The sequence below is a fragment of the Lissotriton helveticus genome, chromosome 5_1 (genome assembly GCF_964261635.1).
Source record: "Lissotriton helveticus chromosome 5_1, aLisHel1.1, whole genome shotgun sequence".
Taxonomy (NCBI): Eukaryota; Metazoa; Chordata; class Amphibia; order Caudata; family Salamandridae; genus Lissotriton; species Lissotriton helveticus.
In genome coordinates this window covers 1509513924-1509648080 of record NC_136065.1, presented here as the reverse complement: position 1 = coordinate 1509648080, position 134157 = coordinate 1509513924, and the positions used below count along the sequence as shown (strand labels likewise).

Below are 134157 nucleotides of genomic sequence, written 5' to 3'. Positions count from 1 at the left end.
GTTAAATCCAAATTAGTTCTTTTGGCCCAGGAGGGTCATTTGGGCCAAACATTGACTAAAGGCAGTTGAGAGAGACATTTTGGTGGACCAGAATAGATGGTGAAGATTTACAGTGGGTAGTGAAGAGTACTGATTGCAGAGAGTGTGTGAGTAGAGGTTCATGGTTGAGAGTCTAGAGCAGAGGTCTTCAAACTTTTGGATGTCGAGACCCCCCTGTCAACATTTTCAAGCGTAAGGACCCCCTCCTGACAAAAATTTCGAAACCTCTAGGTTATGAGGAAGGTGAGGTCCAAATTATGCGACAGGCTTGACTAAATTGTGTGAGTAGAACATGTAAATAATGTTCTGTGATTCTGCGTATTTTGGGGTAGTATTGCTTTATTATTTAGAATTTCTTTTAAACACAGTTATACTGAGGAAAGATTTCACCCCATCAGTACCAGTTTATAACCAAAATACAGCAATTAACATCAAAAAAGATGTCTAGTCAACCTCTGTGAAGGGCCTCCCAATCCGCAGGAATACGTGCTGCCACATTAGAAGCTCACCTGGCCATGGCCGGGAGTAGCAAGGGTGCATTCAAACCGTGGCGGTCTTGTGCAGAGTTAAGCAGTTTACCCATGCCCCTTTCCTCTCACCCCCTTCCTTCCATCCCTCTCTTCTCTCCTCTCCCAACCCCGGATCCCTCTCTCACATTGCAGGCAGATGGTTATTAGCCCCAGGACATCTTTTGGTAACAGTAGCGCACTACAAATGTAAATAATAAGCAGAAGCAGGGGATCCACTACACCCGAACTTCAGGGGGGGGGGGTTAACACTCCCAGCCAGGGCTTGTCCAAGCACTGGTCGCACACGGTGAAACAGTCTTTCCACCTTTTCCATGAATTCCCTCACTACCACTCACCAACAATACACATCATCTCTCTATAGCACCTGTCTGACAAACATTTCATTTTTTTATAGCGCTACTCATAGTTTACTCACACTCAGTTCTGTGATGTGCATGTTACATCTTCTTTGTACCAGGCACTTTAACCTTCTGCACTGTGTGGGTGACAAGAGTGCCCATGTGACTGCACGGTGAGCAATGCAACAGTGTGAGAGTAGGGTAAAAGAAGTGACTGCAGGGTGAGTGAGGTGACCATATGAATTTGGGTTCGGCTGTAAGTGCAGAGTGGGATGAATTAGTGCATGGTTAGTGATGGCCTTGTATGAGTGAGCTACAGATTGAGCAGTAAGGGGGGGACAGGTGAGTGAAGTGTCACATGAGTGCAGGGTGAGAAGTGTGCTCATGTGACTACAGGGTGAGGTACAGAGTGAACAATGCAAGCAAATTTTTAGTGCAGAGTGATCACTGTGAGAGCAGGTTGAGCGTGTGAATGTTGTGAGTGCATGGTGATCAGTGTGAGTGCATTGTGATCACTGTGAGTACATTATGATCACTGTGAGTGCAGGGTGAGTGGTGGGTGAATGTTGTGAGTGCATGGTGATCAGTGTGAGTGCAGGGTGAGTGGGTGAATGTTGTGAGTGCATGGCGATCAGTGTGAGTGCACTGTGATTATTGTGCGTGCATTGTGATCACTGTGAGTGCAGGGTGAGCGGGTGAACGGTGTGAGTGCATGGTGATTTGTGTGAGTGCATGGTGCTTTGTGTGAGTGCATGGTGCTTTGTGTGAGTGCATGGTGATTGGTGTGAGTGCATGGTGATTGGTGTGAGTGCATGGTGATTGGTGTGAGTGCATGGTGATTGGTGTGAGTGCATGGTGATTGGTGTGAGTGCATGGTGATTGGTGTGAGTGCATGGTGATCAGTGTGAGTGCATGGTGATCAGTGTGAGTGCATGGTGATCAGTGTGAGTGCATGGTGATCAGTGTGAGTGCATGCTGATTGCTGTGAGTGCATGCTGATTGCTGTGAGTGCATGCTGATTGCTGTGAGTGCATGCTGATTGCTGTGAGTGCATGGTGATTGATGTGAGTGCATTGTGATTGCTGTGAGTGCATTGTGATCAGTGTGAGTGCGCTGTGATCAGTGTGAGTGCACTGTGATCGCTATGAGTGCATGTTGATCAGTGTGAGTGCATTGTGATCACTGGGAGTGCAGGGTGAACGTGAAAGTGAAGGCGAGAATGAGAAGTGAGTAGTCTGAAAGCAGGGTGCATTCCCAGAAACTTGAAGCGTAGGGTTTCAGATATAAGTTAAACTATTGCTATAATGGCATTAATCAGGGTTCGAGGGTGGAGGAAATAAATAATGTGCTGATCCTGCAACACACTTCCAGTCTAATGATTAGGGTTACCAGCTCATTATTTTGATGGCCCGGAAATAAGCAGTCACCTACAGCTGTATTTTTTGCACTTATCTGTGAATACTTAGAACAGCAAATATAAATAGAAAGCACTTTTAATTGTGTTCTAGGGATGCCTCAATGATCCTTGACTAATAATTAAAGAGAATAAAGACAGAAGTCACATAACTAATTAATACATACTTTTTTATTTATAACTCAATTTAGTGTCAAGAGCAGGTCTCTGCAGGATCTTTAAACAACACATAGCAGGCATGTTGCTTTTGGCAACCCAACTTTATATTTCTTTTCACTAAATGCATTCTCACACTACTGCAGTAAGTGTAAAAATACAAATGTAAGGAATAGGCAGAGTGGGGGCCCAGGGGGTACTGGAACCATAAAAAATCTAAGCTTTGGTAATCAGTTAACAAAGGCATGTAAATAAGCTAATGGTCTTTAAAGACCTGTGAAAAACTAGATAAGACTCCAGACACTGCCCAGCCGAGGCCCCAGGAGCGCGAGCTGCACTGCAGCCGCCCAGGCTGAGACACGGGATGGGGGAGGTGGGGGGCTGAAGCCCTGGAGGCCAGGGCAGAAGTGACACTGTGAATGCGCGACCCCCTTTGCATCGCTCCATGGCCCCCCTGGGGGTCGCGCCCCACAGTTTGAAGACCCCTGGTCTAGAGTGAGAGTAAAAGAGGATCCGGTAGCAGTGAGGTTATTCAAGAAAATGTACCTCATATTCGGTAACTGACAAGAGTGTCCAATTAGGCTGTGAGATGAAGCACATTTGCTACTCTCTGCACAACACAGAGTTTAATGGTGTTGCAGAGAGTTCTAATAATATATTGATCCATTGCTGTGGTGAGGAGACATGGGGCCTTATTCACAAAGGTAAGTTTACAAGGTAAGATCTACTCACATGTAGATCTACTCCTACACCAGGTGTACAGCTCCACCTTTTTGCTATACACCATTTTCAATTGAGGAACTACCCCAGATGTAGACTCCAGAGTCTCCACCCCTTCAAACAAAAGGCAGTGAAGTTAAGGATCTGTATATTGAAGTTAAAATGTATGAATGCAAGAGTGAAGCTGAGTTCAAAGAAACTTTTCGAGAAAGCCCAGCTGAAAAATAATTTTGAAAATTGATGCAAGATCCAACTAGCACTTCCATAACTGACTGAATGTTTTTTGGAGATGGGAGAGAAACTGCCTTATTTTCATCTCTAAGGAAATGTGCGGGTGTAGATTGCATGATTTGTTTTTTTACCCCAGAACCTACTGTGTTGAGCATCAACGATAACTCTGAAGATTTGACATTGAAGCTGTAACTACTGTGCCGTCCTTTAAGCAAACTATTAAACTGATCTGATTCCTCCCACTTGAAGAAACCACCCATTGCCACCTCAATGCATCAATTATATGATTGGAGTACTTTGCCCCACCAACTACCTGCTGGACCTCAATGGACCATGGTAGATTTTACCAATGTAATGGCCATGCTTTGCCAAATTTATATGAGGTTTCTAGATTACTCCATGTCACCAAGGATACAATGCACATGTCCTGGACTTATATTTTACAGATCATTGTTTTCAGGTCTGTTAGTTGAGTGAGTCAGCTGGAGTGAACCAGTAGTACAGTTCCCAGGACGTATTAGGAGGAAAACGAAGCACTGCACTGCATGGTGACATTGAGTCACCTATTACCCTCAATTACAGACCCTGAATTCCAGTCTCTTCTTCAGCTACCACTATATTTTATATTCTCCTAGATTCCTTGTCACAAGCTTACAGTTATGACTCTGTGCAATATTTCTGTTCAAGATGCTCCAAAACATTAACAACATAATGAATCTTCTCCAGTAATATACTATATGAGGAGTTATAATTGACGATACCTAGCCTTTGTAACACTTTAATCTGGATGGCAATATTCACATTTATGATTTTTATTAGTGATACTCTGCTACCAGTATGTCATTTGGTCTGGTAGCAAGCTCATAAGAGTTACTGCAACATTATTTACACTGGCCTCTTCAAGAACCTCATTGCCAGGCTACAAAGATTAGAGAACTTGGCAGGTGCAATAAGACTCCCCTTCTGCATGTGCAACCATATCAAACCTGCCCTGCAGGTCACAAAGCATATGGAAATAAAGGCACAGAATGCTTACACCTCATTATGCATTGACAACGAATCTCTGTCAGCATCCTTTCACCTGATCACAAGAGCTTTCAAGATGACGTTTTCAATTGGGCCCGTCTACTCAAAGGAAGAGTGCCTACGCTTACGTTTAGATCCCAATCCAAACACTAGCTGTTCCGGAAAGTTCTAAAAACCTAATTATTCACACTTGCTCTCAACTGAACCTCCATATACATTCAACAGATACAACTTAAGAACATCAGATGACGTTTTTAACTTTTTCAATCAATTCTAACTTACTCTTCATCTGTATCTGTGTGTCTTTATTTCCAAGTCAGATTTGATGTGACATGTACCCAGGTGGCTACCTTAGAGGATGCCCTTCTGGTTGCCCCAGCCTTTCCTGTGCCCTGGCTGGCAGCCGGCAGCTGCTGCCCACTGCCAGGAGGTGTGAACACTCCCAGGAGTCAGAAACAAAGGCCTACCTGGGGGGGAAGGTGTTACCTTCCTCCCTGACAGGATGGCTTGTGAAGTGGCACCTCAAGGCGGTGAGCTTTAAAGACCACAGCACCTCTGATATGCAATCAGGTTGACTCCTAAAGGAGGACAAAGCAATCCCCTTCCCCCAGGCACATTTGCAACCTGGCAGACAGGAAAATTAGGTAGTTAGGAAGTGTAACCCCCAGAAGGCTTGCCACACCCCTAGGGTGGGCTGCCTGGTCGGTGTAGCCGAGGATGGGTTATGCCATTTTAAAAAGTGGTAGGACAGAAGGTTCTGGGTAGAAAATGTGGCTCTCCCCAGATGTGGTCACCTCAGGCACAGATTAGCCACTGTGGCTAGTAGCTCATTGTCTACTTGCTCCCACTTTCCTAATGTCCCTAAATTTAGGATTTAAGGGGCACCCCTGGCACCAGATCTGAATTGACTTGCAACGCAGGACAAAGAAAAGACCTGAGTGCAAAAACCTGCACCTGTGGCAACCACCCTGCAACTGCATGACTGCAACTCATCCTGGATCAGAGACTGATTCCAAAAAGAGAGAACCAAAATCAACTCCAGAAGTCCCTTGGACTAGAGGTACTAGTCCCCTGCAGTCTGCAGGCACAGAATGCTCTCAGAACCAAAGAATCATTGGCCATCGGGCCTGCCATGGGATCACCCAAAAGTAAATGGTTTAGTGCATAGTGGGAAACTATTTTCTACTGGACTTCAGGACGTCGAAGTTACCCAAAGCTGAGCTTACTGCTGCCACGGCTTGTTGGTGGCAAGTCTGGCTACTACTGCCCTTGTTCTACACTGCACCTCGAGGGAACACCGCAACACCTTCAGCTCGCCACCTCAGTGGCCCAGTTGTTGAGCTTTTGCATCTGTTTCCTCACCTGCACCGTCTAAATGGTAGAATCAGCTCTCCTGCGGCTCCCACTTCAGCACCAAGGATAGCCAGGACAACTCTGCACCCAGGGTCCACCAGCCAGGTAAAATTGAAATGACTGCTCAGGCATGGTCCTGGGACTTGCATCATTTTAATCTCCAGTGGTTTCTACTGGACTCTACATGCCAGTGATAACTCTGGTTATACTTATCTGATTATGTTAGTTTTAATGTCTAAATGTATATAAACATCTGCTCAGTTTTTATAAATTGGGGTGAAATTCCTTTTGACTCGTCATTTACTTACCATCCATGTTAGTGCTCTGAAATGCTTAACACATGTTCCTCTAGTTAAGCCTGGCTGCTCTGTGCCAGGACTGAGCTAGGGCTTTATTAGTGTGAATTGAAAGGACACAGATTGGGGTACTGTGAGTGTATTGCATAGAGAAGCCTAACTAGACTCACTACATAATATTCCACTTTCCTACATTAGCGTTAAAGCGGTGGGATCCTGAACTTTTGTTTCGCAGTACCACTTGGACATGCAAGAGAAATCCACTATTGGCATTAGACCCAAACTGATATTTCGGATTTTTTTCAAAAGAGTTTTTTAATTGGAATTGTTAGGGCACTGAGTAGACCCCCATTTTAACGTAATCCAAACGTTTTTAGAAAGTTAGCCAAAATATTAAAACGTTTTTAAAAGTTTTTAAAAGGTACCAATTTTCAAGTAAAGTTATTGCACAATGGAGGTAGATAAGAATCTTCACATGTCTGTCATGCCAGCTCTGACGATCAGTGATTCAAGTGTGTTTTGCTAAGCTAGGCGCATTGACTATAGAGCAACAGCCAAAAAGAATGACTGAAAAAGCCCTCAGCTTCTATGAGAAAGTACAAATATAGAGACAGGGCCATTGCTCAAAAGATTACCCTGAAGAAGATACCCAAGCCTAAACTGATGATGGGTAAGAAGGTGAAGACCACAACTGTTAATAGGGAAAAAGAGGAAACCTTTGACCCTAAGATCCCATAAGGGATTGTCTCAAAGTTTAGTGATAGTGATGACATCGACAAATGGTATGCAGTCTTTGAGGGTGCCTGCAGAACGAGGATAGGTTGCCAGCATTGAGGATCTCTATTGTGGGAGTTATTCTCAGTGAAGCGCAGAGACAGACTTCTGACCTTTAATGAGGATGTGGCTGAGTCCTATCAGCATATGAAGGCAACTTTGATAGAAGGATTTTGACTCTGCGCAGAAGAGTACAGAGTGAAGTTTAGGGGCACACAGAAAGGTCAAAACCAGACCAGGGTAGACTTTGTAGACTCCTCATTCAAGATAGTGGAAGGCTGGATAAAGGCAATGAGGTGGACACTTATGATGGAATATATCATTTAATTATAAAAGAGAGCCTGTTAACTAAATGTACCACAGAGAAATTGCACCAGCATCTGGTGGATTTTAAGTTGTCTTCTAGAGAGTTGAGAAATATAGCTGACAAGTGGGTCAAAGCCAGGGAGACCATGAAGGCCCTTGGTGGGAGGGACCACAAGAAGGGTGCTCAGAATCCCCAGCAGGTGAAGGAGGGACACAACAACAAGGATAACAAGGAGAAGTTTTCAAAAGTCCCTAAAAGTTCTTCCAAGGAGGGTGGGCACAAGACTTTTCCCTGTCCAAGGGCAAGGGTTATCAAGGTAAAAAGTGGGATCCTACAAAGGCATGTGGAGTATGCTATGGCTGTCAGCAGCCTGGGCATAAGAGAGAGGACTCAGCATGCCCTAAATGTCCCACAATGGTGGAGAGTCCAAGGGATTGCTAGCGATAGAGGGGGTGGAAGTGTAATCTGGAGAGCCAGAGGTCACACTGAGGCTTCTTTAGTTTCCCTGGGGGGGTGTGGATATTGAAGCCCTGGCAGTCTTACCTCCAAACATGGAGAACTAGAGACAAAGGAGAGACAAAGGCCTAACATCAAAGCGACTGAAGTAGAGGCTCTGAGGAATACAGGTGCCAGTGTCCCCATCGTGGCAGGTAGACTGGTTTCCCCAGACCAAATTACACCTGATGTCAATCACTAGGTGAGCAATGCTGATAATGAGACTAAGCTCCATCTAATGGCCTTCTTAAGTTTAGAGTGAGAAGGGGGTTCTTGCTCAAAGAAGGTGGTTGTGTCCCCTGCCATCCCAGTAGAGTGTCTTTTGGGGACCTGGAAACTTATGATTGGGCAGAAGTTAATAGGAAGGCTCATGCAGAAATGCTGGGTCTCTCTGAGTGGGTATGTGTGATAACCAGAGCACACGCAGCCCAACTGGGAGGTCAAGGGCATTATAGAGCCTGAAATAATAGTGCATGAATCCAAGCACAAGAGAAAGTGCAAGAGGACTGTTAAGACAGCTTCAAAGAAGACACAGGACCAGGAAGAGAGTTCTCCTGAGGGAGATGCACTGGTGCCCGAGGAGGGAACTGCAGCTGAAGGAACATACCCTGACCTAGCTGAACTCCTAAGTGCAGAGGGACCTTCCAGAGAGGACCTGTCCCAAGGACAAAAGTCATGTCCTACTTTTGAAGGCCTTAGCAGCAGGCTGTATGGCAAGAAGAGGGAGATGTCAGTGGTACTCAATGGATCTACTAGGAAGATGGACTCCTGTATACTGAGACGAGGAACCCTAAACCAGGGGCCACCAGAAGAGCGGTGGTCACCCAAGTGCACAGTGTTTATTCTGACCATAGCCCATAGCCCATGACATTCCCCTAGCTGGACATTTGGGACAAACCAAAACCTGGGACAGGTTGGTTGCCCATTTTTATTGGCCCCAGATGTCTGAGATAGTGAAGGAGTTGTATCACTCCTGTGTCACCTGTCAGGCCTGCGGCAAGATAAGTGGATAACCAAAGGCTCCCTTAATTTCACTTCTAGTGGTTGGGACTCGCTTTGAGAGGGTATGGATTGACCATCAAACTGCACCTGGTAACAGGTTCATATCAGTGGTAGTGGTGTGCCACTAGGTACCTAGAGGCAATGCCTCTCAGGACTGCCACTGATCCGGCAGTTTTTGCTAGAATAAAAAGGGCAACCCAGTAACCCATGGACCTCAGCTTGTAGAAGTATTACATTATACTGTTCAAATTGATTCACTTATTCTTAAATGAGATACGTATAAATAAATACACTAAACGAACAACTGTAACTTACTCATTTGAGAGGTTTTATTCTATCCCTTGTATAACACTATCATTGTGGAAGTCAAAGGCTACACTTCTCTTATAGGGACTACTTTTATTGTTGAATAACTGCTCCAGCAGTGGCAAAGGCCCCCTTTGGCATCTTCACTAGGGTGGGGTTTCCTAAAGAGGTGGTATCTGATGGAGGGACACAGTTCATGTCGCGTACCTTAAAGCTATGAGGGATGAATGTAGTGTGAACTACAAGTTCACTACTCCGTCTCACCCCCAGACAAATTATTTCATTGAGAGGTTCAACAAAACCAAGAAGGGCATGATAATGATTCTCCCTGAAAAACACAGAAGGAGATGAGATGTCCTGTTACCTTGCCACTTGTTTGCATACAGAGAGGTGCCTCAGAAGGGGGTTGGCTTTAGTGACTTTAAACTTCAGTTTGGCTATCCTGTAAGAGGTCCCCTAAGCTTGATGAGGCAAGGTTAGGTAAATCTTCTCAAAGATCCCAAGCTGGACATAGTGGACTCTGTACTGGGCCTGTGCTCATACATGACTGAGTACATGAAAAAGGCAAACAAAAATTTGGAGGCCAGCCAAGAGCTTGTCAAGCCATGGTATGACCAAATGTCAGCACTAGTTAAATACCAAGCAGGTCCGTTGGTGTGGGTGTTGGAGACTGTTGCTACCGGGGCCCTCCTGGACAAGTGCACTGGGCGCTATCCTATCTTTGAGAAGGGGAAATCACTTACTGGGTGGACTTAGGCACCCCTAGGAGTCCTCACAGAGTTCTCCATGTAAATCGCCTAAAGCATCACCAAGGCAGGGCTGACATGACCATGCTTATGGTCACTGGTGGAGGATAGGAGGAGGAAAGTGAACCTCTCCCTAACATACTGTCAATAAACCCTCAGTGGAGGGTATTGTCTTGTCAGACACTCTCACTGCACAACAGAAGACTGATTGCAGGAAAGTCCTCAACCAGTTTGCTGAGCTCTTTACCGCTGGTCAAACAACCTGGTATGTTCATGATGTGGTTATCTATCAGAAAGGAGGGAATGAACGACATAAGTCTCATTACCGGAGTCTCAGACTTTTTTGTTTCAGAGACCCTCAACCACATGTTCACAGACTGCGGTGTATGTAATCTCCGCATAGTATGGTTCGGTGGATAGCGTCATCATCGAGTCTTGTCACTTGAGTGTCCCGTTCTACAAGTGACCTCAAAACCTCCACCAGGAGGGAGACTGTCTGGATGTTGACAGTGGTAAGTAGATTAAAATTATCTCCTCTCCTTTAGGTGAAACTTTATTGAAGGAAAAGAGTAGGATAGTTAATGATGTGGATACAGATGTCAGCCTCCCTGTCAAAAGTTAAAGTATGCCTCGAATCTGAAGTAAGCAAGATGCTAGAACTTGGGGTGATTGAACCATTTGACAGTCCCTTGGCATGCCCAGTGGGACTGGTTCCCAAGCCTCACACAAGGGGTGGAAAACCAGAGATGATGTTTTGTGTGGATTACAGTCATTAAAACTGATGGACACCCCATACCAACAGCAGGTAGGCTCATAGATAAGTTGTGTGCAGCCAAATTCATAAGTACATTTGATTTAACATCAGGTACTGGCAGATTGGACTAGCCAAAGTAGCAAATGAGAAATCTGCTTTTTCAACACCAGGACACTTTCAGTTTAAAGTGATGCCTTTTGACTTGAGAAAATGCACCTGCCACTTTTCAAAGGTTGGTGAATCGAGTTCTTTCAGGAATGGACAACTTTAGTACAGCATATCTGTATGATATTGTTGTATTTAATTCCACCTAAGAGGATCACCTGGTCCACCTGCGAGAAGTATTACAGGCCCTGCAGCAGGCAGGCCCAACTATCAAGGCTAGTAAGTGCCAGATACGGCAGAGCTCAGTTGTTTACTTGGTCCACCTTGGGGTAACCCAGTGACTCTCAGAACCTGGGTCTTGAAGCTAAACAAAAACAGTGGTTCTGTCGGGAATAGAACAATTAATTTAATTCACTGTACTTAATACATATTATGCAGCAACATTGGGTGTATGGTAAACAAATACACACAACACTGGATTTAGTACCAAAGGTAACTCTTTAGTATATACCTTGCATGTATTAATCAATGGATAAATGGCTGTCTGAAACAAAGTAACATAAAGAACAAATAAACCGTGAAATGCTTAGTGACTGGTAGTGAGTGGTGAATACCGTGCTGTACAAGGATAAGAAAGGTGACATATATTCATACATATAAACAAAACATAAGTTCTTGCGTGTCCACTTTTGAAACCAATAGTCACAACAGAATGAGGTTTTTCCTTATTTGTGTCGCGACTTTGCATGGACGGATTGACATAAACAACGTCGACGTTTCGACCCTATGTAGTAGTGCAGACTTAAATGCATCTGTGTCAGGTCTTCATCAGGACAGGTGGTGTGTTGGACAGCCTGAAAACACGTGGGAAGTTAGAGTAATGCAGTGGTTAATTTGTAAAATATTAAGTCCAGGTGCTCAAATTTTTGTAAGAGGCCACTCCCACTTTCCCCTGGTCCAACAACTTCCTCCACTGGCCCCACCCTCTTACTCTATCGGCTCCACCCACATCCTCAACTGGCACTGCTGAAAGGCAGATGTAATAACCGATCTGAATTTCAGCAAGGGAGCCTTCCTCAAATAAGGTTTTGATAGGAGGTTCCTCTAACCCAGTACCACTTTTGAAAATGATGAAAACAAAAGTGCATTTGAAGTATAATTTTGGAACAAATTGGCTAAAGTGACAATGACATCACTGAAGTGGTATGATTGTGAAAAATCCAAGCATCACACAAAGAACAAGCATAGCAATGAGCCTTTTAAATTCCGGCGGAGGTGGTGAGGGTGTGGTATGTAAGCAGTGGGGCATTTTGGGAACCACTGTTGGAAAAATATTACTAAAACATACTGTGCTAGTGCTCTGTCAATTACTGACAGCACATTTTCCATTCAAATTGCCAAAAAATCCCACTGACAAGCAGTTTGACTGATAAAATGATGTCCCATTCAAACAATAATCAATGGAAATTGGGCTTTAGAAAATATTTACAATTTACAGATCACCAAGTAAGGTGTCTTGATTAATTTTGCTCCTATTACAATCAGTGTTTTCATCACACTTCAGAATTACAAAATAATGTGCTTCACTTCTCGAAATGATGATATACTTATGAAATATTTATACAGTTACTTTACAGATATGTTGTTTTACAAAAGCCACTGAGTTTACAGTCACAAAAATAAAAGTAAACACCACTATCCACTATCCACATATGAATAAACAGCTCTTTGTCAGATGAGATAGCCTGCCATTTGACCTGTGTTTGAAAGTCACAGCAAATGTGACAAGATGAAAAGAAAACAATGTAAAGACACTATATTGTCCATTCCCCTATTTGAACCCTACCCCTATTATCTGGGAGTTGCTGCAGCAGCATTCACACCCCTATTTCCAGTACCTATGGCCCAGGCCAGAAAGCATGGAAATGGCACACACAGAAAGCATGGAAATGGCACACACTAAGTTCAGACAATGCAAACTTAGGAGGTTATACTCACTACCACGAGTATGCCCTGCCTGTGCCACCCTCTACCCTCCTGGCCCGACGATACTGGTGAAAGTGCCACTCTGTCTTGGTCCAAAACTTGCCTCAGAACAGAAGCACCCAGGGAGCCCTGTGCACGTGTGCATGGCAAGGGGTAGCCAGCAAGCGAATACATATCGGAAGGGAGGGGCTCCTGCATATTGCAGAGAGGAATTACTGGGGGCTCCTGACACACATTAGCATTTTTATTTAAAGCTTATGCTCTGTGCAAGCATAAGCATTATATAATATGCAAATGCATGCCATGGTGATGGTGATGGTGAGGGCAGAAGCCACAGGGAGAAGGCAGACCAACCACACTAGACCAGTCAAATTTGTAGCGCTTACGCGCTACCCAATTGAATTACGCCCCATAGGGATGGGGTGATGTTTATTTTAAAAAGGAAAAAAAGCAATGCAGGGTCACAGTGGCCTTCTGATTTTGTTGCTGTAACAAAGCCAGCCCCCTGTTTCAGAAACGGCCCCCGACCTTCCAGCCTCCTGGGGGTCTGCTCGGTACCCTGCATTCAAGTGTGATTGCTTGTCAGTCACAAGTTACAATACCGGCAGCCTCAGTAGACGTGCTCATTGCTGCAAGGCCTCTCAGGTGCATTCCCTCTGCTCTACTGGTTCCTTCCCACTGAGCTCGGCACCCAGACGTGGCACACTCCAAATAAATCACCTTCTTTATCAACAGTTTAAACCAACCCCGCAGGGACTTGCTGCTGGCGGAATGCTCACAAGGGCTGCACCACGACCCCTCACTTCTGCACTCAAACCGTTTTTTAAGGCAGCAAAACAGCCATTCAGGTAATTCAGAACATGTGTAAACTGCTGATCTTAAAGCTTGGGACACAACATCATAAAATGAGAATATCTATAGTCTACTGGTTAGGCGTCATAAAATGTATGGATTAGTAGGGAGGGATACCAACATATTAATTCCTACAGATTTAACTCTCAGTAGCAATTTACCTGCCTCCCACCCGATCACGGATTGGTCTCATTCTGATTCAATTTAAAGTGAAGCACATACAAAATTAAACAAACTGTTTTGGAGGGGCGCACAGTAGGAAAAAGTTGTCACTGTCGTAAGATGAAAACGTCATACAAATGTGTTGTTATGAAAAGCATGCACATTAATCCACTGAGCTATCCACACTATATTAACATAGCGTAATGTTTCTCGACAATACTTGGTTTAGAACATCAGAAGCCAAAACTAGCATGCAGTAAAAAAATATAGCCCGGAAGTGAGGATTAGTTAAAGTGTCATCTCTAGGGCACAACAAAACTAGTTGTCTCCAAGGAAATCTCCAATATTTCAGCTTAGCTGCTATGAATGACGGGGCATTATTCCCAGGAGGAGCGACGTGGGTACACATTAATTTCACTTAACCTGGCTGGCATAAAACTGTTATGGCCGGCAAGCTCAAGAAAAAGCAGAATTACTTACTGCTTTCATTAATCTGATTCTGAGGCCTGCAGCCTAGTGCTGCACTGCACAACACACTGCTGCACTGCACAACACGCTGCTGCCTGCTTCAACTGAACGGACTGACTCAGTGCTGGTGTGACTTGCATGTGTGCATCATGATAAGGAGGGAAGCGTTAAAACGTTACGCTGCCGCACACAGGACCAAATCCTGCCCTGTCAGTGGCCCACCCAGCGCAACACTGACTGAAGGCATGGATTTAATTTTTTTTGTGTAATATATCAACTGGCTCTTCACTAGAGACTGCAATGAAGTGCCGATATTGTGTGTCACATGTTGCACTAGGTGAATTGGCGCTCAGGTATGTCTAGACCCGGCCCTGATAACGAAGTGCCGGTGCTAAGCACCGGAAAGCACAGGCACAAATTAAGCACTGGAGTAATGGCTTCAGTAGTTCCTCTTCACGGGGGTGTCAGCCGACACCCTCGTATGGTTTCCTTTGGGTAAGCAAATCTTGAATCAAAGAAATTGTTCTATTCCTGACAGAACCACTGTTTTTGTTAAGAGCAGCGTCGGCACCTGATGCTACAGACAATTCTAGATTGGGAGGCTCCCGAGACCTAGACCCAAGCCAGGGCTTTGCTTGGCTTGACTGGGAATTACTGGAGAGTAGTGAAGGGGTATGGTACCATTGTGGCCCCTCTCAATGAGCTTACCTCCAAGAAGCAGCCTAAGAAGGTCATCTGGACAACAGGATGCCAAAAGGCCTTTGACACACTGAAAGAGGGTATGTGCTCCGCACTAATCTTGAAAGTACCAGACAATGGGAAAGAGTTCATTGTTCAAACAGCTACTTATGAATATGGGATTGGGGAAGAGTTGTCACAAACAAATGAGGGCCAGGACCGACCTGTTGCCTATATCATCAGGTAACTCCTCCCTAGCGAGCAGCGTTGACTTGCCATTGAGAGGGAAGCCTTGTGGAAGCGGATTATTTAAAACCTACTGGTGCAGGGTCACCCTTCATCCAGGGGTTCTTTAACAAGTAAGGAGGAATCGACACTGGGGTGAAGTACAAACCAATGATCATTTATTAGCATTCATGAATGGGGCCTCATCCGGTAAACACCACAGAGGTACTCAAGGAGGAAATACACTGAATGATGGTTACATGGGTTTTTATAGCAAAAGATCACAAACAAGTGATGCCCAGAGGTAAATAGGGCTTTGGGAAAAACACACAAATGAGGTAACGGTAAGAATCGACAGCCTTGGTGTCTTTGTGCAGTCGTGGCATCCTAAGGCTGCACAACAAGATATGCTATCTGGGTAAACTTTACTTGAGGCTTTATCATTGTCTGAAAAACCCAGAGCAGACGCCAGCTGTTCTTTTGCGCTGACTCCGCATGTACACATAGCCTACAATACCCTAATGTAGATTCTTTACCAATGTTTATGGAGGTGCGGTGTCAAGGATAGAGCCAGGGCTGAAAGTAGGACAGGGGTGAAAATGGGTGATGCATACCTCAATCAAAAAACAAGAGAATCAGATTTTAAATTTCAACACCCTTTGCTGTGGTTTGGTCCTTGAAGAATCTGAGACCCTACCTGTTTGGGACTCACTTCAAGGGTCAAACTGACTACAGGCCTTTCAGGTGGCTGATGCAGAAGAGAGGAGAGAATCCCAAATTGTTGAGGTGGTACAGTTCCCTACAGAGTGTAGTCTTTTCAGTGGTACACAGACCTGGCACTGAAAATGTCAATGCAGATTGCCTTTTCAAGTTCTTCCACTTAGATGATAAGAACTATCAGGGTGTTGTCTTGCTTATGCCTCTCAGATAATACAGCTCCCAGACGATGGCTCAAAACTCGGCGAACCAAAAGACTTTAACACAAAACAAACAACAACTTTAGTAAAGGGTTTTATTTTACAAAATGCAAGGACTCTCTCTCTTTTAGAACAAGGCTTGGGGTTTTATGCTCTCCAACAAAAAGGCTTTCTCAGATGGCAAATGCACAAGATTCAAATAAACAAAGAGATATATATGTTTATATGTAAGCAATAATAACACATGCCCATGAATAAACAAGCAGCAAATAATATGAGATAACACTGAAGAAAATATAGTATGCTGGACGTCCTGCAAGAGATCAGAAAGATATATACACTGAATACACCAAATGCGCACTTTGGAGGTGCACCTTGACTCAGTCATACATCACAAAGAAAACAGATCAAATGATCAAAGCCACTGGCCAAACATCACAATGTCAATGTCAATAACCAAAACTCAACACTTCAAATGACCACAGCCACTGGAACCACGCATCACAATGGCACTAGTCAAAACTCAATACTTCACCTGGTGCAAACACTGCATCTCAGCCCACTCCTGACTGGAGAAGTTAAACAGCTGTGGTTGAGAGCCTGAGCCACCAGGGTTCCACACTCCGATGTAGACACGTCAGTCCCGTTCGGATTCCAAACTCCCGGTTTCTAAGTCAACAACCCTCAGCTTTATAGTCTCAAAACACACTAAAAGGTTTGGGAGAGACCTCCCCCCGCGCCAGAGGAATCTTACCAGAACTGGCCAGGTTCCTAGTAAGCATTCCCATGGCAGGAAGGAGTTCCCATGTCCCCCTCTCTATCTTGACAAAGCTCACAAAGCCTTCCAGGTACATTAAACAATGTCTCACAAAAACAATCTTTGAATGTGAATAACCCAAACAACTTGCAAGAGCTGCTGTGCATGCAGAAAAAGCTCAAGCAAGGCAGAGTCAGAAAAAAGGATGACATGAGGCCATGTCAAAGCCAATAGTAAGACATGTATAATTCTCATCAATGTTCAACACAATGCAAAATTGTGCACAACTGCTTATAGATTATCATACTTCATTTCTCAATGTCCTATAGCATCACAACACCGAGTACAAGTGTGCATCACTGCCCACAACAATGCACTTTGAAACCAAAAAGTACATTCCACACCTCTCTCTCCCTCTCACGCTTTCAAATGCACATACCACAGATTATGGTCTTGGCAAGGCTGTCCTACTCCGTGACAGCTCCCACTGAAAGACTGCAAGAAACCTGTAAGAGAAACAAGCATATGCAGGACATCGTACATTCCGACTAGGATAAAATAACACACTAAAGTCAATTAAAATAATGTAGTCAAAGGTCATCACAGGGTGTCAGACCACAAGAGTGCATCTACCACTACAGGTGTAGGTTAGTTGCTCATCACCTTTCATCTGGGGGTGTGGTCATGTTGGAAAGTGCCATTTTGTATTGTCCCCCCACACCTTTTACCCCAATGCTGATGATTATGACTCTGTAGGTTAACTGGAGCCTTCTAACCAGGCCTCAGTGCCAGTGCTTTCTCCCTAAATATGATAAATGTAAACTGGGATCCCCAATTGGCAAATACTTTAACCCCCTTATGGTACCTGTGATACCCAGGGCATGGGAGTTAAAGTGGTCACAAGGGCCTGAAGCACTGTTTGTGCCACCCTAAGTGACTCAAATAAACAGATGACAGCAGGCCTGCCATCGCAGACTGCAGGAGCAGTGTAAACTGCTCTAATTTGATTTTGCCCTCACCATATGTGGCAAGGCCACAGCATTATTTGCCATTCACCTCTAAGGTAGGCCTTCTAAGCCTAGGTGGCAGGGTGCATTATATTAAAGGTGAAGACATAGAAGTCAAGCTTATATATCCCTAAATAGTCACTTTCCATTAAGGGCTACTATAAGTGGTCAGGGGACCATAGCCTAACACGTGCTGGCACCTGGGCATCCGTGGTCGCGAACTTCATTATGGCCCGCTAAAATATTTAATGTTTAATATCAAACGACTTGTCTCAATAAACCTCATTATTTCTAAGTCAGATGTGACATGCTCCCAGGTGGCTACCTTAGAGGTTGCCCTCCTGGTTGCCCCAGACTTTCCTGTGCCCTGGCAGGCAGCCTAGTAGTGCCGCCAAGACAGGATTCTGACCCCTGCCAGGAGGTTTTGACACTCCCAGGAGTCAGAAACAAAGGCCTGCCTGGGCGGGAAGTGTCGCCTCGCTCCCTGACAGGATGTCTAGGGAAGTTGCACATCAAGGCGGTGAGCTTCAAAGCCCACACCACCTCTGATGTGCAATCAGGCTGACTCGCAAAGGAGGACAAAGCCATCCTCCTGCCTCAGGTACATTTGCACCTGGGCAAGTGGGAAAATTAGCAGGAGTGGTACACCCACAGAAGGCTAGCCACACCCCTAGGGTGGACTGCTTGCTCTGTGCAGCCGAGGATGGGTTCTGCTTTTTAAAAGTGGTAGAATAGAGGATTCTGAAGGGAAAAGGTGGCATGCTCCCTGGATGTAGTCACTTCAGGTGTGGATTGACTGCTGGAGCTAGTAGCCCATCGGCTACTTGCACCCACACTCCCAGTGCCCATAAATCTTGGATTTAAGGGGCACCCCTGGCACCAGTAACACCGATCTCATTTAATTTGCAATGAAGGACAAAGAAGAGATCTGTGTCTGTGACTTCACGACCTGTACAAAGAAAAGGCACGATAACCTGCACCTGTGGTAACCACCCTGTAACTGCACGACTGAGACTCGTCCTGGACCAGAGACCAGTTCCAAAAGCAATAGGATCTTCTCTGAGCCCCAAATCCAACTTCAGAACTACCTTGGACAATAGGTACTAGTCCCCTGCAGCCCGCAGGCACTGAACGCTCCCAGAACCAAAGAATCACTGGCCTTCGGCCCCGCCCAAAAGTAAATGGCCTAGTACATTGTAGGAAATGTAGCCCTGTTCTCCAGCAAGTTTCTGGTGACTACCTTTTTCCCCCAGACTCCAGGACATCGAAGTAACCCAAAGATGAGCTTACTGCAGTCAAGGCTTGTTGGTGACCAGTCCAGCTGCCACGACCTTTGTTCGATGCTGCACTTCGAGGGATACCTGTGACACCTTTAGATCACCACCTCAGTGGCCCCCTTGTCAAGATTTTGGAGCCATTTCCTCACCAACACTATTTATTGGTCAATTCAGCACTGCCGCGGCTCCCGCTTCAGCACAAAGGACAGCTAAGACAACTCTGCACCCAGGCCCCCTGGAGCCAGGTACAGTTGAACTGACTGTTGAGACTTGGTCCTCTGACCTGCATTACCTTAACTCCCAGTGGTTTCCACTGGACTCAACCTGCAAGTGACCGATTGTCACTAGCTGTTTTCTCAATTGACCGCAATGTTAATGTTTTGCAGTAGTGAATTACACTGATTTTTTTCCCTTGGAAAATCTATAACTCCAGTTATACTTATCTGATTGTGTTGTTTTGGTGTCTAAAGTTATATAAAAGTCTGCTCTATTTTTAGAAATTGGTATTGGATTTCTTTTGTGTTCTGTCATTTACTATTTCTGTATCCGGCAACCTCATACAGCTCCACAACAGCCTGGCTCACAGCCACCGCTGACATTAGACGCCATTACCCGCCTGTCTTGCTTCCCCATTACTTCGTACTGGCCACAAAAGGCCCGTGTATTAACTTAACCCGACTAGGACCGGGTTGGAATTATCACCGGTCCCCCGATACCGCCATCTTACACACCATCGCAGCCCTGAAGAGTCACGGGTGATTACCCGATTTGACGAAATGTTCTTGGGATCTCCTTTGACAGGAGTACCATTTGGAATTATATAAAGCAATTGAAAGAAACTTTGGTTTACGATCTTATCTTTATTGACATATGTGATTACCCTCACAGAAAGTTACTTTTGTTTGTGTGCTCTGGATTTTGTTTAAAATTTACTTATCCATGTTGGTGCCCTGAAAAGCTTACCACATGGTCCTCTAGTAAAACCTGACTGCTCTGTGCGACACTACCAGGACTGAGTTAGGGATTTATTAGTATGAATCCAAAGGACCCAGTTTGGGGTATTGTTAGAGTATTTCATAGTGAAACCTAGCCAGCATTACTGCAAGACCCTGCAAGATGATGAAATATGCAGTTGGGCCCGACTACTCAAGGATAGAGCACCTTCATCAGTAGTCTTAGATCCCAATCCAACCACTAGCTGTTCAGGGAAGTTCTGAAAACGGAACTATTCTCACCTGCTCTCAACTGATACTTCATATACATTCAATAGACACAACCAAAAACCACATCAGATGAGTTTTTTTTGTTTTTTTGTTTAATAAGTTTTATTAAATAATAAGAAATGCCACAAAGAGCCATCAGTAACAGAGCTGATAAATATAAGCAAACAAGATACAAAAATCGGCTAGCAATAAGAAACAGAGGAGAAAGTTATTTATGTTTTAAAACAGCAACATGGGAAGATGAGTTTTTTAACCTTTGAAATTGATTCTAACTTATTCTTCCTCTATCTCTCACTCTCTGACTTTCTGTACAGTCCTCGGCGTTCTTAAGCCTTATGTAGCACTGTAAAATAAATAAATAGTGAAACTACAGAGAGTTATCTTCCTATCATTTAGCTTCCACTCATGTAACCCAGGAACTTCACTGGCCCTTTTATTAAATTGCAGTACTTAAGCAACAGGGAAGAACAGGTGTGACATGGGGTAAGGTGAAGTTTTGTGCTAACGATCTGCCCAATTACGGGTGAAAGGTGTGACATCCAGTATCATGCCTCAGAGTCAAAATAATGATTGAGTCCATCCACTCACATTTTGTAGTTTAGCCAGATGAAGAACCCGAGAGTGCCTCCTGAACAAAGCTGAATGTTTCAATGTACATGTGATTGATATATTGTTGCTTTGTTACTTGCATTTGCGTAGAACAGTTCTGCCATGTGTATGGTATATATCCTGGTGGACAATATTTCCAAAAGACTTGCTTTTACTGGGGATAGCTTGCAATTTGTCCTAATTACCTTATTTACAAGTTTAATCTCAGACATCACCTTGAAAAGTACTTGGATTTCCTGTAAAAACAATTGGCTTTGTGGCTATCAGTTCTGATTCTAGTTTTTATTTCTATTTATTGTGGTAAACAGTTCTACACCTCAGCTTCTAAACACAAATGTTTCTTTCTTGTTAGGAAGTTCATCACACCACCGCTTTTCAAGGATGGCAGTGTATTATTGGATACAAACTACTCAGGTGACAGTGTAATAGCCAGAACAATTTGAAAATTATTAAATGATGGTTTATTACTTAGTGCTAATATACCCTTCTGTATTCAAGGAACGTCTGTGAGATGAGTGAGCTCATGGCAAGATGTCCTAGGCAATCCCTATAAGAAGCCACCAGGGTGGGTCGGATGTTCTTTTTTTCTCTCTTATCCAATTCCCCTTCCTCACTAGTGTCTATATATCCTATCTATATATACAAATATGGAGGTGGGGGCAGACAGTGTTGGGGGAGTGGTTTCTGCTGCTCTAAAATCCATATTGTCTTTCCACGATCTACATAACGATCATGATCGAGCCAAAACGACGAGCTCACAAATGACCCTCCTGGGTGGACATAATGGTCCTTAAGGCCATTACCCTTTCTGGTTTAGCTCAAATGATTATGTAGCAGCAAAGGGAAAATCAAGCTGTATCTGAAGACTTGATCGTACCCCAGGATGCTAGCCACACTCTAGCACACAGTCTCAATTGCCTTTAATGGTCTGTTTCTCCTTGGAAGGCCTCTACCTATTGACCTTTGTCCTCCAAGTAGGCCGACGACATTTCAGTTTAATGAAAGGACTGTTCATAAAATATCGGTGAACCGGCACTTCCAGCCTCAGGTGAGATTCCTATGGGTCAGATTGTAACCCCTCAGTCTACTCATTTGGCTGCAACTGAACGCTTTAGCAGGGACATAGATACATTTGCAGTGTTTCTCTCCCAGTACCAGTATCACTTTATTTGTCCCCATACTAACTTTCTAAGTGAGCAGTCTGCGCTCCCTTATTTTGCTGGTACTGCAGCTTCATGGACGGTACAATTAATTGAAGGAGATGACCCAGTTCAGTATACTTACAATTCTTTTAAAACAGAATTTACAAAAGGTTTTTCCAAACATAAGTATGTCCAATCTGCAAATATGGAATTATTACGTTTGATACATTTGAATCAAAGCACTAATGATCTCGTAATTTGCCTTATAGAATTCAATCTATTATTTGCTGATGAGAGCGGCCAGAGTGCAAACAAGCATCTTTTTTATAGAGGGTTTCAGGATGATTTGAAAAATCTACTGGCACAAATAGCAGAGATTCCTCACATTTTTTCCCATCTAATCGATCTAGTGGTAGAATTAGCAGGGTTGTCTTAAGGATTTTGGAGTCCCTGGGCCACACCTGTTCCCAACAACTTGAGTTTATGATCCATTCAGTGGCGTAGCAAGGTCAGGTGGTACCCAGTGCGGAAAATGTCTTGTCAACCCTCCCCCCGTTGACTTGTTGAGATTAATTGATTGTCATATTAAATTATTAAACTCGTTTTAAATAATATACTTTTTCCCAAAAAGTGTTGTGAGACCTAAACACGTATTTTTGCCATTTTGTCACCTCCCTCAGTGATGAAACCCGGGGCGGCCCGCACACACCGCACCCTCCTTCCTACGCCAGTGGATCCATTATCATCTAAATCACGCCCACTGACCATTCGTTTAAAAAGTTAGGAAATGTTAAAAGGAAGAAGAAAAATGATAGGCAATTGCTTGTTTAAATTCAGGAACCGTACCATTTAACATCCTTATTTTTCTCGAGTTGCCCTTGGGTTGACTTGATCCACATACAGCACACAGATTGGCATGGAAGTGGACCATGGGGCAGCCCTGTGTGAGGCTGTGGTATACCGCCCAACATTCTATGACAAAAGAGGTACAGGTAGATATTACAACTTGCCTATTTGGTTAAATTAATGAGAATTATGAATTAGAGAATTAGAGCATCAGTTGACTGAACATTGGCATGAAGAATTGAATGTTATTAAAGAAAAAAAGTTTGAGCCCATCACTAAAACTGATGAAAGCAGGCCAATGCAGATAGAAGGATTTAGGTCAAAAGAGGAATGTGAACGAGGAAGGGGGAGAACCTTTGTTTTTATTGTGGATAATCTGATCATTTCTTGATAGATTGTCCTATATAACCAAAGAATACGCTTAGAGTACTTGACCAAGAAGGGCAGGGAAGAGAAATCTTTCTTAATGAATGAGGTTATACTTCTGAGTTTAATATTGTTCCAGCCTCTCATAAACTGTTGAATCTTGAATTTGATTTTAGTATGCACTTCCTAGTATCTATCTCAGTAACTGTGCAGGGGCTTTTTGGAAACAGCAGTATCAGCATTAATTGACTCGGGCAGCAGGCCTCTTTATGGATATTGCTTTCGCAAATACCATACAGATGTCTACAAAGGATAATAAGAATCCTGAGACCGTTAAAACTAATAATCGCTCTGAACTAATCTAAGGATCAATTGTATGTCAAACAGTAGATTTATTAATGACATTTCAAGCAGATCTTTCAGAGGAAATCAGTTTTGATCCAATCTTCGCATGAAAATCTCAGCTCATTTTAGGTCCACTTAGGTTGCATATGCATGATCTTCAAATTGATTTAGAAACGTATTCTATTGAATTTGAGATAGACTCTGTTAGGTACATTGCTTGAAAACCCTAACCCCCTTCTAGCAGGGATTTTCAAGTCAAACGAAAAGGATTCAGGGTAGATGGCTGCTGGGAGTGTGGCGCAACTACCAAGACTGCTCGGGCCGATCTCAGGAAATCACCAAACTTTCTTGTGCCCGGCTGTGGGGTTGGACTAGGGGATTGTCAGGCCTAGCCTGGGGAATCGAGAGAGTCTCAGCCGTCTGCAGACATGCGGCATAATTTCCAGAATTGAACTTGCGGGTCAGGTCATGGAGACCCGGTTCTAGCAGGTGGGCCAGGCCCACCCAAACATGAGCCTTGGCCCTCCCAGTGATGACATGAAGGCCAATGGAAAATGCCCACTTTAATTGAAAATGTTCCTCCGAACGTTGTGTTTCTTCCTGTTACAGGAGTTGCACGATTGGACGGGGCTCTTTTTCACAGGGACCCCCATTCACGCATCTCCTTATAGAAAGGTGGCTGTGTCCCCGCCCAATCTTGCAGGTACAATGGACGCATGGCGAGTGGACAAATCCTCTCCTTTGGCAGCGGGTATCTTTTGCCTGTTGCCCTGCTGCGTGGATCTTGCCTTTTCTATTCAGTGCTGGAGAAAAGAAGTTTCTTTATCCTGTTACTGATTCACCTTTCCTGACCCTGCAACTGTTGCTTTATCAGATTGCACTGCAAGGCAGAGTTCAACGTCCCAAGCAGGTCAGAGTATGTGTGGCTATTTCTTCTTGTTTCTAAAATCTGCAGGGGCCAGCAAGACACATACTTCGAGTATGATTCATTTAAATCGTTTTTATCATTATCATCTGCGACGGATGCAAGGCAACAATAAAAATGTCCAGATAACTGTTGATTAATGATCCTGCTGGAGAGAAATAGTTGGCATTTTTTAAATGCAGATACACTGCATTTTATGTGGATAGCTCAGTGGGTTACTGCCTTTGTCACAGAGATCCTTTAGTTACTTGCAGTTCAGAAGCTACGATCTTAACATAGGACAATGACCTATGAACTGTCATCAAATAGCTGCTCACAAACTGAATGGTAAAGTTAGAACTATGCTTTTTTTTGTCATTTTGTGTTGCAATATAGTTAGAACTTCCCCAGTCTTTCATTATTCTAATGTTGCTAAAAAGAGTTTATTTGGGCAGATATACATTTTTCATTAGGAAAGCCCATTGGGGTACGCTTTAAATTCTGAGTTTGTGCTTCTCCAGACCAAACCCTTTTAACATATACTGCCCTCCAGTATGGATGACGTGATTCCTACACCTTGTAATCCTCATTGTCTTATGTGACATTCCTTATAGACTGATTTACATACTTGTATGATTCATTGTCGCTGTGTAATGTGTGTGTGATGTAAAGTACTGTGACACTCTACACTGATAGGAGTAGCGCTATCCAACAAATTAAATGCATATGAGAAAGGGGCTACAGAGAGATGAAGGGTACTGGTGAAGGCGGGTAGTAACGGTATCTGCAAAGAAAGAGGTCATTGGTGGGTTGCCAAAAAAGACTTTCGCACCAATGCTGAAGCCCTATTAGGGTTTTTCTGTTTATGTTTCCTTAATTAGCAGTTGGATCATTAGGCAAGTGTGGAACCTATTTTAAAGTGCGTATTAATTATATTTACTGCTCTATATTCAATGTTTCAAGTTTGTACGGGATTTTACTAATGTTTTTTACGGGGAATAATGAAAGTGGAGGCGGATGGTAGCTTATATGGGGTTGGGGCCCAAAGTCAGCTGTGAGACTAGGTGCATGGGAGAGGGATGGTAGAAAAGGGGATAATCATGCCTTGAAGGGAATGTGCTGCAGAGTCCAGGGTCAGGTAGAGGTAGTAATGAAGAGAAACTTTCTCTGAAGGCTGGCACAGAGGGAACCTGAGTAGTGGCACTTGCCTGATACTCCCACCTCAGAAATGTCCTCTTCCCATCAAAGGGGCCATTATATGAAAAAAAATGTTTTGAGTGAGTTGACATTTAGAAAAAGACTCGGAAAATAGTTTTTTTATTTGGCCTATTAAGTCTAAGAAGAGATAAAGGAGTGCCCTGACGTAGGACTGGCTAGACATATGGGCCCAGACCTAGTGGTGGGTGAGAAAACAAATTAACAGGAAGAGTCGAGACAGTTGAGCCAAATGTTTGGCTTGGTTCAAAGACCCAGGGAATAAACCGATTCCTGAAAAGGTATGTATTGTAAATTGTACAACGTACCGCACGTAAAATCTCTTCAACATTAAATAAAAAGTGCTTCTCTTTCATGTTGAAGAGATTTTACAGGCAGGGGGTGGTACCAACACCTCTCTGGAGCAAATAGATACTCCGACCAGACTGTACCGGCACTGCTGAGGAGCAAATAGTTACTCCAAATGGAGAATACTGACAGTTCTCAGGAGCAAAAGGTTACTCTGAATAGAGAGTACAATCTCTACTAAGGGGCAAATAGATACGCAAAATAGAGAGTTCTGGTGCCTCTCTGGAGCAAATAGGTACTCTGAATACAGAGCTCCTGCACTTCTGGATTTCCATTTAAAGCACTGAGTAAACAAGATTCTTGAGCTCTTCCAACGCATCTCAGCCCTGATTCGCAGTCCTGCTTTTTCTGCATTAATTATCCCTAATGTTTTTTACATTACGTTTAAAATAGGACTTTAGTGCCCCTATGTTGCCTCTTGAAAACTGCCTCAGAGCTCTTTCAGTGTAGCGCAGTCATGCACTGTTTTTGATTTTTGACCTACTGCTATACTGTTTTTGAACCTATAAATACTAACATATTGTTCAAACTCACAAGCAGTTCACTCGGTGCACCTCAACTCGGATTCTTGCCTCCGGTGCTGTTTCTGTATTAAATATTTCCAGTTTCTCCAGTGTATCTCCACCCCTTAAGCAGATTTATCAGGACTCGTTGGCGACGACGACTAGAACTATAACAGTAAAAAAGATGTGTGGCTTTAAGATTAACGTTGAGTCACTGTGCCCAGGACTTTAATAACGGAATTTGAAAAGAGAAATATCCCGTTTGGTTGGGCTTTTGTGCTCAGGACTTAAATTTACAAAGCTTGGAAAAGAGAAAATATCGCGTTTGAAAGATGAAAAAATTGTTAATGGTGAAGAATACCTAATGAACAAGGAGAAGTAGGAGACAGTTTCAGCATTCAAAAATTATAATTTAATGAGCCCTGATGATGGCCAAAGGAGGACGAAACGCGCAGGCTGCTCTTAACAAAGGCTGTTCTGTTCGTGGAATTAATGATCTGGTTGGAATAATTGTCATATTGATTGGATCTATGTATTAATGAACTTTTTTGTTGGAATTTGGACTTGGCCTTCCTGAATTTTCTTGCTTTGGATTGTGGAATTCTATAATTGGCGAATAAAGAAATCGAAAATGAAAGAAATTGACATGGACTTCAATATTTGATTGATAATAATATTCTACTTTTGAATCAGACGCTACTTCCATTATCATTCATTTAAATTTTGTTGTCACATTTTTTATCTCCACCTGTAGTGTAGTTCCTATATTCCCAATAGGCTCTGCGCATTGGAATAATATATCCTATAGATATGACGTAGGACTTAGGTCAGTAGGTCTCTATCGAATATACTAAACTTAATTATGAGTGCCAGCTAGCTCAGAGGTCACTAGAAACTTTCTTGAATACACATGAAGGGATTGGTTTCTGAAAACCGCATAAACATGACAACTTTGTTTCCCTAGGACTAGAATAACTATCTTCAGAGTCATGGAAACAATAGATAAGTATTTCACTCACTCAATCGTGCATGCTTCGTTTCAACAGAGGGTGCACAGAAATAGAGAGATGGGCGTTTCAATAAAAAAAGGGTTTATTGAACAGTCTTCTTTCTCATGCAAGAGAGGTGAACTGCTACAATAGTTAGGCAGACTGTAAAGTATAATTTGTACAGCGTAAACAGTAATATGAAATAATACTGTAAAAGCATTATATGGTTTCTAAGCCATATAAAAATACAGACATAAATAACATAGGCTAAAATACTCAACTGGTGCTTCTAAAATACGCCTACCCTAATGTACCTAACCTAAGTCTAGTACGAGGGAAGAAGTAAGTATCGTCTTTTAGCATAGGTTTAGTTTTGCCAAGAATTTGCCGAAGGTTTCTCTAGGTTCTAATCAGCTCCATGCCTTTAGAATGAAGGAGGTCTGGTATCTCTGTCTCGGACTCAATTTCCCAACACCCTGCAAGGGAAGTCAGAAACAATGGAGCTGGCATCTCGGCAGAGGAGGGCAGCTTCCTGGTCAGTGCGTCAGCTGGAGAGTCGTCTTCCTTCGGCACTTGCTGTAGTGAGCTGCATCAGGCACGTAGGTCGTCGAACTGCACCGAACCACATCGTGCTTTGCCATAGCAAGTGAAGGTATATTTATACTTTGAAGGTGTTTACGAATGCCAGTATTTTTTTTTTAAACTTTATTTTTCATTGGTACTTCAGAATTATACATTAGTTTCCATGAATCATGGCATCAACCCATAACAGTTCTCTCCATTAACATTTAGGGAATATATCAGCGAGTTCTACATTGTCCGAGTGAGGCAGTGTCAGTTACAGTCCATTGCATAAATGACGAATCACTTTCCCGGGGCTCCCCAGGAATGCCAGTATTGACGTAAAGTCGGGCATATGAACGTCATGAATGAACCTCTAAGGAATAGATGTTCATTGTAGTTCTTGGAGAAATCAATATTCAAGCAAGGGAAAGTCCCTAACGGATTTAAGCTGCTTTTCCAAGAAATCGTTGTGACGTAGCCATGCCTGTATTTGTATAGCATGGGCTATGCCTAAATAAGAGCTTGATTTCTATGCCTATATAAGGGCAACATGTATTCTACCTATATAAGGGCATGAATCGGGAAAATTAATTTGAAATCTAAAACGCCATGCAACACCCACTCCACTTTCTTATGTACGACTTCTACTAAATACTAAGCTCTAAACATGTATACACGTATCTAAAAACTACCTATACAACAAGTGTTTAAAACCCACCCACAATACATAAAAATGCATTGGTACTGGTTGTACATACGTAAAAGCATTTGTGCTGTACGCATTTCAAGCAATGTTTCATTCTAAGCTTGTAGTTGACATCTAAAATGCTATCCTGAATGAATCATGATAGTATACATTTATGAAATGGTACGTAAATACAGAAGAAAAAGGGTGCAGAAACCATTTCATGTCAGATTACATAAAACTGTTGGTATATGGACAAGGTCAAAAATTGTCCCTGGAAGTTTTTTCAAAGAATTCTAGTTCTCTATGAATAGTTCTACTTTAAGCAGATTACTTTGTGCCAAAAATACAATTTTGGAGAAAAAAAATTAATCATTGGAAAAAGAGTCTCAAAGTTAGAATTTTGTTTTGAAAAAATGAAGGTCGAATTCAAAGTCTCTCAGAACACTGTGTGCCAAATTCAAAATTCAGTGTTGGTATTTGGAGAAAATATCAAATCTTCTAAGTCTGTAAAAAAGTCGCCTACCATTGTAGGTGAAAGTTGGATTACCTCGTTTAGAAGATTAATCGCACATAGATGTGAAGCATCGCCGTCAGCACTGGTCGCATTAGCAATGCTCGCAATGAATGGTACCTGCGCACCTGTTTCCTCTCGTACCTCAGCAGTTGCAATTTGCGTCTGTGAGATCTCAAAGAATGCCGTCATCAGAATTGGTAGCCGCTGAGGACAACACAGTGCATGGGCCGTTACTGGTTCAAGCAAAGTATCAACATCCGTTGGCATAACTGATGGGAGTGTGAGACATGTGTCTAACACACATTCTTCTCCGCATAGCAGGCAGCGTAAAACAGGTAAGATGCAATCTTGCCAAATTGGTCTGAATGACAGAAACCATGTGGTATTTAATTCTCCTACACAAGGTAGTTCCAAAATTTGGACAATGCGCTCACAACACCTCATGGCCAGTAGAGATGTCTTCATGGAGAAGTGGGTGTCGCTTGTGAATTGACTTGCCATATCGCAGCAGCAGTAGTAAAAATAGGATACCTGCAGCGAGTCCCAAAATGAGAGGTAGTCCGCCAAACACAGAGTGTACGAAGTTTGGAAATATTCCTAGGACTGCTTCAAAAGGTGCTAATAGTCCAGAAAATACGGTCTTAAATACATGTACAATACCGCTCGTATCAGACATGTTTAAGAAACGACTTAACATTTCTAAGAAATGTATGGGGCAATTTGTAGTTAAGAGGGTATGTATCTCTGCAGAAGTCCTTGCGACTTACAGATCATAGCTTTCTTTGGCCGAGGTCAGTTGCACCGTTTTTTGCAAAAGAATGGATTTCATTCTGCTTAAAGTATCAATTCGTATAGAAGAGATGTTCAGTGAAGGTCTTGGTTTTAGGAAACAATACTTGCATACAGCAATTGACCCTGTCTCACGCAGTTACTAGATATGGTATTCCTAGCAACATGCCACAGCAGCCGTGATCGTTCAACATAAGGTAACTCCCATTCGTAGAGTTGTCCAAAAATTGGATCAATCACCGCAGCTGGTGAACCTTGCAGGTGGCAGGATAAGTTGTTAGAGGAACCATCGCAGGCCCCGTGTAGGCTTATTCCCCGACAAAGGAGGGAACCGCTTAGTGCGTTTTCACAGTTTTTCTCGCTAAGAAACACTTCACGACCCCCAATCCAACATCTGTAAGTTTATGGTAATTCTAAGGATGTCTTCATGTATTCTTTACCCAACTTTTCATATGTGCCTGCTGGTATGTGTTTTAGACAATACTACAAATGGAAAATTGTAACAGGCAGAGTGATTGTTCCATGTATTATCCATTCGGTTGCTGGCTTTTCAGCGACAGTAAATGGCAATCTTTCCAGTTTTTCAATGCTCAGCACTGTATAGTCTGCTTCCCTTTGTGCCAATTTGATCTGTTTATCAGTGAGATTGAAGTCTGAAAACAGTGACGTAGTATTGATTAAACACCAAGGGACATAGCCTGAACGAACGTTTTACAACGTCCAGCCTAATAGCATGATAGAACGTAATTGCGACTGACCATGTCCTGCTCCATGATGTCTATGGCAGAAGACACTATGCTGTCCAATAAATATATCCTGGACGACAGAGTTGTTAACCCATTGTCAACCACAGAGAGAGTTTTCTCTAAATTAATACGATCAATTATTCGTTCTGCAGTTGCGTAATCTTCCATGCTTCATTATAAGCAGAATAGATACCGGCAAATATAAAAAAGTTATGACGCGGTGTTCTTGGTCCTAGCAAGAATTCCCTAAGATCAGCGGCATCTTTAAGGAAAGATAAGTGTTGCTTAACATCCCTAAGTGTAGATCTATGTAGCCATATAAGGCAAAGTTTCCCTACACAGTATGTTGTTACTATTCCTGGATGCTGTCTCTGAACATATCTTGGATCTGGCATATTGAATGCGAAACCCCGTATTTTGTTCAGGAATCTATCTTGACAGTTGTTTGTGTCTGTGGGCCATATTAACCATTTATTCCAATCTGGATCTGTTCTGTTGTGATGCAATTTAGTATGTACGTCGACCTCCCCCTCTGAAGTGTTATCACTAACAGGTGTAGGTGTAGGTATGAACAGATTGTTCATGTCTTTTATCTTGGCTAACCCAAGACAAGACGTCTGTTGGACAGTGTCATTTAAAAACATAATTTGCTCAGGGATTATGCAGACTCTAAATAAAGCTTCTATCCCCTGCACTTGCCAATCTTTTGTGCCCTAGACAGTTTTTGTCTAAATGTTGTCTTTCCAAAAGTCGAAACCTAATGTAGACAGTTGAGCATAAAAGGCTGCAGAATAAATTTGCTTGGTATTTATGAACATACTTTTCATTCCTGTTTTGTTCACATTTTTAAACCAAAAGGATTCAGGATTGGATTCATTGAAACCTGACAAGAACGGAAATTTTCTAAAAAAAATGTTTGAGCTACCATTTGGTGGAGTAGGACAATGTTCCCATTGGTTATACATTAATACATTTCTAGAATTCGCAGATTTGTGCAAGAAATGATGACCATAATGATTATAACAATACATGTGTTCATAGTCTGATGAACCTTCTAAATATTCACGATTTGTAAATACTGCAGACATTTCTAGGTCTGACATCATATTATTAACAGTCTTGAAGTCCCAATCATCAGAAAAGGTACTAGATGAAACAAAGTCATTCAAGGAAATCTTGAACTGGTGTGAAATCTTCAACAGCTCCGCAGGGCCAAAAATGTCTAATCAGTTCTGTCTCAAGCTATACCACCAGGTATAGGAACGGCTCTGATGTTCACTGATGACAAGTCTCTTTGTTCACAATGAGATGATTTGTGTGGCTTGAGGAGTAAGTTGATGTTCTTACTTGCTGTGTCCATTTTAAGGTCTCGCCTAGCGATGCAGCGCATTCGCTGCTCGCCATGGCGAGACCTGTAGTCGCCGGTTTCCTTGCCGAAGGGAGACAGGAGGTGGCACGTGTGGACAGGAGATGTGCACACGCGGAAAGGAGATGTGCACTCCGTACGCGTGCACATCTCCTGTCCCCGTCGGCTGGCGTTACACAGCGCGTGCCGATGCGCTTTCAATTTCCCTCCACCCGCACTGCTGCGCTGTCACCAGCTTGTTTTAATAGCTTCTGCTGCTGTCAGAGCTCTTTGCTGAAGCTTTGACGAGCCTTTCAAACTGTAAGTATCTGCTGACAATGTGTTTTTTTCTTAAACTTGGAGAGGTTTATTTTTGTTCAACTTGGTGTGGCAGCTCCATTCTAGCTGTCATAAAATCTCATTTACCCCTTGGAAAGCCTCTCCTTACATTAGGTGTGCTGCTCTGATGTGTTGTGATGGTTGTGTTTCCAGAGCGCCAAAGACATTTATTTGGAAGCCTTTGGTTTTAAGGTATGCCAGCCAGTCTGTGCGATTTTGTAAGCGACATTGACATCTCTTGAGGTGAGATTAATTTAAGAATTCAGCTACTGATCGCCGCCGGCAGCAAGCGGTGATCACTCGGAATTTAATCCCAGACCTCGATCCTGACTTTTTAAATTACAGACTTGCGCCTCACCAGCCTAGGTCTATGTGGAAAACCTGCAGAACCTGTAAGCATATAGTGGCAAACTTAACATATGTTAGAAATACATCATTAACCGCAAATAGGCCTATTATATGGGACATTTAAGCACTGATTAATTCAGTATACAGGGCTTTATTGCCGGGTCCTGCCAGTGCTCAGTACCGGCAGTTCTGAAAAGCAGGTGCTGATACAGGTCTCTATTGGGCTCTCCAATTTTGCCCTCACGGTCTGCGTGAAAAACAAGCATTTGCAGTGAAATAAATAGGTTTTGGATTTGCGAGAATTTGAGCTATTGGCATTGTAAATGACAGTGCTTTTTATTCATGTATGGAAACCAGCAAGCGGTGCCTAAACACACACTTTGTACTTATAATCGTTGCTTGCGAGAAGTAAGGCTGGCAGTAAAAGAGGCGCAGTTACTGCCTGCCTTGCTTCTCGTAAGCAACAACTATAGTTACTTGCTGTGTCCATTTTTACATATCCTCCATTTATCAGCATTCCCAAAGTTATCACCAGAGTCAACTAAAGTAGAAGAAAAAATACACCCAACACAATCCAAAGTTCAATCCATGGTGAAACCCGATAAGTCTTTTGCAGGTGACGAAAAAGGTCAATCGCTTGTTCTTTCAAAGTTCTTTTAGCTAGCATTGTTGCAGGTTTACTGGGATCCTCAGAAAACGTATCAAAGTTAATGAAATAGCCAGAGGCAGTTCTGTCAATTGTTGGGATTGCATCAGGATTCGTTGAAATTGCTGAAACCACAGGATCACTTGTTACATTTGTATAGTCAGATGCTATTTCATTGTAGACAGGCGTTGCTTGACCAACTGTTATTTGGGTTTCAAGAGGTACAAGTTCCATAGCTTTGTTGCTTAGTCCTTTATTTCGCACTGCAGATTCTTCAAAGGTGATGAGTCTCTCAGTTTGAACCTCATGGATAGTAGCCAGATTAGGGCGTCTGCTACATCGGCGGAGTCCACTGGGCCTACTGCTTATGATCGGCCACATGATGTGGTTTGACCAGGTCAATTGACACAAACCTGTTATCCTTTTTACTAGCAAGAGGCAGCAGTAATACTGTTCTTGATCCGTGGATTGCTAGGACAGGTACTGGTTGTCTGTAAGAAGGCCCAAATTCCTTCTTGTCCGCGATCTTTTCTCTGACCTGATCACCAAGCTTTGGGATCCAGACAGGCCTTGCTGGGATGGTCGGTTTCTCTTCAGTAGTGTTTGGCTTCAGGAACACGTTACTTTGTTTTGTTCTTATTGCATTTAAATTCTGTAAAACAGCCAAACGGTCTTTGATATCAAAGGGTTTTTGGTCTACCACTGAAGTCTGACAATCGAGGTCCGCTACTAACATTCTGGTCCCCAAAAGGACTTCAAATGGAGTGATACCCCCTAGAGAACTTCTAGGCAAATTGTTAAGACTACGTTGGACACTTATTAGATGTTTGACCCACCCGTCACCCAAACCTAATACCCTGGCTGTTATAGATTGCTTTATGTCCCTGTTTTTTCTCTCCACAACCGAATTTCCTCAGGATGGAATGGACTAGAGTACGTCAATGCAACGCCCAGATTGGTCATGGCCTAAACGCAGGACCCTGGTTTGAATGTAGCATGCCGACTGCGTATGTACAGATAAAGACTCCCAAATCTTTTATAACAGTTTGAGCGTCAGTCGAGCGCTGAGGCCACATCCAAATTAATCTTGAACACGAATCCACTGCGACCATGATATTTATAGTTATCATCACTCTGTAAAGGACAGCAGTGCTCAAGGTAAACGCAAGCTAATGGTTTATCTCAAATTAACAGGGGCGTCTGCGCAGGACTTTTCACATACCAAAACATTGTTTCTGATTTGTTTCCTCGTGCGCGGCCACCGGTATCTCTGTTTTAATAATTATACTGTGGGGGAAACACTAACATGTGCAGAGGCGAGCCCTTCATGTGCTACTAAGATTAGTCCTAATCTATGTTCCATGTTTAGAATGACTCTATCCCCCACTCCATGGATTTGAGCAAACGGAACATTGTTCGCATCAGTTAAATATGAGTATTTGAGTGGAAAGCCTTTTGGTGATGTTTTACCACCGTCTTTGCTTGTGGCATTGACAGCTAGCATTATTTCGGCGTCTATTTTAAATTTTGTACGAATAATTGCAGCTACGGAAGCCGTTTGCACAGCTGCCTTCGCAGCTTCATCAACCAATGAATTCCCTTCAACGTGAACACCATCATGTTGATGTCTCAGCGTATGTATCACTTCAGTGTTTTGTAGTTCTTGTCGTAACTGAACTACTTGTTCCCAAAGGAATTTATGCTTGATTGTGCCACCTTATGCATCTTTAAAACAGTTTTCAATCCAGTTCTGGAACTATTCATTGTTAGATTGAACACAATATTACGAATCGCACACTATGAGTGTGGGGAATTCGCAGTCCGTATTCTCAAGCTCCATCTTAAATGCTTGTAGTTCAGCTCGCTGAGCTGTACAATCTCCTAGAGATTGAGTTTTAGTGACCATTGGTCAGAATTTGCCATCACGCCAATGACTTTTAATGATCACGCATGCAGCACTATATGCTTGTTTGCCACCGTAGCGGGCTGTGCTGATCCATCAGTATAAATTATACATTCATACTGCTCCAGAGGCAGAATTTCAGTAGGCAGAGGACATTCTTGTTCGTATTGCAGAAATTCTTGTGTTTTCAAATAAGGATCAAAAACATAGCAGCAAGAGAATTAACCCATTGTATCCATCTTGGATGTAAAGCTTTAGCATTTGGAATGCTCGCTTTTGTCACTGCTTCTAAGGCAGGTACAGGTGTAACGACCATAATGCGCTTACCCTGTGCGCGGGCTCTCTCTTTTGCTACCGCAGTTTGAACCGCTGTCAGAATTTTTTCTGTAGAAGTGAATTTCATTTCAGCCTGTGTATACAAATGTGATTTGTAAGCTATTGGTACTTTTTCACCTTCGTTAAAAGTTAAGTATGTGAATCCGCATTTTCCTGGAATGATCTGGATCACTAAGCTATGTATGTTTACGCGTGTTTGCACATGTTTTGTCGCTAACATGTCTGTTTGCAATGAACGCAAAATTTCAGTATGTTTTTGTGTCCAATTATTCATTTTAAAATCAGGTTTGTTTAATTCGTAGAGAGGTTTAACCCTTTCTGCTTAATTTAGGATGTAAGTTCTTCCGAAGTTTAGGAAACCTAGAATCAACTGTAAGTTTTTCTGCGTTTTTGGAGGTTGGAGAAGCGCACACTTTTCTAGAAAGTTTGCTGCCAGGCTTTTGCCTTCACTTGATAATTCATATCCTAGAAAAAGGATGATGAGATGGGCAATTCTCATTTTTTTTTATTGAATTTGTACCCTTCAGAGGCGAAGCCCAGTATAATGGTGTTCACCCTGTTCAAGTGCCTGTCCAATTCATCGTCTATTAGATAGATGTCATCGACATATGACAATGCTTCATCATCATAAGTTTGTGGTAACTTGGTTACCCTCGCTGAGAATAACCCCTGACTATTCTTGAATCCCTGAGGTAGACGACAGAAGTGACGTTGTGTCCCCATGATGGAGAAAGCAGTCAAATACCTACTTTCTGGTGCAATGTTTTGACAGAAGAAACCGTTAGAAATATCTAAAGTGGTTTTATATATTTTACGCGCAATGTTATTAATTAATGCTGCACTGTGTGCATTTTGTACTGCAAAAGTTTTGCAACAACAGTTTAGATGTCTGTAATCCAAAACTAGACGATATGTATTGTCTGGTTTGGAGACAGGAAACAAAGGATTGTTCGTTGACGAGGTGCATGTTTCACTGGATACTGCCGCTGTGCAGTTGGTTGATTTTTTAACTGGATTTTATGGTGAGGAGAATCCTCATCCCATCCTACATGATTTTTGTATAATGCAGGAGCTTGGGCAACTGCCCATTTCTTGGCATAAGTATATTTTAAATGAATTGGAATGTGGTTGGAGAAGGCTGGCATAATGATGTCTTCGACATGTGGGCACTACCTGACAAATTCTGGTGGCCAGTCTTGTTCGGCGAGAAGAATATCATATCCCTGAGAGAGTCGCTCCCAAAAGAGTGCTCTCACTTTTCTTGGTATGTCTCACTCTCCCTCCATCCGGAGTGTTACTTCATATAACTTATGTGGAGAACTAACTCTGGTATCTACAGTTTCAACTTGATTGTACTCATTCAAGTCCACTGTCTCCAGATGATCCTTCAAGTTCTTGCGAGCTATGGTGACTTCTGCTGCGCTGTCCAACATTGTCTGAGCCCATTCCCCGTTCTTGAGTTGTGTACTCAAGATCCTCTGCATGTCTGATTTTTAGACCTGCTACCTTCTTTTTGGTGAACTGAGGTTTCTTGTTTTTCTGAACGTGCTGTTTGTCTTTGGACTTCACACGTTCTTCCTTGTTTTCTGACCGTCCTCTTCTTTCGGATTTCTGTGATGAAGTCTGAAAGGTACGAGAGGAACGTGTATCAGTATCTTGATATCTATCAGGTTTTATCAAATTATCCCGATTCCTCAGGTTATACCTCCTTTCGGAGGGCTCCTTTTGACGCGACTACCCCTGAAATGAGAACGCTTCTCTTTAGAAGTTTGTTTATTGTTTTGCCACTTCTTTTTAGAAGGAGTAGGAGTGTTTTTAGTAAAGACCTTTTCAGGACTTTCAGACAGTTGTAGTTTCACTGGTTTTCCACCTAAACTGTCTTTGCCTAATTCGTCTTAGGATTTTTCAATTATTCTGGCTAGTTCTTCAGGTTGTTCAGTTACATCGAATTCCCTTATTTTCTGGCGGATTGCCACGGATGCTGCTTCACCTTTAATATTAGCTAATATTATCGTTGAGACCTGTTTGAAATCGCTCAGTAATTTCATATCCAGATTTAAAGCAGGCTCTGCCCCGTATTCATTTTGAATCTGTTTCAGGATGTCTGGTATTACCGCCATTTACGGAACACTTAGAGTTTTAGTGTCGATTGCAGCACAGACTGTACCCCAGGTGTCGCAGTCTTCCAGATTTGGTGCGATCCCCATTGGTAAAAAGATTGTTAAAATTCGGTGTTTCTCATGAGGGGTAGTATTAGGAACTACTGCTTCAATCTGAGTCATTTTTTGAGCTATCCAGAATGTAATTTGTTCCCGTTTTGTGGGTAATTTACCAACGACTGAATGTAAAGTCTGAGGTGTAATTTTATTTGTGTCCCTCTAGTAAGGGGGATGTTGGAGAATCATTATTGCAGGCTGGACTGTAAGAGCCCACATGACATATTGAACCAATTGTCTATAGATTTTAATTAGCTCTTTGAGTTGAGCTCGTAGTTCTATCATTTCATTAAGTTCAGGATGTGGTGTATAGCTGGCTAATACCGGCCATGTTGCTCCTGGTCTACCTAGTGGACCGAGCCTGGTAATGTGATTTATATGTTTTAGGGTGCCTTTAAACCAGAGTGCATGCTCTTGGTATGTTAGTGGAATTTCAATATCCTCAAAAGGAATGTATTCCGTTGGTGGTTCATCTTCTTTGTAGAAGTGAAACACTGGTGTTCTTGGATCTACTTCAGGGAAGATTATCCATGAATAGAATACCTCTGTCTGGTGATATTCATGTGCCTCTATCACAAAAACTACCCTACCACCTCTTGCTGATAGGCCATTTTTTAGGTCTCGGCTAAAGACGCGCGGAAGCGCGTCTCCGCCGAGATCTTATGTTAGGGAGTGTGCTTCCCAGGAGACAGTTTGGGGCGCGCGCATCCCTGGAGCCGATTTGAAACGGGAACGCGCGCTGTGGCCAGGCGCTGTCTCCTGGGAAGCTCAAGCACCACACACGCATGCGCATACACACACACAAGCGCCCATGCACGCACATACATACATACATACATACATACATACATACAGAGACTCCCCCCCTGACACATACGCACACACACAAGTGCACCGAGGCCCCCCCCTCCCCCGCCGTCACCGTCGCCTCCGCCTCCGCCGTCGCACACACACACGCAGACATACAGGCATTCTCTCCCCCCCCCGCCCCGCTCACCGGTCAAAGGCCCTCCGGACACGCAGACATACAGGCATTCTCTCCCCCCCCCCGCCCCGCCCCGCTCCGCTCCGCTCCGCTCCGCTCACCGGTCAAAGGCCCTCCGGACTTGTGCAGCCTCCGACCGCGGGGCTCTCCCTCGGTGCTCCTCCAGGCAGTCCGTGGGCGCGGGCTTCACAAAACGGAAGTCCCGCCCCACGATAGGTTTCGTTTTGTCAGTCCCGCCCCACAATAGGTTTCGCATGCAGCTCGTCTGTCTGCTGGGCCGGTGTCGGCTCGGTTTGTATCCTCGTACTAAACACATTTTTTATCATAAATGTTTTACTTACTGCAAAAGGGAAAGCTTGTTTGTTAATAGTGCACCCGTCAGCATTATGGAGCTAAACACATATTTTATCACATATTTTTACTTGCTGAAAAGGAGAATGTGTTTTGCAGTGTATTTATCAGACTCACGTCACGCCGCTTGCTGCGGGTCGGGGGCGCACCGGCTTTTGTTTTCCCAATCACGACCAAACTGGCAGTAATATTACTTTTTTTTTAAAATGGTAAAACAGTTGATTTTAAAAGTTTGTCGAGCGCAGCCATGGCCATTGCAGAGAGTGGAGTGCCGTGCTGGTTTAATGGACCGACAAGCAACACGCAATGCGGCTTTAAACATATATAATAACCACGGGCATATTGGTATCAGAGATTATATTTAGTTAGACTAAAGGGACAGGTGTATATGTAAGCAAATGTATGAGGCAGCGCATTTCGAGAGAGTGCTCTGCTTCTTATCATCCGGTCAGTAAATAGTCATGTGGCATAGCCGAGATCTTTTACGTTTATTTCCTTACATCCGTTTTCAGCCACAGAAAGCCGAGCTACTCAGAACACAACATTCATAGCTGCTGCACAGGTTTGAATGCCAGCGCCGTCAGCTCCGCTTTTCAACATTTTCAGATCGTTATAACTGGTGCCATTTAGTTGAGATATTTATGAGTGGCATTATGCGCCTGGAGCACTGCTGCCCACCGTAGGCGCTACATTTAAATGCGTATACAGCAGTACTGATGTTGCAGCTGGTAGCCCTGCGATCCTGCAGTGCGCAGTGGTTTCGATTCAGTGGGTGAAATACCTGGGAGCTTTCTGGAGCGCGCTGTGCGGGGAAGCCTCTGCCCTCCTCCGTGAGTGCGAGACCGCGTCTCTGACGCTCTGATCGCTTTCCTCTCCGCATGCACCAGCCCTCGTCACCTCCTCGCTGGCTGGGTGGGCACAGAGCCGCAGACGCTGGCATCAGCGGGCAGGGCGCGGGTGGCAGAGCTCCCAGGTCCGAAAGCCGTTTCATTTCCAGACCGCGGATTGTGCACTTTTGCTGCTGCTGGAGCCGGTCTCCACGAGACTCCTGGACTCGGGCAGTCTCAGAAGTGCTGCGGGCACCGAGGCAGCTGCCCAGCGCATCGAGGTCTGCCAAAACAGCGTGGCGCTGAGTCAGCCATGAGAGCAGTTTGTAAGCAAGTGAGGTGTGGAGGAGACGTGCTTCAGAAGCTCGATTGTGACCTTGCATCTCAGCTAATCCTGGCGTCTTCGCTACACAATAACGGTTGACCCTGGGCAAATAACTTCATCTCCCTATAGCCCAGTCCCCCTTGATGCCCGGGCTCAGAGACAGGTTTCCCAGCTTTAATCATTGTGAAAAAAACACATAGTGGTACAGGTATCGTGTATAACTTATTTATTTTAAAGGCATGTTGATTTAATTGATGATCAGAGGAACGCATTTGCCCGGGCGTTGCGAGCTTGTAGCTTCACACCTGCACTCACTTTAACGGCAGGTTGCACGGACGGACTCACCACTATAAAAATGCATCAGTTTCCATGTGTGGGCAATCAGTGTGATCGGCCGTTTCATGTACACAGTGTGTATAAACAGCAACTGCACTTGCGTGCGAGTGCTCTCAGAGCTTCCAGGAGCTACAGCATTCCAAGCAGAGTGCAGAGTGCGTGGGTGGCTCTGTATGTGTGGCTCTGTGTGAGTGTAAATGCAATAGGTCATGCATTGCAAGCGATTAAGCTATTGGCATTGCCATTTATTTAACGGTTACGCTATTGGCAATGTAAATGACAATGCCATTTATTTATGATTTTAAAAAAAAAACACCCCAAAAAAAGTTATGAGCAATGCCAATAGCTCTACCTTTAATAATGCCGAGACCATTGCATTGTAAATGCTTGTTATATGTTTTATAGTGATTGCTTTCCTTCAATTTGGAGGAATGATTATAGCATCCTCATGGGATTCTTGGAAACCTGTATAGTCTAAAGCTTGTACAGCATCATCGCCTGTAGCTCCACCGGCCTCGGTGTTGTTGCCGTTATTCAACATTGTTTAATGAAAGTTGCAGAGCAAGTTTCAAGGAAACAAAGATAAGGTGCACAATATTTTGGAACACTGTATCCTTCAACGTTGAACAAACTAAAAAGCTAATACATAGGATTTTTCATCCTACTCAGCTATGGCGGATATTATCCCTTTACCCACTGCAGATGTCTAGTGAAGTATTACCGAAAAACGGGGTCTCTGAGAAAAGCACGACTGAGTTACTTTAGTACCTAGCGTTAAATTAGTGCCTTACTAAACGTTGGGCGCCATGTAGTGTACTTCCTATATTCCCAATAGGCTCTGCGCATTGGAATAATATATCCTAGAGATATGACTTAGGTCAGTAGGTCTCTATCGAATATACTAAACTTAATTGTGAGTGCCAGCTAGCTTAGAGGTCACTAGAAACGTTCTCGAATACACAAGAAGGGATTTGTTTCTGACAACCGCATAAACATGACAGCTTTGTTTCCCTAGGACTGGAATAACTATCTTCAGAGTCGTGGAAACAATAGATAAGTATTTCACTCAGTCAATCGTTCATGCTTCGTTTCTACAAAGGTTGCAAGAAATAGAGAGATGGGCGTTTCAATAAAAAAGGGTTTATTGAACAGTCTTCTTTCTCATGCAAGAGAGGTGAAATGCTACAATAGTTAGGCAGAATGGAAAGTATAATGCGTACAGCGTAAACAGTAATATGAAATAATACTGTAAGAGCATTGTATGGTTTCTAAGCTATATAAAAATACAGACATAAATAACATAGGCTGAAATACTCAACTGGTGCTTCTAAAATACGCCTACCCCAATGTACCTAACCTAAGTCTAGTACAAGGGAAGAAGTAAGTATGGTCTTTTAGCATAGGTTTAGTTTTGCCAAGAATTTGCAGGTTTCTCTAGGTTCTAATCAGCTCCATACCTTTAGAATGAAGGAGGTCTGGTATCTCTGTCTCGGACTCGATTTCCCAACACCCCGCAAGGGGAGTCAGAAACACTGGAGCTGGAATCTCGGCAGAGGAGGGCAGCTTCCTGATCAGTGCGTCAGCTGGAGAGTCGGCTTCCTTTGGCACTTGCTGTAGCGAGCTGCTTTGGGCAGGTAGGTTGTCGAACTGCATCGAACCACACCGTGCTTTGCCATAGCAAGTGAAGGTATATTTGTACATTGAAGGTGTTTAGGAATGCCAGTATTGACTTAAAGTCAGGCATATGAACGTCATGAATGAACCCCTAAGGAATAGATGTTCATTGTAAAATAACTGAGTTCTTGGAGAAATCAATATTCAAGCAAGGGGAAGTCCCTAACGGCTTTAAGCTGGTTTTCCAAGAAATCGTTGTGACGTAGATGAACGGATGCAAGTATTTGGATAGCATGGGCTATGCCTAAATAAGGGCTTGATTTCTATGCCTATATAAGGGCAATGTGAATTGTACCTATATAAGGGCATGAATCGTGAAAATTCATTCGGAATCTAAAACACCATACAACACACCCCTACCTGCTGGAAAAATGCCATTGCCCATCCGTGCAATAAATACTGCCTGCAGTGCTTAGGGTGTACTTCGGCTGTGGCCTTACCCTGGGCGGAGTTCGCGGAGTTCCAAGAGCAAAAAAAAGTCTGCCGTGCTTCGCGGAGTTCCGCAAGTGCCGGATCTCCGCGAAGCACTATGCAATCATCGTTAATGGAACCATGCACAGTGCAAGTGGGCGCTGCAAGTAGATTTTTACTCGAGAGGCATCTTTCTCAACGTGAACGGACAGTTTCTCAATGTGAGCGGTCACAAGCATACACAACCACTCGTGTTGAGAAATTTGACCCCCGCGTTGAGAAAGCTTACCGGGAAGTTGATTTTCCGCACTCGCCAACTTGATGTTGACGATTGTGAATGAGGAAAAATCTCACCGGGAGGTGGATTTTCCTTGCTTGCGCTCGCCAACTTGACGTTGACGAACGCGAACGAGGAAGAGCGAAGAGAAGTTCACTGTCCAGGGTTATGACCCATGGCTATTTCTGCATCAAACTCTCTCTTCCAGTGCCCCTCAGTCATGCATTGAAAGGCATTTATTAACAGTGATAGTTTTTTAAAATCAACTGGAACATTTGTGTCCCCCTACTCAAAGCTTTTAGTGAACTAAAAGGCAAGTCTGCTGTCCTGTGCGTCCTACTTGCGACTTAGATTCTTAGTGCACATGAAGTACCATTATAGTATATTAAATCAAACTGTTTTTGTACACTGCACATCTTGAACACATGTGTTTGTAGGTGCCCTTTTCTGTGATGATGAATAAAGGAGGCTCAGGGAAATAAAGATTTGGCTAGGATCACACAATTTGGTCAAGCATGGAAGCCAAGATTGATCGCAGCTTTTCTAGTTTCACGTTGTGCAATTAAGCCACTAGATGGGTATTTCATTCTCTTGTTTTGCATTACAGATTAATGCTTTATCTTTCATACTTGGCATATGATGTTACAGCCTGGGAAACATGCAAAAGCCAAATGAAAGCTAGGCTTGTTATGGGGTGTGAGGGTCCAAGAAGATGTTGAACTGAACCAGGAATCTGGCTCAAGCCTTCAATAGCTTTCCACCTCTATCCATCTCCACTATAAGGTGGCCCTGGGCCTTCAGAAGCAGGCTTCAATTGTCCTCAGACCCTCTGAGTTCCCCACACCCCATCGTGGGGAAATACCCAAAGAGGTAAATCGTCAGTCTGCCCCTTCTACCACATACAGTAGCAACTTTTTTTCTTTCATATGCCCTTAATTTCACTCTTTCTGTCTGCTCTCTACCTCTGCCTTTCTCTCACTTGTCCAGTAGTATAGCCAGTGTATCGTGGGCCCTAGTGCAGGAAGGAAATAAACCCCCCAGGCTGCTACTTGCATTTTAAAATACAACAATAAACAGGGTTTAGTGAGCCCATGGTGCCACTGTACCTGCTGCACCAATGGAAGCTACGCTCCTGCACACTTTTCTCCCGCTCTCTAATTTCACCTTTAGGGCATCCTTTACTGTGATTGACTTCACAGCTCTGACCTCTGGTTTGGTTTTTTCTTACTTTGTGTTTTTAAGAAATGTTGTCTGTAGACCTACAAACAGAACAGCTCATAATTATGTGTCAACATCACCCCTACTTAAGCCGTGAAAGCAGTGTTGGGGGAGAGGGTCAAGATGCCACTGCCTAGATGCACTGTATTATTGAATGACATTGTGCTTTATACAAATTCCTTAAAGTTACAATGGTAACCTGTATCTGGTGAAAGGATTAAGATACCCCTCTGTCTCACTTGGGTGGATGCATCGTGCATTTGTGGCTGCCTGTAATTGGATCGCTTGTCATCACTGCTGGTTGGACTCAAGACTATTTGCCATGGCTAGCTGTCTACCGTTCAGTCCTGTTGTGTGTTTATCTGTCAATCTGGGGGTTATATAGAGCTATACCATGACTGCCATTCTCGAGCATGTGGTGGATCCTAAGGAGCCTGTTCAATCACTCACAACAATAAATGTATTTAATTTGCACGTATTCCATCTCGTTCTCCCCTCCTTGCTATTAAACATCTACTTGCAATGACCTAATAAACCATAAGAGCTTCACTCTGATCACTCATGCACAATACTGAAACACTTCTCAAGCAGGCCACACTGTGCTGCACCACTCTTATAACTAGTCCTCAAACAGGATAATTTTGGAAACCATAGGCAGATAAAATGCAGGAAATTGCCTTGTGACAGGGAAAGACGCCAGACAAATGGATCATTTGATAGAAAACAAATCCACAGGAGATGGTAATGGACAAACATACCTCAGACAGTTTACGTCTCCATGAACCATACAGAGATGTACGCAGCTCCACGAGCCTACAGAATGCAAATGTGGAATGCCTTGGATTGAGGGACACAATAGAAATGGTCCCATATAACACATATTCACTTCATTGCCTATACAGCACTGCACTCTCATTTAGCCATTCATAATTGAAGATTATTATTTTAAATGCAATATGCGACTCATCGCAGGTTTGCATAAAAGAGCAGGGTCTGTTCTGTATATGCAGATAATTTCATGATACCAAAGCTATTCATTTTTTTTTGTTTGAATATCTTTTATTGCATTTTATATTTAAGATTACATTACACAGCAGTGAGTTCTTACAAAAGGAGTCCGCATTTTCCTCCTCCTCCCCTCGTACATAATAAACAAAGAAATGAAAAATTGAGGAGAGTGTGAGTCGCAGGTGTACAAAGACATATACTCAACAACAGCTCGCTAATGCCATAGCGTTCACTGCACACTTCCTGACATTCAAACTTTTCGGTTGTAGGGCACCTCATCCAGAAAACGGAAAAATTCAGGTGTAATGGAATTCTCTGTAAGAAGCAAAGAGGGATACATACAACAATTCAAATTAGTTACACGCTATTTGATGGGCGCCATGTCCCTGGGGGGGGAACTTTATATAGGAGAAGTTCGTAATAGTATAGAATATTGTGACATTCCTGAACGGATACAAATCTCATCAAGAACCCCTTGTCTAAGATGCTTCTCCATCTCGCTCCCAAGAGGAGCACGCTCCGCCCTCAGAGTTGCAATAGCAGTGTAATCAAATCCACACCTGTAATCGCCAGGGTGGGCCCGGGGGGGTCGGCATAGCATTCCATATTCAATTCCTTATGCATAATATAACAACCATAGAACAATAACATATAATATAAAAACTGGGAACATAAGGAAAAAAGGAAAACAAAGCGAATGAGGTAGAATGTGGGTTGGGTGGGTGTATGTGGTGCTCTGTCATCGGTGTGAGTCATCAGGTATAGGGTGTAATGGAGCCGGGAGGGTGGTCAGAGGGGGGGGAAGGGCCCCGGAATCCCATCATGACGACAAGAATCAACAAGGTGTGTGTCTAAACTATACCTCCCTGCTGGCACACCCGGTGGAAAGCGACCAGGGTGTCATTCCAGGCCTGGGCTTTAGGGTACATGCGGATCCCCGCCGTTTCCTCCCTATGTAAAGCTACGCTCTCCGCTTTCCCCCAATTATCGAATGAGTTGCGCCAATGTATTGCCTGGGGGAGCTCACTATTCTTCCAACGTCTAGTAATGAGTCTTTTAGCCGTTATTAAACCCAGATCCCAGAATCTGGCCGGGGTCTTCGTCTGTTTCGTCCGTTTGTAGAGGCCCAGTAAGCATGCCTCCCACGTGTTTTGTAAGCCGCCCCCTGCCCCGCTGCCAGTGAGGTTGATACTGACTTCCAGTAGTCTTGTAGAAGAGGACAACACCAGAGCATATGCAGGACAGTGGCGTCTACCAGGTGGCACTTGGGACATGCCGTCGTGGTCAATCCAAAATATTGGTTTATCTTGTCTGGGGATAAATATGCCGGATGTATAATGTAGTATTGGATGATTTTGAAGCGGAAATTACGTGGAATATTATGCCTACCGGCTAATATTACCGCCCATTCCTTGTCCGAACATTCCCGTCCCCTGTCTGCCGTACATTTATCCCGTAAGCGTTGGGAGGAAAACTGCGTATGTATGTGCAGAGCCTGTGCAAGCCAGTGCACCACATGGGACCCGTTTCCCATTACATGTAGGTACTGTATTAGCAGGTGGGCCGGTGGCTCCTCCGCGAGGTCTCCCTAGACCTGTGTGAGCGTGTGTATAGGCATTGCGTGCGTTAAGAACTGTCCCGCTGGCAATCCAGCGTCCGTAACTAGCGCCTCAAAGGGAATCAGGGAACCCTCCGCAAACAGGTCCCCCAGCGTTTCCAACTCTGCCCGTGTCCAACTACTTAGCGCCGCCTCCATGAGCGCGCTGTCCCCCCAAGGAGTCCCCATCAGTGGTAGGTTCGGGGCATATGGCTTTGTGGAGCTCGTAAACTTCAAATTGCGAAGGTAGCATTTCCGCGCCACCGCTAGATGTATCTGTTCCGGGCCATGTGACTTAGCTAACGGGTGAAAGAGTACATGCATCTGAGCCGTTGTCATTACTGTAGTATCCGTGGCTGTGTCTCCTAGGTTTTTCCCACTGAGCCAGTAGGTCACCCACTGTAGCTGCGCGGCTACGTAGTTAAGTTCCTGATTAGGGACAGTGAGACCCCCAGCCTCCATTGGCGCATATAGAGTTCTCAGCGCAACTCTGGGTCTGCCCGTGTTCCAGATCAGTTTTGTAATCAGCGTCTCCAAGTCGCGGAGATTCGGATAGGAACATAGATCGGAATGTTAGCATAGTAATACAGCAATTTGGGCACCACTATCATTTTTGTCAGGGTGATTCTGCTCGGGACATTAAGCGGGAGTGATTTCCAGAAGGTGACCTGCGCCCTAAGCGACGAGATCGCCCTTATTAAATTGCCTTCTAATACATCGGTGGGGTTCCGGTACATGTATATCCCCAGATAACAAAAGGTGGTTGGATACCAGACGAGTCGTTCCTCTAGAACCGTGATAGCACATTCCGGCGTGGCTGCGTCAAAGGAGTACACTGCAGATTTTGCCCAATTTACCTGGAGTCCCGACATCTCTCTGAACGTCCGGAATATGTCTGTGAGTGCCGGTGGAAAGCAGGTCAGGTCTCTGATATAAAGCAGTAAGTCGTCAGCGTACAATGACACCGCATGGATCCCATCAGCCAAAGGGATGCCCCAGTCTGCACCTGAGGCTCGGAGCCGGGCCGCCAGTGGTTCCATCATTAAAGCAAAGATTAGAGGAGAGAGGGGGTACCCCTGCCTGGTACCTCTGCACACCCTGATTGGGTCCGAGAATAGCCCACCTATGCGAACTCGCACCACAGGCCGCCGGTACAAAAGTTCCACCATTTGGAGAAAGTCATCACCCAGGTCGTACTTCCGCAGCACTGATACCAGGTAAGGCCATTCCACTGAGTCAAATGCCTTTTCAAGGTCGAGTATCAAACATCCCGAATTAGGCCACTGAGGCGTGGCTAGACTCTGTACTCTGAACAGCCGTCTGATATTATACGACGTGCTGCGGGTCGGCACAAAACCGTTTTGATCAGTATGGACAAGGGCAGGCACCAATGGTGCCAGGCGCTGGGCCAACGTGGATGCCAGGATCTTATAATCGGTATTAAGGAGGGCCAGCGGTCTATACGAGCCCATGTTAGTTTCATCTCTGCCTGGCTTCAGGAGTGATATCAGATTTGCCTCGTTCAAAGTAGGCGGAGAGCAGAGTCAGCAATTGCCGCCTCAAATACTCACAATAGTTCTGGAATTAGAATGATAGAGTAGGCTTTGTAAAACTCTGCGGGCAGTCCATCAGGACCCGGGGAATTACCATTGGAGAGAGAAAAGATGGCCGTGCGAAGTTCTTCCGACGAAAGCTGCGGACCCAGATCATCGCGCTGCACATCATTTATTTCCGGCAGGGGCAGGGCCGATAAATATTCAATGATGTCGGCAATGGAGACCCTCAAACAGGAACGATAGTGGCCCTCTGCGTGTACGCCACGGTACCTTGAGCAGTGCAGATAGAGGTCACTGGGGTAGTCCGGACGTCTCTCCTTATCAACCACAACAGTAGTTTACCCGGCTTGTCCCCAAATTGATGGGTGCGTGCTGAATGGGCAGCATAGTTTAGGTTTTGCAGCCTGTCAAGCAATTGTGTGTGCCGTTCCCTAGCTGCTAGCAAAGACTCGTCATCGCCCTCCATCGCCTCCCGCTCCCTATCCAACATTTCAGATTTGACACGTGTCAATTCTCTGTCTATTTGTTTCCGCATACCCGCCTGCGTGCCCAGACAATGGCCCCGCGTTACGACATTGAATGCATCCCATTCTAACTGTGGAGTAGAGGCAGTGTGATTATTGTCCTCAAAATACTGCAAGATGCGTGCCGACAGGGTCTCCCTGAATGGGGCATCCAGCAGTATGTCTGGTTGAAGTCTCCAGGTGGGTACAGGGGGGTGTGATCGCTCCCAAGCTAAGTCTAAAATGTGGGGATTATGGTCAGAGTGAGTACGGCCCAGAAAGTGAGTGTCCGTGACATGTGGGAGTAGGTCGCTTGTCAGCATGTACTTGTCTAACCTAACATGTAAGGTGTGGGCACCAGAATAGTAGGAGTATGCCCTTGTGTGTGGATTACGATCTCTCCAGGCGTCATGCAGATCCCATAGCGTCGCCCAGTCCAGGAGTGCCCCCATTGCTCCATGCACCGGTGCACTGGCAAGGGGGGGGAATGATCGGTCAAGGGTAGTGTCCAAAACACAGTTGTAATCACCTCCTAGCAACAGTGGAACATCGTGCCAGGGTGCCAGTAATGACGACAGTCGGTTAAAGAAATGACCCTGGTTGGTGTTAGGGGCGTAAAGGGAAGCAAGAACCACAAGTTGACCGTCCAGTTTGCCCTGTAGCACTACATACCTGCCCTCCATATCTATCCTGCAGTGGGAAAGTGCAAATGGAATCCCCGGGCGCACCCAGATCAGTGCCCCCTCGCGTAGGCAGAGAACCCAGTAGCATTCAACTGTCCTCTCCATCTGCGGTGTAACGACAGTGTCTCCGGACCGGTCAGATGGGTCTCTTGTAATAGTGCTATTTGTACATGGTGTCGTTTAAGGTATGAGTATATCTGGTAACGGCGGGATGGTGTATGCATGCCGCGCATGTTCCATGTAGAGAATTTATTCACAGCCATAATACTCCCGGGCTGTTGTCACTTCAACTGCCCACACCCCACCTGCCGCCAGCACGACCCCCCGGCAATTTAAACACCCATGTTCATCATCCAAATACCTTCGCACACACATGCGACATATAAGAGGAGCATAAGGGTAAAATAATAAAAAAAAAGGGGGTTAAACAACACTAATAGCAAAAAAACAAGAATGTAATGCCAAAAGGGCGACAGCAGAACATGTTATTGTCCAAACGCTCTAGTGAGCTAAAGAAAACGTGAGTTCAGGGGGGGGTCGCTAATCGCCCGCCTCTACTTGTACAGGGGCACTGTCTGATCAGGGTGAGGGTGCCTCCCCCACGCAGGCATCTCATGTCATGCGGCCCAGCAGCTACATTCAGTCTTCCAATGTGGAGACCCAAGTCTCCCGGGCCCAGTGTTCCAGAGTCTGACAGGCCTCCCGGGGAATCACCCATTTGTCACTCACCTCCGGGGGTCAGACCTCCCCCACAACGCCGTTCCGCCGCCACCTGGCAAAGCCCACATATGCACCAGTTTGTGACTCACAAAGCTGCGGCTATGGTGCCGCTGCAGTCCGCTCCGGGCTCCTCTCTGTGTCCAAGTGGTCTCGCTAGTGCCTCAGCAATGCCCCGGGGGAAAAGAACTCCAGGCGGCGATAAAGGTCCTCGGAAACAGTTCGGGGGCGGTGAGTGTTCTGAAACGTCTTCAGTGAATGAGGTCAGCAGTCTGAGGGGTAACATCCGGTAGTTCCACCGATATTTGCGAGTCCAGCAGTCCGTAGATACGTTTGTCGTCGCTTGGAAATTCACAGGGACTGGCTTCCAGGGTGGGGTCCACTGTCAGAGAGCCACTAATTTCTGCTACCATCCTGTTGTTCACTGAGTATAAGCGAGGCCGGAGGGCCTACCTCCGCCTCCGGGCGCTGCCGTCTCGCAGGTGAGGATTTCTGTCTGCGGCGGCGTCTGGGTCCCCGAGCGCGCCGCGCGGCCGATGACGATGGCACTGCGCGGGGCTCCGTGTCGACACCCGAGTCCAACCAGGCCTCAACCGCCTCAGGGGTGTTGAAAAAGTGAGTTTTGTCCCGGGCCACGACACGGAGCCGAGCTGGAAAGAGAAGGGAGTACTTCAGGTCTAGCCGGCGGAGACGTTGCTTCACTGCCAGGAAAGAGTGTCTTTGGCGTTGCACCTGGATGGTGTCATCAGGGAACAGCATAATCTTGGCGTTTTCAACCCTGATGTCCGACAGCTTCCTGGTCTCCCGTAGTATGGCATCGCGGTTGCGATAGTTTAGGACGCGGATGAGCATGGGTCTTGGATTGGAACCCACTGGGGGGGGCCGGGCTGGCACCCAGTGAGCCCGCTCCACCACTAAGTGCTGAGAGAGAGTGCCCTCGGGAAGTAGGTCCGCGAGCCAGCGTTCCATGTGCACCTCCGGCTCCCTACCTTCCCACCGTTCCGGCAGGCCAATAATGCGAACGTTATTCCTCCGTGCCATCCCTTCCGCATCCTCCGTGCGATCTTCCAGGAATTCCACTCGATTGAGGAGGTCTTGGACATGCCCGTCCATCTGTGTGATCTTGGGCGTAAGGTCAGTCATAGTGACTTCCAGGGCAGATGTACGCTCCGACAGTGTCCTGTGATCCGCCCGCAGATGCGTGAGGTCTATAGCGACGCTATCGATCTTCGTTTCCAGGGAGGTGCGGGTAAGCTGCATTGATTGCTCCAGGCGCTCCATCGCAGCCAGCATCGCGTCTAATTTGGAGGTAGTCTGATCTGGCTCGGCAGGCTTCGCCATCTTCCCTTTCACCTGCGTGCCGCTGGTTCAGGCTCTAGTCTTGGGCCCCCCAGACATGGGCGGTGCGGTGTGATTCTGTACGCGGGTCCGACTGGAGGAGACTCCCCAGGCCCCGGGGGGAGGTCGCAGTTCGCTGCGTGATCAGAAGAAATCAGCCTCGGGGGGCGCGAAGCAACAACTCCGTGGCAGTCCCTGTCGCGCACTAAGTCGGACAGTAACGACGGTGTGGAAGCAGAACAAGGCATGAGGTGCCTGCACTGAGCTCGGCCAGCAACCAGCAACACGCCCAAGCAGTAGGTAGTCTTTCGCCCCTGAAGGTCCGCCGCAGAATCCTCGCCCCTCCGGCTTCCGTCAACCAGCCCACTAGTGCAGCCGGCCCCCGGGCGGTCCAGATCGCCCTCACCAACACCACAAGTCCAGTAACAGCTAGTCCTGCGTTACTCTTGCCTTCAGCGCATTCCCCTCAGTGCGCTCCAGGGGAGGCGGCACCCCCGCGTCGGCGGGGTGACCCAATCAAGGGCCGCAGCGAGAAGATGATATCGCCCTCCGTCCCCTCCAGGCACCGCAATAAAGTCAGTGTCACAGCTATTGGGTGCGCGTGTGTCTCTAAACAATGCTCTCGCGTCGGGAGGGGAGGAGGGGGAGGGGCACCCCTCAACCGCCTGGGGAAAACAGATGTGTCCAGGCCCAAAATGTCTAGTGGCCCCATACGTTTCCCTCGGGCGCCTTACTTGGTGTCCAGCACAGGGGGTCCCGGATCCAGCTGGTAACAATGGGGTCCCCCAGCCACAGCTTGATGCCAGCCCAGCGCAGGCACACCCGCAGGCCAAGGAACCAGTGAGCAGGGCAACTCCTCACGCCACTGCTCGGACAGCCCCAGGCGTCACCAGTCCGCACAACGCCGCGTAGCAGCCCCGCACTCCAGCGGCAGCAGTGGCCAAGCGCCAGTCGGTGCAAATCAGCCTCTGGTGTTCTCCCAGTAGGTCCCCCGCAGGCAGGCCCCGCAGCCGCAGCCCGCTTTCGGCCCAGCACTAGCACACGCGCCAGCCGGGACAGACAGCCGGAAGGGCCGTCCGCCCCGTTGCCACCAGGGCGGGCCAGGGCAGTGTTCAGGGCTCGATACGGGTGGGTGTCAAGAGGGCATACCCATGCGGCTCCAGCAAGGGCAGACTCCGGGTCCAGGAATGTCATCCTGGGGCCCCACACCGCAAGTCACCAAAGCAAGGCCCAGCAACCGTCAATGCAGCCCCAGCCTTGCGTAGATGATCCAGCCGGCCAGGAGAGTTGGTGGGGGAGGCAGCACGTCTCTGCCGCTGCCGGAGCTATCAGGAACCTCTTTTCCGCCCCAAATTCGGTGGGTGCACGGGAGGCGGTCTCCCACAGCTCCGCTGGTGTTTAGGGCCAAAGCCAGGCAAGTTTCACGGAGAATTGACCGGCGATGGGGGAGCTCGGCACGGAGCTCTACCCGGGCACGTCCACCACCATAGCGTGCTTAGCCACGTCCCCCATGATACCAAAGCTATTCATGGCTGCAATTGTATTCTGCTTATTGAGGAATTTTCTAGTTTCCAATAACACACTTCAGGATTTTTTGTTTTTACATTTTAATAATTGTACGGGCACTATTATGAATTTTCAGCAACCTTTTGTTTTTGTTTTTATGGTGCTTGCCCTGTGGTATTTTGACTTGATATTTCAGGATTTTTTTTTAACTAATCAATATATATATTTTTTTCAGTTGCTTCTAATCCTAGCTCGGGCATCATGGACAGATCCGTCATTCAGAGAGGTTCTTTAGACGCCATCCGCAATCCCTTGTGTTATAATCCAAATCCTGTACCAGCGGGAAACGGAAAATACAACATTGCCTTTACAACGTGGGCAGAATAACGAATGCGTCTGAACCATGCATTACATTTACAATGCAAGTCATTACTTGCTATGCGTTAGGTCAAGTGTCGTTGGACTTTAAAGCCCAATGCTTTCCCTGCTGTTAGGGTGACTGGAGTTGAAATAGTAAATTATACTATTCCAAAGTCCAGCACCCCCCTAAGGCAAGTCATTGTAACAACTTGCATTGTAAATGGAAAGCGACGTTCAGACACATTCGTTATTCTACCCGCATTGTTAAGGAACGCGTGGAAAATGAATATGTGGTTGAGTCATACAACCGTATCAGCACCCCCATGGAAGTTGAATAAGAAAGAAAAATGTATGCTTACCTAAATCATGAAAATCCTGTGAATAAAGACCTTGCTGACATTGAAAAGCAGCAAGGTCATCTCAGCATCAATGCTACTGATCTGAATAGGGATAAACCATCCCAATAATTTCTTAAATCTTATCCATGAAGTAGATGTGGCAACTGTGAGAGGGCATTCAGCTTGGACTGACACAAAACTCAACCATGGCTGGAGTACTCTGTTAGTCTAGATGCTTGCTTTTGTTTTCCATGTTGTGTGATTACTAATGGGAAAAATGATAAGGATACAGTTTTTACTGTAACTGGTTTCTGTAACTGGTAAAGTGTGCTAGCATCTGGTACCAGTTTTGCTAAACATGTGGCCAGTCAAACACACACACACATATACTGGCAGACGCATCTAAGAGCGGGGAAAGAGGAGATACAATAGCCTTTTTATTAGATACGAAAGTAATAGAAGATAATCAATATTACTTAAAAAGCATTGGAGAAGTCATTCAGTTTCTTGTTGTTAAGGAGATTCCCATGAGTAGCTGCACAGAAGATGCTTTTGATTCAACAAGTGGTTTATTTTTAAAGCTTTTCCCATACACTCTGAAAAAAGATAAAAAGCTAGCCGGAATTATACACTATATTCCCCTAAATGCAAAATATACATCTAAATGTATCCAAAACAAAGTAATCGATACTTTAACTGGCATGGTTCTCTCACAAGTCAAAAAGCAGTACAAAAGTTGTGATTCAAAAAGTTTTTGTATTAAAAACGATTGCACCCATGATAAATGTAAGATTGAGATTCTGTACCTCATGGTGTGTTTTGTGAGCAACGCTAAACCTGAGGACCATTTAATTGACCTTTTACAGATGGAACAATTAGATGCTGAATATATAGCTGAGCAGATTTTAAGCCACTTAGTTGTCTGTGATTTCAAACCAGAAGTCTTTTTAAGTCAGTGATATATTTGAGCATCTGTGTGTAATGGGGGTGTTCACGCTGTGATTCAGAGAAGATTAAATACATATATTTACTTGCATACACTGTTACAATCATCAGTTTCATGTTATGTTATGTTAAGGAAATTTGTAAAGTGCATTGCTGTCCCTGCAAAGGGATGTCCCATCGCTTAATGTCAGAGGTGAGGATGCGAGAGGGACTGACGATCATTGAAAGAGCCAGGTCTTCCCTGCCTTTCTAAAGGATAGAAGGTTAGGAATGTTTCTGATGGAAAGAGGCAGAGAGTTCCAAAGAGTTGGTGCAAGCACCTTAAATGAGCGTCCACCTGCCCTGGATCTACGGAACTGCGGCACGCGTGTCAAATGAAGGTCAGCCGAGCGTAGGGCATGAGTTAGAGTGTAAGGGTGGCCAGGTCACTCAGAATTGCAGGACCTAGGCTTTCAAGAATTTTATGCATAATGCAAAGCGCTTTCAACTGGATTCTTTGCTCTATAGGCAGACAGTTAAGGCGGCGCAGCAGACCAGAAACTGAACTATACCTAGGCAGGGCAAACAACATGCGGGCTGCCGCATTCATAGTACGCTGCAGCCTGTTAATCACAGATTTATTTGAAACAAGCAGCAGACTGTTGTAGTAGTCCAGCTTGGCCAAAACCGTAGCGTGAATGACCAGCTGGTGGGTATGGGGGTCAAACAAACCCATTATGGGTTTGAGACCGCGCAGCAGGTCGAAACAAGTCCCAACCATGGACTTGGCGTTATCCTCAAAGGATAGGGCATTGTCGATCCGTATGGCAAGCTTTTTTACAACGACTTTTGGCACAGGAGGGGTGCCCAGCTTCGGATGCCACCACTTGTTGCCCCAGAGATGAGAGACTCTACCTAGTAGGAGGATTTCGTATTTTGAAGAATTCAACTGGAGACAGTTTGCCTCCATCCAGACTGCTATGACGGTCAGGTCCTCCTGAAACTTAGCAGCGTCCAGGCTAGGGTCCTTGGTAAAGGATAGTACCAGCTGCGTGTCATCCGCATACGACACCAGCGAGATATTGCGGGCTTGGGCCAGCACAGCCAACGGCCAAATATAGACATGGTCGGACTCAGTGCTGATCCCTGAGGGACGCCACAGAGTAACAAATGAGTCTGAGAGTGAAAGGGAGGGGCAATAACTCGAAAGGACCTATTGGACAGGAAAATGTGAACCAAGCGAGGGCTTTGCCAGTGATACCGATCTCCTAAAGCCGGAGGAGCAGGATGTTGTGCGAGACCGTATCAAAGGCGGCACTTAGATCTAGCAGGATAAGTACGGATGTTCTGCCCTCATCCATGGATGCTCTAAGTTGCCCCGTTACTGCCAATAGAGCTCACTCTGTGCTGTGACTCGACCGGAAGTCATTTTGCAAGGGGTCTAGTATAGAGTGAGATTCCAAATATTGCGTTAGAATGGTATTCACATGGTACTCCGTTAGTTTAGCCAAGAACGGAAGCAGAGAGATCGGACAATAGTTCTCCAGCCTAGAGGCATCTAACGACAGCTTCTTTAGTAATGTCATTACTTTTGCGTGCTACTAGGATTGCAGGAACTCTGCTGATGATAGGCAGAGGTTGATGAGTTCCGAACAGCTGGGAAGAAGGCAGTCTTGGAGTTTAACAAAAAGTTCCGGTTTGAGGGGGTCTTCTGGAGACCCCGATTTATCTTGGTGAACCAGGCCTTGAGGCCAACAGCCAAGATAGATGGGAACGCAGAGAGGGAATGGATCTCGCTGCCAGTGAGATCTCCCCTCATCGGGAATATGGCATCACTCTTGGGGTGGAAGCTATCGTAGATGCCCACCACTTTATTGATGAAATAGGTTGCCAAAGTTTCACATTGAGCATTATTATTATTATTTTCAGATGTCAGCAGAGATTTCACCATGTCCTTTAACAAGGAGAAAATAGTTTTTGAGGGGTTATTGCTGGTGTTGATTTTGTTGGCAAAATATGTGGCACGAGCTTTCCGTATTCGTTTGATAGACTTTCCTGGCCGTCTTATATTCAAGTTTAGCAGTGGGACTATAAGCGCGTCTCCAAGTTCGTCTTGTTGTCATACATGCCATCCAGAGTTCACCAAGGGCAAAGCAATTATTTGATCTTTGTAATATGCTGTACAATTTCTTACATCTTCATTATGTGAGTCAACGGTGTAATGGACCGACATTCAAACGTCTCCTTGAAATTTGATGGACTAGCCATTATGAAGGTACAAAATGTGTGGTTGAATGCATTGGCAACATTTCTGATCTTATATCAGACATATATCATTATGACAATGCTACATCTGAGTTGAAGGCAGAAGCTTGTGGTTTATTATCTCATATTCAAAGAGAAAATGTTCATGTTATTGGAATTTTTTTTACAAGATCTTCTTTGAGCTTTAAAACCTGCTAATGCTGTGTTTCAAACACAGCAAACAAATGTGTCTTTTGCAGTAGAAGTTGTATAGTCCACACTTAGGGCCTCATTATGATTGCGGATAATCCGCATACTCAGGGCCGGCGGAAGCCACCGCCGGCCCGGAGTATGCGGATTATCCGCCGCAGTGAAATAGAAGACCCACCGCCAGATCAGGATGGCGGTGGGAGTGCGGTTGGACCAGCGGCGGACGGCAGGTCCATCCGCCGCTGATCCGCGATGTGAGGAGGGCTATTTGGTGACGGTGTCTGCAAGACACCGTCAGCGAAATTAGGAATTGCACGAACACATGCTTTTCCGCGGCGGCTTTTCCGCCGTGGAAAAGCATGTGGACTTTGGCTTTTGGGGGCCCGTTGCGGGCCCCCAGGGTGTCGGGGTGGGGGGTGCACATGGGGGGTACCTATGGTACCCCCCAACATTTACATGCACAAAGCGGCAGGCACCGCGCGGTCCCTGCCGCTTCGTGCATGTAAATGTAACACATGCAGTTTTAACATTGCGGCGGGTGCTGCTTTAAGCAGCACCCGCCGCAATGTTAAAACATACAGGATGTGACCGCCAGGGTGGCGGTCACATCCTAATTTGCACGAAGGGACCGCCGCTGCCCCTGCGGACGGTCCCTCCACCTCTGGGGTGGCGGACGGACGCAAGTCCGTCCGCCATCCTAATCGGCCCCTTAGTGCCCTGAGAGCAATGCGTGCAGATCCAATGTTTTCTACCAAGTACAGTTCTTCTGATGTGTTGGACTAAACTACACGTGTTAGTCATGGATCAAACAGGAGAAGGACTCTCAATTGCCAATTTGCAGATTCATTGGTACTGTCAACAGTTGGACAATCTGCAGATGAATGTTCCTTTTCTCAGCAGCAAGTGCTCAGGCAGCCCATCTTGAACATTTTGATCAGAGCAATAGCTGAAATGGAGACCAGATTCCCCCACAAGAACATTAAAATTATCTAAGCCATTTCTATCTTGGTTCGCTCATCACCTCATTTTCTTGATGCGAACAAGTGTGCACCCATTCATTGACCTAAATAATGTAATCAAAACTACTCTAGTAGCAGACTAATGGTTGTAAACCCATTGTTACAAGAAGAAGTCACAAATGGTGCAGATGTTGCCACCATTTGTGAACAGGTGCATGATTATGCTGAAGCTTTTCCAGTTCTTTATGAAATGTATGTATCTGCTCTGGTTACAAGGGTTTCAACCGCAGCCTGTGTGAAGCACCTTTTCAACCCTATCTTTTTATTTAATGCAATTTTATATAGCGCAAACTTTACCCGAAGGTGTCAGAGCGCTTTACATAAGAACCAGTTGCAAAACATAAGGACTTAGGATTACATGTGTTACATAAAAGATACACACAGAAAAAAAATGCAAATGTACAAGATGTAAAGTCACACAAAGAAGAGACTGGTGATTATAGTTATCTCTATATACATAGGGAAGAGATAAGAATGGACATACTCTAAGAGTCCCATAGGAATGGCAGAGAGTACAATGGTCGACTGCATATAATAGTGATTAGAGTTATCTCTATATACATAGGGAAGGGATACGAATGGACATACTCTAAGAGTCACATAGGAATGGTAGAGAGTACAAAGGTCTACTGCATATATTAGTGATTAGAGTTATCTCTATATACATAGGGAAGGGATAAGAATGGATATACTCTAAGAGTCACATATGAATGGTAGATAGTACAAAGGTCTACTGCATATAGTAGTGATTAGAGTTATCTCTGTATACATAGGGAAGGGATACGAATGGATATACTCTAAGAGTCACATAGGAATGGTAGAGAGTACAAAGGTCTACTGCATATACTAGTGATTAATTATCTCTATATACATAAGGAAGGGATATGAATGGATATACTCTAAGAGTTACATAGGAATAGTAGAGTAGAAATGTCTACTGCATATACTAGTGATTAGAGGTATCTCTATATACAGAAAAGCAGAGTTCTATGACAAGAAAATAAAATTCATGAAGTTCAATTTATGCAACGAAATAAGTGTTGGACAAATTGCAACGAGTAAATAGCCAGCCTTTCTAGTGCAATGATGTCAAGGTTTTCGTGTGGTAATAGGGACCTCCTTAATCTTGAGTTATTATAATATGCTTGGCATTCAAGTACTTGTGTTAATGCCTGGCCTGCTGGAATTTGATGGTTTGCACACAGAATCGATCCAATGTATCATGGTGACTGTTTGCAAGTATATATGATGTAATCTAAGGCTTGTAGGCTACCTCCAGAAGCCACAAAGTGGGCCCACAGTAGCACATCTGAATGCACCATTGGCCCACCCAAATAAATGTTCCTGGAGCCGGGCCTGGGATCATGGTACCTTTTTGTTGGGGTTGCCAGTCCAGGTGCCAGTACCCCCAAAGCAAGGAACGAGGCCGCAGGGGTGTGAACAGGCCTCAAGAATGGGGCCTGCGTCTTTGGTCATGGTTGTCCTCAGCGAAGGGGGGTATGGGGGAGGCAGATCACTATCCTGGCATCTCTGGCCTTCCCTCAGTTACAGGAGCAACGCGTCTATGGAAAAGGAGAGGTGCACCTGGAGCCACAACTTCAGGGAATGCGCTGAACTCGATCAGTGCAGGAGGGGAATCCTCCAGCTGCAATGAAGTTGAAAGGTGGGATTTTTGCCAGTGCTGCTCACGGGTGACTGGATCTTCTACAAAATGCAGTTTGCAAATTAAAACCAGGCTGGGCTGTTTATCAGATTCGTTCTGACCCATGATCCCAGTCAGCTGTTGGACTTGCAGATGTCGTAGTCTACTGCAGCGGAAGGGAGAGGACACCTTTGATGGCCCTGAGGTGTCTGGAACAGGGGGCAAGCAAACAAGCCCTTATAGAACAGTTGGGGGAAAAAGGGAGCAGCAGACAGGCAGGCCAGCACATCAAGTCAATTTGCAGAGTGACCACACCACCACCAGCCCAGCAGGAAACAGGCCTGCACAACAAAGCAAGTGGTCAATATGGCGGTTCCTCCTGCAGCACAGCAGTTCTCTGCAATGTGCAGAATGTAAAGCCAGCAGAGTCTGGTTACAAGTCCCAAGCAATGTCTAAAATCGTGGAGTCAGAGCCCCAGTACTTATACTCAAAAACAGCTTTGATGAAACAGTGGCTTCAAATGAATCCTTAGAAGTGCACAACAATCCCTTTCAGCCCAGCCCTGGCTCCAGACGATCAGTAGGCGATAAATCAGCCCTTTGTGTGACAGCAGGACACAACCTCTCCCTCTCAAAGCCCAGGATGACTATCAGTATGCAGATGAATTCAGATGTATCCCGTGTCATACCCAGCCCTTCCTTAGTTGTGGCTGTCTGGAAAGTATGAACCAAGCTATCACCTAGCTCAACCGTGTATTGGAGTCAGGTTGCAAAGCACAATGAGTCATAAGCACAGAGAAATTCCCACTTTTGGAAAGTAAGAACTAGAAAGGCTTGGGTCCTCTCACTACCTGGCCTGGACACTTTAATATTGTCAAACAAACAAAATGACCAGGTAGGCTGTTACTACCAAGTTGAATAGAATCTTAGACATACTGTTCTAAAGTCTGCGTGATTTATTTAACTTTTTAAGAAAAAAATTGTACCATTGATTTCATCTAATGAGATGGACAACACATCATCTGGATTAGATGTAAGATATTACATAGATAATACACAACACATTAAAGCAACATATTTGTGATAAGACAGTATAAAACGATCAAAACTACAATGAACATACATAAACACTCATAAACAGTGTGAATGACTCTAATCCTTATTTGTAAGCTAGCACTAGGCGGACACTGTCTTGTTCAGCAATAAGGATTGCACATAATGTCCCACCCTTGTCATGAGTAGCAGGGTTACACAATTAGAACAGGTGTTGTCTGCAGCGGTCGAACAACAATTCAGACTGTTCGTTCATTCCTTGGCTCTGTTATGTATCGTCCATTCCTTGGCTCCGATATGTTAAAATTGCATTCAATAAGATTGGTCTGGGAAATTATTATGACAATCCTGAAAGCATACCAGCTAATATGAAACCAATCATAAAAAATGCTTATAACAAAGAATTAGGAATGCTTTTAGTTTATAGGCAGACAAGAGGCCAGGAATTGTATCTATCTTTTAGCACCCAGACACAATCACGCTTCCTTCTGACTAGGTTTCGTTTCTGCACAGTGCACTTTCTTCTGGCCTTTCCTAACGCAGTGAGCTGGTGTGAGAGACTGACTCCCTGTCCATGTAATAATTTAGCCCAACAAAGCACAACACTTTATGCTCTTTTGCACATTATATAAGGATATAAGGGCCCGTTTTATTAGGCCAAATTTGAAGGAAATGTGTCCTAGTTCGCATCAAGAGGGTTTTAATTATTTATTATCCTTGACCTCGGTCGCCATCTGTAGTGCTGTGCTTACTTTTATCAGAACTGCATTATCAATTAGGAAATGTTATGAACTGTGTTAGGAAATCCGGGTATGCGATTGAAGGGTTTAAATCCATGCAGTTATTTTCCGATAGTGATAGAATACGCTGAACGCTTAAGATCTTGTTTCAAATGTTATATTGTGAAATCTAAATATTTATCCACCCCAAACGTTGTATTGGAAAATTTTAAAGATGTTTTATGTACGATGCTTACTTTTATGATTCAATGAATCGAATAAAGTTTATTTGATGATGATGACTGATTCACTCACGGCACACCCTGTGCTAGTTCACCCGTACTCTAGAGCCAACGCGTTTCAAACCACAACTGAAAAGGGGGGGCCCTCGGCCCCCCCGCACGCATGGCGGCGCGGCGACCGCCGCCCCCCCCTATTTCCTTTTGTCATTCGGCGGTGGGGGCGTGCCCCGGGGGTGCGGCCCACCGCCGATTGGCCGGCGGCCGTCCTGACCCGGATCCAATTTAGTGGTTCCGGGTCAGGGGGGGCGGGCGATAGGAGGGGCCAACCGGCCCCTCGGGAATAAGAGGTGGGGAGCGCCCAGGAGACCCCCTTGTCCCTGGACGCTCCCCCGCTGTACGTTGTGCCCCGCGTTCGGGGCCTCTTTGTTTTACTAATCTTTTCCTTTGTTTTTTCAGGCGGGTAAACGGACCCCGAGATCACCGTGGACGCGAGGCGACAGTGGTGGAATTTTTAATCTGTTTTTTAGGGAGCCCGCGTGGAGCTACGAGCAGCCGCCCAGCAGCGTCGCCGGGAAGACCAGCGTCGTTGGGCAGCCGCCGGGAAAATCTGCGCCTTAAAGGGACGCGAGTCGGCAGCAGAGGCGGCGGGAGTGGAGGCGCCTTTTTTCCCAGGCTTGAGTAGGTGCGAAAGTGGCACGCACGGCGACCACTTAAGGTACTTGGGAGAACGTGGTGAGGGGAAAGACTGTGGCCCGACTGGGGCCCGTGTGCTCCCGGTCTATTTAGTTTGCACGTAGAGGCTGCTGGGGCATTGTTGGTGTGTTTTCGTTTTTCAGCGAGCTAAGCAGGGTCGACCAGGGCAGCACCTGGATGGGAGACCCCATTTGAGGAATAATTACGAATGTGGATGCATTTATAATAGGGCCCTGTTTTATTTACAATCAGCACAAAGGTGTACGAATGTATAATAAATAAGTGCGGGGGCGCCCAGAATTGTTTTACAATTGTATATAAGGGCGAATTAAGGTTTATATATCTGTGACTGCTGCTTGAGGTGTATGATTGGAACTGCTGTTAATTACAAGCCCCCAGGGCCCCCGGTTGGGAGACCATTCCACAAGCATTGAAAGGAGTACAATGTTTATTGATTGATCTATTGTATATATTGTTTATCATTAAGCGAAGTGTACAGTACAGGGCAGTTACAGGTGCAGTATTGGTGGGGTCTTTCTTAGGAGGGACATAGTGAATTGGTGTGTTCAATTGCATCTTTGTATTCAAAACTCGGTTGCTCAACAATCTGCCCCTGTTTCAATCACGGCGAACTTTTAACAGAGATAACCTAAGTGCATCCTTCACGCAAAGTTGTGGGGACCTGAGCCGCAGTCGGTTTTTCAAGGACGATTTCCTGCTTTAATACATGGTATTAATACCTGTTTTCAATTTCAGGCAACCTTAATTACATTATTGGCACGTTTTACTCGCAGACAGGGCACACGACGTGTGGAGGCCTGTGACTACGGATCATCATCGCCGGCGAGTGCACGGGACCGGTCGGTAAGAGGGGTACGGGGGGCTAGCACTCATAGCTCCAGGTGGCCGCCGGGTGGGTCTACATTAGGTTTACTCACCCCCTTACATAAGCGGACAAGCCGCTAGTGTTGCGGTTGCCTGTTGCATGGTGCTGAAAGCCCCCTGGTGACCCTCCAACTGAAAGGTACAAATAGTTGACCTGTTGTAATTTAAGAGAGTAGGCTGCGGTTGTTTGGGGTAGCAGCATGCCAGGCCCGCGGGGTGGAAAAAGGGGGTCCAACATGGAGGCTATGATGCGGGCCATGATGCGGGAGATGAGTGACATTAAGCAACAGCTAGGAAAAGTTAATGAGCTGGAAGCACGGTTTAATGGGAGAGATGGTGAGGCCCCGGGCCCATCCGGTAGGCCGATCCGCAAGAGGGTGGCACCAGTGCCAAGGGGGGATTTTGTCACCCCACCCGGGAAACCTAGGTCCAAGAGATCCAGGGACGCTGCCCCCACCCCGGGGCCAGTAGAACCGGTACCGGCCGCGCCACCGGCGGACGTCCCCCCCCCGCAGATACCTATCCCTACACCCCTTGCCCCCGTGGTGCCGGTGCCGACAGGTCAACCAGTAGACGCTGGGCCTGCTCCGATACCGGTGCCCACAATCCCGGGCACAGGAGTGCCACACCCGGCGCCCGCCCTGCCAACTGCACCAGTACCACCGGGCATAACCCCAGTGGTACCTGTTGTCCCGGGGGGTAATGTAGAGTCCATGCCCCCTGAACTGTTATCCCAGATAACGGCCTTGATGCCGTGGCTCCAAAAAGGGGGAGCTTTCCCGAATTCTGCAGACCATGCAGCAGAGGCGGCGAAGTTTGTAGAAAAGATCAGATCGGCAGCGGTCGCCGACAGTGTTGCCTTGCCAATATCTTCTCCCCTTGCAGGTCCAAGTGTTCCTCAGCTGGACGGAGTTAAAGGGCAGCCGCCCCCGGTGCCTGCACTTGGTAAGGAAGTGGCATTGCCACTCTTAGGGGACGGTGTTCTACCTTCTAGGAGCGAGAATTTGGCTCAGCATGTGTCATTAGCTGTGAAAGAGATGATTTGGGCGGATAAATACGTGTACATTTATTCTTTGTTGTTAGATAATAGGGAAATGGAGCAGGCAAAAGCACTAAAAGAGTGGATGCTCCCAAGCGAATGGAGGGCGCAGTGTACTAGATTTAGGGTTGAGGAAACTCTCAACAACTGGATGCAAGCATGGGCTGTATTCACTGCAATTAAAGCTGAGCGTCCTCCAGATTTACAGGCAGCATTGGCATGCTACTCGAGCAGGATTGTGGGGTGGAGTCAACAGTATTCTGGGGAAGCATGGAAGGGTTATGATGTCAATTTCAGGAAGGCATTGGAATTCAATAGATCATTGCCATGGGACACGGTAGATTCCATGGCTTGGCACAAACAGTTCTCTGATACTGCACCTCCCCCTCAGTTCGGTGCGGTCAAGGTGTTCACTAGACCGCATCAGCCCTTTCGGCCCCCCCAAACGAGTGAGGTACCTGGGAAGTTTGGGGCAGGTGGGCCAGAGAAAAAAGGGGTGTGCTGGGATTTTAATAGGCGCACCTGCACAAGGGCCGCGTGTAAGTTTAGACATGCATGTTCCTCCTGTGGGCACCCCTCTCATCCAGAAACTACCTGTAGGTCCAAGCAAGGTAACACAGGTCAGAGGGGTAGGGGAAAGCCACTGTAAGTCAAACAGGTTAGGCCCCCCCACTCCAGTGGATGTGGTGGCAATGATTCCATGGTTGAACAGATACCCAGACCACACATCGGCCACCCTACTCCAAGAAGGTTTTTCTAAGGGCTTTAGGATCCCGGCCGGGGGATACACAGGCAGTGCGCACTGTAGAAATCAATTGTCAGTTAAGCACAATCCGGCTGTGGTGGCAGCCAAAATTGACAAGGAGCTATCATTAGGCAGGATAGCTGGCCCTTTTACTGAAGTGCCAGTACCCAATTTTGTGTGCTCCCCACTGGGAGTTGTCCCCAAAAAAGAGAAGGGGCAATTCAGATTGATTCATAACCTGTCAGCACCTAGGGGGACGTCACTGAATGATGCCATTGACGAGGGTATCTGTAGTGTTAAGTACGCCTCTTTTGATCAGGCTGTTAACTTATTACAGGCCACGGGACCCGGGGCGCTGATGGCGAAATCAGACATAGAATCAGCCTTTCGCCTCCTCCCAGTCCACCCAGCGGATCAACATCTTTTAGGTTTCACCTTTGGGGATATGTTCTACATGGACAAATGCATGCCTATGGGTTGTTCTATATCTTGCGCCTACTTTGAGATGTTTAGTTCCTTTCTTGAATGGGCCATGAGACAAGTGACGGGCCACCAGCGGGTCATGCATTATTTAGATGATTTCCTCTTCCTCGGTACAGCGGGATCTCAGGAGTGTGCACTGGCATTGCAGGAATTTTGCGTGCTCATGCGGGCTTTTGGGGTCCCGCTTGCGCCCGGGAAGACAGTTGGCCCGACCACCTGCTTAGAATTCCTCGGCATTGAGATTGACTCACTAGAAGGATGCTTTAGATTACCTAGGGACAAAGTGGACAAATTCAAGTCAGCACTGCATTTATGCCTCCGCAAGGAGAAGGTCACTCTGCAGCAACTACAGGAGGTGGTAGGCCAATTGAATTTCGCACTGAGAATCATCCCCATGGCTCGCCCTTTCTCTCGCTCCATCGCTCACGCGATGAAGGGGCTGAGGGAAAAGCACCACCGCACTCGCCTATCGGCTGAAATTCGCCAGGATATGCTTATTTGGATGGCATTCCTGGAGGATTTTAACGGTAGGGTGGTCTGGCCCGGCCCGCTCACAACATCAGCGGAGTTGGGCTTATGGACTGACGCGGCCGGTAGTGTGGGCTTTGGCGCCATCCTAGGGAACAGGTGGGTCGCCCAACAGTGGCCGGAAGAATGGAAGACATGGGGTCTGACCAGCAACATTGGCTTCCTTGAACTCTTCCCAATATGGGTGGCACTGATGGTCTGGCCCGAACACCTATGTAACCAATCAGTGGTGTTTTGGTCAGATAACATGACAGTGGTAGAATGTATCAACCAGCAGGGGGCGCGGTGTCCTTTCATACTTCGGCTGGTCAAAGAAATTGTTCTGCGGTGCCTTAAACTGAATGCTAATTTTAGGGCCAAACATGTCCCTGGTGTTCTAAACAATGCAGCTGACTCCCTCTCTCGCTTCAAAATGCAGGTTTTCAGGGAGCATCTCCCCTCAGCAGACCCCTCGCCAGCACACTTCCCAGCAGCACTTTGGCAGATTGGTGCCCCAGATTACAGGACCTCGTGGTCGCTAGCCTAGCCCCCAGGACCAAGACGGCTTACGAAGGGGCGTTTCTGTCTTATTGTTCCTTTTTGGGGCCACAGTGGGAAGCGCTTTGGGCGGAGGAAGATGGCTTTGCAGCCTATTTAGAATGGATGCATAGGGAGGGGCGCTCGGTGGCAGCTGCGAACAGACATAGGGCAGCGGTGTCATTCTTCGCTCAAGCTAGGGGCTTCCGGGATCCCACTAATACCTTTATGATACGTAAGGCTTTAAGGGGATGGCGCCGTATTCAGGGACACCAGAAGGATAAGAGAAAGCCCATTGGATTGGCCCGGCTGACAGCCTTACTGGGCACGCTGGAGACTGTTTGTAGCTCGGAGTGGGAGGTGCTTCTTTTTAGGGCGGCATTCTCCTTGGCATTCTATGGGGCGCTGAGAATTAGCGAACTTGTGGCAGGTTCTAAGTCGGACCTACTGGGCGGCTTGCAAAGGGCTAGTGTGACGATAAGGGGGGACACCATGTGGGTGATTATCCAGAAGTCTAAAACAGACCAGGAGGCTAGGGGTCACACCATAGTTCTGCAACGGGCCCCCGCCAACCCGTGCTGCCCGGTCAGGCACGTGGAATTATTCCTCGGACTCTTGGTAGGCTCAGCGGTCAGGACATTGCTCTGTCACGCTGACGGGAGCCCCTTGACCAGGTATCAATTCAGGAAAGTATTGGAGATGGGGGTTAGGAAAGCAGGTCTTGACCCTAAAGAGTTTGGCTCTCATTCCTTCAGGATTGGGGCAGCAACTGAGGCGGTGGCGGGGGGCCTTCCAGTGGAAAGAGTGAAGACAATTGGGAGGTGGTCTTCAGAATGCTATAAACGTTATGTTCGGATTGACATGCTATGATTACATGTCGCTCACGCTTGGTTTCTTTCCGCTCTCTTACAGTTTCTCAGACCTGTTACGCAGGGGAGGAATTTGTCGTCGGGCACCGGCAACATTCATCAGCACGGAGCGGCGACCAGGAAACAATGAAGAGCAATGTCTGGATTGTTGGTCATTCATATGTGAAGCGGGCAGAATGTGTCTTTATGTCAGGTGACAAGAGGAAAAGGGCGGCACAACTAGGGTTGGACATCACGTTCTTTGGCAGAGGGGGGTTGTGTCTTCACGAGTTTAGGGGATTTTTCCAGGGGCTTCTAGCACGCCAACAATCTCCACCGGCAGTGGTGATACTTCACCTTGGGGAGAATGATTTGGCAACACTGGGTAGACGCATTCTGATTGAGGAGATTATTTCAACGGCGGGTTGGATGGCTAGGACCTGCCCCGGTTGCACAGTGGTATGGTCACAACTCATTCCTCGACTACAGTGGCGGGGGGGACATTCGGTCAGGGCGTTGAATCACTCGGTAAAGAGGATCAACACACGGTTGGATAGGTTGTTTCGATCCCCCTTGTTACAGTCAATACCTCATGGATGTATCTGGGGCGACAAGTATTACTTGAGGGACGGGGTTCATTTAACTCAGGAAGGGAATGTCTTGTGGTCTGACAATATCTGGGCTTGGCTAGAGGGATTTGTGAGTAGGAGGCTTCCATAAGTAGGGGTTAGAGGGGGGGGGCCAGATCGTCGGTTAACAATGCTGGCCTGTGGCGGTAAGGTCATTATCGGTGAGCACATATTTGAGGTCTGAGGGGGCGGGCATCATCCTATGGAGGTTCCCGCCCAGGGGGAGGGGCCTGCGGGCCACTCCCACAACTCCAGGGGCAAGGTAATAGGCAAAGGAGCGCGGGTAGGAGTAGTTCACGCTTTCCTTAGGCTGGTAGCCACCCCGCGCGCGTGGACTCATGACGCCACCGGCGCAGAGTAAGGGCCCTCCTTTAGTGGGTAAATGGAGTTTAGGGCGTAGACCGGGCAATTCCCGGGGTAACACTGCGCATGCGCACTTCTAGGGGGGAGGCGCAGCTTGTAGGACCTGACACCGGTAGTGACCCTGCCATATGGCCAGAAATGTACAAAAATCAAGTTTAGGATGTTTAGTCTAAGTTAGGAACAACATGTATTAGAGTTTTGTTAAGGTCAGGCTCTCAAACTTGTTGATAAGAATGTGAACTAAATGTCCTGCTGATTTTTGTATTCATTGTTGATTATGCAATTAAAACCTTTTAATTTCATACTTTAATAAATACGGCCGGGCGACTAGCGCCCGCCTTCCAAAAAGTAAAGACGTCTCGTGTCCACGTTCCTGGGTGTTGGGTGCCGGATTGGGGGGGGAGGCGGCAGCTAGTCGCTGACCATGTGAAAAGGGGGGGCCCTCGGCCCCCCCGCACGCATGGCGGCGCGGCGACCGCCGCCCCCCCCTATTTCCTTTTGTCATTCGGCGGTGGGGGCGTGCCCCGGGGGTGCGGCCCACCGCCGATTGGCCGGCGGCCGTCCTGACCCGGATCCAATTTAGTGGTTCCGGGTCAGGGGGGGCGGGCGATAGGAGGGGCCAACCGGCCCCTCGGGAATAAGAGGTGGGGAGCGCCCAGGAGACCCCCTTGTCCCTGGACGCTCCCCCGCTGTACGTTGTGCCCCGCGTTCGGGGCCTCTTTGTTTTCCCACCCACCATCCCTTGGAACAAAGTTTTGAGTAGTTTTATGTCTGGTTCAATGGTAAATTTCGAAGGTACGGTCCACAGGAGAGACGGATCTGTTGGTGTATTTTGTGATACGTTTGTTTAGGATTTTTCCCCTTTTTAGCAAATCATGTGTGAAGTGAATTGTATTTGAAGCCATGTGTCTTTAGGCCTTTTTTCCCTTTGTAGCTATACGTTGATACTGTTATTTAGCGTAACATGTGTAAGCGAATTGTATTTTAATGCCATGTGTCGTTAGGCCTTTTTTCCCTTTTAGCTATACGTTGATACTGTTATTTATTAGCCAGTGTAGCTGTCCTTTAGAATTTTTCCCATAGGTCGTCGTATTTATTAGGTATGGGGCATGCGGTAAGGTCATTATCGGTGAGCACATATTTGAGGTCTGAGGGGGCGGGCATCATCCTATGGAGGTTCCCGCCCAGGGGGAGGGGCCTGCGGGCCACTCCCACAACTCCAGGGGCAAGGTAATAGGCAAAGGAGCGCGGGTAGGAGTAGTTCACGCTTTCCTTAGGCTGGTAGCCACCCCGCGCGCGTGGACTCATGACGCCACCGGCGCAGAGTAAGGGCCCTCCTTTAGTGGGTAAATGGAGTTTAGGGCGTAGACCGGGCAATTCCCGGGGTAACACTGCGCATGCGCACTTCTAGGGGGGAGGCGCAGCTTGTAGGACCTGACACCGGTAGTGACCCTGCCATATGGCCAGAAATGTACAAAAATCAAGTTTAGGATGTTTAGTCTAAGTTAGGAACAACATGTATTAGAGTTTTGTTAAGGTCAGGCTCTCAAACTTGTTGATAAGAATGTGAACTAAATGTCCTGCTGATTTTTGTATTCATTGTTGATTATGCAATTAAAACCTTTTAATTTCATACTTTAATAAATACGGCCGGGCGACTAGCGCCCGCCTTCCAAAAAGTAAAGACGTCTCGTGTCCACGTTCCTGGGTGTTGGGTGCCGGATTGGGGGGGGAGGCGGCAGCTAGTCGCTGACCATGTTGCTAGGGGGTTCTCCTCAGGACTAGGACTGGGTCTCGAGAAACTGATTGTTGGCGTTGAATGAATAAAGAGTTGTAAAATCAGTGAAGTGATGATGCCACTGTTCGAATGTTGACGCTTCAAGGTACCTGCGGGTAATCTCAGTGAAATGTCAGTGTTCACGGTGGCTAAAAGTTTAACATCTACAACTACATGAGTTGGAAACAGAATTCCTTCTCCTCTTATCTAGAACTAATTTCATCCAAAAGAGAACTGAATAAAAGCAATTCAGTATGTGGGCTTTCAGGAAATATGAGTCCTGATTTGGAGTCTGGAAGAGGGTTAATCCATCACAATTGTGAGGGCTATCTCATTCGTTGTGTTACAAGTGCAAGAGATGTGGCCTCACGGCCAGAGTTACTGACTTTGGACCTGGGCATCCTGGTGTCAACTCAAGATCCTGTGTTTCTCGGCTACTCACTTAATATCCCAGTGCCAAAAGAAAGGAAAAAATAATCTATCCTTGCGTAATTTAATCTGGTGATCTGGTGCTCATGAAATGGTTGTGTGATGGAACCATGCATGCGTTTAACACGCATGCCAGTTCCATGTGCTCTCAACCACTAAAGTCTTAACCACATATATGCCTTTACCACGCATGCCTTTACAACAAAATGTGCGTTGTTAAGGCATGTATGGCAAAGACATATCTGTGGTTAAGAACTTGAAAGGTAAGTCTTACCCTGACCCCTGCCCTGAGTCCTAAAATTACCCCCTCCCTCCTGAAAACCAATCCCCTCCGCCGAGCCCTAAAAACTTCCCTGCCTCCAGCCCTAAAAACGACCCAGCCCTCCCCTAAGCCCTAAAAACTACTGTGATCCCAGCCCCCGCCCTGAGCACTAAAATGGCCCCCTAAGACCCTGCCCTGATACCTAAAACTACCCCCATCCCTCCTAAAAAAAAATCCCCCCAGCCCTAAAAACTTCCCTGCCCCCAGCCCTAAAAATGACCCTACCCTCGCCTAAGCCCTAAAAAGTACTCTGACTCCCCCCTAAGCCCTAAAAACTTCACCGACCCTACCCCAGCCCTGAAAACAACCCGACACCCCCAGTCCTGAAAACTACCCAGACCCCCCCACCCTGGAAACTGCCCAACCCTGAAAACTGCCCCGACCCCTCCGACCCTAGAAACTATCCGAACCCCTCCAGCCATGTAAAACTTACCTGACTCCCCCAGCCCTGAAAACTACTCTCCAACCCATACAAACTACCCAGCCCTGCTTATCTCACCACGTCCCTTGGTTGCCCTGATCCTTCATGCTACCTGCATATGCTTGGTTAAAGCAAGCGTGGTAGCGCTTCCGTTGTCGGAACACAGATCGCTGAGCCCACGGTGTTCCGTCTGTTTCCCCATGTAATATGCTCTGATCTATTCTAGCCAAATTCACACTATATAAAACTGCAAAAAATTAGATGCTAATGCATATAACAATATATATCAATATATATTAGACAGCTGTCATATTTGTGATGGAGAGCCTGTCCACCAAACTCTAAATCAGGCCCTTAACCGTGAAACTTGCATTAAAAATTTAGCCAAAACAGTATTTTCCTACTCATGCTTCTCATAAACTGCAAATCTTTCCTACAACTAAATGATAAGAGTTTTGTTTCATTAAGGCTTTCTTCATCCTAGAGCCAAGCTTGTCTCTAACTCTGGCAAACATGACCATATCTCTCTGGCTGGCCTACATCTCGTTAAAGTGACTCCAGATCGAAGCAAGGTGCATTCATATAACTGACTATTTAACACACAAGGCACTACTCTTACATACTTCTGTCAAGAAGTATGTAAGAGAAGTACTGTGAGAGGAGTTGGCCTAACGGCTAAGGCGCTCGACTACGGACCTGGGGATCTGGGTTCGAGTTTCGGTAACGACGCCAAAACCTCCTGTGATTCTGGGCAAATCACTTAGGGGCAGATTTATGAGGCCCTTGCTCCTCTTTGCGCCGCAATTGCGTCACTTTATTTGACGCAACGGCGGCGCAAACAATGCGTCCTATTTACAACGTGACGCATCTAGGAGATGCGTCACGTTGTAAAGCCCTGCGCCATAAGGAGGCGTTCCTGCGCAGGGGGGGGCGTTCCTGCGCAGGAACGCCTCCTGAAAGTGGCTGAGTGAAATCTATAAGATTTCACTCAGTCACTTTCAGGCCAATGCTGCTTCAAAACCCTGCGCCTGCTTGAAGCAGGCATAGGTCTTGACGCAGCATTGTGAAGATGGGGCACCCCAGCGCCTTGCTGGAGCTGCGTCGCGCTTGCGACGCAACTCCAGCAATGCGCCACCTTTACGGCGCAGATGCGTCACGCATCTGTGCCGTTTTTGCCCCATGGTGCGTCTCATTGTAAATGCGGCGCACCATGGGTGGCGGAGCTGTGGCGCACTGTGGCGCACATTAACTGGCGCATCCCTGGGGATGCGCCAGTTAACATAAATCTGCCCCTGAATCTCCCCGTGCCTAAAAATGAAAGTGAGTGTCCTCATGTAAAAAACGTAACTTGTGCTATGTAAAGCGCTCTGATACCTGATTCGGTTCGGGTCTAGTTCGCGCTATATAAAACTCTACCAAAAAAAAAAAATCAAATTATCGCCCACAGTGGAAAGGGTTTAAGATCAAATCCTGCAATGCCTTATTTTATTTTGGGTATGCATCTAAGATCTGGAGCTGCCTACCAGTATCATTAGACTGCTCAACTCTTTCAGGCTTTTTAAGTGTTCCCTGAAATCGCAGCTTCTCGAAAAATGCTTTTATACTGATACTTTGAATTCTGCTTTTGATGTATCGGTTGCCCTTCTCAGTTATCTATCTACAAACAGGTACCTTTCAAAACCAAGGAGCAGTTACCTTCTCAGGGGATGGAAGTCATGGAACTCTACCAAACTGCTGTGATCACACGCCTTGTGGTTCAGGATGCAGCTGACACTACGACGTCACACCGTATGCCATATTTTGCAATATGTGGTGTAATTGTGTATGATTTTTGAGTTGCAAGGGCCCATCTAAACCCTTAGGCGTGGTGTTACTGAACTTACTGCATTATTTATGACTACTCGAAAGGGAGCCAGGTGGAGATGAAAGATGGCGGAGAGAGGGTGGAGAGGCAGAGAAGAGACAGAGACACCTAGAGGCATCTTTATTTTTGTTATTGGAAGTTTATGAAGCACAAAAGCCCTAAGGGCGTCGGAGCGCCTCAAGTTATACATTTAGTGTGACATTATGGCTGTATTTTTACTATATTAATAAGGCCACTGGGGCTCATTCTCTTCGCATTAGCGCAGCGGAGGACAGCGAGCGAAGGCGGCGGGAGACCAGGAAGGTAAGCGGAAACGGCAGAGAACGCTCGCGAGAGGTGGGATGAGGGTCAAGGGACGGGAGCTCTAGGCAGAAGAAGGGAGGAACCGACCAGGGAGCTGGCAAGTTCGTTTCTTGCGTCCCAACGCAAACGTGACATTTTGCCGCCTGGAGTCGGTTTTCGTGAGATGGTCGGGTATTTCAAAACCACCAACGCCAGCTCAATATGACAAAATATAGTGAGGTGAGCCCCGCTTGGGGAGGGAGGGCAGAGTGAGGCAGGTGGGGTTAGCATCTTATTGAGAGATCGAGATCTTACGTTTGTGGGGTGCGGTGGGGTGGGGGGGGGGGGCGGACGATGAGTAGAGAGATGCAGTGTCATGCAGGCAGTAATAGTATTGATCATTTTTGTATGCCACAGAAATTAGGTAAAAACTGTGCTAAAGAGATAAATAAGTAAGCCAAAATAGCTAATAATATGACAAGTATCTACTCGCTATAGAAGAACAATTAAAGAAATGGCAGGAAGAAGTTACCACTTTAATCGCGGGCACATTAACTTCTTGTTTGGTGGACGGTAAAAAGTGGTGACGTCAACAATGCCCCAATGGGTAACACATGTTGATTATTACAGAGAGTCATGGTGGCATCTAAATCTGGACAGTTTCGTTTACAAAGTTGTAACATATTTCTAAAAGAAATAGGGTGCAAGCCTAAACATCTTTTTTGTTTTTGGGGTTGTGCAGGGCCTCCGCTTGTCTCACTGCACTGTGTCCCGTTACTGCGATTAACGCCTTCTTCGCTTGTTTGTCAGTCCTCCTCCTATATAGGACGGGGAGTGCGGTTGCTTCAATACGAGCGAGCAGCTTCCAACGCTTAGGCCTCTCCCAGCCGCTGGCTTGTCCTGAGGGTGCCGGTGTTCTCTCGGTTCCCTGGGCGTCTCTCCCCAACAGGGACTCGCCACGCTGCTCCTTGCCGGGCTACTATTGCGCTTCTCACTTCTGCGTGCCTGGAGGCAGCTTTCCACCGATAATCCACTCGGGCTCGGCCGTAGGGAGCTCTGCCCACCGGCCACGACGTGACTCCTCTCCCACAGGCCGTCCTACGTAGGGGGCACGGCTCGCCGATTAGCCGCGTACCGTGCCCGTGTTCCCAGTTCACCTCATCTGGGGCTCCGGTAGCAGCTCCTGTCCCACGGCAGTGACTTTACCCGCAGTCTGTACGTCGGAGTCCAATGTGGCGGACGGGGCCTCACCTGCGACAATAGGCCTCTCGCAGGGCTCCTGCTTCTCGTTAATATGGGGCCATTCCTTATGAGTGTCACCGCTCTCGCCTTAGGCCACATCCTCTCCTTAAAATCAAAACGTTACGCAAAGTAGCAAATATTAAAGACATTATGACCATCAAACACCGTACTTAGACTGATAACGTGAGCAGGGTGGCAAAACAGGCATCAGAAATGGCAAACAGCTACACAGGAGTTGTTCGTCCCCATCCAGTCCCCAAAGATGCCCTGGGTGCGCCAGTACCGGACAGAGGGAGTCGACCTTCCGGAGTATGGTAACCTATCTCTCGGCCATGCCTTAGGTTTGAAGCCATATTTCAAAAGAATCTGTTTCGTGTGATCCTTTTTATTACAATCAGACGCTGCCATCCTGAGAACAAACTGCAAGCAAATTGTTTATCGGGGACCTTTGAAATGCACATATTACTGGTTTGTTTTTCATTGGATTGGGCAAGGAGCTGCTTGTTTATTTTGCTTCCACCTTGTCAATATTTTGACAATTGCGTGCTTCTTTCACACGGCATCCCAATTGCCCCTGGCATACATGTCCATTGCTTTGTGTGCTCTACATAGCACCACATCTCGGGTTGCCTTTTACTACCCAACTGAGGGAAGATGTCCTTGTGTTCCTCGCTTGTATTAATGCCTGTGACACCCACTGCACATGTTCTAACTCACAGTTACTGCTTTCCAGCCCTTCATTGCCCCCTTCTTGAAGTGCCCCCTGTTGTTGTAATGCCTCCTGCCCTTAGTGTCTCCTGGAAGCAGTTCAGCCAATGGGTACACCAACTTGTGCAAGAAATAAGGCGCAAGTCCTAGGAAGCATTTGCAATGCAATAGGTCTCGCTGTTAAAGGTCAGGCTACCAACCAGATTAAAAGATCCTTAAGTATTGCCCGGCGGTGTCGCCTCCTAAACCCACAAGGTATTAATCAATGAAGAGGCAGGCGCTGGAGACTGGAAGGCAGGAAACAAGGGTTTTTATTCAGAATCTCTCCGGAGGAGAACACATCAGTTCGGACAGCAAGTATCGTCACGAGGTGCTCTACCCGCATCTCTGAGGCCTGGCCTCTTATACACAGGTTTATTGCTTTATTACATACAACACATTCTTGGTAATGCTTTGATGTACGGAAAGGATATCCTCCGAATCTCCCCTTCAGGCCCGTTCCCACACACAGTTACAGTTGAAGTCCCCACCCTGGTCACAACAGGTGATGATTATCGCGCAGCGGGACATTCCGCCAATTCACGGAATGTGGGGGGTTTGATCGGATCTCATAGGGCGGGGGCTTTGATCAACTCGAGGGTCCTTTTAATGAGGGAAGCTTCCTACTGTACGGGGGGGGGCAATAAACAGTATCCGCAGAGCTTAGGTGGTGGCCTGGGAACGAGGAAGACAAACGGGCACACAGGAAAAGGGGGTTTGCATCAAAGGGCCTGGGACCATGAAAGGAATGAAGGGAAGTGTTGCGCTGGGAACAGGATGGGGTTCCGAGGCAGAGCCGCGCTGAAGAGGGGTTTATGACCCAAGACATGTGAGAGTGGAGGGGGGGGGGGTTGTCAGCGCGCGGGGGGTTGCCTGCGAGGTCGGGAGAGAGAGAGAGACGCTGGCTATCGGCGAGGGGCAGGGAGGCCATGGCGTGCAAAATGGCTGCTGCTTACGCGTACGAATGGGCCCAAGGAGAGCAAGATGGTGCCGATAATGTTGACATTCTCAATCTAACTTTTAACAGTCCTCCCTTTTCAACATATCTAGCCAACTTGCCTACTCAATGTCAATCTTCATCAAATTCCCAACCTCGGCATCATATAATGCTCCCATGCGTTCGTTTCCAAAGTCCACGGCCTTAGGGCAAATACAGTTTGCACATAATGAACACAGGGGTGGCAGACATTGAATTCCTAAGCATAGGCCACATATTACTACTACAGGAATTAGGATAATGGTGAACAGTCTCCAGCCCCAGTTCTTAACGGTGTTCCAGAACCAACCACCAAGCGACCATTCTTCCTGTTCCTGGTGGACTTCCGAAGAGAGTCTGTGAAGATGTTCGATGGCTTTGTACACTGAGGGCGAGTTGTCCGGTATGTATGTACAGGAGCTGGACCCAATAATGCGGCATGCTCCACCACGGTCCGCAAGAACCACATCTAGGACAAGGCGGTTCTGTAGGGCCACCAAGTGGACCGCTTGGAGTTCGGCGGTGTTGTTGGCAAAGATACCAGCTGTGATATTCATTGTTGTCTCAACTGCCTGAGTCAAATGTCGGATGGCCCGGCTGTTTGCCATCGGGCCCCAAAGAGGAACAAGTCCCTTCATAGCATCGAGGAACTGTGCTCCTGTTGAGTCGGCTTGCTCAATGTCCTTGGCTCGTTTTTGCCTATGATGATTCGCTGGGGCCACATAAGTCGGAGGAAGGACGAAGGAGATGAAACAAGTGCCCTCCCAGCCTTTGGGGAGCCAGGTGTAGGCCTTTGTGCCGCAGACGAAATACATGTTTGGGGACGACACAAAGGAAGGTGGATCCGTAGTGTCCAAAGTTCGGGTAAATCGGCACGCGCTGCGGCCCACCAGCTGTGTCCCATGTCCTTCTATGCACATGTGGCCTGTGACGTTGATGACTGATAGGGCCACAGTCAGAGTGGCAGCCGTTCGTTTCCGCAGGTAGGAGAAGGTGGGTCTGGTTGGATTGTTGAACACCTGCATTTCAATTCGTTCTTTAGCAGGGATGTCCATGTGGATGGAGTCGTTGGAGGTCTGTGGGCAGAAGTGTGTCTTTGTTTTGTTTCGCCGGACCCCGTGGGAGAAAGGCGTTACGGTTCTGCTGGAGGTGGCATTGTCCTTATAGCTTTCTTGCAGGAGGATCAGCCAAGCAAGGCAGGAGCCATGAACCGAGAAGGGTGAGGGGATGAATGGTATCGAGTGTCCAGTGGCGTGGGGTAGCAACCCACAGATCCAACAGTTGGTGGCGAGATTGTGCTGGTGAAGGAGCTGTACGAAAGAGTTATTCCAAAACTCCTTTCGCCTCTCTCTGAGTTGGGGAGAGAGCGAAATCAGATAATGTTCCTTCGCGGTGATAGGCTGAGCAGTGGTCAGGAATGTCTCATGAGCAGGTGCATTTTCTTCCACAATCCAGAGTGTGGTCATGAGGAGAAAGCAAAAAAGGATTGCGATGAAGAGTGCAATTGTCTTTGAGCTGTGGAGTCTGTCTGTTCTTGGGTTTCTGTAGTGGGTATTTCCTGTTGTCCCCATCATCTTCTTATTTGGCGCTTCCATCATCTTCTTATTTGGCGCTTCCATCATCTTCTTATCTGGCGCTTCCATCATCTTCATTTTCAAGGTGCTCGGTAGTGGGCAGAACCACAGACTTAGTTTAGCTTCTCTCCAGACAACCCTTGATTGCTTTGGGTCACCGTTTTGAGATTCAACTTAGTTTGTGGTCTACTTAGCCGAAGCTCCCTCCTTTCGACGCAGGAAATACCCTTCTCTGGATGGCACAGTGGGATCAGAGAATTTGGAAAGTTCAAGTGCTTCGGTATCAGGATAGCAGGTTAGTGACGGTCGGTCCTTGTTCAGGAGCTCTTCTTGGTCGCCGATGTTTTCTGCCGTGGCCAGGGTCGGGGAGACCTTCTTACAGTGGTGCGCGTGCAGCCAATGCCTTTTCCCCTCCACACGAAGAGCCGTCCGGGTGGTGATTAACACTTGCCAGGGGCCCGTCCACCGGGGTTCCAAACTTTTCGTCCGCTGAAAGTTTCGGATCTGCGCGAAATCCCCGGGTTGGATGGCGTGACCCGGACCCCTGGAAGCATCGGGGATGGCCTGCTGCACCTGCTGATGAATGACAGACAGAGTTTCAGTCAATTTATACAGATAATCAGACATTAGGACGTCCGGGACGTCATGAATGGAAGTTGGCTTTGGTGCAGACCAGATACTCATGGGTCGGCCGAAAACAACTTCATAAGGGGTTAAGTGATGTCTGGTGGGGGTGGAACGCATCGATAGCAATGCTAGTGGGAGGGCGTCTGGCCATTTCAGACCCGTGGTAGCTACTATCTTGGCCAGTTTAAGCTTTAGTGTGGCATTGTGTCGCTCAACAAGTCCAGCGGACTGGGGGTGAAAGACTGCATGAAATTTCTGCTTGATGCCCAACCCCTTTAAGATGAACTGGATGACTTCGGCTATGAAGTGGGGGCCATTATCGCTCCATAAAATACGACAAAGGCCGTAACGGGGGAAAAACTCCTTTAATAGTACTTTTGCGGTGGCCATAGCAGTGTTGTCACGGGTTGGGTATGCTTCCACCCATTTGCTAAAGGCGCACACCACGACAAGTACATATTTCAGGCCTTGGCACCTATCTAGCTGGATGTAGTCCATTTGCAGGACCTCAAATGGGTGGTTTGGGACCCCAAATCCTCCCCGGGGCACTACAGTTCCTTTCCCGGGGTTGTGTTGCAGGCATATCAAGCATTGTTGGACCAGACGTTTGGCGGAATCTGTGATTTTATCATTGTGCCAAACTCTGGAGACAAGTTCAATCATGGGGGCTGATCCTATGTGGGCAGGGGAGTGTGCCATAGCCAGTATGGGAATTAGGTATGAATCAGGTAGCAACCATTTGTTTGTGTCTCTTGTCCGCCAGCAGCCTTCATCGTCTTTTAATCCCACCCGTGTCCATTCAGTCAACTCGTGTTGTGTGCTAGCCGTTTGAATGTCTCTAATAGTGTCTCTAGCGTCAGTCCATTTTTCTGCTTGTGACCTGGTCACGTACATACGTGTTGTCGTCCTATTTTCAGCTGTCGTTCGGGCAGTGATGTCGGCTAGCGCATTTCCCTGCCCAATGATGTCTGTCACCTTTTTGTGTGCCTGGCATTTGACGACTGCAAGCTTGTTGGGGAGAAGGACGGCCTCGATCAAGGCGGAGACTAGATCCCCGTGCAAAATGGGGGTGCCGTGTGAGGTCAAGAATCCCCTTTCCCTCCAAAGGAGCCCAAAATGGTGAACCACCCCAAAGGCATACTGGCTGTCGGTGTAAATGTTCGCTGTAGTTCCTGTTGCCAGGATGCAGGCTCGGGTCAGGGCAATCAGTTCCGCTGCCTGGGCAGATCGTTGCGTGATACGGGCTGTCTCAACTACAGTTCGGGCCGTGGTGACTGCATAGGCAGCGGAAGTGGTGCCATCGGGGAGTTTGATGCAAGAACCGTCCACCCACAGCTCTCCGTCAGGGTCAGGGAAAGCCGTGTCTCTGAGGTCAACCCTACTTCTAGTCTGTTCGTCCGTAAGAGTCACGCAGTCATGTACAGGGTGCACGTTGGGATCGTTCTCTGGCAAGGGTAACAGAGTTGCCGGGTTCAGTGTGGTGCATCTTTTCAGGGCGATATGGGGTGCAAGCAAAGTCAGTTCGTATCCAGTCAGTCGTGCACTCGTCAGATGTTGCGTCTTGGTTTGGTTCAGGAGGGTGTCGACTGCATGGGGTACCAGTACCGTGAGGGAATTCGAGAGTACGATCCCCTCACTCTGTCGGATAGAGATCGCAGCAGCAGCTACGGCTCGAAGGCAGGCAGGCAAGGCTCTGGCTACAGGGTCAAGAGTGGCAGAGAAGTAAGCGCACGGTCGTTGCTTAGGGCCAATGGCCTGGGTCTGGACAGATAAAGCGCACCCCTCCCTTTCGTGAGTGTAAAGGGAGAAGGGCTTTTTGTAATCAGGGGTACCTAGGACGGGGGCTGAACAAAGGGCATCTCGTAGTTCCGTGAAGGAGGTTTGACACTCAGGGGTCCAAGGGAGTGGGAAAGGGACGTCTTTACCTAGCAGAGAAAGCAGTGGTTTCACAACGAGGCTAAAGTTTGGTAACCACTGTCGGCAGAAGGAGGTGAGGCCTAATAGGGAGCGAACCTGCTTCTGGGTCTTAGGGACAGGAGTATCTAGAATGGTTTGGATTCGATCAGGAGTGAGTTTTCTTCCTTCTTTGGACAAAAGGTGGCCTAGGTAAGTGACCTGGGGTTGGCAGAATTGCAACTTCTTCTTGGAGACCTTGTGGCCATTTTCCGCAAGGAAGTGCAGGAGTTGAATGGTGGCTGTGACTGCTAATGGAGTGGTGTCGGCTGCTAAGAGGATGTCATCGACATATTGCACTAACACCACTCCTCCGGGTAACTGGACTTGATCTAGTTGTCTCTTGAGGGCCTGGCTGTAGATGCTAGGGCTTTCTGTGTAGCCCTGGGGTGCTCGGCAGAACCTATATGAGCGGTTTTTTAGGGTGAAGCCGAAGAGGTATCGGCTGTCTGGGTGGATGGGGATGGAAAAGAATGCATTTTTGAGGTCAATGACAGTGAAGGTGGTGGCAGTAGAAGGAATCAAAGTCAGGATGGTGGTGATGTCCGAGACCACAGGGTACTGGGGTACCACCACTTTGTTGATCTCTCGAAGGTCAATGATAAAACGGTATGCTTTCTCATCTCCCTCTCCCTGTTTCTTGATGATGGGCAAGATAGGGCTGTTGCAAACGTTGCTAACTACTTCCTCCACCACTGCGGCGTCGACTAGCGACTGAATAATTTTTACCAATGCCTTCTCGCCCTCGGGCGATATCCGATATTGTGGAAGTTTTGGGAGAGTTGCGTCTGGTCGGACAGTAATGTGCACTGGGTCGATCAACATGCGCCCTACGTCCGAATCCGTCTTGGCCCATAGATATGGAGGCAGAGTGTCAAGCAGGGATGTGTCAGTGTCGGTGATGGAAAACATGCGTCGGGGAGGGCAATGTCTAAGCAGGACAGGGTTGTCGTAAAGAAAAACTCGAACTCCGTCTTGAGAACATCTAATCGTCGCTCGGAAGTGTTTCAATAGGTCAAGTCCCATAATGGCGTCAGGGCTATTGGAGGAAAGCAAAAACGTGGTGTCAGTGGTGTTGTTTTCTACGTCAAAGAGGATCGGGGCGGACAAAGGGTTAGTGGAGGGCGTTCCATCGAAACCTGTCTATGTTATAAGTGAGCCAGACAAGGGTGCCCCCGGAATCAGTCGTTTAGATAACGCACTACGTGTTGCGCCAGTGTCTACCAGAAATGGAGACTTGGTACCCAGGACCTTAGCAGTGACGTAAGGGCCTTGCTGGTCAACATAGAGCTCGACTGGATCCCTCCCTTGCCCTTGGCAGTCCTATGCAAAGTTGTGGGTGTCATCATAGTCAGATTGCTGGTATTGGTTCTGCCTGGGTCGATCAAATGTATTTGGTCTACCTGATCTGTCGTTAGTCGTGTCATTTGGGGGCCCTCGCTGTTGTCCCTTATTTCTCGGCCCATTTGCTATGTCCTTGGGGTCTTTGTTTCTGACCATGTCCAGAAGAACTGGGCACTGGGATTTCCAATGGCCAGTCCCTTTACAGAAAGCACACTGGTCCTCTCTAATGTCTGTACGTCCACTGTGGGGAGTCGAAGTACGGTCTTGGGACTTAGGGGCGTTCGTCTGATAGTTTCCCCGGTATTGGTCTCGTCCTATAGTCACCCCTTGCAGCTGGGCTATCATCACCCTCTCTTTCAAATCCTTCTTCTTTCTCTCGGTTGCCCTATCGTTTTCATTTTTCTGATGTTCATAATATTGGGCCATCTGGAGGATAGCCGTAGGTTTGGAGGCTGCCCAACTACTCTCGCTAGCCTGCAGTTTCTGGGAGACCTCGGATGACAGACCCTTAACATAATTCTGGACAAACAGATGGTGTCCGGTTGCGGTGGTCATGTCCTGGCCGCTGTAATCGGAGAACACCGTTTCGAACCGGGAGAAGTATTCCGATACATCCTCCTGGGGTTTCTGGCGACAGGCCGTTACTATCGACCAGTCCACTTTCTTTTCTGGAATCAGGGTTTTCAATTTCTGTACGATTTTATGTGGGAGGTCTAAAATGGATTTCAAAGGCTTTTGTCCCGGTCCTCGTTGTTTATCGATTTCCTCGAATTGTGTCCAGGTATGCCCGAGCAGCTCATGGTGGTCGACTTTCCGGATTTGCTTCCACACATCAGCTGGTAGACATAACCCGAAAAACAAGTCGATGTCAGCCAGGGTCATAATCGTTGAACCTAGGGCTGTACCCAATTCAGTATAGAAGGCAGTGGGGTTTTTACGTAGGTCGGGTAGAGATTTCCGGAATGTCAGAATCTCTTGTCGGTCCCATGGCTGGTAGACCCAGTTGTACACTACTCTTCCTTTTGCATCTTGGTGGTTTGCATCATCGTGAGTCCCTGCACCTCGTGGGGGCACCCAGTAAGGGGCAGCCTCTCGTATTGGCATCATGGCGCTAGGTTGCTCAGTTTGTGGTTCGGTCGCCACGGATGTCGTGGGTTTAGTTCCCGATTCACGTTCAGTGAGGTGGCGGAAAACCTCAAGCGTACGTGTAAGGAGGTCCGTCACATCACACTCGCCCTCATCCCCGATATCGACCTTCCGGTACAGAGTCGTTAGGCTCTCGGGACCTTGGTCTCGATATCGGTCCTCGTATGCGTTCAAGACATGGTAACACAGTCGTACAGTAAAGTGTCGTCTGTGACTCCCTGTATATGATTTAAACATATCCGTGATGTACTCTTCACCTTCCTTCCTTTCTACCAGGGTTCTTACTATCTTGTCGATCCCTGTTCGCTCATCTTTGCTTAGTCTGTTTATTCTTGCGGAACCGGTCCCTCGGGTCTCAGGGTCGCCCAACGTTGCTGTTTGCAGAGTATTTGGTACAAGAGGTTCGGCCGGCACAGAGACCATGGGGGCCGAAGCTGTGGCACTACCCTCATTTGCACCTGGGGGTGGTGGGTGTTGTGCTAAGGGTTGGGAAGGGGCATATGGAGGGGGCATGTAGATGGTTGGAGGGCCTAACAGCAGATCATCGCTCGCTCGTTTTTGTCTCGAGGATAAATCAGGGTAGAGCATGGAGGGCGTTCTAACCGGGCACTGGCTTGATGTTTCCATTTCTAGTTTCTGTCTGGCTTTCTCTCTTTCCTTTATCTCTCCTTCTAGCTTTTGAGCAGCTAGGTGGGCTGCTTTTCGCAGCTCTTTTTCCAACCTACTCTCAATTTTCCTTTTTATGTTGTTCAGTTTCTTTGCGCCACATGCCGAAACTATCAAGCATGGTGGGCGTTGTCTTATTTTTACCTAGGGCTGTTTCTAGCACGTTTATTTTGTCATCATCGAAGGATCCTATCAGTGGCCACTGACTTTCTCCATTCTTTTTCGTATATTTATGCCACAGTTTGTTATAGGCTATAGCGATCAATCCATGCTTCATGAACATGTCCTTATTAGGGGTGCCTTCCGGTGGAGCCGGATGGTTCATCTCTAATAAGCGGTCCGGGCTAAACAGGCTACCGATCAGTGGGGAGAAGACCGACATGACGGCTCGCAACGAGGGACAAAAAGTCAGCACTGCCTATCTTATCACTGTGTGCAAAGACTAGACAGAATATTTCTATTCTACGTTGTTTGCAAGCAGTGAATACCTCATGAACCAATATAAAAATAAAAAAACAATTCAGTGGGGAGAATAAGTAGGCTCGCAAAGGTCTGCGTTACCTACCCTTTCACTATCTGTAAAAAGGGTGGGGAGAGGGGCTCTTTCCTGTTTGCAGACAGAGAATCTCCAGAAAACAGTCTGTGAACAATAGTTCAGTTTCAAGTAATTAATCAGTGGGGGAGAAAGATAGACACGACAGTTGCATTACCTATCCTCCACTGTTTGCAAAGGGAGAGCCTGTTGTTTCTCCGTTTGCAGACAGAGGATCTCCAAATAAATTAACAAAGAGTAATACTAGTATTTTCTGGACAATTCAAATAACCATTTCGCAATTCGTCGTGTTTACACGACCTTACCCGGACCGCATGGACAGTTTCTTGTCTTCCGAATCCAGCGCCCGATCGTCCTCTTTTCCTCGTATTCCTCGTGGCACTCCTGATGGTTCCCAGTCAGGACCGTAGATCACTCGAGAGAGGTCTGTTCGGAACCAGTGAAGTTCGGATGATCGGCTGTCAGACGAGGGTCTATCGGACAGGCGCGATCGTTGCAGTCGTTCACTCTGTCGTCAGGACCTCTCCCACTGGATCCACGAGTCACTGATGGGCCCCACGTTTGGGACGCCAATTGTTAAAGGTCAGGCTACCAACCAGATTAAAAGATCCTTAAGTATTGCCCGGCGGTGTCGCCTCCTAAACCCACAAGATATTAATCAATGAAGAGGCAGGCGCTGGAGACTGGAAGGCAGGAAACAAGGGTTTTTATTCAGAATCTCCTGAGGAGAACACATCAGTTCGGACAGCAAGTATCGTCACGAGGTGCTCTACCCGCATCTCTGAGGCCTGGCCTCTTATACACAGGTTTATTGCTTTATTACATACAACACATTCTTGGTAATGCTTTGATGTACGGAAAGGATATCCTCCGAATCTCCCCTTCAGGCCCGTTCCCACACACAGTTACAGTTGAAGTCCCCACCCTTGTCACAACAGGTGATGATTATCGCGCAGCGGGACATTCCGCCGATTCACGGAATGTGGGGGGTTTGATCGGATCTCATAGGGCGGGGGTTTTGATCAACTCGAGGGTCCTTTAATGAGGGAAGCTTCCTACTGTACGGGGGGGGGGGCAATAAACAGTATCCGCAGAGCTTAGGTGGTGGCCTGGGAACGAGGAAGACAAACGGGCACACAGGAAAAGGGGGTTTGCATCAAAGGGCCTGGGACCATGAAAGGAATGAAGGGAAGTGTCGCGCTGGGAACAGGATGGGGTTCCGAGGCAGAGCCGCGCTGAAGAGGGGTTTATGACCCAAGACATGTGAGAGTGGAGGGGGGGGTTGTCAGCGCGCGGGGGGTTGCCTGCGAGGTCGGGAGAGAGAGAGAGAGAGAGAGAGACGCTGGCTATCGGCGAGGGGCAGGGAGGCCATGGCGTGCAAAATGGCTGCTGCTTACGCGCACGAATGGGCCCAAGGAGAGCAAGATGGTGCCGATAATGTTGACATTCTCAATCTAACTTTTAACATCGCATTTGCGAGAGTTTGAGCTTTTGGCATTGTAAATGACTGCCTTTTATTTATGTGTTTTGAAAACCTGCAAGTAGTGTTTAAACACACGTACTTTGCACTTATAGTCCTCGATTACGAGATGCAAGGCTGGCAGTAACTGTCTCTTTTACTGGCAGCCTTGCTTCTCATAAGCAAGGACTATAAGTGCAAAGTGCGTATTTAATCACTACTTGCAGGTTTTCTAAATACATAAATAAAGGCATTGTCATTTACAATGCCAATAGCTCAAACTCTTGCAAATGCGAGACCTATTGCTTTGCAAATGCTTGTTTTCTGTTAGGCAGATGAAGGACAATTCCCAAAAATAGTGGAAGTCTTGGTTGCCCTACTTGGAGTGCATACATTTGTATGCACTTAAATATAGTAGGCGGACATCTGCCAACTTTTGGTAAATGTATTGCATCCTCCAACACCAGGTAACCTAAAAAAATATGTTGTTATTGCAGAGGAGCAAGCTCGCCAGAGAGAGCCACTAGTCACTATGCCAGAGCTCATTACCTGCACTCTTGTAGATCATTGTTTTGATTTTTATTCTTTTCTCTACCAATAAATCAGCTCTGTCACTTTGCTTTTCCCAGTCAGCATTCGCAGTGCCCAGGGTACCGTGGGCAGGCGTTTGAGGACCGCTCACGTGGCACTGGCACAGAGGTTCCATCAGACCAAGCTCCCTAAAATCAGAAGTCATTAAGATTGTCATCAATGTTTGACAAACTAATTCTTTTGCCAGTGCACTCATTATTAACATCTGGGTGCTGCCCCACTTGTTGTGACACAAACGGACAGGCTCAAACAAACACGAACGCCCACAAATACAATTAATCACATGCACACACTTTTTGCATAAACACAGAACATGTTTATTTGTAAATCTTTTGGTATATATTGGTCCTGAATAACAGGTGTTTTTTGCTATCCACATAAATGGAGCTCAGGATAGAGTTCAGGATGAAGAAAAGTGGAGTGGACCTGTCGGTATTCAAATACAGGCTCCTGCACATACAGGCACATGCACAGTAGCACACACCTGAGTGTACACAACTACTTGTGCAGATACAATGATGTGCTCATATGTGCACACTCTCCCATACACTCTCCTATGTACAATCAGATTGAAACAAGCACTATATTCATACTCTCATAATACAAATCTTCATGTGCACACTCTCACATACACGCAGACACTCGTGCACAAACACTCATGTAGCTAAATTAACTGAACGTTCACTGCTGCAACAAAACAGTAATCAGCAAGTCAAGTATTTCAACCCTGACCTGGCTGACTCAGCCTTCTACCTTACCAAAGATCAGTACATTGAGTAGAAGTAATGGGTAATAGTGGCTGTGCTATTTTAATCAGAAATTTGGTAAGGTATTATTAAATTGTGCCCTCTCACATGCACACAAATGTACATACACTCAATAACTTGCACTCGTGCAAACACACGCATGTACACACATCCACACACTGCACAGACTCTAACATGTAAACACACACGCATGTTCACACTCCTATGCTACTAATTCCTTAAAGCTGACTCAGATGATAATCTAACTCAAGGAGATGATGGACAGAGCGCTGAAACCTTTCAGACACTCACCCTCAGTCACAGATCAGGTTTGAATCCATCATCGTTCTTTAGCTCACTTGGCGACTCCAGTACAGACCCAACTATAAGCAAATCAGTCTTGATCCTGTGCCTCATGAGAACAGTCCAGCCTGAACTGCCTAGCCAGGTCTTCCCTGGACCGGAAACAAGCATCCTGGGACCAGTTTCGGAGTATCACCTCTCATCTGCCAGGCTAGCTTGAATCCAGTGGCAAAGTGAACAAGGGACCTACGTCTGGGCATACCCTGCCAAATTAGGGCGAACAAAGCAAACGCAAGAAGATGATAAACGGAAAGTTGAAACTGTTCAAACACTCACCCCAGTCACAGATCTGTGTTGAATCCATTGTCGCTCTTTAGCTCACTTTGCCACGTTCAGACCCAGCTATAAACAAATCAGACCTGGCTTGGCAGTTCGTGCTGGACTGTTCCCATGAGGCACAGGGTCAAGACTGATTTGCAAATGGCTTGGTCTGAACTGGGGTGGCAAAGTGAGCTAAAGAACGATGATGGGTTCAACCCAGATCTGTGATAGGGGGTGAGTGTCTGAAAAGTTTCAGCGCTCTGTCCATTATCTCCTTGTGTTTGCTCAGATGATAATCTGACTGACTGAATCCCATCTCCTTTACAAAGACAAAAGCTATTGGAGGGAGAGGAGACCCAATCACATATATTTCTTTCCTGTGACTCATGCAGGTATTGTCCTAGATGCACTGCGTGGAGCCATGGTGGTGTCACTGCCAAAGGGGCCTGCAATGCCAAGATTACACCCACAGTCTGCCCATGGCCTTTGTCACACTTGTGTACTACGCAGTCAGGGAAACAGTCATCCTGCATAGTTTAGACTTAATTTCTAATGTTCAAATAGACCTGTCAGTCACCTGGGACATCATATTCGACCTACAATAAATATTGATACAGTATTCCACCCATCCACCACCCCTTCCACCCTAAAGATACACCCCTGTTCTTAGTGATGTGCCTATTACAGTGTGCAATTAGTGAATAATTACAAGTTGCACAATTAGGCAGCACATTAGTGTAGCAGAAATGTTTTTCCCGACCACAGATTACTAATGCATTTTAAATTAAATTCAAATTTTGAATGGGTCTTTGTGTTGGCACAGAACATAAAGATATATTTCCTGTACTCCTTAAACTTGGGAACGTCTATTTTACAGGTAAGGTGAGCACTTTTCTCAGTTAACCTCTGAATTAGAAGGAGGTGATAGCAGAAGTCAAAGTTGAGTTTCAAAATCAATCTTGATTGCTAGGGCTCATTCTTAGTTTATGTTATGTGTCTATGTGCCAATCAGCGAACATAACTAATGCCTCTCTCTTTCCGCAGGAACCTTGGTGGGATCTCTGCCGCTATATTCCGTTTTCAACAATAAAAAGTCACTGTTGCAGTAAGATCGATGTAAAGGGCTCACCTTTTGAATAGACTGAAACTAGAAAGTACCACCCACCCCACTAAAGTCATCTGCCCTCGGCAACAGCTTCAAAATAGCACAATTTTGGGAAGACAAACTGTCTATGATGGCGAGCAAGATGGAGAAGTTTAAGAGCGCAGGTAAAGGATACGGTCTGAGGGCTACGTCCACGTTGTCACCAGGGGAGGAGCTGTATGTCGCTGAGCCTTTTACCTACGCCGTCAGTGAGATAGGAAGAGGACAGGTGTGTGAGTATTGTCTGTGCACCCCTGGTCACCTCCTTCAGTGCTCTCAGTGCAAGTTTGCCAAATACTGTGACAAACAGTGCCAGAGAGAAGCCTGGCCTGACCACAAGAGAGAGTGTGTATTTCTCAAGAATCCCAAATATGGCACCGGCTACCTCAGACTTGTTGGCAAAATTGTTTTTAAGATTCTTCGAAAATCTTCTTGCCCTTCAGAAGAGCTGTATTCTGTATCTGACCTTGAGTCCAATGTAGAGACAACAAGCAACAAAAATAGAATAGAGTTTGAAGTATATGGAATGCTTTTGCAACACCTTCTGAAAGATGAAATCATTTCCCAGTTGCCAGCTCACATAAAACCTTCTGACCTCTTTGCTAAACAGATCTACAATGGATTTCAAATTGAAGATCAAACACTGCAAAAAGTTGCAATCGGGCTGTATCCCAGCATGTCTCTTCTGAACCACAGTTGTGATCCAAACTGTGTTATTTTTTTTATGGGAAGAAACCTCCACCTCCGGGCGATCAAAACTATTAAAGCAGGCGATGAACTCACCATCCAATACATTGAGACCATGAGGCCAACGGAAGAACGCCAAAGCCAGCTGAGGCGCATATATTGCTTTGAGTGCGACTGCAAGCGATGTCAGACACGGGACAAGGATGACAAGATGCTGGCGGGTGACAAGCAAGCTTCAGACGAAACCAAGGCCTTGGCATCCAGAGTGCTGGAACTGCAGGAGAATAAAAAGTGGGAAGAGAGTCTGACTCTGTGCAGGGCCCAGTTAAAAAGGAACTCGGGGCGAGTTCCGGATGAGAATATCTACCAGCTTCAAATACTGCACTTTTCCATGGAAGCCTGCATGGCTCTCAATCTGCTCGACGAAGCTTTACAGACTGGCTACAGAACTCTGGCACCCTACAGACTGTATACTTCTGGACTCTCTGCAAATAGTGCCCTCAAGCTCATGCACATAGGCTTCATACTGTATGAGCAAGACAAGCAACAAGAAGCCATCAGTACACTTAAAGAGGCTTTTAAAGTTATGAACATATTTTGGGGGACAGATCATCAGATGACAAAAAATGTGCTAAAGATTCTCAAGTAATGGCTGGGCAACAAAACAAGCGCTGAACCAAACCATCAGCTATCCTTATTTTCAAGGAAAAGTTCCAACCTTGATATTTAGCAGATGTTTGTACGCAGTGTTCTTCATTAAGCTTCCTAAACATTTTGATTGCACTTTTAATTTCAAATTCATCTTACTCGCTATCCCCCTAATTCAAGACAAGGATGACCTTTTTTCTACTCCCAGATAAGAAGACCTCGGCATGCATTTATGTGCATCCAGTGTTTCACTAACTGAAGTAAAATTACATTCTCCTTCTATTATCCTGGTCCTTGTCTCGTGTGGAGTTTTATCAGTCATGTGGATTGTGTGATTTCATGTAGGGTGAGTGGCCTACAGATGAGGCCTGAGATTTCCATATATGTTACTTGTCCCTAAATAATGTCTGCAATAGTACCTGCCTGCCTCCTGAACCTCCATACAGGTGTGCTGCTTCCAAATGCAACAAATGGCGCTGAGTGAACACTGAAGGTGTTAAAGAAGACCAGAGTGGAGATCTGTGTAACTGTGAAGTTGAAGAAGTGACCCCACTAGTGCTACAAAATCTGGCAACCCAACAGCAGAGTTCTGTATCCGTGTGGAGTGAGTACAGCAACTTTCAGCTCCTCACTTGGAAGAGTGTGTGCTGGAGAGAAGGGGAGGGGAAGCAAGGTGGTCCAAAGTATCACTCAGTAGCTCTGTGCTCAAGAAGGACTGCTAAATCCAATTCAAATGATGTGCTGGCAGAGAAAGAGACTCCATTGCTTAGATCTGCTTTAGCAGGGCTGAGTAGCTCTGATCCAGGAGAAGTGTGAAGTAGTTCTTTTCTGCAGCATATACAATGTTACAGTCGGAAGATTTGTTCCTATTTCAGTTTAGGGTCACAAGGAGTGGCTGTTAGTCTCTGACAAATTTGAGACCAGCACTGTGTTGAGACAGAGTTGCAGTGAGGTTCACAGAGCAAGCAAGGTCGTGCTCCTGCAGTGTGCATGAAGCAGTAACACGAAAGAAAAATGCAGGGCAGAGTGAAAAGGACCAGTTCTGTAACATAACATTTCTCAGATACTGTTTCAGTGGAAAAGTGTGGGCCCGCAGCATTTTGCTTGCATTTGCTGTTTTTCCGTGGCCTGGACAGTTGTAACTGGCCAGCTTGAACACAGGCATCAGTGAGTACATGTGCCTTCTTCTGGTGTTCATGTTTGAATACTGAAGAGCTGCACAGCAGGTGCTGTGGAATTCCAGTCTCTACAAGTAGTCCAACTGGAAGCTAATGAGGGTCTGCTGGCATGAACTGGCCTCTTCACAGGACGCCTTTGTGTTCAGTGCTCTGTCGGGGTGCAGATGCCATTGGAGCCATGAACATACACCCAACGATACACCTACAGTTCTCGACCTGGCATTCCCTTAATTGGAATGCAGCCACATGAAAGACAGACTGGGAAACAAACCTCTTTTACCTTTCAAAAATATAGTGAGACCAACCTGTTCTGCCACTTCACTTCAAAGAAAATCTTTTTTCACTCGAGAGCAAATATTTCCTTTCCTAAATTTTAAGGAAAAGTCCTTCAACATTTTTCTGCCCCATCTATGATGTCTAGCAACATTATTAGAAGGTAAAGCTCTGTTGCTAGACAGTAGTAGATTCCAGGATCTTTGGAGTCGTGAACAGCCACTGCTTCTTTAGGATATTTTATCACTTGGTGGTCGTATTCAACTATACATATTCTGTGTTTTTTCTAGTCTAGGGGTATAGCAGCTAATCTTATTTCTGGTTTGTAGTGTATGGTTGATACTTTTGGTGGTTCAGTAGGATCAATGCTGAAGTTAAAGTAGAGTATTGTTATTGGATTTGCTGCATTGAAGAATAATCACAATGTTCGTGTTCATATGTGTGTGTGTGTGTGTATTTAAAAAGAGTCTTCTGTAGATGGGAGGTGGGGTTGGTTTACATGGCTATTTAGTAAAAATATGTGATTCCTTCATTTGAATATAGCAAGTACATGAGCGAAGATGTTCCTCCTTAATCGTGCATGAGGAGGAATTTATATGTATATGTCTTGTATTGCTCAGTGTTTTGATTATATGTTTTATACAAGTGGATACATACCGTGTAACTGTGTAGTATGATCCAATATTGCCAATTAGGCATTATGGCGACATCGTAAACCAGTAGACCAAAGGCCAATGTGTCTGTAAATATTACCAGAACCCCCAAATACCATTAATTGGGTTTGAGAGGTTGACTTTTGGGGTTTGATTGTTAATCAAATCCAGCTCATTACTGGATAATTTTTGCACCCTAGGGGTTACTGGTATTGCTGACTGGATTGAGTGGCACGAGTTGTAGGCCTCTTAAGACGCTGCGCTTTGATTTCCATTTCCATCTCTAAATACATGGTGCACTATTCTCCATGTCTAAAGATAGGATTGCACGTTAACTGCTCTCGAATTTGGCAATAGCGCGTTGGTGACACTGCACTGTGTTATTCCAACCATTTTAAAGCGATTGTGGCTTTAAAGTGCTGAGGGTTAGTGGAATGGGGTCCTCTTTAAGATGGCCGCCGCAGATATCATCCTTGCACTGTTACTCTACCATACCATGTGATGAGGGCCAGCACGTGATACGGGACACTAGGGGTGGAGCAGCGTCTAAATAAACCGGCACAGCGTGAGACTCGGAAAGCCGTGGCTGAGTGACTGAGCGTGTGTTTACCGGCAAGGGTAAGACGGACCAGCCCAGGGGTGAAGGATCTCTATGTATCTGTGTTCAGACAGATACTGGCATTTACGAGATAAGTTCGTCTTGCTGTGGGCTGAGAATATGCCGACAGTTTGGTGTATACACTTTGCGGTTGTGGCCAGTGTGTTAACGTGGCATTAATCTGCATGTGTGTAATAAGGCAGTGCCGTAGGGAGTGTTTGAGTTCGGGGATTTTTGAAATGAGGTGTACAAAGAGGGCGATATGTAGCATCTCTAAGTAGGTGTGAGAGGCAACCTGTATGTTGGGACAGATATTATAAGGGACAGCTGAGCAGCCTCCGGCGACATATCGCGATATGGGGTGTAGGTGTATTTCCTCACTTACATGTTTGTATACATGTTTTTACAGAAGCCTAGACTGTGGCGGGTTTCCATTAGGATACGTGATCTTGATGACACGGAAGTCCACCTGAGAGAGGTAGCAGGTATGCAGTAGAGATGCAACCCCCAGGGGAATATGCTGTAAACGATCTAAGTGCCACACCTTCTGACTCTTTTAACTCATGCTCTCGTTTCTGACCTGGCCGGCGGGCTATTGAAGGTCAGGACCTATTTTACAATTTCTTTATTTTACTTTTTTGTCAATTTTAAATCATCACAGGTTACAATAAGATATGAGCGGAATTTAAAAGCAGCGAACCCCTAATTGCCCCGATGAAGTTGCAAAATACACAGCAACGAAACATGTCGGCGACTTAGACTCACACAAAACTCGGTCCAACGTGAGTCTGTTTTAGTTTGGAGTACTCAAAGCCCAGAATAAAAGCAGGAGTGGCCAGTGAGTTCTGCAATTTTAACGTGTGAGATTCACTTTTTTCTTTTCTCACTGGGGTTAATGGTAAATGTGTACACTAAAAACCGCGATTGGTACTTGTTACTCGCTGTGGCACGAACACTCAGTACATGGTCTGACTGTTGTGAAGTAAAAGGATTGTGACATGGTGTTTGTCCTTTTCTTCTATGTGTCTGTGTCTTTTTCTTTCCACTTTCATGAGTGAGCTACCTATGATGATAAGTGGGTACACTGGTAATTGCTAGGCAGATAACCCCATTGGCGGTTCTACCGTGAGGTGCTCACTCTCTTTCTCCACAATTTTTTTGTGGTATGGGTGATGGTTGTTTGGCAATTTTAATTTTACCATATGTGTAATTTGACAAAGAGTGACACTTGCGCAGGAACTAAGAGCCTTGATATAATAGGGAAGGGGTAGTGACACTATTATGCACACACCTACATGGATCCTGCAGTCTATCTGAAAAATAAGAGTGTCTTGAGGGACCGACCATATTTTGGTTTGGTACTTTTTGAGTGGGGGGCGGCCTGTACCTTTGTTCCCCCTAAGACTCCAAGGGAGTTGATGAGCCTAATCCTCATAGCCCTGGCAATGATAAAACTCTTCCAAGTGGTTTTAGGCCTTTTATTATGATGATGAAGCCCATATTTCAAAGGCGCCTGTGAAATATGTTAAATATTTCATGGGTCCCTATGAAATATGAATATTTGTGCTAGTGTATTCTGTACACTATAAGCATGAAGGGAAAATGTACTTTCAATTTTCGCATGACAGAGAATGTACCTTATTGCCCATGCTTCATTGTGAATGTTCTTGCTAAGATGTTTGCAAAGTGTTACTGTGCAGGAAGACTTCTAGCATGCGTGGGAAGACAGCATGTGCAATGGTGATTGTGCTTTGGTGAGTAACCAATGTGTCCACACTACATCAACTAGCAGACGTTTTTGATGAGGTGTGAGAGACTCTCAGTATTGTAATACCCATACGCTGTTGTGTGGAGCGGTACATTCTCCAGTGGGTTGAATGCCCATATGCTAGTTGCATGGAAGGTGTAAGCTCAACCCTCTGCCCTTGTGCCCTTTGCATGAAATGTGCATAATACCCTGTCTTGTTTGCATTTGTGGTTTTTTTTTTTTTTTTTTTGGTTAAAAACTTTTATTAAGCAATCATATAAAAAGTACAAGGATGGGCCTACAACCACACGGGCTGGCCGCTAAGTCACATAGCACGACACATGAAATAAACAATCATTCCCGAGGCCAGGCCGAATCATAGAGTAAAATTGCTCCAGACAGAGGACAGGATATAACAATTTTTTTATATTAAACATAAAAATAACAAACACAAAAACAAGGCGAGTGCAGCAATCAAGTCAGCCCGAAAGGCAGAGGGGAGGACCACTAGGTAGGAGAACAAAAGTAAATCAATGAGATTCGGTAAGGCCGCGAGGGGGGGGGAAGCAGGGAGGACAGGAAAATCCTAGAACAGAATGAAAAATTTCGGGAACGTCAGCCTAAGGAGACAAGGTAACATCGGAGGTGGCAACCAAGGGAGGGGTACAGATTTCTCCACGATATGTATTCCATTGACCCCAGATTTTCGTCCACGCCCCGGGTCTGCCCCTAGCCACATAGACTGTCTTCTCTCGGAACATGGACCAGTCCATGTTATCCTCCCACACCGAAACTTCCGGGGGCCGGGATGCGCCCCAGAGCTGCGCAATGTCACGCTTCCCGACCATGTAACCCAAGGTCGCCCATCTAGTCTGGGCCACAGAGTAATCGGAGGGTTCCCACACATTCAGCAGGCATCGTCGGGCCTCAGGCCGCAGGCCAACTCCAGTCACTACAGCCATTACCGCAAGCACATCCACCCAGTAGGCTGCCACCACAGGACACTCCCAGAGTATGTTCATAAAGGTAGCGCTCATCCCGCAGCCACGCTTACATAAGCCATCCGGGGAAAAACCCATTACAACCAGACGCGGACCAGTCACATACACCCGATGGAGAATCTTAAGTTGCACCAAACGAAGACGGGCGGGAATGGCGACCTCCTTCGGAGAGGAAAGTGCCGACTGCCAATCCTCGTCATCTAATTCCAATCCATCACCGACCCACATCTCCCTGAGGCGGACCAACAAATCAGCGCGATTGTGAATCAGTTTCTTGTAGATGAGGGAGATAGTGCTGTCGGGCAAGTGTCCATCTAGTATACGATCTTCGAGGGGGGAGGACTCGGGCAGGGTCACATCAGGAGTCAGAACCGAAGCCAGGGCATGCCGGACCTGCAGATACCGGAAAAACTCTCTATCACTCAAGTCGTATTCCGCCTTAAGGGCCTGGAACGACTTCACACGACCATTCACACAAACATCACCCACCTTACAAATCCCAATCATATCCCAGCGTTCAAAGCCCTTAGTAGACCAGAGACACCCCAAACGTTCAGAAGCATAAAGCGGAGTCGCCAGCGTCAGTCGATTCTCCCATCCCAAACTCACATTCGCAGCGCGCCACAAGTTGACTGCAGCCCTGGATGGGCCCGCAAGATGGCGCCCGGCCGATCTAGAATATAGCGCTCTATTAAAGTCCCCTCCCGGCAACTGGAACCTATCCATCTCAAAGGCCGGATCCCGACCCGGCGAGTACATAGCGTGGTTAATGGCCGATAGCTGGGCCGCCCAGTAATACCTCTTGATGTCGGGGAGCGCCATGCCCCCGTCATACCAAGGGATAGTAAGTTTCGCAAGGGCGATACGTGGACGCCCGTCCCAAATCAGTTGTCTTTGTAGACTCTCGATTTCCCTAAAATAGGTAGCGGGAATGTCGTCAAAGGAATTCTGAAGTGCGTAGAGGAACCGCGGCAAGGACATCATTTTAAAAAGAGCTGCCCTACCCAGAGGAGATAGGGGTAGCTTACGCCAACGGGCCACATCCAGTCGCAATCGAAGAAGCGGGGGGAGGAGATTACGCTCAAACCGGAGGGAGGGGTCCAGAGTGATAAAAATCCCCAAATACTTGAAGCCAGACTGGACCACCTGGATAGGAAATCTGGCCGGCAAAGGGGGCAAAACACCCGAAAGAACATACACACAGGACTTAGCCCAATTAATAACAAGGCCCGAGTTAGCACCGAACGAAGTAAGAACATCAAATAAGACATTCAAAGATTTACGCGGGGACGTAAGATATAGAAGAATGTCGTCCGCGTAAAGAGAGACGCGGTCTTCAAAGTCCGGTGACCAACGGATCCCTTTGAGTGAAGGTTCCCACCGAAGCCACGCAGCTAAAGGTTCCAAGGCCAGCGCGAAAAGCAATGGAGACAAGGGGCAACCCTGACGGGTCCCTCTACCAAGGCAGAAGGGGACAGAAACTCTACCGTTCACCACTACTTGCGCTAAGGGTTCAACATACAACAACTTCACCCATCCAATAAACTCCGGTCCAAAACCAAATTTTTCGAGAGCTGCCCAGAGATAGGGCCACTCGACCATGTCAAAAGCCATCGAGGCGTCCAACAAGGCCAAAATGGCCGGCTCCGTCAGAAGCCCCGCCCTCGCAACAGCACCGTGGAGACGACGTAGGTTAAGAGCCGTGTTGCGATGTGGGATAAATCCGGACTGATCCGGATGAACCAAGCCACTAATGACCGTCAGGAGGCGGGTCGCCAGGAGTTTAGCCAGGACTTTAGGCTCAACATTTAACAGGGAAATGGGCCTGTAAGACGAACAAAGGTCCCGCGGTTTCCCGTCCTTGGGATTCACGACTATCGTAGCCAGACGCTGGTCATACGGGAGAATACCCCATTCCCGGGACTCCAAAAACATGGCACGAAGATAGGGCGCTACCCTGTCAGGGCGTAGCTTATACAGCTCAATTGGCAACCCATTCGGGCCCAAGGCCTTGCCCGAACGGAGCGAACGAATGGCAGTCGCTATTTCATCCGTAGTAAAAGGGGACTCCAACGAGACACGGTCCAGATCGGAAACACTGGGCAAAGCTATATCGCGCAACAAAAGGCGAGAGTCAGCCACATCCCGTCCAGACACAGGGGTATAAACCACACGAAAATACTCCGCAAAACACTCAACTATTCCAACCGGGTCCGTCACTGCAACACCATTCGACGACTGAATCACAGGCACCACTCGATTCGCTCTCTCTTTCTTATCCAACCATGCCAATAATTTACCCGCTTTGTCCCCCACATCATACAGACGACCCTGCTGTTCCCGGAACATCAGCCTAGCCGCATCCGTGACCAAGGACTTATAAGCAAATTGTTTCAGACCCAGGGCGTGGAGTTTATCAGAGGTGACCTCCGACTCTAAGTCGGCCTCCCTCTCCTCAATCTCAAGGTCCACCACCTCCCGATTCCTAGCCTTCTTGGAGTCAGCAATAAGGGAAAGGGCTTGCCCACGAATCACTGTCTTAAAGGCCTCCCACAGGGATACCGCCGAGGAAACGGACCCCTCGTTATCCAAAAAATAGGCATCTAAAGACTTAGTCAAAAGGTTGCGGGTCTCAGGGGAGGCAATATACCAGGGGTTAATAGGAGCCACTCGGCCCGCCGCTTCCACCCCAAACTCAAAACGAAGCCAGAGCGGAGAATGATCGGAGATGCCCCGGGGGAGGTGTCTGATCTCACGTACCGCCGGCGTTTGCGCCGCGGGCATCAGGAAATAATCCAGTCTAGACAGACTCCCATGGGCCCCCGAATGGAAGGTGTATTGCAGCTGGGTAGGATGCAGAAGCCTCCAGCAATCCACCAAACCAAACGTGTCCAAAAACCCCCCCAGCCATTGTTGGGCTGAAGGAGTATCTCTAGGGGGGTAGCGATCATGTAGACCGGAGAACACAGAATTAAAATCGCCTGCAATAAAGAGAGTACTATCAGGGAGGTTCAACAACACTCGGCCCAAATCGGAAACGGTAGAAGTCTGTAGGCGGGGGGGGCACATAGACAGCAAACAAGGAGAGGGTACGACCCTCATAGCGACCCACGAGGACCGCATAACGCCCCCGATCATCAAGGATCACATCATCAATAGCTAGGGGGAGGGAAGCCCGAACAAGGATACCCACCCCCCCTGGAACCCGTGGTAAACCCTGAATGTGCGGCAAGGCGATATCCCCACCTATTCATCGCACGACATGTATTGCCCACCAAATGAGTTTCCTGCAAAAAAACAATATCTGGAGACAAACGACGTAGACATTTTAACACCACACTCCGCTTAATGCGATCTCCCAGACCATTAACATTCCACGAAACAATCCTCAACCCGCTACCCCCCATCCCACACAGCAATGCCGAAACCCCTCTGCAATGAGCATGACATAGAAAACATCAGAAGCAAGATCGATTCGCCTTGAAAACATAACACATAAACATCGAACATCCCAACCACCCCCCCCCCAACAATCAAGAAAACACCCCCCACCCTGCACCCCTGCAAAAAGCTAAATAGCCACCCCAACATGCAGTGTGCCTGTCGCCCAAGAACCCCCATTCTACAAAAAGAACCCCGGAGGAGGAAAGGCGCTGGCCCACCCGCCACCCCGAGTAGGACAGATAATGAGGAGAACACACAAACAGTAGAGGCACTGAGGCATAATAACCCTGAAGAGTTTACTCAATACGAGGGCCCAGGCGCAGGCGAATTGTTCAGCTCTCCACACCACCCTCAGCACCACCCGGGTGGGCGGTGGACTCAGTCTCAGGAGGTCGGTCGGGCAGGGAGTCCAACCAGTCATTTACAGAGTCAGGCCGATCAAAGAAGAAGGTTCGATCGTTGTACTCGACGCGCAGCCTGGTCGGAAAAAGCATGGCGTAGCGTAACCCCAAGTTCCGGAGACGTTTCTTGACATCACGGAAGCCCATACGTTGTCTCTAGACCTGTTGAGAAAAGTCCGGATATAAGTTCACCGTGGCGTTCTCAAAAGCCACCGGGCCCTTAACACGTGATGCTTGCAGGATAGCGTCCCGATCCCTATAATGGAAGAGTTTCGCAACAATAGGCCTCGGCGGGGCACCCGGCTTACCCTTGCCCCCCGGAACACGATGGGCACGCTCCACTGCGAAAAATTTAGTCAGACCAGACGGAGAGAGGTGGTTCTGGATCAAGTCCTCGACAAGGAGATCAACAGAATGAGGTTCTGGATTCTCCGGAACTCCGACCACTCGCACATTACAGCGACGTGCCCTGTTCTCAAAGTCCTCCAAGCGCCGGGTCATGAAGTCGTTCACCCTACGGAGGTTGCCGATCTCCGTCTGTATCTCCGAAACGTCTTCCATGAGGCTGGACGACTTGAGATCCAACGACTTCACCTTCTCATTGGTTTTCGACAGGTCAGCTCGAATCAGATTCACATCAATGGCCACGGTGTCGATTTTGTGGGCCAAAGCTTCATATTGTTGGCCTATCGTCTCCTTCATGGCAGAGATGGCGCCCATGATGTCCTGCAAGGACGGCTCCGTTGACGTGTCCACAGTGTGGTCAGCAGTACTTGATCCGGGCAGGGCGGATCCGGGGGACCCCTTGGAATGGGTGTAGCGGTCCATAACGTTAGACTGGACCGGGCCCCCACGCAGGGGCGTCTTGGTCTTCCGAGTCTCTCGGTCCCCTCTGCCAGCCATATTAGAACTGCGTCACCGGAAGATCAGCCAGGGTCAATGGATTGGCCACAGGAAAGTAGGACCTCGGGACCAAAGAACCGCAGCTAGGGTACCACTAGCAGGAGGGCCCATAGATAGGAGAATAAACCAGCCAAAGGCCCGATAACCGTTCCGTGCCCCGAGTCCAGCCCAGGCCCGGCTCCTCTGCCAGATGTCTCAGTCCGAGGCAGAAACGAAACCGAAACCTAAGAGGGGGACCCACAAGGCGAATCCCCCTGCCGCTGTTGTTCAACTTCAAGACGGCCGCAGAGCCTCACCCAGTCCCGGGCGTACCTCGAGGGCGGAGCCCGAAAGTTCGAATCACCGTAACTCCGGCACCCCGGGTCCAAATCAAATTTCAAAAAGTCCAGGGCAATCAGCCCAGCGTCCTCTACACAAATCCTCGTAAAAAATCAGGATAAGTTCAGGATATCATGCCGGGAGTGGCGGGGGTCCGGGGAGCGCTGTGCTCACGCGGCCATCTCGGATGCCCGCCAAGCTCCTCCTCTTGTTTGCATTTGTGATGTTGAAGTAGAGGGTGCATACTCCACTGGGTTTCATGCCTTTGTGCTCTTTCCATGGATTATGCAAACTCCAATTAGTTTCTGCTTGTATGAATCATCCATATTCGACAGGGTGATGCCCATGAGGGCCCTTGATATGAGTCCCAGGTGGGTTTACAGTTATGTGCTGTGTGAGTGTCTATGCTGTTGTATGTATTACACCTTGCCCTGTGTGAAGTTATGGAAGCCATTCAGTTTTAATCTAATTGCCAGTATGGCGTGTGCATGGTGTTTTAGGCTTAATCATGCATTTATTTTGGCTAAATGTTGTAGGGATTTTATAGGTCTAATTGGCCTATAACATTGACCTATAGTTGCTGTCCTTTGTGAGTGGGAAGATGTGTGCTCTCCTGTCTCTAATTCTTTTCTGATAGGGACTATTGACACATGCTGCCTGTCCTGATCTAATTTATAAATAAGAATTTGAATCTATCTATTGGCAGCGACCATTTCAACCACTTCAGGCTTGAACAAGCCTAGTACTGTACTTAAGCAACACCTGCCTTGGACATGTTAGACATAATGTTGGCAGCGGTAGAAGCTACCATTGGATTCTGGAACTCAAAATTGACACTTTTGCTCTGGATATAGTCCTCTCTTGTGAACACCAACAAAAAACAGAAAAAGTCATTTCTTCAGGATGCTACCTCAGCACAAGCACAAATGCTGAAGCTAAGAGATACTGTGAGGTTTTTAGAATACAAAGGAGAAGAGTCAGAAGGCGCAGCACAGAAAAAATATGAGAATTGTGGAAATACTTGAAGGCATTTAAAATTCGGCCATGATCTCATAACTTGGATAACTGATATTGTGGCTCCAACAGGACTCTCAAAGATTTTCACTCTGGACTCGATCTGATTAGGGTAGCAGCCCGCCATCTTTGCGGTGCTGGGACCGGCCGCCATGTTGTGCGGCGGTCCCGCACAGCTAATTAGGATGTGACCGGCACCCTGGCGGTCGCATTCCGTATTGTTGACATTGCGGCGGGTGCTGCTGTAAGCAGCACTCACCGCAATGCCAAAGCGCTATGTCATGTATTCCCATGCAAAACGTGGCAGGCACCGCCCAGTGCCTGCCATCTTGCCCATGGGAATAAGTGCACCCCACACCTCCGCCTCCTCCCCCAAAGGCCCGCAACGGGCCCCCATTGCAAACCCTGCCAGCCTTTCCATAGTGGCATCACCGCCATGGAAAGGCCAGTTTCTGCCCATATTAGTGGCCAAGTCCGCCCGGCCGGCAATCGAAATGATTGCCAACCGATGGAAAAGTGGCAGACTCACTTTGCGTACGCTGCCATACCCCCCACCATAATAATATGGCGGAGGTAAATCAGGTTGGGATGGCGGGCGGATTGCCACTGCCGGGCCGGTGATCCGCCCACCATCCTAATGACCCCCTCAGCGTATAGAGACCAGGCCCGAAGCATGAGATATTGAGGTCTGCCCCAACTACCGAGATAGAGACTTATTTTATGTTTTGTTATATATATTTGTAAAGTGCACTATCACTCTCAAGGGTATCCAGACTCTAAGCATGGAACGTGTGCCTAGCCATGCTTAAGGCAGGGGGACTAATTGAAAAGTCAGATCGTCAGCTTCGTGCTGTATTCAAGCAGAGAGGAGGAGTCTCTGATGTGCAGTGGAAGGTTGTTCCATGCCTTTAGGGGCCTGGCTTTCGTATGTATATGTATGTATGTATATAAAAAAAAATATATATATGTATGTATGTATGTATGTATATATATATACATACATACATATATACACACAGTGAGGAAGTGCCCTAGGACCAGACTTACCCCCTGTTTCATCACCACAAGTCTTTTTAGGTCTCGGACTAGGCAGCGCATGCGCTGTCTCGTCAGAGAGATGCTGTATACACAATAGTGGGGGAAGCTCCGCCCACTTTCCGCCTATCTTTGTGATTGGCCACAATTGTAAATGCTGCATGCTGATTGGTTTTTGTAAACTTAATCCCGCCTCATGACGGCCATGCCGTCATTATTGTCCTTCCACAGCTATCAGGCCCTTTACCTTTTAAACTGCTTCGTTTCCCTGCCTCCTCCCATTCCCTCCTGCAGTCCTTGACTTCTCAAGCCAGCAGCACCCCCTCCCGTTCAGGCCTTTTTTAACGCGGCGCATTTCAGTTTAAAATGCAATAGGGCTCGCATAAAGACGAGTCCCATTGCATTTTAAATGCTTGTTTGGTGTGGGATTGGTGGGTGAATTAGTACTCCTTTTTTATTGCAGCGCATGTACTGCTTGTTTCTCTCCCATGCTGGCGCAGGCACTAACAGATGCTACTCAGTTGTAAACATGAGTGCTTCTGCGGCCTCCTTTTTACAAAGGGAGCGCCGTCCACACGCTCGTAAACTCTGGGAATTGGAGCCGTGTTGTGCTTGGAGTGCGCCTGTGTGAGGCTGCCTGTAGCAAGGAGGGGAGCTGGAGGGTCCGTCCATTGCTGCATGGACTGGGAGAGGTTCTGGTTGCCCCAGCTCCTGATCGGGTTGCCCCAGTGCCTGGATCAGGTCCGGTGTCTCCACAGCAAATTCAGACCATGCCAGCGCTTCCCCAGCAGAGGAGCTGCTCGGACGGGCCCTGTCTTTTTGCTGGAATGCCAAGTATTCCCGATGGTTGAAGGCGGCCCTGGGGGCATCAGGGAGACTGCAGCCGTGGTGTGCGTATCATGCTGGAAATGTGCCTAGGTGAGGGTGCCTGTAGCAGGGAGGGGTGCTGGAGGGTCCTTCCATTGCTGCATGGACCGGGAGAGGTTCTGGTTGCTCCAGTGCCTGGATTGGGTCCGGATCTCCACAGCACATTCAGACTGAGAGCCAGCGCTCCCTCAGCAGAGGATCTGCTCGGACGGGCCCTGTCTTTTTGCTGGAATGCCAAGTATTCCCGACGGTTGCAGGCGACCCTGGGGGCATCAGGGGGACTGCAGGGTTCTCCAAAAAAGGAGAGTAACTAAGGCTTTGGGACGACTCTGTTTTCTTTCTGTTTTCACATTCAGTCTTGCTGTCCCGTCTCTCCTGCCTTCACACTAAAGGCCCCCTCCTCTGATGCTCTTCTTTCTCCTTTAGTGCACCCTTCTCTTCAGCAATGGCCAGTCTAGCGTCACCCACTCTTCTGTTCACCCTTGGTGCCCCTTCTCTTGTGCATTCGCTGTTCATGCACCCTCCTCTGTGGCCCTTCTTTCTCTGCCGTTGATGCTTGCTGCCCCTCTGATGCATTTACTATTAATGTACCCTCTTCTACAGTCCTTGCGTCCGTTCCATTCACACTTGGGCCCCTCGTCTCTCGTGCATTCACTATTAACGCACCTTCATCTGTAGCCCTTCGTTCTATTACACCCACACTTGATGTCCTCTCTTTTTGTGCATTCACTATTCATGCACCCTCCTCTGTGGCCCTTCTTTCTCTTCCGTTGATGCTTGGTGCCCCATCTCTGATGCATTTACTATTAATGTACCCTCTTCTACAGCCCTTGGGTCCCTTCCATTCACCCTTGGTCTCCTCGTCTCTTGTGCATTTGATAGAGTGCGCAGGTCACCCGACTATAATTTTACCATATGCACACTTGGGCCCATATATTTCAATTTACCATATATATTATTCGGGTAACCTACACTCTACTATCATTAACCCAGTTAATTCCTATTTATTTCCAATGTACCCGATTTACCAATCCTCGTCACGGGTACCTATGATCACAATGGATCAGGGAGCTAGCTGAAAAAGATAAGTAGTCACCTAAATACAATACCATTTATAATATTTGCACTCCTTATAATAACCACAGACTCTGGAAGTTTTGAAAACCTTTATCTAGTTCTCGTCAAAGTCAGAAAGCATTAGATTCACAGCGAGTAAACTATCAATGACTAAAATCATGAATATCATGTAACCATGCAGGAAATAGATTATGCCAACCATTTAGAACTCTAAAGGGAAGGTAAGAACAGGGAACATACTTTGGAAAAATAAACGTATAGGAATCAGACTTAGAATGGATATTTTCTAAAGGACGGGTAAATAAGGAGCATACTAGAATGTCGCAATTGTATTGCTTCCCTATGGGATGGGTAAGAAAAAGGAACATGAAACTATATTGACGAAACTGAATTTATCATGTAGCTATAGGAAGGGTAAAAATTGGAACACGCTAATAATTCAGAATGATCTCTTTAGTTCAGTAAAGTGTGGGTAAAGAGAAGGAACATTTATTTATTCAGAGCCAGTATTTTATTTATCCATCTATAAGGTAAGAGAAAATAGAACATGCTAGTAAAAACACTTTTTACGACTTCAGTACTGTGTCACAGGGAAGGGTAAAGAAAAGGAACATATGTAATTAAAAGCTTTAGCACGATTTCAGGAAAGGGTAAAGAAAGATTACACAAGTGTATTTTCCCTCACAGATTTATATTTATCTAGAACGGTGTGGAGACCAACCCTGCCCAACCCGGGTCAGTTAAGGACAGGTGAAACCCCAAGGAAAGACCGCCAGTAGGCCAGCAGGTGCAGTATGGAAACCAAGACAGGAAAACCAGATTAGGATCGGGACAGGACCACCAAAGTTGAGACCAGCACCCGCAGTTCAGTTGCAACGCCTGCGCTACACCTTCTCTGAGGCTATCAGTCAAAACCCCAAATGGGTTATCGAATTCCCCGGCAAACTGCTTCGCCAGCACTTAAGGTTCTCAAAACCCCAAAATGGGTCTGTGACTCTGTCTGACAGAGTGCTCCGCAGCACCTCTGTCTCTCTCGATCAGCTATTGAGTGCGTTGGGTCAGTGACAGGTCAGCTATTCGGACAAGCCGGAAAATTTCTCTAGCTAAACCTAGGCTAGTTATACTGTTTTCGGGTTAGTGTACCACCCCCCAAATGTTGCAAGGGTAAGAAACCTCAATTTCGATTGGACAAAAGAAAGGACAGGTCATCGCACCACCTAGGATTTGACTTTCTCAAGCTCAATATTTGCATTTTTCAAGACCGCCCATCGAACTTGTTTTCACATGACATAAGCCTCATACATAACAATGGTGAATTTAGCATTATATACAATGTATTTTGTTGGGTACAATTCAGCCTCTTCGACTAGGTGAGAAACGTCTTCCCAGGCGCATCTTGGTTTAGGCTGCCATCTGGCTTCAATTCAAAGGTCATCTACTATAGAGGCTCGCGGATCTCACGCAGACTCAGTTTCACGCAAGATGGAGAGCGGCAAAGGGAAGCAGGCCAGATTTCGTAATGTACCATGACATATAAAAGAAACAGTTTTAGAACACAGAAAAAATTAATACACTGTATACCATGAATCCTTACACTATTCCCATTACTTTAATATAACTATAGCCTTGATGATTAATGCAGGACAAACGGCATAGCAAAAGCATCGCTGCAAGCTTCAGGCATGTGAGAACACAAAGCAGCCATTTTAGCTCTAATGCGCAAGTGCAAAGGGTTTCCCACCAGAACTGCGAGTACGTCACGTCACATGGGTATGACCGACGCATGCGCAGCTGAAATTCCCGCGTAGCAGCAGCCATTTTAATCTGCAAGCGTATTACTATTAGTAAACACATAGGCAAGCGTCACTGGGACACCCCAAAGTGTCAGGATAAGGGTTAAATTAATAAGACAAACAGGTTGATTAATAAGTTAGGGTTATTCGAGGTTCATGATTACAAGCAAGTCGCTTTACGTGCGAATCCTTGCTCCATCAATCCCACAAATTAATGGAACCAGATGCCAACTTTTCACATTTTACCCAATTTAATCTCTTCAAACATTCTGTTCAGCTTTTTCTCAGTATCTTTGTTCGGATGAGAATTTTTCACCCTTTTTTACAAATTTGATTATTTAATTCTTCTAATTCAAGCTCAACAACATTTCTCTTCACTCCTCGCTTGCTCACAGTATATTTCTTTTTGTGTTTTCGACATTTGCAGCAAATTATGACGAAAACTACTAAACCTATTCCCGCTATTGGCATCAGTATTTTGCTCACAAGACTTTTCCTAGGTTAGAAAACTACCTACAGCGGAGAGACCATCAGTAAGTCTCTTCCAGGCACTGTCAACCTCAAGTGGTTTGAGCTCTTTTTCCAAATTCGTAATGTTCCTTACATACCCTTTGATTTCCACACTTTTGTGAGGTATGTAAGTGCAACAATGTTGCGCTTTCAACATTCTGCAGACTCCGCCCTCTTTTGCCAAAAATGTATAAAGAGCAAGTCTGTTTTGTAAAACCATTGATCTGATCGCAACCATTTCGGTATTGACCATCAGGAAACCTCCAGCAGTGTCAGTTGATAACCGATCTACTACTGTTGACAATTTGCAAATTCTGTGTGTGTTCAGAGCCACTCCCACTGTAGGTATCAATGCACTAAAAATATCACCTACTATTTCACCAACACTTTCTCTTTTAGTGCGTACTAATTCATCAGTCTTTTCAGTGCTTCCAGTGATTTTCCCCACATGGTGTATCTTTGGGAAGACAATACCAAAGTAACAGCTTCCGTACCAATGGTCGAGCAATTTGAAGTAAGTCTTGTTCCCACAGATATAATAAATTCCAGGAAACACAGGTTCTGACCCATCTTTGAAACCCCAACCCCGATTACCTTGTAATTGTGTTCGCATTCACTGGAACCAATGAATATATTGTTATAATAACTTGTTCTTTCTCTTTGAAGACAAAGTTTCCCTTTCTTTTCGAAATCCAGTAACATAGCAGCATTAGTCCCACCATTTGAGGTGCTCCCTATGCTTTCAGCCAATTTAGGAATTTTCTGATTCTTGTCTTTGGCTTTCTTTTGGAAAATTTCTCTTCTTTTCTCTACCATATTCAGAAACATTTTCTCTTTTTCGTGTAATGAGCAGGTTAAGTTATCTTTGTGTGCATCATCTATATTTATTTTACCTGCAGTTAGAAAGTAGTCACTCATGTATTTAGCTATATCTCTAGTTGTATGCACAGGGTTCAGGTTTCTTCGGACAGGAAGTTCAGAAAATATCACATCAAGGTTTAGTAATAATACTGTAAAGGTCCTCTTCTATAAAACAAACTAGTTAGAATACTACAGGAAATTCCATAGGTTAAGGGCAAGTAGTGGTATGTCACACCTTCAGCTACCGAGGTAGGCAACTTCATGCAGACATATTAATCATCTATTTCCATAGCTTCTACATAATATACTAACAGGTTTGCGAAAATGTTTAAATGGGTTTTGTTCTTGATTTTGCTATAATGTAATCCTTCCTCATCTGGTGCTTCTAAGTCTAACTTTGTTTCAGGCTCTCTGGTGCATCTACTCTTTGTGGTGCATTTCTATAGTGTGAATCTACAGTGTCTTCTGGTAAGTGATTATTCGGGTATAGGTTCGGGTTTTTACTCATCATGGAAGGAATAGCTATTGTTAGTCCTATCCAAAGTATCAGTACTATTCCTACACTACATAAACACACTTGGCAGCATGTTTTTAAACAACCTCGTCTCGGTCTCCCATTCACAGAAGAATCAGACATTTTGGCTCAAAAGAAGCTTCAACCCCTCTTTGTAACTCTGCACAGCTTGCTTACTCGAGCAACTTTTCAGGTTGGTTTTGCTTCTTCTCTGGTCTGGTCAGTAATCAATTCTTCATCACTTTGGTCACTTATTTCCAAATTTTCAAATTCTTCCAATACAAAGTAAGTCCACTTAGGGCTTTGATACTTGTTATTTAGTTTCTTTATACGGGCACTTCTTCTCTTGGGTTTTATCACAGCTGGATCAGTTTGACTCGAGACTTCATTTATTTGCTCAGGTTCTTCGTTTATTGTCTTTAGTCGCAGTCTCAGTCTTTTTACAAATCGAGTTACTGAGTCTCCTTTTCTGAGTCTTTTAACTGGCACTGTGTCTTGGCCTTCTTCAAATGCTCTTTTGTTGTCGTTCAGTTGTAGCACATTTGGTTCAAGTTCGTCTTCTGTATTTCTCCCTAACTGGCTAGGTACAGGTCTTTCATCAGTTTCTTCTGCCTGGTCACCAAACTGGCCTTGTTCAGGTGTATGCTGGTTTTGGATTTGATCTGTTTCGATATCCTTTTCCTGAACACGATTGTCTAGTCCTATCTGATCTTGTTCAAGCACTTCGAACCCTTGACTTTCTTCCGCTTGAACTTCCGCCCTAGTTTCTATCCGTCCCTCTTCTGACTCAGGAGTTCTTGGTGGAGTGTCAATTACCTGTTCTTTCCCTATCTGGTCCTCCTCAATCAGATTTGATTTGGATTTCGATGATCTGATTATCTTCTTCTATACCGGTCTCGTCCTCACTATCCCACTGTCTATCTAAATAGATCTGTCTTCTGGTTCGTATAGGGTCGATAGTCAGGTCGATTATTGGGATCCAATCATCTTGACTGGAGCTCGGTTGTTCTTCTTCAGCTACTTCAGGACCGATATCTTGGGACCCCTCAGCTGCACAACCTTCAGCCTCAGTTTCTTCAGGTTCAGTCACTTTCTTCGTATGGCTGGCATGGATCCAGCGAGGTACTCCTGCACACTTCACAGCTGTGGTGGTTACCAGAATTACCTGGCGTGCTTTTCCGCACCTAGGTGCAAGACAATTTTTCCGAGTATGTTTCTTATTCACGGCCCAGTCACCTGGATTCAGGTCATGTGCTGGAGTCGTTGGCCTGGCGACAGCGTCTTCCCCAACCTGGTGAGAGATAGAACGCACTTGATCAGCCAGCTCTTTGCAGTATTCTAGTATCAAATCATCAGATATGCTTATCAGTTTGTATCCTGGTACCCATGCTTGCTGCATTGCTCTTCCCATCAACATCTCGTGGGGACTCAAGCCTGTGTTCCGGTCTGGAACACTTCTGAGTCCCATCAACACAAGTGGCAAAGCATCAGGACATTCCAATTGAGTGTATTCACACATTTTTCCCAATCTTGCCTTAATTGTGCCATTCAGTTGTTCTACCACTCCAGAAGCCTCTGGACGATATGCACAGGGCAGTTTTTGCGTGATTTTGAATGCTTCACAAATTTGTTTTATTATTTCAATCTGGAAATGCCCTACTTTGTCTGATTCAATCGTGACTGGGAATCCGTATCTAGGTATTAGTTCCCTAAGTAATAGTTTGGCTACCGTGATGCGGTCATTTCTACGGGCAGGGTAAGTTTCTACCCATTTTGAAAACAGGCAGACAATGACAAGTAAGTATTTCATTCCTCGACAAGGGGGTAACTGAATAAAGTCGAGTTGTAGTCTAATAAAAGGGCCCTCTGCCTTTCCAATCTTTCCTGGCAACACTACAGTTTTCTTTCCTGGGTTAAATTGCTGACAGATCAGACACCTTTGGCAGAGTGCTTCTGCTACGTTTCTGAATTTTGAATTGAACCATGTCTGTTGGAACATGCGAATCATGGCGTCTCTGCCTAAATGTGTATCTCCATGTATCAACCTAGCCATAGGAGCAAGCATACAGTCTGGCAACACAAGCATATCAACAAGGTAAACAATGACACCATCTTCATCTCTCCTTCGACAACCAAATTTCCTCCACCTTTCCTTTTCCTTTGCCTCTGCTGCATCCTGTAAATCTCTCAATTCCTCCCATGTATTTTATTGCTTCTAGCATCATGAGTTGGCAGCTGTTTCCGTTTCCCCCAACCTTTTTATTAATAGCCATTTTGTATTTTGTACAATGCTGGGCTAACTGGTCAGCATATCGATTACCTGCTGTCACTGTGTCATTGCCAGATTTGTGAGCAGCACATTTGACCACAGCCAATTCTTTTGGTAACTGGATTGATTCCAGTAAATCCTGTACATATTTTCCATTTCTGATAGGGGTGCCTGAAGAAATCAGGAACTCCCTTTGTATCCATAATTGGCCAAAGTCATGCACAACCCCATAACCATACTGGCTATCAGTGTATATGGTTATTTTCGAGTTCTTCCCAAATTTACAAGCTCTTGTCAAAGCAACCAATTCAGCTATTTGTGCAGACTTGGCCTCCTTCTGCATGTCTCAGACATGAGCCATCTACAAATAGCTCTTAATCTTCGTCGGTTAAGGGTGTTTCCTTTAGGTCTGGGCGTGGTTTTTTACTAAACTCGGTCAAATCAATGCAGTCATGTTCAATTTCCTCCCTCACCTCTGCTGTGAATGAACTTGGCAGTAAGGTAGCTGGATTTAGAATATTACATCTAGCAATGGTTACATTTCCTGTACCTACAAGGATTCTCTCATACTTAGTCAGCCGACTAGGTGTGAGATACTGGGTTTTAGTTCTTGTCAGTAAAATCACAACAGAATGTGGAATATACACAGTTACCGGATGTCCCATAACAATGGACTCACTCTGTTCAAGACTCATGCATGTTGCAGCTACAGCTTTCAGGCATCCGGGCAATCCAGCTGCTACTGGGTCCAATGTGGAAGAAAGATATGCCACTGGACGTCTGGTCAAACCATGAATTTGGGTCAAAACTGATAGTGCACAATTGTCTCGTGTGTAACAAAACAATGGAAAATCCTTTGAGTAGTCAGGCATTCCCAATGCAGGAGCAGAACACAGACATTCCCGCAATTTTACAAAAGCAGTCATGCTTTCGTCATCCCATTTTACTGGATCTTTTGCTCCTTTCTTTGTCATTTTTATCAACGGTCTTGCTAGGACTGCAAATCCCACAATCCACTGCCTACAGTATCCTACCACTCCAAGGAACATTCTGATTTCTTTCTGGGTATTGGGCAATTCCATGTTGCGAATTATTCTAATTCTTTCTGTGGTAACTTTCCTGACACCTCTCTCTAACTGCAGTTTGTCTGGTGATACTTTATGTCCTCCTTCACCTAAATGGTTCAGCAAGGCAATTGTGTCAGTAACACAGTCTTTTCGACTCTTAGACGCCACCAAGAGGTCGTCTATATATTGCACCAGGACTGATTTTCCGGGCAATATCAGGGATTCAAGGCATTTTTTCAGAATCCGATTAAAAATCGAAGGACTTTCCGTGTACCCCTGAGGAACATGATTCCATAACTATTCATGGCTGTCGAATTCAAATGAGAAAATAAATTTGCTGTCTGGCTGCAATGGAATCGAAAAGAATGCATGACATAGGTCAATGACGGTAAACCATCCAGCATTCCATGGTATTTGGTATAGAATCACTGCAGGGTTTGGCACAACAGGACAGCAAGGGACCACCATTTTATTAACCGTGCGCAGGTCCTGTACTACCCTGTACTTACCACTTGGTTTCTTTAAGCCAATTATCGGTGAGTTACAAGGACTGCTCAACACTTCTTGCAAAATGCCTGCTTCTAGCAATCTTTTGATTTCAGTAGCAACTCCTGCTTTTACTTCTGCACTCATTTTATACTGTTGAGTATTTGGGTAGACTGCATCTTCTTTTATTACTATTTTATTTGGATCAACATTTGCCATTAATCCAACATCTTTCCCAGTAAAATCCCATACTTCCGGTTTCACTGTCTGTTGGAGTTCTTCAGGTAAGTCTTGTATTGTCAGTCTTTTAATTTCTGAGTCGGGTCTTGCTAACAATAATTTGTAAATTCCATCTTCATCTGGGGTCTGAATTTCGACGCCATTTGGAGTGCAAAAGATAGTGCAGTTCATTTTACACAACAAATCTCGTCCTAGAAGGCTCACAGGACTGGAATCACAAACAACAAATTATGCATTTCTTTAAAATTTCCAATTTTAATCTCCATAAGTTCTGTAACTGGGGTACTAATTAGCTGATTAGAAACGCCCACCAGAGTCCCGAGGGGCGATACGGAGGAGGGGCTAGCGGTGTGCGCTCCATTGCGGTGGTTTCTACCAATTGGCTCCATTGAGCTTTGAGCCGACGGGCTCCTGGATGCTGCCCTGCGTGCCGGTTCGGGCATCGAGGCCATTGACGGTTGTTTGGCGGCCTTCTCCTCCACCCCTAACCATTTCTCTACTGATGAGGGAAGTGATCCCGAAACCCGAGCCATGTCTCGGGCGATACCCAAAAACCCGGGACATGTATCGGGTCTAGAGATTCATCAGTCCAACAAGTACCGACTTGCACCCACCTGGGTGATCCACTATTGAACTACAAGTACCAGAGTCCCGAGGGGCGATCCGGAGGAGGGGCTAGCGGTGTGCGCTCCATTGCGGTGGTTTCTAGAAACGCCCACTACTTGGATCGCTTCTCCCGAGAGGGGTAGGTTTGGAACGTCTGCTGTTCTCACAGTAGAACGGGTAGCACCAGTGTCCAACAGAAAGGTGACGTTATTTCCTTCAACCTTTCCTCCAATGTATGGCCCTGACTGGTCCACCGGCAAGGAGGCGCCAAGCACGCACTCCTCGTCCTCTCCCCTCAGGCACCGTCAGTAGGTGTCATCACAGAGAAATGTGTCATTTAACAGAAATTGTGAAGTTGCTGCATTTCTATCCTCCTTTCCTTCCCAAACTTCGGTGTCGTCACCCTGTTGTGCTTTGCTCCTATAATTTGGCCTATGTGCACAAGGCAACTGATTCTGTTTTACCTCCTGCTGGGTCTTCCGTGGTGTCTCATTCTGCGTCTGTGGATTTAAATCATTAATTTGCACATTACCATTCTGTATAGCCTTACACTCGTCTCTCCAGTGTCCTATCTTTCCGCACCCATGGCAGGGAATTTTTTTCGTGCCTCTTCTCGACTCATTTTTACTCTCGGCTTTCCCCCGCCTCCAGGGCCTTGACTAATTTTACCTGTGCCCACATGACCTTTTCCTTTAGTACTTTCCGTTTATCTTCCAGCTCGTCTTCCCAGTACTTTGCATACTTCAGAACTTCATCAATTGGTTTAGCCTGCCAGCAAATTTTATTGTCTTTGATCCACTGTGAAATCCCAGGCCTTAACCCTAACACAAATCGATAGATGAAGTGGGTCATGTCCTTCATCTTAATGTTATCCAGACCATTGTATGTCTTGAACACCTGTAACAGTCGTTCATAGTATGAATGCACAGTTTCATCTCGATTCTGGGTAGTTCTATCTATTCGGGTCCAATCAGTTTCTTTTGCAGTCACCTTTCCTTTCAGATACAACATTGCCTGATTGTACTTCCTCATGACATCCAATGAAGGAGCCCCTGTCTTTGGGTCTCTCAGGAACTCTTTACTAGGCCAATCAACAGCAATTTACATTCTGTCCATAAATCTACAGGGAGTACAATGTCAAAGAAACCATCTAGATCTTTCAAGAAACATTTCTAAACTTTTACAAATCTCTCGACCTGTCTGTACCATTCTACAGGTTTTTCTTGCAATTTTGAGAAGTAATTTGTAAAGGACACAATATCCTGTCGGGACCATGGAACATGTACATGTCCTCCACCTGGCACTTCTCGCATAGGATATAATTTTTCCACCTTTTCTGTTTCTTTTAAAACATATTCAGATGTCATTTGTTTTGATCTACTATCTTACAAAAGGGGGTGGTGATGGACGGAGCATCTGAACCAATCAAACACTCACACCCAGTCAACAGATCTGGGTTTAATCCATCACCGTTCTTTAGCCCGCTCTGCCACCCCAGTTCAGACATGGCCATATGCAAATCAGTCTGGCCCTGTGCCTCATGGGAACAGTCCAGCCCGAACTGCCAAGCCATGCCTTTCCAGGATATGAAACCAGCTTCCGAGGACCGGTTTCTGACATTACAGCCGTCTTCAGCCCGGCTTGCTTGAATCCAGTGGCAAAGTGAGCAAGGGACTCAAGTCTGAGCATACCCTGCCAACTTATGGCGAACAAAGCGGTACAAAAGGGGGTGGTGATGGACGGAGCATCTGAACCAATCAAACACTCACACCCAGTCAACAGATCTGGGTTTAATCCATCACCGTTCTTTAGCCCACTCTGCTGTCATGAGTACTTAGTTCATCCCATTATTAATACATTTGGATTGTTTCTGAAGTCCTTGAGGTATTTTGTGAAATGAATAATAGTATTCGTAATTTGCATATAGCAATGCTTGTTTAAATCCTAGTGACTTTTGTAGCTTGTATGTAGCAATGCTTGTTGTTCTTGGTGAATCGTGGTTGCTAAATTATGAATATTCATAAAGAGAGCACGTGTAACATGTGCGCTAACTGAAGCAAGGCAACACGTGGAAATTGCTAACACATGTAATGAGAGCCTATAAAAGGCTTACCGGCAAACAGAAAGATGCTTCGCTTCAAAGTTGCAGCGTCTCTTCAAGAGTTCTAGGACTTTGTCTCCCGCGTCCCTTCAACTCATTTGATCCTTCCCGCTCCGACTTACCTCATTCCTTCTCTTCACGAAGCTGAAGCTGCAGAGTTCTTCATCGCTTAGCGGTCCGGTGAGTCCTCCGTTCTTCGTCCTCAGCCGAAACTCTGACTTCCGGTTTCCTCATCGGAGCGTTTTCCTGATCGGACTTGTCCATCTCTAAACAGGCCCCCGCTACTCCAGTTTCCGGTTATCTTGAAAAGGACAGTAAGACTTTTTAGCAATACCCAAATAACAAACCTTGGCAAAAACAATAATCGGACCATGTTTATAATGATTGAAAGGAAGCATATTTAAAGACTGTTATAGATAAAGATAAGAAAGAACAACAATCTCAGGACAATTCTTTTTGTTTTATAAGCATACATCTGGAATAATAAGTAGCAGTGAAATTCAACTGCTAAACTGAATATTGCTATTTGCTTAATGACATTCTTGTAAGATTCTAGGCGCATTAGGATTTTTGATACTGTCTGTTGCCTTGCACTTTCTTGTTTCCCTTTTTAATTGCAGAACCCCAGTTCAAGGCAAGAATATATATATGCAAGGTAGGAAAGTACAGTTATTTGCATGATTGTTAAACCAAGTTATACTAACAAAGTTAACTGGTTCTGTACAAAACTTCCATGTATCTTTAAACTCATGACTCTTGCGTTTATGTTTTAAGGTGAATAATATTGTACAGAGAATTCATATAACCTTGCATCTACGAAGTATAGGAATGGGCTTTTCTTAACTTTGGTATGTATTCTGATTAATCTAAGAGTATATGCGTTAGAGGTAAACATTAGGACTGTTGCTAAATCTATGTCAAATCTGTTTTGGTTATTGTAAATATCTACAGCATTCAAGAAACACCACATCAGTAAGAGAAAGCCCAGAATACTTCAAGAGAAACCGTGACAGCAATCTCAAGAAGAGATCCTGTGTTTGTTTGTTTCTCTCTTCACTTCCCCTTCCCTTTATGGGCTAACTGGTTGCGTCAAGAGTTAAATTCCTTGTCACGCTGGTTAGTTCTCTAAGGAATTGGGACTAGTCATCTTCAAGACGGAAATACCTGGAACCTTGTGGTTGCACGCATAACAGAAAGCGAAGCCACTATTCTCATTTCCTCTTGAAGTTGACTATTTCCATGGATCTATCAAACATGAACATCGCTGAAATAACTCAAATTGTACGCAAAATGAATGATGAGGTACAGGAGTTACGTTTAGAAAATCAATCCCCTAGACAGGAACTAGATAATACAAGAGATGGATTTACTTCTTGGAGAGATAAAGAGGAGGTTAAACGACCAGTTTTAACACCACCTAAATTTGGAGTTTCAGGTTTTCAGAATCAAACTCAGACATCAGCCTTCGGTCAAAGTCAGCCAGTACAATTAACAGTAGTTTCACCACATCCAGTCCCATTAGCTAATCCAGAACGGTTTTCAGGAGACAGTGCTAATTTTAATACTTTCATGAGTCAATGTCAGTTGCACTTCTTGTGCAAACCTCAAATCTTTATTTCAGATACTACTAAGGTGGCTTTTATTATTTCTTACCTAGGAGGAGTGGCAGCCAATTGGGCCATGCCTTTAGTGGATAAAAATGATCGTTTACTTCATAATCTAACGAATTTCAAAGCAGCAATGTCCATTTTTTTTTCTAAACACGTCTTTCTACAAGCATCTGATAACGAGTTACTACATTTGCGCCAAGGTTCAAAAGATTTAATTACTTATGTAACCACATTTAATCGGTTGCTTGCAGAAGCACAATGGCCTGAGGACAAAAGGGTATCCTTGTTCTATCGAGGGCATAGAGAGGAATTGAAAGATTCTTTGGCACACATTGTAAACTTACCTGACGACTTTACTGAGTTCCAAGATTTAGTGGTCAAGTTAGACCATAGGTTGGGTGAAAGAAAAAATGAGAGACCAAAAAATGAGTTTAGAGCTTTACACTTCAAAACGGAAAAGAAAAGTAATGAAGATAAAAATGCCCAGGTAGAACATATGCAGATAGGTGGTATTAAGGGACCTTTGTCACAAGAAGAAAAGGATAGAAGAAGAAAAGCCAACCTATGTTTATATTGCGGAAAAGCTGGTCATTTTGCCAAAGATTGCTCAACAAAGCCAGTTAAGAAGAAAGTTTTCACCATGGTTCAAAATTCTTCACAAGAATCGGAAAACTAAGTGTCTCGAGGGAAGGAGAGGTCGATTCCTCGATAGATAATAGTATAAAGATCTCACAGTATGCAACTAGTGTTATGAATCATGTACCACGACATTTCACTATTCGAGTGATTTTAATTTTGTCTAACCAACAAAAGCACAGTATTCCTGTACTAATTGACTCAGGAGCTACTGGAAACTTTTTTGATCTGGAATTTGCAAGGAAACTAAATTTAACTAAAATTCCAAAGAAAGAACCAGAACCTGTACGGGCTGTAGACGGTTCGGCACTTTCTTCTGGTTTGATTAGGTTTCATACTCCACCTTTGCTTCTAGTATCAGATAATGTACATACAGAATTGACTATTTTTGATCTCATTGATACACCAGCTTTTGGGGTCATTTTGGGTATTCCATGGTTAGAGCTCCACAATCCAAAAATTGACTGGGTAAAACACACTGTGACATTAGATTCAGCACACTGTAAGACACATTGTTATCAGGAAAATAGAGATCCAGTTTTTCCACTTACTTGTGCTGTTGTCCATTCAGAATCTTTAGAACTTCCATCAGAATTTCAGGATTTTTCTGATGTTTTTGACCCCGTGAAAGCCACTAAATTACCTCCTCACGGGGACTGCGACTGTAGAATCGATCTAATTCCTGGAGCAGTCCTACCCTGCAGTCGTATATATGCCCTTACTGAACCTGAAAATCAGTATTTACGAACATACCGTGACAAACTTTTGGAAATAGGCTTTACTCGTCATTCCACCTCACCATTCTCGTCTCCATGTTTTTCGAAGCAAAAAAGACAGGAGATTTGATGGCGTGTATCGATTACCGTGCAGTTAATAAAGCTACAATCAAAAATCGATACCCATTACCGTTGATTCCTGTACTTTTAAATCAAGTAAAAGGGTCAACAATCTACACTAAGCTGGATCTTCGCGGAGCATACCACTTAATCTGCATAAAAAAGGAGATGAGTGGAAAACTGCTTTCCGCACTAAATTTGGACTCTTCGAATATACAGTGATGCCCATTGGTCTCTGTAATGCTCCAGCAGCATTTCAATACTTCATTAATGAAGTGCTGCATGATCTATTGTCTGTGTCATTGTATATATCGATGATATTTTGATTTGTTTCCAAAACTCCTGAGGAACATGTGGAACATGTTAGATCAGTTCTACAAAAATTAAGGGATAACTCTTTATTTGTCAAACTTGAAAAATGTGTTTTCAACACTTCTAAAGTTGAATTTCTCGGTTATTGGTTATCTCCTTAAGGCATTGTTATGGACCCAAAAAAGGTAAAAGCAATTTTAGATTGGCCCGCTCCAACTTCTGTCAAGGAGGTACAAAGAATATTGGGATTTGCTAATTTTTATAGGAGATTTTTCTCAAAATTCTCAAACTGTGGTTCCAATTACTCGACTTACAGAAAGGAAAGAAATTTCAGTGGAATGCTGAGGCAGAATTAGCTTTTAACATCCTGAAAAAAGCATTTACCTCAGCTCCTATCTTGAAACATCCTGACCCTGACAGACCATTTTTTGTTGAAGCAGATACTTCACAAACAGCCATAGGAGGAGTTTTATTACAAAAAGATGTGAGCTCAGGACATTTTCATCCAATAGCTTTTTTCTCTAGAAAACTGTTACCAGCTGAACAGAACTATACTACTGCTGAGCGTGAGCTTTTAGCAATCAAAGCAGTCTTTCAAGAATGGAGACATCATCTCCTGGGAGCTAAACATACTATAACAATTTTTTATGACCATAAAAATGTACAGTTTTATTCCACAGTCAAGGTTTTTACACCACGACAGATGCGTTGGCTACAATTCTTTTAGTGAATTTGTTTTTCTTATTACTTATAGACCAGGAGCCAAACAGTTGTTATCAGATACACTTTCACGGTTGGTTTGTGATAAGGACAAAGAGCTTAATAAGGAACAGCAAAGTATCATCCCAGTAGAAAAGATTTGTGCTGAAATTACACAGGTTGATTTCTTATCAATACTCAGAGATCAGATTAAAGATTTAAATCAAGAAGATTGGCTTACACAAAAACAGACTTCAATATCTGATGGTTTATTTTATCATAAGAATAAACTATTTCTGCCAAAAGAGAATTTGAGAGAACAAGTGATAAAATGGAATCATGATTTAGCTATTGCTGCTCATCCTGGAATTAACAAAACTTTAGAGTTATGCCAAAGGCATTTCTGGTGGAATGGTATGAGATCTGATATACAGCAATATATTCAGACCTGTCCTGTGTGTGCTCGACAGAAGTCATCTCACTCGCTTCCCATGGGATTATTACAACCAATGGAAATCCCTCCAACACCTTGGCATACCATTAGTTTGGATTTTATCACAGATTTACCTAAATCATCTGGAATGGCTACTATTTTAGTAGTAGTAGATTTGTTATAAAAAATGGGACATTTTATTCCCTTGTCAAAACTTCCTTCAGCAGTAGAATTCAGTAATGTGTTCTTAGCTAATGTAGTGAAATTACACGGTTTACCACAAAAAATTATTTCAGATAGGGGTCCACAATTCCTGTCAAAATTTTGGAAACAACTGAGTGGCCAGTTGGGGATAGACTTAGTGCTATCATCAGCCTTCCATCCCCAAACTGATGGCCAAACAGAAAGATTAAATCAATACCTAGAACAGAGCTTGCGATGTTTGACCACTACCTTATCTTCAGAATGGGTTGAAGCTTTACCTTTAGCAGAATTCACATATAATAACACCTTACATTCAGCTCTTGGTTGTTCCCCATTTTATTTTCTCACTGGCCAGCATCCACGAACCTTGCCAATCATATTTCCAGAGAAAGTAACTGATATGCCTGCAGTCTCAGACAGATTAGCTAGTTTGCGTAATTTTCAAGAAAATGTAAAACAAACATTGACAAAACATAAAATGAAAGTTTATGCTGATCAACATAGAATTCCAGCACCAGTTTATAAACCTGGAGATCAGGTTTGGTTGTCAACAAAAAATATACAAATTGAGGGACCTAGAAAATTAAAAACCTGATTCATTGGTCCATTTTCTATTGAAAAAGTACTAAATCCAGTTTCTGTAAAATTAACTCTCCCTCTGGATTATAAAATCCATCCAGTTTTTCATGTATCTTTGATCAAACCAGTACATCCAAACACCCGTCCTGATGTACCACCTCCTCCAATTGTAGTAGGAGATCATGTAGAATATGAGGTCAGGAAAATTCTGGACTCAAAACGTATTAGAGGTCGTTTGTATTATTTGATCGATTGGAAGGGTTATGACGCTTCTGAAAGATCTTGGGAGCCAGAGAATCATGTACATGCTCCCCGTTTGATTCGCTCTTTCCATGCCTTGTATCCTAACAAGCCACGACCTGTGAGAAGACCTTTGGGGGGGGGGGGGGGGGGGGACTGTCATGAGTACTTAGTTCCTCCCATTATTAATACGTTTGGATTGTTTCTGACGTCCTTGAGGTATTTTGTGACATGAATAATAGTATTCGTAATTTGCATATAGAAATGCTTGGTTAAATCCTAGTGACTTTTGTAGCTTGTATGTAGCAATGCTTGTTGTTCTTGGTGAATCGGGGTTGCTAAATTATGAATATTCATAAAGAGAGCACGTGGCACATGTGCGCTAACTGAAGCAAGGCAACACGTGGAAATTGCTAACACATGTAATGAGAGCCTATAAAAGGCTTACCGGCAAACAGAAAGACGCTTCGCTTCAAAGTTGCAGCGTCTCTTCAAGAGTTCCAGGACTTTGTCTCCCGCGTCCCTTCAACTCATCTGATCCTTCCCGCTCCGACTTACCTCATTCCTTCTCTTCACGAAGCTGAAGCTGCAGAGAGTTTTTCATCGCTTAGCGGTCCGGTGAGTCCTCCGTTCTTCGTCCTCAGCCGAAACCCTGACTTCCGCTTTCCTCATCGGAGCGTTTTCCTGATCGGACTCGTCCGTCTCTAAACAGGCCCCCGCTACTCCAATTTCCGGTTATCTTGAAAAGGACAGTAAGACTTTTTAGCAATACCCAAATAACAAACCTTGGCAAAAACAATAATCGGACCATGTTTATAATGATTGAAAGGAAGCATATTTAAAGACTGTTATAGATACAGATAAGAAAGAACAATAACCTCAGTACAATTCTTGTTGTTTTAAAAGCATACATCTGGAATAATAAGTTGCAGTGAAATTCAACTGCTAAACTGAATATTGCTATTTGCTTAATGACATTCTTGTAACATTCTAGGCGCATTAGGATTTTTGGTACTGTCTGTTGCCTTGCACTTTCTTGTTTCCCTTTTTAATTGCAGAACCCCAGTTCAAGGCAAGAATATATATATGCAAGGTAGGAAAGTACAGTTATTTGCATGATTGTTAAACCAAGTTATACTAACAAAGTTAACTGGTTCTGTACAAAACTTCCATGTATCTTTAAACTCATGACTCTTGCGTTTATGTTTTAAGGTGAATAATATTGTACAGAGAATTCATATTACCTTGCATCTACGAAGTATAGGAATGGGCTTTTCTTAACTTTGGTATGTATTCTGATTAATCTAAGAGTATATGCGTTAGAGGTAAACATTAGGACTGTTGCTAAATCTATGTCAAATCTGTTTTGGTTATTGTAAATATCTACAGCATTCAAGAAACACCACAGCAGTAAGAGAAAGCCCAGAATACTTCACGAGAAACAGTGACAGCAATCTCAAGAAGAGATCCTGTGTTTGTTTGTTTCTCTCTCCACTTCCCCTTCCCTTTAGGGGCTAACTGGTTGCGTAAAGAGTTAAATTCCTTGTCACGCTGGTTAGTTCTATAAGGAATTGGGACCAGTCATCTTCAAGACGGAAATACCTGGAACCTTGTGGTTGCACGCATAACATCTGCCACCCCAGTTCAGACATGGCCATATGCAAATCAGTCTGACCCTGTGCCTCATGGGAACAGTCCAGCCCGAACTGCTAAGCCATGCCTTCCCTGGACCGGAAACGAGCTTCCAAGGACCGGTTTCTGGCATTACAGCCGTCTTCAGCCCGGCTTGCTTGAATCCAGTGGCAAAGTGAGCAAGGGACTCATGTCTGAGCATACCCTGCCAACTTATGGCGAACAAAGCGGTACAAAAGGGGGTGGTGATGGACGGAGCATCTGAACCAATCAAAACTCACACCCAGTCAACAGATCTGGGTTTAATCCATCACCGTTCTTTAGTCCACTCTGCCACGCCAGTTCAGACATGGCCATATGCAAATCAGTCTGACCCTGTGCCTCATGGGAACAGTCCAGCCCAAACTGCTAAGCCATGCCTTCCCTGGACCGGCAACAAGCTTCCGAGGACCGTTTTCTGGCATTACAGCCGTCTTCCGCCCGGCTTGCTTGAATCCTGTGGCAAAGTGAGCAAGGGACTCACGTCTGAGCATACCCTGCCAATTATGGCAAACAAAGCGGTACAAAAGGGGGTGATGATGGACGGAGCATCTGAACCAATCAAACACTCACACCCAGTCAACAGATCTGGGTTTAATCCATCACCGTTCTTTAGCCCACTCTGCCACCCCAGTTCAGACATGGCCATATGCAAATCAGTCTCACCCTGTGCCTCATGGGAACAGTCCAGCCCGAACTGCCAAGCCATGCCTTCCCTGGACCGGAAACAAGCTTCCGAGGACCGGTTTCTGGCATTACAGCCGTCTTCAGCCCGGCTTGCTTGAATCCAGTGGCAAAGTGAGCAAGGGACTCACGTCTGAGCATACCCTGCCAACTTATGGCGAACAAAGCGGTACAAAAGGGGGTGGTGATGGACGGAGCATCTGAACCAATCAAACACTCACACCCAGTCAACAGATCTGGGTTTAATCCATCACTGTACTTTAGCCCACTCTGCCACCCCAGTTCAGACATGGCCATATGCAAATCAGTTGACCCTGTGCCTCATGGGAACAGTCCAGCCCGAACTGCCAAGCCATGCCTTCCCTGGACCGGAAACAAGCCTCCGAGGACCGGTTTCTGGCATTACAGCCGTCTTCAGCCCGGCTTGCTTGAATCCAGTGGCATAGTGAGCAAGGGACTCACATCTGAGCATACCTTGCCAACTTATGGCGAACAAAGCGATACAAAAGGGGGTGGTGATGGACGGAACATCTGAACCAATCAAACACTCAGTTAAGGACAGGTGAAACCCCAAGGAAAGATCGCCAGTAGGCCAGCAGGTGCAGTATGGAAACCAAGACAGGAAAACCAGATTAGGATCGGGACAGGACCACCAAAGTTGAGACCAGCACCCGCAGTTCAGTTGCAAAGCCTGCGCTACACTTTCTCTGCAGCTATCAGTCAAAACCCCGAATGGGTTATCGAATTCCCCGGAAAAGTGCTTCGCCAGCACTTAAGGTTCTCAAAACCCCAAAATGGGTCTTTGAGTCGGTCTGACAGAGTGCTCCGCAGCACCTCTGTCTCTCTCGGTCAGCTATTGAGTGCGTTCGGTCAGTGACAGGTCAGCTATTCGGACAAGTCGGACAATTTCTCTAGCTAAACCTAGGCTAGTTATACTGTTTTCGGGTCCGTGTACCACCCCCCAAATGTTGCAAGGGTAAGAATCCCCAATTTCGATTGGACAAAAGAAAGGACAGGTCATCACACCACCTAGGATTTGACTTTCTCAAGCTCAATATTTGCATTTTTCAAGACCGCCCATCGAATTTGGTTTCACATGACATAAGCGCCATACATAACAATGGTGAATGTAGCTTTATATACAATGTATTTTGTTGGGTACAATTCAGCCTCTTCGACAAGGTGAGAAACTTCTTCCCAGGCCCATCTTGGCTTAGGCTGCCATCTGGCTTCAATTCAAAGGTCATCTACTGTAGCGGCTTGCGGATCTCGCGCAGACTCAGTTTCACGCAAGATGGAGAGCGGCAAAGGGAAGCAGGCCAGATTTGGTAATGTACCATGAAATATAAAAGAAACCGTTTTAGAACACAGAAAAAATGAATACACTGTATTCCATGAATCCTTACACTATTCCCATTACTTTAATATAACTATAGCCTTAATGATTATTGCAGGACAAACAGCATAGCAAAAGCATCGCTGCAAGCTTCAGGCATGTGAGAACACAAAGCAGCCATTTTAGCTCTAATGTGCAAGTACAAAGGGTTTCCCACCAGAACTGTGAGTACGTCACGTCACATGGGTATTTCCGACGCATGCGCAGATGAAATTCCCGCGTAGCAGCAGCCATTTTAATCTGCAAGCGTATTACTATTAGTAAACACATAGGCAAGCGTCACTGGGACACCCCAAAGTGTCAGAATAAGGGATAAGTTAATAAGACAAACAGGTTGATTAATAAATTAGGGTTATTCGAGGTTCATGATTACAAGCAAGTCGCTTTACGTGCGAATCCTTGCTCCATCACATTCACTATTAATGCAACCCTCCTCTGTGGCCCTTCTTTCTCTTCTTGCACCGATCCCGTCAGGAGGACATGGCCGGGCTGCTGCAGGAGGGCTGATTTCTGACATCAATTTGAGCCCGATCTTCGCCACAGCATGCAGACAAAGGATTATTTGTCTGCAATCGGAAAGATTATCGGATGGCTAACTAAAATTATCTCTTCACAGAGACCGTGAGCGTGAGACGGCACGTGTGACAAGTTCGGATTCTAACTATATTTAATCAGCATTAAGGTATTGCTTGTCCTTAAGACCTTTGTCTAATGGGGTTACTGGACTGCTCTTGTAAGTCTAACGCTTCCTTTTTTATCATATACTTAACTTTCAAAAGCACAATTGGGGGCAGGCAGCGCATAAGGTGCTGCATAGCTCAATACATATAAGGTCCCAAAGCTGAGACCGTTTGCATTGCAAATGCTTGTTCTTCTGGGTCCACACAAACTTGCCAGGGAGGAAGGAACACTAAGAAAGGACTATGTTTTGTCCCCGCAGGGCCAAAGCCCCGCCTCACGCTGGTCGGACCAATCCGGTATCGCGACGGTACGACCAACAGACTAAACACCGGGCATAAAGGACAAGAGCATTCAAACAAGGAAGAGCGAGCACCGAGGGAGAAGCGGCAAAAGGCAGCCCCACCGGAGAAGACATGACCAAGACAGGCGTCGACCCAGAGAGAGCTGAAACGGAGGAAGCCCTGGACGTATGGAGTGAGGAGTGGTGATCACCGGAGGAGGTCCAAAGAGCCGCTGCAACTCAGGAGAGTTGCGGCTAAACACGGTACGTAAACGCTCAAAGGAACGGAGGTTGGAGATAAAGGAAGAGGTCGTCCGTTATCGCGTGGCTACCCCGTTTTCTCCTTGTTATTCCTGGGCACTACCTATACTCCACCTCACACTCTAAGCACTTTATAAGGAGAAACAGAATTCCTAGCACTGAACCCACATCAAAATCGGCACAGTTAATTTCTATGTTCCTTCACCTTATTTTCGTTATATTGCTTTGCGTGCACGCTCTTCACACCCACGTGTGGTAAAGGGTAGCGCAAGACATCCCCTTATTTTTCTACTTACTGTATCCTTGTCCTTTGTTGCTTACTTCCTCTTCAAGCCTCCGGGGATCCCACCAGCATGACAAGGGACCTAAAGGCAATGAGAGAGAGGAAACAGTGAAGACACCAGGAAGAAAGGACAGGGGCAAGAAAGCCTATTTTCAGTTGGGAACCTGTTTGAAACTGAACTGACGGTGAACTTTTGTCGTCATGATGGATACCTATTAAACCGTTTTGTTTGTTTGTCATTTCCTCTATTCAACCGTTTGAACAATAAAACGCTCCACTATTACTCACATCCGGCCTCCTCGCTTCTGTTTCTGCCCATCCCTCCCACAAGTGGTGTCAGAAGTGGGCTCGGGGTAAATGGAGGCCTTGGTGACCAAACTGGTGGAGGGCCAGGGACAGTTAGAAAGAATAATGTAAAAATTCTTGGAAGTAGCTGAAACTGATAGGGGAAATCTACATAGGACATTAACGGAACAAAGCCAGAAGCAAGAAACAGTAATGGGGAAACTGCCGAAACGATAGGACAACCACGAGGCCATACTAGTTTACCCTCTGTTGTAATGCAAAAGTATGTTCCCGGGGAGGACCTGACTTTTTTTTTGCTAACTTTGAGAGAATGGCCCAAGCGACTATGTGGCCTGAGGACAATTGGGGTCAGTATCTGGGCTCTCTATTAGCCGGAGAACTCCAGTCGGCGTACCAGGCGGCAAATCCCCAACGATGGGTCCGTCAACATGCTCACCTCACTTTAGATAAAGCTGTGGAAATAGCCACAGCCTTTAGTAGAGCCCTGGAACTGCAGAAATGAAAAGAAGAAGGTTCCTGGAAACACCCCGGAGGAACATCTCTCAGATTTCCCAAAACAAGCCCAGACCTGCCAGAAACAGTAACCCTGACCCCCGGGACCCTTACCTGAACCCCCTCGACTCGTACCTGCTTTGGGACCACAGTGCTTCCATTGTGTTAACTTTGGCCATATTGCCCGCGTATGTCCACAGAGAGACGAACCTATGGAGGTAGGATATACCCGATCTCTCTATGTTACCAGCAATAAGAACGCCCTTCCCTACCATCGAAGCGTCATGGTAAACAGAGAGCCAAGGGAGGCCCTAATCTATACAGGGTGCTTTCAAAGCGTCATGAGACCCCAGGTCATCCCCGGAGGGTCTTCTCCTCTGATGGGAATGGTTACAATACAGTGCGTCCACGGGGATAACAAGACCTTCCCCATGGCAGATATCACAGTTCAACATCAACCGTCCGCCCTCCACACCTTAAAGGGTAGGCCTGATCCCAAAGCTACCTGAATCATTAGTTCTGGGCAATGATTTCTCTCAAATAGAAGGATTGTTAAGTGAGAGATGGAAGGAAGGAGCTGAATGGAGAGAAACAGCCCCTTTCTCCCATGTCTTATATTCCGAATGGATTGTAGGAAAGGACAGAAAAAGCAAAGCACAGAGAAGAAAAGAGAAAAAGGATTGGCTCCAACAAATCCTCACTAGTGAAGGAAGTAGCCCATGGAGTCATGATAGGAACTTCCACGCAGCTCAGAGGGAAGACCCTACTCTTCAGGAATCCTGGAACCAGGCCACATAACAAAAAGACCCACAACAAGTAGGTCTTCACTTCTTTTTACAACAGGGCTTATTATATTGAAAAGGGGGGAAAGGCGCTCATTCACAATTGTTAATACCCCTTCCATTTAGGGATACGGTACTGCTCTTAGCCACCTTCTAGGGGGACATTTTGGGGGCCAAAAAACTGGAAAAGACATCCTAGACCAGTCCTATTGGCCAGGTATATACCAGCAAGTCAGGAAATATTGTAAGGAATGTCCAGTCTGTCAAAAGAACAGCCGATACATACCCCCACGAGTACCTTTGAGGCCCCTTCCCATTAACGATGAACCTTTCTCTAGGGTGGGGATGCATATACTCGGTCCTCTTCTTCCCTCCCGTAGCGGGTGTCATTACGTATTAGTCCTAGTGGACTACTCTACCTGCTTTTTGAAGCGGTAGCCCTGCGACACCACACAGGTGGCCAAAGCCACGGGGATAACAAGACCTTCCCCATGGCAGATATCACAGTTCAACATCAACCGTCCGCCCTCCACACCTTAAAGGGTAGGCCTGATCCCAAAGCTACCTGAATCATTAGTTCTGGGCAATGATTTCTCTCAAATAGAAGGATTGTTAAGTGAGAGATGGAAGGAAGGAGCTGAATGGAGAGAAACGGCCCCTTTCTCCCATGTCTTATATTCCGAATGGATTGTAGGAAAGGACAGAAAAAGCAAAGCACAGAGAAGAAAAGAGAAAAAGGATTGGCTCCAACAAATCCTCACTAGTGAAGGAAGTAGCCCATGGAGTCATGATAGGAACTTCCACGCAGCTCAGAGGGAAGACCCTACTCTTCAGGAAGCCTGGAACCAGGCCACATAACAAAAAGACCCACAACAAGTAGGTCTTCACTTCTTTTTACAACAGGGCTTATTATATTGAAAAGGGGGGAAAGGCGCTCATTCACAATTGTTAATACCCCTTCCATTTAGGGATACGGTACTGTTCTTAGCCACCTTCTAGGGGGACATTTTGGGGGCCAAAAAACTGGAAAAGACATCCTAGACCAGTCCTATTGGCCAGGTATATACCAGCAAGTCAGGAAATATTGTAAGGAATGTCCAGTCTGTCAAAAGAACAGCCGATACATACCCCCACGAGTACCTTTGAGGCCCCTTCCCATTAACGATGAACCTTTCTCTAGGGTGGGGATGCATATACTCGGTCCTCTTCTTCCCTCCCGTAGCGGGTGTCATTACGTATTAGTCCTAGTGGACTACTCTACCTGCTTTTTGAAGCGGTAGCCCTGCGACACCACACAGGTGGCCAAAGCCATGGTCAATATCTTTCACAGAGTTGGATTTCCAAAAGAGATCAACACTGACCAGGGAACTCCTTTTACCTCTAAATTAATGCAACAAGTCTGCCAACAACTTAACGTCAAGCAATTCCATACTGCTGCCTACCACCCTCAAGGAGATAGTTTGGTGAAGTGGTATAATACCACTCTAAAGACCACCTTGAAAAAGTTGTTAAATCTTGAAGCCCGTAAGTGGGAGAATATGCTTCCTTTGGCATGTTTGCCATACGATGTAAACTACAAAGGAGTCTGGGCTATTCCCCTTTCGAATTGCTCTTTGGGAGGCAACCTCGTACCTTGTTAGATATAGCCAGAAAGGAGTGGGAGGAAGAAAGGGATGAGTCTAAACCACTTTTAGAATATGTTGCCAGCTTAAAAACTCACTTACATCAGATAAGGGAAATCGTAAAATCCAATATGGTACATACCCAAACAAACCAGAAAACTCAATCCGACAAAAAAAAACCCAAAGAACAGTCCATAAACTTTGGAGACCTGGTTCTTCTTACGATGCCGACCACCGAGCACAAGCTGTTGAGTCAGTGGCAAGGCCCATATAAAGTTATAGAGAAGGTAACCCCGTAACCTACAAGCTGGAAATTAGCTCCAACAAGAAAGAAACACAAATCTACCATATCAATATATTAAAAAAATGGGAAGGTCCACCCCCTTTCCTAATGGGGACTCCCTTATCCCTAGCAGAGCAGAGTGTTGATGCTGAGTTGTCTGACCCGCAAAGACAATCCCTAAGAGAACGCTTACACCCTGTCCGTGAAATCTTTTCTCTATTCCTCGGAAGGACCAAGATAATATAACACCAGATTCACACTACACCAGGCAAAATAGTCCTCTTACACTGTTATCTTATCCCTGAAGCTAGGAGGGGAGCAATAGAGAAAGAAGTCCAGCAGATGTTAGAACTTGGGGTCATCGAACCTTCCTCGAGTGAATGGAACTCCCCAATAGTGTTGGTCCCGAAACCACATGGTTCAATCCGGTTTTGCATTGACTTCCGCGAAGTCAACAAGATATCTCGTTTTGATCCCTACCCTTTACCCAGGGTTGATGAAATGATTGAACGACTAGGGAAGGCACAATATATAAGCACCTTGGACCTATGCAAAGGGTACTGGCAAGTGCCATTAAGAGAGCTCGACCAAGAATAAACTGCCTTCTCCACACCTGGGGGCCTGTCCCAATTTAAGGTCTAACCATTTGGACTACATGGCGCCCCATCTACGTTTCAGAGGCTCATGAACATAATACTACAACCCTATCTGGATTTTGCAGCCACCTATATCAATGATATCTATTTATTTTATTTGCGAAGTTTTATATAGCGCTGGCTAGACACGGAGGTATCAGAGCGCTTTACATGAGGATCAGAGCATTACAGGTTACATAATTACATCAAGTTTGGTTCGAGCCTCTTGCAATGTTGGACATGAATGAAAAACATTAAACATATTTAGAGTTCCTTTATAGCAGAGATCACAAACATAGGATTTTTGGGGGTTATTCCATTTTGCAAATACAATATTTAAAGGGACAAGTCCTAAGCGTAAACGACGTAACATAACGTATAATGCTATAAGGGATTTAAATGGCTAAATATGGCTGTACTAATTCGAAGCAAATATTATTACATATTATATTATACAATTTCAAAGAAACACAATGATCCTTATCCAGGCTTAAAACTAAGGTGCAAAGATTGGGATTTATAGAACAAGTTATTTACCTTTGGTTTCTGGTGGATAATCTAACTATAGATTCCTCACCTTGTAAATGCCTCCAAGCGCCAGAATGATCTGGAGATTTTTATCAGCATCTCCCTCATGTTTCCGGTAGGTGGCATTGTGAGGCTCTGTATCAGGTCCATTCCACCCCGGAAGTGAAATCGGTGCCACCATAAAACTCCTACCTTTGCGCATTGACATTGCTTGCTTTCTGATATATGTCTGCATAGTTGGACATGGAGCACATAGGAACAGATTCCTAAGTGCAAAGAATGTCAGCAGGGGAATGGACGGCCCAGTGTGGGAAGGTATAACCTTTTGGGAGATCACTGCCTTGGTGTTTAGCAGCAATCTGTCCGGGAAGAAGGTGGTGTATGGTTGCTGGACATAAAGTGCTTACAGCTCTCATTCAACTAACTGACATGATCATTAACAGGTATACTCTTTACAAGGTGAGCCATGTTCGAGGGCAACTGGCATTGGTCCAAATATGGTACACATCAACAGTTAGAACCAAATTCAGGTCCCCCTGGTGCATTGCAAAGGGTTATGGCTGGAACATATGAACCGGCCCATTCAAAAACAACTATCACAGCAGGTGGCTTAAACAAAGATGGCTGATCTGACAGCCGTAGAAAGACCAATAAGGCTGACAAATAACCTTTAACTATTGCCATTGCAAGGCCTTGGTGGTCTAGAGAAAAACAGAAAAGAAGAACATCCTATAACTGGGTATGTAAGGGTTGGATGTGCTGAGAAGAAAACCAAGCAACCAACCTCTGCCAGTGTCGTGCATCGATAGTTTTAGTAGAGGGAAGGCTGGCTGCTCAAATCACATCCACAACGTCGCTACTCAATCTCCAAGCATGGAGTTGTAAGCTGTGTCGGCTTGGGTGTAGTTCCACTGCCCTGGTGATCTGATAGAAAATCCTCCTGAAGAGGCAGCTGATTTTAACCCCATTGCTGCGTTGAACGTTCCGCGCTGGTGCGGAACGTTCTATTGTGCGGGTGGGGCCGCAATGTTCAGGGGACGTGCACAGCACTACCGAGGTAGTGCAGGCGACGTCCGCTGAACGTGCGCATCACTTAACGGGTTAAAGACAGATGCTCATGGCCAGAAATTAGGGTACCAACACTCCTGGCCCAACCTGGAGCTGCTAGGTTCACTTGAGCCCAGTTGTTCCTGATCTTTTTCAGAACTTTGAGCAGGAGAAGTAGAGACAGGGTGTCCTGAACTCCAATCCAGGCTAAAGGTGTCTCTGAAAAACAGAACTGCCTTTGGAACTCTAACATGCAAAAGTATGGACACTGCACATTCTCAGTGCCATTTCTGGAGTACTAGGCAACGTGCTGCGGTTGTCCACCCAGGAATTTAAAGATCCTGTCTGGTGTTGTATGACCAGGGAAATGCTTTTATGACTCAGCTACTTCCAGAGGCGCAGAGCAAACCTGGCGCAAAAACCACTATTCCACCCTGCCTTGCTTTTTGGAGTACTACGTAGGCAGTGTTGTCTGTGAGAACCTGCACCCTTTCCCACTTGATGGGTGGCAGGGAGGCTTTTAGTGCCAAAAAGATCACCTGCACTTTCAACAAGTTCATGTGGAGAGCAGGTTTGTGCTGAAGACCCGAGTCCTCTGATTTCCACATCTTAAAGATGACATCTCCAGCCCAGCAACAATGTATCCATCATGACTGTGAGTTTTGGGTGTGGCAGGGAGAGGGGGGTCTGCCAGTGATCCAATTGTGGTCCATTAACCACCACTGCAGATCTTTCACATTCTCTTCTGACACCTGCACCAAATCTGAGAGGTTTTCTTGGTACTGAACCCACTGAGACTTCAGATTAGACTGCTGAGCCCGCATGGCCCACTAGCAGAATGCAGGAGGCCAAGAAGCTTCAGAGCTGCTCTCACTGAAACCCAGGTCAAGGGGTGAAACATCAAGATCATAATCCAAATATCCTGGACTTATTGAAGTGGAGGGAAGGCTTTGAACAGCACTGTATCCAGGATGGCTCCAGTGAAAGGGAGTATCTGTGAAGGCATCAGGTGTGACATGGGCCAATTGATGGGAAATCCTAAAGCTGTTATTAGATCCAGCATTTTCTGGAGGTTGTTTATGACTGACTCCAAGCCAGCCCTCAATAACCAGTCGTCAAGGTATGAGAAGACTGATATTCCAAACTTTCAAAGATGGGCAACAACCGCCATCATCACTTTCATGTACACCTCAGGGGCATTAGTAAGGTTTAAGTGTAGCCCTGAAAACTGAATGTGCTAGTGACCTACCAAGAACATCTTTAGGATTGCAGTATGAGGATGTGAAAATAGTCATCCTGCAAATCCAATGCCACATTCTAGTCTCTTGGATCCAGGTCAGACAAAACTTGGGCCAGGGTGAGCATTTTTTACTTGTCCTTCTTCAGGAAGCGGTTCAGAGGCTGGAGATCTGGAAAGGGACAGAGGCCTCTGTACTTTGACACCAAAAAGTCCTGATCTCTGAGGCCGGTACCCTCTCTATGGCTCCCTTCACCAAGAGAACTTGAACTTCTTATCAGAGACTGGGAAAGAGCTCCCCTGGAAGCCTTTGTGGTGTAGGTGGCATATTTGGAGGGGTGGAGAACATAATCATTTTGGACAAAATGATACACCCATATGTCCGATATGATGCTTTGCCACCTGCGAAGGTAGAGGCTGATTCGGCCCCCTACTGGGTGATGGGAATACACCACTGAGGGCAACTTAAAGTAGGCTTGCAGCAGAGGGTGGGCAGGGGCTTGGGTAGTTTGGAAGCTGGCAGTTGGATCCCCAACCTCTGTTTAAAAAGGCCTGGGAGGTCTGTTGTTATTGAGGAAATATTTGGTGTGCTTCTGCTGGAGCCCTCTTACAAACCCTCAAATGGGGTGCAATTGTTGGGGAAACTGCTGCATGTGCAGTGCTAGCCCGATGGTGTGAGCTGTTGCTTTGCTCTCTTTCAAACACTCTAGGGCTTACTCCACGTTCTCTCGAAGAAACCATTGCCATCAAAGAGCATATTCATCAAAGGTTACAAGACATCCCTTAAAAATCATTTTGAACTAATCCAAGTGTGGAGCTGTGTCCTGTTCATCTGGATGATTTGTTATAAGTTTGCCCGAAGGTTGTCAGGAACCAGTGGCAAGATGTCAGCCACCATGTCCCAATATGCGTGCAAATAATGGGCAAGGAAGAAACTCGAATTGACAGAACAGAGGGTAAGATTGGCAGACAAGAACATTTGCTTGCTAAATGGTTCCATGCATT

At 46.0% G+C, this 134157-nt stretch overlaps 1 pseudogene across 2 annotated transcripts; it reads left to right on the top strand.

Moving 5' to 3' along the window:
- The first annotated feature begins 21103 nt into the window (after positions 1-21103).
- On the top strand, positions 21104-94012 carry LOC144755514 (histone-lysine N-methyltransferase SMYD3 pseudogene; annotated as a pseudogene). Of its 2 annotated transcripts, none has more exons than XR_013594918.1 (2): positions 21104-21167; positions 89025-90740. The product of XR_013594918.1 is annotated as a histone-lysine N-methyltransferase SMYD3 pseudogene, transcript variant X2 (transcript). The 2 variants fall into 2 exon arrangements; XR_013594917.1 differs by lacking the exon at positions 21104-21167 and adding an exon at positions 73822-73972 and having other exon boundaries at positions 89025-94012.
- Positions 94013-134157: the final 40145 nt, after the last annotated feature.